The sequence below is a fragment of the Arachis ipaensis genome, chromosome B6 (assembly GCF_059453495.1).
Source record: "Arachis ipaensis isolate K30076 ecotype BB chromosome B6, ASM5945349v1, whole genome shotgun sequence".
Classification (NCBI taxonomy): Eukaryota; Viridiplantae; Streptophyta; class Magnoliopsida; order Fabales; family Fabaceae; genus Arachis; species Arachis ipaensis.
Genome location: NC_142441.1, coordinates 148,623,564 through 148,727,168, shown reverse-complemented (window position 1 = coordinate 148,727,168; position 103,605 = coordinate 148,623,564). Strand labels below are relative to the sequence as shown.

Sequence of the window (103,605 nt, the reverse complement as noted above, 5' to 3'; positions counted from 1 at the left end):
TGAAGTAGAACCTTCAAAAATCAACTGGTTGCGAGCTTTCCAACAGTTTCAACAAATGATGGCAAGCAATTGAGGATTACGGTCAGTATTCTTCAATGGGTTAAGCATCTCTGTTGATGCAGTTCACCATGTCCAAAGTCATTAGGATTCTGAGGAGAAAGACAGTCACAAAGATAACTCTGAGACCATACATCTTTAATTCTAGAGCAATCGATCAAACTTATTATTAATTAGTTATGCAGTTAAAAAAATATAGATTTAATTTCGATGCATTGATCATTTAAACATTTAATTAAATTCACCTTTTATGGAATTATTTAAATACTAATTGTAAAAAATAAAACTTTTACAAATGTAACAATATATAGTTAAATATTTGTATAAAAGAATTATGCTAATAATACATAAAAGTTAAAAGAGAATATATGAGACTCAAACTAAAACCACTCACTTGCAACGATTGGTTCCAACATTGACATCAATGATTTACTTTGCATCAAGCCTTCAATAATTAATGTTTATATATAATTTATTTAAAGTATAAAGCAAATATACTTTAAACTCCTTTAGCCGCCGCATTAAATCTTATTGTGGGGCCTTAATTTTGTATATTGTCGTTAAGTAATTGGCTAACTTAGCTTCATGAATGTAATTCCCACCTTTTGTTTATGATATTTTAATTTTCCATTCTATCTTTTGTTAAAGGAAGGAGGGAACCTTACATTATAGTTCCATGTGTTTGGTTTCAATTTGTTAATCATCACTTCATCAGCATATTTATGAGTTTATAAACATGCTAAGCATGAATAATATTCCCTTCAAGATTGGACTATATACAATAATGCATCCTGCACTTAGCTAATAAGTTTTGGACTATATATATTGACTTTGTGTCATTCATATAATAAGCATCAATTGAGATAACACATTTGTTTTTTTCTTCTAAAGTTACTCTTTGAAAATATATATGCGTGAGCATATAACCTTCATCATTGAAGAATTTTACAAGAAGTGCCCAGCCAAATGAATTTGCTTCCAATTATAATAGAGTGAATACCCCATCTGACTCCTGACAATTATCTTAAAAGGATAATGAGACAAAAAAAAAAAAATACCCAATCCGATTTTTGATATTTTTTTTGAATTGATTAGCTCTTGTGCCAAAAAAAAATACACAGAAGCCTTGTTGTCCTTTCGAGATAATTGTCAGAATTAAAATTTTTTTGTCAAAAACCTCATTGTCTTTCTAGGTAATTGTCAGAGACTATTTTGAGTTTTTCTCATTATAATAAGTATAAAAAATTAATTTTTAACTAATTAATTATTTTTTGAAAGATTTAAAATTTAGAGTTTAGAACTTAAAATTTTAGATTTAAAATCTCGAATTTAGTGAAATGATAAATATAAAGATAAAAAAATGATTTTAAAAAAAATATTTGATATTAACTAAAAAAACAGTTAATCTTTTAGTTGAATTCTATAATCAATTATATAATATAACAATATAATAATCACCTATATATATGACTGATGTGGCATGATATGGTTTGTTTTAGTTTTTCTAAGGGGTCCCCATATCTATTATTTGGGAGTATAGGGAAGAGATTATAGGGCATTTGTTTTAATGCTTTTGGAAAAGATTGTTATTTTAGAACTCAAAATATTTTAAAAATAATTTTATTTTTTTAGCTCTTACTAAACCACCAATATCCAGATTTTATTATTAAAATCCAATTAATCTGGTCCTACCTGAATTGAATTAAGTCACTTCAGTAGCTACTATTTCTAGGTTTCATTTAAAAAAGAAAAGAAAATCTTAAACTTTTAAATTTAATTTAGGGTAAAGTATACTTTTTGTCCCTAAAGTTTAATAAAAGTTTCAAAAATATCCCTAAGTTTTATTTTGTTTCAATTTTATCCCAAAAGTTTTCGATTTACATCAAATATACTCTCGACGGCTAAATTTTCAAAAAAATTTAAGACCAATCTAACAATAATGCATGAAAATTATGCTTGATTTGCTTGTATTGAGGATTGTTCTTATGAAATTGTTGTTGAATTTGTCTTAAATTTTTTGAAAAATTAGCCGTCAGGGGTATATTGCAAATCAAAAACTTTTGGGACAAAATTGAAATAAAATAAAACTTAAGGGTATTTTTAAAACTTTTGTAAAACTTCATGGACAAAAAATATACTTTACCCTTTAATTTATTCAATATATTCAAAAATAATTCTTTGAATTCGGTAATTAGGTATTTGATTAGTACTTTTTTTTTTACCAAAGATATGAAGACTGGAACCCGCAACCTCTTAGATGAGTATGGAGAGTTTATGCCATTTGAGCTATTACTCGTTGGCGATTAGTACTTAACTAATGCTTGCAATTGCAAACGTATGTTGGGATAATAATGAATAAGATAGTAAAATTTAAGTTTCATCCCAATTTTATTGGTAGATTTAAATTCTTCAATTTGAATCTAACTTGCACCTTAAACTTTTCAGCCCAATCTTATTTAATTCGATCATATAAATCAAATTTATTTTCATTCAAACGTAATATTTAGTTATTTTATATTTTATAATATTAAATATTATTTATATATTATTAGCAAATTAATTTATTAGTTTGGTGACAATAAATTTAACTTGTGCTCAAATTTTTACTTATTTATTATACCAATTGTGATATATAAAAACTAAAATTAATTACTAAAATCAGTCACTAATATAAAATATACGTTAAAATATTAAATATAAATTAAATAATATACTTATATATAAATATAAATACATAATAACTAATTTTAATATATATATATAAATAATATTTTTATTATTATATATATATATATATATATATATATATATATATATATATATATATATATAAATTGAGTGGATAAAATTGTCAACTCAATCCAATGGAATAAGAATATATTGAATAACCATAGGTACAGATACGGCTACCGACTTAGTGTTGCTGAAACTTCTCCCATAAGGATAAAATACTAATAAAGAAGGAAATACAGTAGTATTATTTGTACCTTATTATTGGTATCTCATTTTCAGATATATAATTTATAAGGTGGAAACTCAGGTGCAGTCGATTTCACGTAAAGTTGATATTGAGAGTCGTTAAATAATTTGATTGATTTGATTAAATTTTTATCTAACGACTTTTAGATATCAACTTCACGTGAAGTCAAATTCACATGAAGAGTAAAGTATCGTTTTTGTCCCAACATTTGGGGTAAATTCTATTTCTGTCCCTAACGTTTAAATCATCCTATTTGTATCCCTAACGTTTGTAAAAGTGTTTCAATGTTATTCTGCCATCAATTACACATCATGAGCGCTTTAGTTTGAGTTTTAAAAATATCTTCTTGAAGTTAGAATACAAATGTCTAGGATAGAATCGATGATCTACTCCGAAAAATAACTCATCAAATGTTAAAACTAATTCCTACAACATTTACATAATTCACTTTTTTAGGGACATAATTGAATCTAAACACAAATAGTGGGTATAATATTAAAATCGAACACATTCAAGTGAGACCTAATTGAGAATGAATACATCCAAATGAGAATAATTGAAAAATATAATCTGATTTGTTAGTATAATTGATAGTAGGATAACATTGAATCACTTTATAAACGTTAAGGATACAAATAGGACGATTTAAATGTTAAAAACACAAATATAACTTACCCCAAACGTTAGAGACAAAAATAATACTTTACTCTTCACATGAATTTTCACCAATTTATAATCATTAGATCATCATTTTGACACAATTTTTTGTTCACCTTTTCTACCCTTAAATGCGTGCAATAAGTACATTAAGGAGACATTACATGTTTAACAATAAAAGCAGTTGTTATACATCTATATCATACAATAATGAATAAGGGATGGTCCAAATATATAATAGTACGTACTAAATCACTATAGTGATATCACTATCTAGGAAAACTTTGATTAGAGGAGAACAAATCTAACTATATTTAAAAACAATCTCGCTAAATCTATATTGTTTATAATAAACACTATTTTGATATTAATATTTTTTAATAATTAAATATGTGTTCTTTTTGTTTTATTAATTAAAAATAATTTAAATATACAATTAAGTTTATACAGATATTGAAAGTGTTTGATGTATAAATAATATTTTTTATTTAAAAATATTAAAAATATTTTTGTTTGACTTTAATTTATTTGCCTATTTTTTTTAATTATTCTGTCAGTTTCTATAATTTTACGAATTTTTAATTAGATTTTTATATTTTTTTTAATCAGATTTTTATACCATATCAAATTTTATAATTAAATTTCTATCGTGACAAAAACGTTAGAATTAACAAAATAATATGTTAAACAAAACAAATATGTCTAACACTTGAATGAATATTCTATTTTGTTTAATAGAATATTCAATTTATTCCAATATTTATATGAGGGCAGAAGTCTAGTTATAAAACTACTTGATATTATATAGGAACACAATTAAAAGAAAAAATATAAGAATTTAATAAAAATTCAGTAAAATTATAAGAACTAGTGAAATAATTAAACTATTTTTTATATAATTTTTTTTATTGATTTTATACTAATTTTTTTTAGAGTCAATAAGAATCAAATTCTAAACTTTTAAATTATAGAAGTTTTTTATTGAGTATTTACGAAAAAATTTTAGAATAATATATTTATTACTCTATTAAAAACAATGGCGCTGTGGATGGACTTTATTGAGTAATAAATGTTTTAAAAGGACTTGATACTGGTTGATAGTTTAGCAGAAAAGTTTTGCTATTTTTTAATGATTAGAACCTTTCATTTTTAGTATTCTTTGATTATATGTTTGATACATATTTCAAGAAGGAAATCAATTACCAATTATTAATATTTTAAGCTGAAAATATTTTCTTTTGGGGGGTGTTTTGGTTTTGTTTATATTTTTGAATAACAAAATATTTTTAAAAAACATGAAAAAATTATATTGGAGATCAATTTTTGTTACAACTAGTATATATACATGGGTTCTACACGGAATAATATATAAAATATTTTTTTTGAATTTTTAAAATAAAGACACGTATAATAATTTTTGTTATAAAAATTTATAAAATTAATTAATTTAAAGTTTAGCTATTTTTCAGATTAAAAATAACAAAATTAATGAGTACTAATTTTAAAGGTATAATAATTATTCAATAATAGGAATATATAATTTGTGATTAAGTTAAAATATTTATTTTATAATCTTATCTTTTTAAAGATGTCTCTTTGAATAATATTAGTGATCGAATAATATAAAAAAATATTAGTGGTTTAATTTATAGATTTTTTTTATTATTCATAAGTAAAACTTTTAAATTCTCTTACTCTTAGTTAAAACGATTTTGAATAAGAATAATTTAACATGAGATAAAATTTATTCTTGAATTATCTTTTTTAATATTATAAAAAAACTATTATGAAGAATTAATTTTGCTAAAATTACCCAAAACTGTTTTATATTTTAATATTATATTTATTCTTGGAATTAATATAATATTATCAACATTGTTATTTGTTGAAATTTATTAACATATTTTGTCTATTCTTAAGTTGAAGTAGTTATATTTATTTTTAAAAATAATTTTTTTTGTTAGTTTAAACACCTATTAAAATTGCTAAAGATAAGATGAATGGACAAATAAATGTGCAATATCTTGTAGTGAATAAGTTATAAAATACAAAAATAGGTAAAATAAAAAAATTAAATATGTATTTTTTTAATAAATAAAAAATATTTATGACTATATAATTGATAGTAGACATATAATTATTAGACAATAAATAATAAGAAAATACCAATAAAAATATTAGATTTGATATTAAAATAAAAATATATAAACAACAAATAAAATATTTAAGATTAAGGAATAAAATAAAGAGAAACTTTTGGTAAACAGCGATTTATATATTAACGTGATAAAATTAAATCAAATAACATATATTTAAATTAATTAAATTAAATAATTGATCTAAAAAATATAAAAATATTTGATAACAAAAAATATTAACTAAAAATTGTCAAAATTTACTATTTTTAGTTTTATTTAATGCACTCTGTAACAAATAAATAATAAATAAAACAAATTTAAACTATTTGAACTAATTATTTTTTGTCTCTTTAATATTATCGTAATAAATTAATTATAATTTTTTAGCTCAATAAAGTAAGTTAAATAAATAAAAAATATCTTATAAATATGCTATATAAAAATTATTAATCAAAATATGTAAGACAAAAAATTTAATACAAATAAAAATAAAAATAAAATTAATTTATTTATTCCAACTAAATTAAATAATTGATATAATTGATTAGCTATAGTTAATATAGTCAAATAGAAAATTAAATAATTTAATATTTATTTCAATTAAATCAAATAAATGGTTAGTTCTGATATTTTAAAAATTATTAATCAAAATATATAAGATAAAAAATTAATGTAAATTAAAATAAAATTAATTTATTTATTTTAATAAAGTTAAATAATAATTAATATAATTAATTAGTTATAATTAATTTTTTTAAATAAAATATTAAATAATTTAATATTTATCGTAATTAAATTAAATAAATAATTAATTAATGTATTTAAATAAATTGAATAAAATAAATAAAAAATATCTTTAAGAATATATGTTAATAATTGAAAAGATTCGATTTAATAATATATAATATATTTTTTTAATACACCTATAAATAATTATGAAATGTTTCCAAAAAAATTTAATTATGAACACACTATTTATTACCTATGAAAAAGAAAATAATGCATTTTGTTTCAGATAAGCTTCACATAAAGATGGGTGTTGGAGAAGATGGCGATTATGACAGCAGGGGATATAAATTATAATAGATTTTTAATTTATTGTAAGCATCGGTAACAAGCAATGAATAAATGAAACTGAGGATCAGAATTGAAGAAGTTGAACTTGTTGCTTATGGGACGCATGGGATCAGATGTGTAGAAAACTTTGAAATAACAAAACACAAGAATTTTGTTGTGAACGAGTGTCTTGATTCTTGAGAGCTTACGAACCACCTACATTTTTTAAAAAATGAATTCTCTCAAATTTTTAATTATTTTTTTGAAAAATTTGATTTTTTAATTTATACTTTTTAAATAGGATAAAAAAATATGTAAGAGAAAATATTAAATAATAAAAAATTACTTTATAAAAAAATTAAGATGATTCATTTTTCATTTCCTTGAGTTGTCATATTTGTATATTGACAAATTTTAGATGATATTTAATATGGGTATTTTTTGTGCCTATTTATATCTTAATAAAAAATTAAAATTTTTTTATTTACATTTATACATACTTAAATAGAGGAGTATTAGGGGTAACATATTTTGTAATTTGTAGCCATCAATTAGCTATCAATAGTATTTTTAATGGGATGAGATTTCATCTAATGGTAAAAAATTACTTTTTTTTTGCTGACTAAATGCTGATCAAATTTTAATAAAAATACTGATTCCCTAGATTTTCTCTACTTGAATATTATCATGTGTCTAACTTTATTCTTAACATATATTTTTAAAATAAATTTAGAAATATTATATATTATTATTTATTAAAATAAAATTTTTAAATATTTTATATAATTAAAAATATTAACAATAGTTAAAAATTAATTTATATTTTAATATCGATAAAATCAACGTATCATTTTAATTTTCTAAAAAATATTTTATATTTTATACCATATTCCTATATTTTATAAGAATTTAAAATTTATATGACTACATGTCTTATATCGTGTCGTATTTTGCGTCTGATCTTACATCATAACTTAAAAATTAAGAATATAGTTCAAGATTAGAAAAAAAGATATTATTATTATCGAAAAATTTTTAATTAAATATTGAGAGTTTGATTATTTTCATTTTAGATATCAAATAATTTTAAAAATTTCTAGGTCAACTGTCTCATATATAAATCAAGTTGTCTAAGCATATGTCTCTACCTATTATCCGCTTAATTTTTTAAACAAATAATTTTATAATATGATATATTTAAAAAAAAATTATAACTAAAAGATCTATATTCGAGGAGTGATTTTATGAAAGTACCTATAAACTAGCAAAAAATTAGTCACCATATTCGGCTATGGACAACAATAACAAAATAGTAATAATAAAAAAAAACATATTGAGAATACATATGTTAATAATGTTAGATAAGTTTAATTAAGCAAACAAAAATTATATATATTTTTCATTGATTTTTCTCTCATTAACTTAACCAAGTTATTAGTGAAAATTTAACTAATATTACCTAACTTTTAAAATCGAACAATTGTTTTAAATAAAAAAGCAAATATATCTTTTTTTTTTAAATCAAACCTTAACATGTGTATTTGAACTTTGGACCACTTGATAACAAAACCCTAAAGATAAAGTCTCTACACTTTTTCTTTCTCTTATTTTATGGTATTTTCTGTTTTCACTTTCATTATAATGATTAAAATAATATGGGATGACCAATAGAAGATAAACCCCAACAATACAATTATTCCTTCCACATACATGATGCAAGCAAATTTCTCTTTCAGTTTCTGTATAAATACCCCTTCATATCCCTTCTTTCTCTTCATTACAACAACATCATATAAATCATTCTTCCATAGTAATGGAACAGTTTTTGGGTAGGGAGAAGAGAGGAAATAATTAAGGGTTAATTAATTACTTGTCCCTCATAAACACTTTCAAAAGCAATAGTGATGCTTTAGTTAATTATCAGGCTAATTAGTGTGATTATTCATCAAGTGATAGAGACTATTATGGTATTGAGTTTTCGTCTTCGCTAATTAACGGTAAAGGGTGGTGACAGAAGAGAGTGAGCACACATGGTATTTTCTTGTATGATGTTGTTTCATACTTGAAGCTATATGTGCTCACTCTCTTGCTGTCACCCCGTAACCATTTCTCACTATCTTTTTTCAATTTCTGCAATATACATATATATTATATTTTTTTTTTGTTATTTTTTGGATTTTATTATATTCTTTATGCTTTAACTAACCCTAGCTAGCAACTTATTAGGCTTAACTTATGAAGCTCACATCTCAGGTATGTCATCTTCTTTTTTATAATTTATTTATTTTTTTAATTTAAAAAATGAAATATTGTAGATATATACATATTTGTAACCATCTATATAAAATATACCTGATTTGATTTATTAATTTGGATGGTAATGGATTCAGTCAAAATTATACCATGGAATGAAGCTGGAATGTTGATGATTATTGATAAGGTTATCTGGAAAATACTAGCAATAATGATGAAGTGACCTTTTTTGGTTTCTAGTTTCCACTGTTAACAAACAGTTGTATATTCCATTTCATTAAAATGAATTTACCCCTAATTCTGTGTTCACACCCAGATTTAGGGTTTTCAGTTCAATAAAAGTAATTGATAAATTAGCATTTTTTATTTAAAAAAAAAAAGAAAGCATTTTTATTGTTGTCTAGTCCATATTAATAACTCATAGTATTCAGTGAAAAAAAAAAAACTTAATTGTAGTTTCATCTTTACATGGAAGTATGTAATTAATTAATCTTATCATAAAGGTTATTATCTAATTAATAATTATAATTTTGTTAGCTAACAAAAATCAATCTGATGTTAAAGAATGAAATTAGAAATTAGAATATATACAGAATTTTGGATTTAAAATAGTTTAATTTGCTGATTATTATCATATTTCATATCATTCTCAGGTAACGGTCTTGCTGATGAAATACATATATAGTCCCATATGAATTGATGAGTTGGTGATAGGAGCAAAGCTACTTCAATGAAATGGAAATTAATTAACAATAATATGTATCTTTCATTTCAAAAAACAAGAAAGAAGTATAGGGATGAAGGATGTTGAAAGGGTTATTATATACATATCTATCATCTTCTTCAATTTCTTGGATATATGTGTCTGTAACAACGTTGTTGTTGTCTCTTATCTGTCAAAATTTTATTGTCAGAATTTTAATTCTTGAGAGAAAAAGAAAAGGGTGCAGCTTCAGCTTAGTATATGTATATGTCATATTCCTCTCTAGGCTATAATTAATATATATTTGACCAGAAATTATATATATATTATTTGTTTTGAGCTATAACTTTGATTACAACTATCTAATAATACAATATTAACACAAATATTTTTAATTTTTTATAATAATAATTTAATTAATACATAAATTTTTATTTTATACAATTAATTAACAACAATAACGAGAATATTAATAATGTTCAATATATATAATAGCCTTATATATTTGGATCAAGTAAATCCAATGGTATTAGAATATATATATATATATATATATATATATATTGGATAAAGTTTACCAATTTATCTGTCTTTTATGCTTGTCTCCATCTCCTTGACTCATTCTTCATTTTGATTATTATATATCCCTTTAAGTATTTTGCTTTAATTTTCACATATTTCTCACTAAAAATATACTAGAAATATATTTCTAAGTTAAATAAATTTGAGAAAAACATTGTTTATCAATTTTAATTGAATATATATATATAACTTCAAATTAAACAAAAATATTTATACCAAGCCAACATTAGTTGTTTATGATTTAATTTGAACGCAATTTGCATGTAACTTTCAGTTTCACATCAATCTTCATTAACAGGAATGTGATTGATCTATGCATGTCATGAGATATCTGTGCAGTGTCTATTTGTCCAAATTATTTTTTTTTTATGCCAGACATGTTCAAGATTCCAACATTATTTGATAGGACTGAAATTGAGCATGAATAAGACTTGGTATAAATAAAGAAGAAGACTTCTAACTAAATTTTAAAGGGGTTTGGTGTTGAAAATGAAATGTAATATAGTAGTAATTTTAAGTTTAACGATGGTGTTTTGATATTTTTGGTGATTATGGGACCATTGGTTATAGTATGAGTTATTATTTGTCATTAAAAGAAAATAATGTTAAACGTTAGAATAAGTTATGAAAAATATAATTGTGGTTTATTAAAAAATGTTATATAATTGTGGTTATGAAATTTTGTCATTACTAAATAATGGAAAGAAGTTGTGAAAAATAATAGCCAATGAGTTATAGCTCAAATGGCATAGTCTCCCCACACTCAATTAAAAAGTTGTGGGTTCGAGTTTTCTATCTTTGGTAAAAAAAAAAGTTGTAAAAGATAATAATATAAAATGAGTTTAGTTTTAATACATTGACATCGATGACAATGTAAAATACACAGATATTTAATCACATCAGTTTTTTTAGTAATTATTCACGTAATCAATATAAAAAGTAATTATTTTTATTGGCGTAGATTATGCGATTGAATACACGTGTAAAATTGCTTTACATTGTCATTATATCAAAGTTACATTTTTATAAAATATGTTGCATTTCTTTTATATTCTCAAAATTAAACTATCCTATGTAATTTAAAGTTTGTAATATAGCAAAAATTCTTTTGCCTTTAAGTATTTCTCACACTGCTAGCTCTTCCATTTTCAATATTCTTCTTCCACTCTATAAGTTATATATAACAATAGTTTTTTTATTATTTCATGCACTACTCCATTTTATATATAATATTAACTTTTGTTAAATAAATTATTACAAAGTTTCTTATTAATTAATATTTGTTATTATTATACAGGTTTCTACATTAGTGCATTTTTAATAGAATTTAAAATTTGAAGTATATATATGATGACATTTTATAATATCATCTATCTAATATATAGAATAAACACTTTAATAGAAATTTTAAAAACTTCACATTACAACTAATTGAAAAATAAAGTCAACTAAAATATTGTTTCTCCAATTTCCCACACCAAAATTATTGTATCAATTAGATTTTATACACTGAGCAAACCACAAAAAAAGAACAATTGAAAAAAAAAGGAGTAATTAATGCTAAAGATTCACTTTACTAATGGATGAAGAATAATCCCTAACCAAATTACCTTTGGTTTGGGGAACTTAGGCTATTAATAATGCATAATATTTAAACTAAGGAATTTTTTGTTGATACATACTCATCACAATAATATTGTAATGTAAAGGTAAAATTCTAAATGCAGTGAGCTGTACCCTTTGTAAATATAAAACCAAATAAAGAATATGTGCATGCAGATAAAAATAAACTTGTTATAGTTATAGGAAATATAATTAACATATAAGCTAAAGCCTTCTTTTTAGTCTTTTTATAAGAAAACATGCATGGAATAATGCTTCAATTTGAGTGAAAAAAGAAAGTGATGGTGCAAGTGCTGGATTCAGTTGTGTCTTTTTGCTAGAGTGGTCCTTGTTTTCCCTTTTTTTTTTTTTTTTTTGTGGGAGAGGCTTCATCAGCCTTATGGAAGAAGAGGTTAGTTCCATTGGTTTAATTTTACCTTCTTTGAATGAAAGTTTCATCAGCAAAATTTGCCTCTTTATATGCCTCTCTAATCTCTATATTATTATTAAATGTATGTTTGGTTGAATTAATAAAAATATATATAATTATTTATGTGTCTTTACTTAATAATTTTTTTTTTGAATAATTAATTTCTTCTTGATATAATATTAAAATATTTATAATAAAAAAGTCTAAAGTTTAATTTTTTTTGCCTCAATTATTTTAAATGAAATTTCATTATAAAACAAAAATAAACATATGCATGATTCAACTTCAAACTCAAGAAACTATTGTATGATTTTTTGTCTTAGATATATAATTATTTATGTATCTTTATCTAACCATTTAATTTCAAACTTTTGAAATCTTAATAACTCTATGGCAGTGCTTATTTTACCCTTAATGTTTGTTGGTTTTCTTTTGAACACATTTAACAAATAGAAATATTGCAAAAATGTTATATCAACGTTCTTTTATGAACGAGTTTCAGTTATTAATTCCTTCTAGTATATGTAATATTTATCATTTTTTATAGAATTTATTACAAATTCTAACTTAATTTGTCAACTATTTGTTGGCATACGGAATAAATTTAGGTTGCATGCAATATTAGTATTAAAAGTATATATATATATATATATATATGTATTGTTATATATCAAAGGTATTTAAATTTGCTACTAAATCATTTAAACACAAATACTAGATTATATGATATTACAAAACTCTTTTACGCTATTAATGCATAACAATCAAAATGTATAAAGTTCCTATAAGTAAAAATATCATATATATAAGTCATGCCATACTAGGGTTTAAAGAAAATTACATTTCAAGTTTAATTGAATAACTATGTAAAATTTTTTACATTATTAATGTATTAAAATTAAACTCTTATAATATTTATCGTAAAAAAAATCTAAAAGACCAGCACTTAACCAGCAAAAGAAAAGTAAATAATCTCACACATCACACCATTAAAAACATTAATAATAATTAATTAATGACTACAAATTACAAAACCTACTTATAGCACTTCTCTTTATCGTTAATAAGAATGACTAATTCTTTTGAAACAAAAGATCTCTGAACTCTTTTAAGAGAATAAATCTTTTATCACAATTCACAAGTAACCCTCCGTTCACAGAGCTAACTTATATAAATATATGCTCTCAGCCTCTCATGCTTATTGGTACTACTTTGGCAGATGATTCATTTGAAAAAATTAATTAAAACAAAAAAGGTAAACCCCCCAAAAAAAAGTAATAACCGTGCTTTCTCCGTACAAAAATGTTCATAGTATATAAATTATAAAAAAAAATGCCCCCCTAAGTGGGGAACAAAAAAATGAACTTTAAAAAAAGACAAACAAAACAAAAACAAATCAACATACACAGGACAATGCTCCAAAATACCCCATCAATATCTAAATTTAAAACATACAAAAGAATCAAATTTGAAACATAATTAAGCACCAAAATTGTTTTTTAAGTACTTAAAAATGAATCTAACTTTGCAAATTGCATGATACTTATCTCATTTTGTATTGTAATGAAGACAAGAATCAAGAAGAAACCAACTCCAATTCAAGCTCATTTCACTCCAATCTGAAAAGCAATATGTTTAATGCTGTACTAGGAAGATCATTCAATAAACCGTTATCTGAAAACCATTTGCTTATAATGCCTTGAGACGATTCGTTTGGAACTCCGGCCGGCCACTTGTCTACTAATCTAAACCCGAATTGTGATGCGGCCGAAAGCAAAGACGGTTCATCTACGCGACGGAATATATGGCATAGAATCAGAGCAGGCACATTACCATGCCTGTTGCTTGCGTCAGAAGTAATCAGTTTTCTTGCACTCGCAAACAAAGGCAATATAGCTTCAGGAATGTATGTAACATCTGTGCCAATGATGACATCAAACCCTATTTTATTCCCTTCTTTTATGGCTTCTATGTGATCATTGTTTCCCCATTCCAGTCTCTTTGTAATTAGTTTGGTTAGCAATGGAGGCTCAAGATTCGATGAGACGTTTTTGGCGAGGAGGTCGAGGGCAAGAGCATCCCCATCGGTAGCAACAACTAGGTCGGCATGTTTAGCAGCAATCATAGAACAGATTCCCCCACAGCCACTTCCCAACTCCAAGACCCTTTTCCCTGCAACGATATCAGGGTTTTCGGCGAGGACAGAAGCCATCAATCGAGCCGATTCCCACAGCATTAAGCCCGTCGATTTGCAGGTATGCTGGTACTCTTTTGAAAGTACCCTAATCTTGAAATCCCAACCTCTAAGTTTGATCTCAATAATCTAAAAGGAAAATTCAAGGAGGAAAATTAGCATTCAAAATTGCCATCAGACATTCAAAATTTATGGAAACGTCTTTTAGAAGTAGCCTCGGATAGTATACATCAAATTATTTATTAAAAAAAATGATGACTTCGAATATGATAATTCTATGGTAGAACTTAAAAGAATCAATCAAAGGCGAAAAATTGTTACCTCATGGTCGCTGGAAGGTAAGGCTCCAAACATGTCAAATGCCACACCTTCAGACAAGTCAATTGCAGTGTCATTTAAACTACCATTCGAACTATTTTGCTTCGCTTCAGAACTACCAGAACGATTTCCCTCAGCTTCGTTACTAGAAGAAGAGTTCAAATCCTCTGTAAACCGGAATACAGCTTGGACCCAACGCCTGAAACCACCAAACACGGTAGGAGAACTATAAAGGGTTATTACAGTCAAGAGAAGAGTGAAAGAAAAACCAAATCGCTTTTTCACTTTTAGGAAGTGGATGAAAAGTGGGAAGAAATGAATATCATAACTGAAGTAAGATTATAACTCTTATATACAACACTAAGGTAACGTTGCATGATTGTCCTGAGACAGAAAACTGAAATCTTGGGGACAATAACATGTTTGGAGAAGGATACAGAGATAAAAAATTAAAATCGTCCCTGTCTTGGGACAATTTTAAGATAATTTACATAGTTCCAAAATAAAGGGACAAATGTGACATGCCTTTCTCCAAAAAGAAAGAACGCAGAACACGCATCTGTAAAACTATGCAAAAGAAAAGTTACCGGTTCATGATCAATTCTCTCGAACGGTTCTCAACTTGTTTGCAGTATACATGAAGCTTGTCAACAGCAAAACCATTTTCTCTGAATAAATTCGTCAAGAACTCGTTCGAAAAGTAGTAAGCACGCTGGATAGAAAATAAAGCATTACATTAGGAAATAAGAAATTTGGGTGATCAAAGTTGTAAGATAACATTGCCAGAACTGAAACCTTACAGTGCCATCACCTCTGACATAAAAGTTGTCACTAATCTTTTGATCCTTCCCTGAAAATCTTTCCTATAGAACAGAAAATATGAATCACATGAATCATCATAGCTCAAACAAAAAGAAATAGTCAATCAAAATTTGGAATTAAACAATTCCCAAAACAACACACTATAGTTCGTAATTTTTCCTTTTCTCTTATATTATACTGTAAACCATCCGAACCGTATCAACCAAACCTCTATCCATCCTACTCTAACCACCTTGCTATAGTCATCAAACCTAAAAGTAGCAACGTTTTATTTTTATTCACTTTGATATGAACAAGAAAAAGAAGTAAATTTCGATTCATACAATTATTAAAGAGAAATCAATATCAGAAGGAAAATTATCTGGACAAAAAATTGAGCACTAGTCTATTCTTTAGAATATTATATGGTAATAAAAATCAACCTGGGCAAGATCTCCCGTGGCGTAATCTCGGAACAACACATATCCATTTGGCTGCAAATGGAGAAAGGCATGAATTTCAACACATTTGAAATGAACTGTGAACAAGTTATCTAGCAAGTTTTATGAAAATGTAAATCCAATTATTGAATACTAAAGTTTCTTACCTTGATAATTTTTCTAACATTTTGCAATACTAGATGCATCTTTTCCGGGGACACTGCAGATAACATAAATATCTGTTTACCAAGTCAGATACTTAAACAAGTGATCCACATATAGTTCTCAATAACAAGAGCACAAAACTTGTGAAATGAAGCCAAAAAATTGACAGATAGTAGCTAAGAAATGCAAATGTGATCCCATAATCATTCTACAATACACAACGTAAGTACCATGGTAACAATATCAACCGAAGATGGAAGAATTTCTTTGCACAGATCATCAACTGTCAAATCAGAGACAAAAGCTCTAACACGGGACTCCTTGAAGTCTTCATGCGTCTACAATTACAAACAAAAATATAATTACATAAATAAATGTAACAACTTTGCTTCCGTTGGATTTGGAATACTGTAAAATAAGCAATATTTCTCCTTATATTTTATTTTATTTTTTATAAATGAGAGAAGCTTAGGTGATACAAATTTGTTCTTGATCAACATATATCAAATGCAGTTAATGCACTCTTTTTCCATAATAGAAATATGAATTCCCAAGTCTTACATGTAATTGGATTGAGTTAGCGGATCACTGAGCAATAGACACCGAGGTTATGAACGGGGAACTACATACTGCTAACCTGGAGGTGTTCGTGTCAAACACGGTTTAGACCAATGCTCCAATACTAGGTATGGATGTGGATTTACATTTTCCGGCACAATGAATCATATCAGAAGCGGTGGCAATTAGGTCCACCATCCATAACTCTATCATCCATCAAAACCATCTATATCTGAATTTAGTTTAATACTATTTACCCATTGAATTCAGTTTAATACTATTTAATATTGTTGGATGTCTTAACAATTTTGTAACAAATCAAAATGATATAATGGTTTATTTTTTTTATTGATCTTCTATGGTCCAATCCAACATTCATGATCCATCTATTTGCCACTCTAAATTACCGATTACCATACATTCTTTTATATCAACAGATCAGGAACGAATCAAGAAGCAGACAGCAAAATTGCTACAATGGAGAGGAAGTTTACAAAACGAAGATGTCTGACCTTAACTAACTCAATAGCCCGTGGCGAGAAATCACATGCATAAACAAAAGCATCTGGATAAGATGCTATCACTGGAAATATAGTATTTCCGGCTCCACAACCAACCTGTTTAGTAAATAGCTTTGACTATTAAGCAACTTACTAATACAAAGAACTACTAAACAGGACTTTGACAGAAAATGAATTCCATTCATAAACACCAAGAAAGAAGAAAATGCAAGTAATATACCTCCACAATCACTTTTCTTCCTTCTCCCTAAAAATTATTTTCATGCAAAAAATTGCTTAAATTGTCAGTACTGCAAGCATCAAAGTTAAAAAGAAAACAAACCAAATCAAAATTGAAGATATCATTTCCTCACTCACCGAAAAGTAATCTCCCCATTCCTTATCCAAGTAGTGCCTATCCTTAAAAAACTGTAAAAAAAATTGAATCATCACTACAGCAAAACTACTTATAGCAAATGCCTTGAACATAAAACACAGATAATGGGTGGAAAACTTGGAAGAGTGATCATCCAGTTACAGCAATAGTCAATAGACACCACAGACAAGAGGAAACCAAATACAAAGTGACGCAATAAGACATTTGCATTAACAGAGTATAGAATAGACTAGTCTAGTCTTTAGGTATTACTGCGAATCCAATTCAGTATATCATTTTCACCAATAAACTACAAAAATCTCAGCTTTTTATTTTATTTTATTATTATAAATTTCAGCTTATCTTCATTCACTTTGCAAATCCAAATTCCCAAAACAATGAAACCAATGGCAAAAGACACTTATAATTAATACTAATTAAAAAAGAATATTTCACCAAGAATCAACTAAATAAAACATAATAAGCAAACAACCCTTTACCTTGTCCTTGTGGCGCTTGTAGAAGACATCCCAATACCTCTTGGCCTCCCTTTCATACTTCTCTGCAAAGTAAAACCCAATAAACAAAATCCCAAAAAAAAAAAGCTTCTTTGTGCGGAAAGTTGCAAGCAAGAGCATTATAAGAAAGAGTACCTCTCCAAAAAGGTGTGACCCCATTATTTGAATTTGGGTAAATTTGCAACCTTTGTGTTTGTTGCGGTTTCTGTTGCTCCATAGAATCTTGGGTAGGTGATGATGATGATGATGATGTCATTGCCCTCAGTGTTCTTTGTGTCGTTATGCTCATACACAAGGGTGTGTTAGCACCAAAACTGAGATCAAGCATTTATTTGCTTAAATTGCAAAAAAGAATGAGAAACACTATGTTTATCTATAACAAGTTAACAACATTTCAACGCGCGCCATTTTCTAACTTCTCATCTCCAGGGTTTAGATCGAGATTCGCACCTCGGGGTTTTACCCGAATTCTTAACTATGCTTACCCAAAACCCGTGTACCGCAGAAAAAAATTGGAAAAAATCTTTACAAAGCATAACGCTGTTGTGATGTTAGGGAAAAACAGATCGTACGGTCCGATTTGATGGTAGAATAATCGAACGGTCCGATTTAGGTAGACAAATTGGACCGTTCGATTCGTGCGCCAATTCCACGTGTTGCGCATGCAAGGAGTCCCACTCCTCCTTGATTTAATCCGTGCAAGCTCTCTTTCTCTCATGAGTCATCACATTCTCTTCTCCTCTCTTCTTCAACCTTCTTTCAATTTATTCCAAGTTCAAAAAAGCTACAGCACCAGTGCACCCCAAATCCCCAATCTCAATAACTATTTCAACTATTTTAATTATATGTTATTATTTTTAATTTTTTTTATTTAGCAAAAATATTAATGATAATGTTAGATATTAATATTGTTTATAATAATTAAATAATAATTAACATATTGTAATTAGAAATATTGTTAGTGAATATTGTTAACATAGGTTTATACATTAGAAAATATATTTTTAATGTATTTAATAATTATTATTATTATTATAATTATATTTTAGATATATTTAAATTTTATTAATTGTTGTTAGAAACTAAATTATTATTGGAGAATATCTGTAAAATAAATTTAGCATATTTTAAGTAAGTAATGAAAATTAAATATTTTTAAATTTTAATAATTAATTAATTATTATTGGATGTTTAATTAATATATTTATTGTAATTAAATTTTTAAATTTTTGAATAATATTAATTAAGTAATTTATATGTTAGTAGTACGTAATGCAATAATGCAATAATTGAATCAATAATTGAATTTAGTGTAAATTAATTAATTTATTCATACTAAATGTAATATTAATTTAAAAAAATTATTTATTATTATTAATAAATTTAGATACTGTTTAAAATTTTTAGATATATTATTTAATAAATTATGTATTATTAATAATAATATTAGAGTTGTTGAAAATAAGATACTATTCGAAATGTTTGGATATATAATTAGTTAGTTATTTTAAGTCATTCATTATTATTATAATAATATAAGTTGTATTAATCTTGTGCTATGTGCTATGTATGTGTGTGAATTGAATAGAATAGAAGTAATATAATATTAGTGTTATTAAAATTATAATTAATTATAATTTTATTTTATTTTTTGAATAATTAATAGTAATTTGTTAAATATAATTAAATTATATTACTAATAATAAATAATTATGTTTTTAAGATTATAAATTGTGATAAAATAATTAAATATAAATTAATTAATGAAAAATTTAATTATTCAATGTTTATGGATGATTTTGGTGTAATATTTGGCTATGTTTTGTAGAGTTCACAGATGTTGACATGTAATCATTTACTATCGTCGAATTTGTACAATCTTATTGTGGAGGAGAATTTACGAGAGGTTGATTTTTATCGCGTTTTCCATATTTGAATAATCTAATGTCAGTCGGTAATGATAAACGCTTTAATCGAGAGGTGACTCCTTGACACACATACATTTTACCTTCTAGTTGATGAGTGTGTTGTGACATTGGGATGTTGTTGTTATTCTTAGTGTTCCGACAAATGATCTTCCAGTGATAGGAGTGACTATGAGTAGTCACGATGCCTTAGAAGCTAAATGTTTGAACCAATTTGGGATTGCACTTAGGAAGGTAGATTATAGAGAAAGCTTCATAAAGTTGACGTGGTTTCGAAACCTAAAGGATCATCTAAATTTGATTGATGAAAATAGTATTTAGAGGTACGTGAAGTGCCACATTATATTATTATTTGAGACAATCTTGTTTGGAGATATGTCTAAAGTAGAGGTGCACCGAAAACTTTTGCCTTTGCTTTGTGACTTCGCTAGGATCAAAAAATTTAGTTGTGGATTGACATGCCTAACACACTTGTATAGAGCACTATATAGGGCATCTCGTTTTTACTGCAGGAAAATCGATAGTCCACCGACATTTTTGCTAAACGAGATGTCCTATATAACGCTCTATATAAGTGTGCTAGGCATGCCGATCCCCAACTAAATTCTCTGACCTTACGAAGTTGCGGAACAAAACTCCAGATATGTCTCTAAATAAGATTGTTCCAAATAATAACATGATGTGGTACTTCACATATCTTTGAATGTCATTTTCATCAGTCAACTCTAAACGATCTTTTAGATTCCAAAACTACGTCAATTTTATGAAGTTTCCTATACAATCTGTCTTTCTATATGCAACCCCAAACTAGCGCAAATATTCAGCCATTAAGACATCGTGACTACTCATGATCACTCCTGTCACTGAAAGACCATTTATCGAAAGACTAAGAATAACAGTCGCATCTTTCAATGTCACAGCACACTCACCAACTGCAAGTATGTGTGTTAGGGTGCAAACCACCTCTTGATTAGAGTGTTTAATATTGTCGACTGACATTGAATTATTCCAACATAAAAAACGTGATAAAAACCAATTTTCCATAAATACTCCTCCACAATAGGATCATAGAGATTCAACAACAATAGATGATTACATATCAACATTCATAAACTCTACAAAATGTAACCAAATAGTACATCAAACAAAATTATCTAAAAACATTGAATAATTGAAATTTTATTAATTAATTTATATTTAATTATTTTATCACAATTTATAACCTTAAAACCAGAATTATTTATTATCATTAACATGATTTAATTATATTTAACAAACTACTATTAATTATCCAAATAATAAAATAAAATTATAATTTTAATAACACTAATATCATATTAATTCTATTCTATTCTATTTATACACATACATACATTATACATGATACATAACACATAATACAAGGCCAAAACAACTTTTTATTATTATTATTATTATTATTATTATTATTATTATTATTATTATTATTATTATTATATCCAAAAAAATTAAATAGTATCTAAATTTATTAATAATAATAAATCATTTTCAAATTAATACTAAATTTATTGTTAATAAACTAATTTACTAATTCATTTACACTAAATTCAATTATTCCATTATGTACAGCTAATATATAAATTATTTAACTAATAATATTCAATAATAACTAATTAATTATTAAATTTAAAAATATTTAATTTTTATTACTTACTTAGAATATATTAAATCTATTTTATAGAAATTATGCAATAATAATTTAGCATCTAATAATAATTAATAAAACTAAAAATATAAAATATAATTCTAATAATTATTATTAAATACACTTAAAATATATTTCTTATTGTATTAACCTACATTAACAACATTCACTAACTAAATCCAATGATACATTTCTAACTACAATATGTTAACTATCATTTAATCATTATAAACAATATTAATCTCTAACATTATCACTAATAAATTTTGCTAAATAAAAAAATTAAAAATAATAACTTACATAATTATAAGGGCAAAATATTATAATAAGTCAAGGAGAACGAAATTTTACACAAATCAGCCAAATGAAAAACTGATTCATGAATCCACCAATGCACGTTACTATATAATTCGAATCAGTATGTTTCGAACTAGAATTACATGTAATTCGAATCAATGTAATTCGAATTACTCACACACGCAGACACGCTATAATTCGAATCAACCTGATTCGAATTACACTCACACACGCTGCACATAGTAATTCGAATTGCCCAGATTTAAATTACTCATGATTTAATTCTACCCATTTTTTTATTAAAAAATTAATAATTGATTAAAAAATTAATAATTTAAAATTAAAAAATATATATTTTATTTCATGCAATAAAAAAAAAGCTAACAAAATATTTAATTACGAGAATTTTTTAAAATATTAATGAGTTATCAATTCGAATTTCATACAATACACTTTTGCCCATTTTTAATAGCTCATGAATATTTTTTTATAATTTTTTTAATTAATTTATTTAAATTATACCACAAAAAAATATTTTATTCTATACAAAATAATTTAAAAAAATGGCTTAAAAGATGTTAGGAGTACTATAAAAATTTGTAATGTCCTAATGACTTAGGACATTAAAAAAATACTTTATATAGTCAATAATAATTTAAAAATTAAAATAAATATAGTTATAACCAGTATTTACCTAAATTACTAGAATATTACAAACTTTTATAGTACTCCTAATATTTTTTAAGCCATTTTTTAAAATTGTTTTGCATAGAAAATAGCTTAAAATGGCTTAAAATGCCCTTTATTCTATGCAAAATAATTTTTAAAAAATGGCTTAAAAAATGTTAGGAGTACTATAAAAATTTGTAATGTCCTAATGACTTAGGACATTAAAAAAATACTCTACATAGTCAATAATAATTTAAAAATTAAAATAAATATAGTTATAACCCGTATTTACCCAAAATACTAGAATATTACAAATTTTTATAGTATTTCTAACATTTTTTAAGCCATTTTTTAAAATTGTTTTGCATATAAAATGGCTTAAAATGGCTTAAAATACCCTTTATTCTATGCAAAACAATTTAAAAAAAATGGCTTAAACAAGTAGTTCGGCCAACCTTCCGTATGTTGCCTTCACTCAGAGATATTCGTCGTCATGTGCCCGAATCTCCGCTCCTCATCACAATGCTGTGTCCACAAGGAATACTCAATCCGGTTCGCCCAGTCACACATCGCCGGGTCTTCAAACCGCAGAATATCAAACCAGTAATCGAACTCTACCTCGGTCTTTGCATACGCTGTGTTGACAAGAAGCCTCCCTGCGTCTTTGCTCTTGAAGGTTAGGGCGAAATTTGCTGCTACATGTCGAATGCAGAATGCCCGGTATGCAAATGGAGGTAACCAGCCTCCGTCGGGAGCCTCAAGCACGGCCTTGATGCCGTTATGCCTGTCCGATATAACCAGCAGACCTGGCTACGGTGTCACGTGATGACGCAGGTGGGAGAGAAAAAAGGACCAGGACTCAGCATTCTCACCCTCGACTAGTGCGAATGCAACAGGAAGTATGTTGGAGTTCCCGTCCTGTGCAATAGCGACAAGCAACGTTCCCCCATACTTGCCATCATGGTTGTCAAACTCGCGAGTTAACTCGCAAACTCGTACGAGTTTACGAGTTTAGATAGTAGAATCGAGTTAACTCGGACACAAACTCGTTTCTGGGTAGACTCGGCTAGACTCGGACAGAATCGGTCAAACTCGCGAGTTTGAGGGCGAGTCAGCGAGTTTGATTTGGGAGCCCATTTTCGCCAAAACGGCGTCGTTTTGGGGCAAAAAAAAAAGGAAAAGGGCTTCGTTCATGTAAGAAAACCCTAATCCTAAATGGCCAAACCACGCTAACACACAGAACAGAGAAACACTTTCCTCCAAGACTCCAAGCCCTCACTCTCTTCTCCAAGCCCATCGTGCCACCATCCACCATTGTCTGCGCCACCACGCCGGAGGCTGGACAGATCCCGCGCCATCTTTTTCCTTGTGGTGCAGCGCTGCCACCGTCATTCATGTCCACTCCTCAGTCCTCACTTCGTCGGTGAAGCTAAAGGCTGACGGCGACGCTGAAGGTTCCTCGACGCTTCACGACACTTCTGTTCTTTCCCTCGTTCCTCACCTTTGATTTGCGTTCCTCGCCCTCTGTTCTGCACTTCTGTGGTTCTGCCTGAGTTGCCTCTCTTCTTCTTTGGTTCTGCCTGAGCTTCCTTCTCCAAGGTAATTTTTTCCCCAAATTTAAATATCAATAATTTAGGTTCTGCCTGAGCTTTCATCGGTTCTGCCATTTTAGTTCTGACTTCTGATGTTAATAGTTTAATTTTTTTTAGTTTAAATTCTGGTCATCTGGTGTGATGAATGATGAAATTGGTTATTGGAATTTGATGGAAAAAACATTAAACATGCTTTAATAAGTTAATAATGTATCAAAAATTAAACTAATGCTTTAATAGTTTAATTAGTGTTAGATACTTAGACTGATAGTTATTTAATTAGTTATTTTTTGTTGAAGAATTTGAACATCTGAAACTGAAATACTGAAACTCTGAATGTTAGGATTAGTTTAGTTTGTTTTTAATAGCTGCTTCTTGTAATTTGTAATTTGTTACTTGTTTTTCGATGTCCATGTTGTAAAGTTGGCTCATAATTTTGAAAGCTTTGAGCTTTTCAATATTTTAACTTGTTTATTAGCTCTTAACCTTGTTGGGGTGTGCAAATTTGACTGTGCTTGCACAATGGTCCTTCCAAATCCAATTGGTTGAGTTCTTAGATAATGTTTGTCTCATATTCCTTATCATTGCACTCATCATGCTTTTTCTAGTTGCTGAATTTGCTTTGCTTTTATGGAAAATGAGGTGGAAAGAAGAACTTTATTTGGAGAATGCATAGATTCGTGTTTAGAGTTTAGATGCCAGTTTGCTTTAAGTACAGTTGCTCAATCTTTTTACTTGTCATTACTCATTTCCAATCAAAGCATGTTTGTGTAACTCATATAACTAATTCTACGTAGAATCAGTTTTACAAAAGCATACTAAAATATGAAGGCTCACGTGCATTTATTTTCATATAAAATTTATAATTAAGAATTGTTAGATAATTTGACAAGTTTAACTAAATTTTTATTTACTGGTTCTCAACTATTAATTTTACATGAAAATAACTGTTTGTAAGTTTTTACCTTAAAAATATACCAAGTTTTATATGACTTTGTTCCTTCTGTTATGGGATTCATTTATTTTTGAAGCTTCTCTTTTCTTTTTTCTTGTGAATTGATATGCTATGCTATGCTTGTATTGCAGGTTGTCAGTGCACATGCCTCACATAGATGCAGATGCTAATCCATATAAGCATCAATTGTTGGTAGATAGTTAATGATTGGAAGGAAGCTAACATGAATTGTATTATATTACAATACTTAAAAGAAATGAGATAGTTTCAGCTAACATCAATTGTATTATATTTAATTTGTAGTTTAGTTTATTTTTAATAGCTGTGTTGGTTATAAATTTATCAACTTTGATAGTGGACTAGTGGATAACTTGGCAATTGAATCCTGAAATCTGAATTTGTTATTTATCATTTATTCATTTTATCAACTTTGATAACTTTGCAACTGAATCTGAATGTTGATTTAGGAACAAAAATACAAAATGTCTGATGAAGATGGTGAAGGTGATGATGTTGATGCCATGGAAGATGAAGATGTTGGAGGATTTCAGTTTTAGTCTTTTACTTTATTAGAACATTTAATTGTTGCTTTGTTATTTTCTTTTGTTTTTTTGGTTGTGTTATATAAAGTTTTGATTGTGTGATTGTGTGTTTTATGTTGAACTAGATGCATATTTGTGATTTGTGAAGGATTTGAATGTGTGATCTAGAGTACTTGTTATAATTGTAGTATTATGTTAATTTATTATGTTTTTTATGTTAAAATTGTTAAGTTTGAGTGCCTATATTTGAGTATATATATATATATATATATATATATATATATTATACATGATATATATATTTTTTATAAAAAATTTATAACAGGTAAACTCGTACGAGTCTACGAGTCAAGTTTACGAGTCGAGTCTAGGTCAGCTCCACGAGTTTACCTAGACTCGCGAGTTTGGCAACCTTGCTTGCCATACAGATGGGTGCCGTCAATACTAACCAGCGGCTTGCAATGACGGAATGCCTCGATACACAGTGGAAACGTCCAGAACAGTCTGTGAAAATAAGCTCAAGACTCGTCAAGCTGTCCACCAACTCGAACAGGGCTCGTCCTAAGGACTGCAACAGTACCAGACATCGTCAACTGGACTCCTAACACCCACCTAGGGAGTTCGTTGTACGACTCATCCCAGTCACCATAGATGAGGGCAACAGCCTTCTGCTTCGCCAACTAGACCCTCCTGTACATCGGCCTAAACCCAAAGTGTGCGGCCGTGGCATTTAGGAGCACCTTGATGCTGACGGATGTAGATGCCATAACCATTGGCATAATGAATGCCGATATCACATGATAATCCAAACTCCTGTGGTCGCTGGAGATGGAGGTGGCCAGACACGTATGAGGTCCATTGTACCGTTTGACCTCCCAAATGCCCTTGCGCTGCCGGAGACTCAGCCGAATCAACCATGTGCACCCATTCCCGAACTCGGAACACTTGCCCACATACCGGCGATAGTCAGACTCCACTACCTTGTACTGTACCCCTCGGCGGATGCTGTAAGTCTTCACACTTAATAGGGCCTCATCTTTATCCTGAAATTGCTGACCAACCTAGAACTCTGTCAGACCTGCAGACCCTTCCGCATCTCTAGCGCCAAATCCAACAGGCTGCCCAAGAACCCCCTCCTGCCTCATGGCATCCAAGTCCAAGGATGAAAAATGTGGAGGGTACTGCTGTGCCAGAGCTAGAACCACCTCTCGCCCCAGCAGGCTCACTCGCTCCAATATCATCGCCACTCTCATCAGCAATCATATCCGGCTCGACATCATCGTCCTCTGGATCATCCAAAAATTGCTCTCCAACCCCAGCCGGTGTAGCACACTATAAAGAGGTTGGCCGAAATTCTCCTGTTCCAACCTCGTCGCCTACACTGCCGTTGAGATCAGCAGCGAAGGAAGGGGAGGCGACAGGCTGGACGGGTGGCTCGTACGCAGGGACGGAGGTAGAAGCAACGGCAGGTCTAGAGCTAGAACTGGCTACCGTGGCTAAAGTGGTGGTATTCCGGTTCAAACCCCCCCCCCCGAGCTGGATACCACATCAACCAACTTTGCCAACAGCTCTGGTGTCCTCACTTCTAGAAACTGCCGGTGACAATGAAACATGACCTACAAGTCCTCATAACTCCCGATCGTGAAACAATCATACTTCACGGTTTCTTGGAGCACCGTGATCGGAATGCGATAAAAAAATTTCTTAACCTGTTTCACACCATCCAGACCCAGTTTCATCAGCACAGAGCTAACAAGGTCATCATACCTAGTCGTAGGCCTCATGATAATATAGAGAGGATCCTTATCAGTGAACTTCACACCGGAACGTGTCTTCCTCTTAATCGATCCTCTATGGTGAACCAACACCACAAAACTCTCCTCACTAGCCATTCTACCCCTCTAATGAGAGCAACTCACGTCCACACCTTATATATACAACTCTCCTCCTTTATAGTTCGAACCAGCCTGGTTCGAATTACACTTGGAGTAATTCGAATTAAGCCAATTCAAATTACGTTGCATGGCGTGCATGAGAGGAGTTTGAATCAGCTTTATTCGAATTACATGTTTCTGCGTAATTCGAATCAGCTCAATTCGAATTATGTGGTTTTGTTTCTCAAGTGTAATTCGAATCAGTGTGGTTCGAATTACATGAAAAGTGAGTTCGAAACAGGTAGATTCGAACTACATTTAAATGTGCTTTGGTTGATTGATAAATCAGATTTTGCTTTGGCTTATTTGTGTCAAATTATTCTGCTCTTGGCTTGTTTACGTTTTTTACCCTAATCATAATGGTTGAAATAATTAACAATGAAAACTCAAGTCCATCAACGTCTTTAATTTTGAGTTTCCTTGGCATTGTGAGGGACTTGTGAATGAAGAGAGAGGAGGGAGAGCGAGAAAGAGAGGAGGTCTCTGACACATGGAACTGGAGACAAATTAGACGGTCCAATTTGTATACCTAAATTAGACCGTCGGATTATTCTCCCATCAAATTGGGTGGTCCAATTTGTTTTTCCCTGAAATCACAACAACAACGTTAAACACCATACTTTCTAATAATGCGGTGATACACCATTCTTTTATCCATTTTAAAATTAAAAAGTGTAAAACTTAATCTGAGTGTTGTAGTTTCTGGAAACAAGAAGAGAGTATGAGGAGGTGAGGGACGAAGAAGGGGAGAAGAGAGTTCTATCCATTGGCGAAGGGGTTCATATATCACAGGCAAATTGGATCGTCTGATTTGTCATTATCCATTTGAATTTTTTTTATATCCACAAATGAGACCTACCGATTTGAGTGTTTCCGAAATTATAAAAAAAAAAACCTCAAATCCGACCGTTTGATTTGAGTACTTCCAGATTTCAAAATTTTTTCCCTCCAAACAAATTGGACCATCCGATTTCTCTTCTTCTACATTTATAAACTCAGTCGCTACATTGTAGGACAACACACTCCAATTCCATATCAATGCATAAGACACCTTCACTTTTTATGTGAAGTTGATAATTAAAAATCGTTAGATGACAATTTAGTTAAACACGTCAAATCAACAAAAGTACTAGATATACATTACAATTAATCACTAAAATCAGTCACAAAATTAAAATATATATTAGAATACAAAATACATATTAAAAATAAATTAAACTACGTATATATTTATACACAAATATATGATAACTAATTTTAGTGTTTAAATTAGAATTTTTGAAATCCTAGAAATTTGCGAAAGCACATGCACTACACATAATAGCAAGATCGGATAGTTTGAACAAAAACATGTTTAATTTGCCCCCTTAAAAAAACTGGTAAACCAAAAATATTATTGCAGCTGTTATTGTTCGTTGTAGTTTTTTTTGTTATCACAGTACTTTTTAATTCCACAGGTCAACAATTAATTTGTCATGGATTGAAACTCCCCATGCTTGCTTAAGCTAATCACTCTTTTTTTTAGTTTGCCAACAAAAGAGTCGTTGATAAAATAACGTATATAACTATACATATATGATTTGAATAGTTTCGGCCCAAGCGAGATGTTATCGGTATTGGATCAATAATAATGTCCACAACATTCATCAATTTTTTAACGCATCCCATCCATTGAAGCCCAAGCCCTGCTCACTAGTTTCCATAAAAGAGAAAAAAAAAAAAAAGGGAATTACAGAATCAGTGGAAATCAAGGCTGGAGTCCGATTTACCTTATCAGGTTGCTGTGTGCGCATTTGTGGTTTTGGGTTATTTTGTAAAGATACATTTCTCTTAAAAGAAGAGAAACATCTGTGTGAGAGAACTATAAATACTAATGAAATCAAAACTAAGGGAGGGAATTAAGACAATTTGCTGCTCATCGTGCACTTTTACTGAGATTGGATTGTGCTGGCCGCTCTGAACATAATTTAAGACAAGAGAAGGGAACAATTTGAACAAGACAATATCTCATATCACCAAGTCATTCAGCTGGACACACTTCAAACACAGTTGCAGAACCCCAATCAGTAATCTCATTGTTCTTGTTCCACATGAAAGCATACCATGACATCAACTTCATACGAAGACAACTGCATGTGAGTCTTCACTATAAAAAAATAGTTACCATATATTTTTGTATATTTATATATAATATTATACAAATATTTAATATATATTTTATATTTCAACATATATTTTATACCGCTAACATAAATATCTGATTTTTTTTTTTTGGACATAACATGTACATAGTTTTTTGTTGCCTGTGCCCAGTTGGTTTAGGATAATGCTTCAACAAAAATAGTATAATTCGGTAGTGTTGTTTTTCGCTGTTGTGTGGAGAATTTGAAGAGGAAGGAATGCTCTTATACCTGATAAAAGATTAACTCTTTTGCACAAGCATGGCTAGTAAATAAGAGGATTGAGAGGGAGTTGTGAAGTAGTGGAATTAGGAATAGGATACAATTCTGGGTATGTGCTTATTATGAGCATAGGACTGAGGTACACTATTGGAGTATGTCAATTTGTGTTGGTGGATTGGGTGAATACCTCTTCCATTTGCATGGCAGAATTTTTGGCACTGGAAATAGTATTACATCTGTTCCTTGAGGAGCTTGTAGACCCATCTGGAAGAGCGTATTTCATGGTTAGGGATTTCAATGTTATTAAGGGTAGGAAAACAACACTGCACTATAAGCAACAATCTCTGTCAAAATTCTCTTCTTTCTTCTAATAGGACAAATGCTTTCTATGGACTAGAAGATTATGTAAATTTGACGAAATTCGACAATATAATTACAGCTAGCAACATCCTTTCTTGAAGATACAAAAGAATAATAAAATACAGACAAGGGAAGAACAGAAATCCATTTATATCTATTTATATCCATCATTAAGATGTCACACTATCATTCATGGGCTTTTCAATATTGGTGTGTTCTTGTTCTGTCTCTGGAATAGGGACTTTGTCCACCACCACCTCATCAGCATTGATGGCTTTGGATTCTTTGGCGGTAGTTGTTTCTCCGTTCTCTGCTGCTGCCGGAACATCACCATTCTCATCTGCACCCTTTGCTTTGCCATTGTTCACTGGTTTTGGGAGCTCTCTTGCAGCAGAGGATGTCTCTAATAGGCGGCTGATTCCGTCATACAAGTTCTTAGCATCCATAATAATTGTTGCTCCACCGGGGTAACATCGTCCAAAACATGTTGCAGAATGAGGATAAGCAACCTATACATCAAAATAAATATTTCAAGGAATCAAGAACATATATTTACAGTAATTTATTGAAAGAACATGAGAGCAGATTAGCAGCTCAAATTATAAACAATAACTTTGTATCGTACTCCACTTAATGGGACAAAGGTTAGTTAATTTGTTATTATTTTTATAGTATCAGTCTCATGGATGTAAATCATAAAGCACCTCAATAAATGCCCGGCAGAGTGAGAGGAAAAGTCCTGATTCGTTCGCTCTGAGCACTCGAGTTGTATTGTACAGCAACAATGAATCAGAAACAGCTCGTAATCCCTTAATCAATTCTTGGGCAAGGACATGTTTTAGACTTATTGGGGCACATGGACGCAGTTCATTCATTGCTGCAGATACACCTGCAGCCACCAAAGAGATAGCAGTGCAAATGAATCCAAGGATAAATGAGACTGACTAGGGGAGGAGGACTAATTGATGAAGCACAATAGCACATATAACATCATCCCATCATAAGATTAACCGCACACATTTAATAAACTTGCTACAAACATCACATATCAACCATGAATATTTCCATTATGCATTGCCGTTTATATTTTTTATCTGATCCAGAAGTTTATAGACACATTCACACACACACACACAGTGATAGAGTGTACGTGGTATCAATCAACAATTGACCATATTGTAAAACAGAAATTACACCATTCAATAACTTCTGGTAGAAATTGGTTTTGATTAACCCAACTACTGTGTCAATTGTTGATGAGAAATTGCAATTTTTTTAAAATTAAACAGTCAGTATGAAATTAGCATTTTAGTGGAATATCACAAATGTCAAATTTTATCAGCAGTATAGATGCCTTAATTTATTCAGTTGATTTTGTGAGGATCCATTCTGCAAGAAGTTATTCATTGGGGTAAAGTTGGTCTGAATTGAACTGGAATAAAGATGATTGGCTTTACAAGAGTGTAGAGTATTTTCACACTAGTAATAAGAAAGGTTGTTTACACTTTTTGAACCCGTTAGAACTCTTCATCCTATACTCTTATTCAAATGAGGCAGTTGATATGAACTTGCAACATGAATTTGTAGATATAGGCAGATGATGAAGCATCAGCAATTTCCAATTTAGCAAGAAACAATAACTTGACTTACCATTAATAAAAACAGCAAGAGGTGGATGCTCCATCAAATAAGATGGTGGAGTGACATCCTCCTGACTTTCTTCACCAACAGTATTTGCATGGAAGCCAACAGCTGGGAGCGGAACCCACCGATGCGAATCCAAGACCAACTGAAAACAAATCAAATACTTGATTGATCATGACATGAAATTGGGCTACTTACTGAGAATAATATGGAGGCCATTGGCTCATTTGAATTAATGAAAAATGGAAAATACATAATTTCAGTTTACACACATGCAAAATAGTTTAACTGCACTGAACTTACCTGAAAGTTATCTACTGCGGTACTCATATTCTTTGAGAATAAGTTAAGAACAGCCCTGTAGAGAAACCAAAGTATATTATGATGTGCTTTGAGTATGACTTAACCTAGAGAAGATCATAAAAAGAACTATGTATTACTCTTCAAAGAGTGATGGGAGCAAGCCTCGAAAATCTAGTCCAACCCATCCAAGTCCCATAGCACAGTACTGTGAGAAAAGCAATAAGAAAATGTCATGTTAATGTAACTTCTGCATGGAGCAAAAGTTAAAATATATATGTATAAACATCATCATCATACTAAGCAGGAATATCACAGAGGGGGCAATAATAAATATTTTTATCTCTTTTTTTTTAAGGCTAATGTTTGTGTTTGTATGTGTGTGTGTGCATGTTCGCGCTGCAGGGGGTGTTGGGGCGGGGGAATCTAGTCCTAGTCTACAGAAATATACCAATTCATTCCGATATCAACATCAAGTAGAAAATGATGGAAGAAGAAGCTCACCATGCACTGATCCAAAATATTTGAGAGAGATCCACCTTCAGTTATTTTTGGAAGCATAACTTTCAAAGTTTGAAGATGTGATGTAATTTGATGCATTGACCAACTAAAAAGAAGCCCACCATCATAATTTTCCTCACTTCCTGAAGTATCATCAGCAAATATTGCTCGATATTGATTAACAACGTCAAAAAGATGCATTCTGTGACAGTTAATCATCCCTTTTAGGTACTCATACGGATTGCTCTGGTCCAGATCCTCAAGTATACCAGTAAGCCAAGCTTCACGGCATCTTAAGAACTAACATCAAATAACTGTTTGAGTTAAAAAGAAGCAGGAAGATGGTAATTTAAAATAGTATTGGAAATTAAATACAAAAGACAAAGGTAGAAGAATATTGTATGAAAAATAAAATGCATGAAGTCTCACCAGCAAGCGCATTCCATACTCACTAAATACTCCTATTCGCCGTAAATATCCAATAATGCGGAGGCATTCGGGTAACTAGCAAAGGTAACATTAGTAAGAAACTAAAAGTCTAAACATTTTTCCAGATGAATCAAGCAGCATTTGTACATGCATTAAATAAAATCATGGGCAGGAACCTGAATATTTGAGCGAAGTTTCTGAAGAAGCTGAGAAAGTAGTGATTGGGTAGTTAACCTAACTTCTGCGGCTAATGCTTGAATAACTGGCAACCTCTCCAGAAGAAAAATAAAAATTATAACAAGAAGCTATAAGCATTTAAAAAAAGGAACAAAGGAAATAAGACATTTCCTTAAAATCCAAAAGCAAAACTACATGCTTAGCAAATATGGAAGGTACATATAAACTTACTTGGGATGCATGGTTGAAAGTTTACCAACAAATGCTTCCAAATCTAGGGCCTCATCATAATTTCCATTTCGTACACAACTGCACAAACATAGAAATTTATAAGACTTGGTTGTCATCACAAAGGATGTGTTTTCATGCACCATGCAAAACATTAACATGACAATGGAGAATGTATCATTTCAACATACGTGTCCATAAGTTGGGGAATTTCTAGCAAGTCTAACAAAGTGCTATGATTGGCTAGCATTGTTTGGTTCATCTTCCTCTTTTCCAGAATCTGTTCTGCAGATTCTATGAACTCAGTGCATCCAGATGTCAGCTTTGGGACTTCATTTATCTGTGACAAAGGAGGTTGATGTGAAAAACGACACAAGTGTTTTTTATTGTATGCAAGAAGAAATCAATCAAAATTACAAGGGCATAACATGGCAATTGCTTTTCTATAATCATAACATTCTATTTGAACAAAATTATTCCGCAGTTCCAGAACTTAGTTTTCTATACAATCCAGTAACGTTAACTGATCCATGTGGTCAGCCCACCCAGTGGGGTGTAACATTCAAGAAACCAAACACATACCCTATGTAGCCTGCAACATTGGCCAAGATGCATCTAAAGTTCTATTCCCTTCCCAAAATTGGAAAAGTCATGAACTGTCACAACAATCAGATATGTGTCAATCGGCTCATGAAGAAATATTATATCAAATTGGATGAAATTAATCTTATACCCCAACTGCATTAGGACTTTATCACTCCTAAACAAATTCTCAACTCAACGCACAAAAAAGCATCACTACGCTTGCAATACTAAGGAAATCTGCTAATGCTTCAATTTAAGCTCAATTGATATCAAAACTGACATTTGAAAAATCTGAACAATACATAACACACAATAAGAAAAATATAAACCAAATTATTTTAAAAATAAAAATTACCAAGGCTTCAAGATGCTTGTCAATAGAGGTAACTTCCTCACGAATCGCTATCAATGCATCCGCGGCGGAAATGAACGCCCGGTAATTCGTTACGGCTACCTCCTGCATTTGCCGCCGGATCCGCTCCGCATCAACGCGAAGCAGCTCCGGTTCCTAAAAAAACATCCATCACAACAATTAACCCTTCTTTTTCGCATAATCACCAACACTACATTCTGGAATAGTACGAAAAAAGAAAAGGCTTAACGCCGAGTAATCTGTTACATTTAATTAGATAATTCAACAAACTCTAACTGTGAGAAAGAGAAGTGAAATGAAACCTTGTGGAGGCGATCGAGGGTGAAGGAGAGGAGTTCGGAGACGTAAGGTTGCTGCGAGTCGGAGGCCAAGGGGAGCAGCGCGGCCATCGGAGAAGACGACGTCGTTTCCTCTGCGCTATGAGACTGATGCTCCATTATTTTGGAGCTCCGAAATTGAGATTCGAGTAACCCGTTGGAGGATCCGAAGTGAGGTTGGGTTGGGGGTTCGTTGTTGGAGAGTGAAGATGACGGTGCAGGTGGTGGTGGGAATCGCAATGGTTTGTTGCTGTGGTTAGGATCTGGATCCACTGAAGCAAAATTCCTCAAGAGAATGAATGCTATGGAGCTTGGGGTTGGTTTTAAGCTGGACCACTTTTTCCAGAGACCATTGATGGTCCCTTGAAATTTGATTGTTGATCGTTGTTGTGCTTCCGTTTGACCGTTTACTTGTTTATTCTAGTATTTCTAAGGATTTCCTAATGTCGTTATTAACTAAATAGGACTACACTCAATGAATCTAGTTTTAGGGTTTCTACAAATATTTCAATTCCAAAAGGTATGCACCAACTCATGGCAATTAAAACATGCAACAACTTGTCCCTGACTGATAGAGAATAGGTGTTTCTACCTAAAAGAAATTGTCTAATTGTTAAAATAGATTAATAATTAATTTTAAATTTAAAAATATAAAAGCTAAAAACTTTAAATATTTTAAAATTATTATAAAAGATAATTTAAATAAAAATTAGACACCAAACAAAAGACATCATAGAATTAGTCTAGAAAATATGACAACAGCAAATTTCAAAAGAAAAAAGTTAAGAAAACACACATGATTTTATAGCTTACAAAAGGTTGAAGCTCAACAACAGGCTGGATACTTCATATTTAACATTTTCTAGTTCTAACATTATAATTTCTCAAATCTATCATAATTGTCATGCTCAATAACGTTCACTTTGGAGCCAAAAATTTTATGTTTTACTATTAAAAAAATGCTAATATTTTTGTCAATCCAAAAACTACAAATTTTTTTTTTATTTTGTCTGTTACGTATTTTGTACTTTTCTTTTGCAAAACTTGCATAACCCTCCTCTGTTAAATGGAATATAAGACTTAATTTATGTAAATATAATATTCTATTGAGACACCACATTTATGGATAACATTCTCTTAGCCATTGAACCATAGCAGGAGCTTGAGACAATTTATATAGGCCACAATAGTCAGTTGAAATTGAACAGAGATCGTAATAAAAGATAAACCATAATACTATAATCCCAAGCAAATTTATTTGTAAAATCAATGATATGAATCTTTGAACATCTAACAAATATTAAAATTTAAAACAAGACTTGTATGAAAGCTATACTTGTTTTGATGATTGAAGGCAAGCTTATAAATTAAGTTACACCATTGAGTAGATGTTTATGTGAGTCTTATATTTTGGACTATAATGTAATCCATGATAAAAACTAATATGTAATAAGCCATGTAGAATTTTCACACAAATCTATCCTCTAGCCGGTTTATCATTAGCAACTTGAGCAAACAAAAATAAAGATTCTGATTCTTATCTAACCTTTTTTTTCCAATTCAATTGCTAAAATATGAATATACATCTGGATGTATAGGCGCATCACTTTGATGCACATCAATCATCAATGAATTTTCCAATAACAATTCAACTTTTGCTATGCTAGTGACTTACAAATCTTGAAAAGATCATGTCAAGGAATGATCATGATCTTTTAAAGACAGATAGAAATCAATTTCATGAAGCCACTGTGCTTGTGCTTTGTACTTAAGCTATAACCTAAGGATATATGCCACCCATATCCAAATTGTCCATTCTAAAAGCAGGACAATTAGGTAAATTATCAACCGTTTCAACACTTCCTAATTATATTTGCAATGTTCCTGCCAATCTCATCTTTTGTTTGCTCACAAACAGGGAAATCTCCAAGGTACATGTCAAAGAAAGCTCCTGAAAATTCAAATATTAGAACCCAGGTTCAGTTTGATACCATACTAAGGAATTATAGAAATTGATTTTGATTTTACTCACTGCACAATTCTTTGCTGTGGACACTTCCAATCTGATTGCCACCAACTGCCCAGATAAAACCAACATTTTTAGCAGCGCAAACACAATTTGTCAACAATCTAGTTACATACATAGATATTATAAAGGAATTGAGCATGAATTCAGTAATACATTTAAAAAAATATTCATTGGATGTATTACTCACTTTCAGTTATCAAACGTCCATCAACTGTTCGTCGGAATTCAACTACTGTTCCCTGTAATATTATGATGATACAAATGTAATTTCATGACATAATTAGTACTTTGGGAATGTAATAGAAAGAAATTTAGTCATAGATTACTTACCAACGGTAAAGGAATATCCTGTGTGAAGTGTGAACCAAATGCAGTTATGCAATTGAAGTCTGTGGAGGGATTTGTCTGACCATAAAAAGTGTTAGAAATGGGTTTGGCAGAAGTTAGAAGCCAGAACAAATCCAGTGCAGTGGTAACAAAATGATACTACAAGAGGTAGAGTACCTTAACAAGTCGAGCCCGAAGTGACTTCTCGAAAGCACTGCAATAAAACATACAAATGGTTAACAAAATAAATAAAAAATCAGTTCCTGCTACCTTGCAACTTTATAATCAACTGAGGACCTATTCTTTTCAGTTCCTTTACAAGGTTGAGGTTAAACAAAATTGAATGGATGGTACCGAAAATTACTGAATCCAAATCAGCCAAATTACGTTCTTGATGAAAACATGGTTCAGCAACTACTTAGTAGCAATATCAAACTTCTCATTTTGTTGAATAAAGATTAGCCCAGTGGTAAAGTGGAAAATAGAGCTATATCATTTGAACTTGAGAAACAAGGCAGAATCTGGTTTTAGAATAAATACCACATTTGAAGTTAAGTTTTTTTTCTTTTTCTTTTAAAAAAAAAATCAAAAAGATTAAAAAGGATTAAAGCATAATGGCAGCAGTCAAAATATCCTCTATAGAAGGGGAAAGCACATGCACAAACATGAGAAGGAAAGCCAAATGTCTTTTTATAAGATTAAAAACACAAACTTTCACAACTTATAAGAGAAAAATATTACTTACTCTCTCACACTGTTAATTTTCATTCCCCTGCAATTTATAACAAGCCTGACTGTCATAGTGATATCTTCCCTGCAACAGTAACACGCAAAAAGATCTGTCAAAACTGACACCAAAGCCATTAGTCATGAATGATGAAACCATAAAATTGGCGCCCAATAGTTTGCCAAATTTGCCCTTTTGACTATTTACAGATTCCAGAAATTTTGCCATGTGTTTTTCAATAATCATTGTTGATTACAATCAGAGAGATGAGAATTATTTTATCTGTTAATAAAAGTTATGTATATGTAAAATAGCACATATGATGTCGAGACCTCAGAAGATCCTGGTAGATATCCTGACAATTATTCAGTTCCTCAGTGGAAATTGATGCATATTTTGGGCCCAGTTTCTGACAGAGGGAGTATGGATGAACATCTGTTAAATAAAGACCAGGAGTCTCTCAATAAACAAAGAACTTTGCTAACGACAGGATAAGTATCAAAGACTATTTCTTTTATCTTTTCAAAGGAAAAGGCAAATGCATATCAGGTATTCAAGGAAACTTACAGAATCCAAAAGCATAGAGCTTCAGTGACTTGATTCTAACTATTGTCATGTTTTTAGATCCTGTACCAACCAGCACCTGAAACAAATTAAGCTCATTAATTTATTTGAAAATGAAGGTAAGTATGACCTTAAGATGCCACATGTGCTCGTAGGCCAATGGATAAAATCAAATGCTTGAATCATTCAATGTATAGTTGGGTTGGATGGTTTTAACAAACTTGTAATGTGTAAATTATGATCCAATCCAAGATCCATTCATTTGCCACCCCAAACTACTTCTACTACTACAACAACAACAAGAACAAAGTCTTTTTCACCTAGATGGGATTGCATAATCACATTATTGATCCAAGGTCATGAAAATTCGATATTATGTTTGCTGTCAACTGACAACTTGGGATCGGCTATGAAAAAATTTGCAACAAAGCATCACATAGGTAGAATTCATCTGAACAACTAGCTAAGTAATTCCCAACAATATTTATATTTGTTAACCACCTTGAGTCTTAGCCATCAATAAGCAAAGAATCTTGCAGCATAATGTTCACTGAAACTCAAACAGGCCTGGTGCAAATAGTTAACATACAAAGGAGCCAAAAGAATGAGAACAAGAAACCAAATATTAACCTCAGAGTTGAAGCCAGCACTCTGCTCTCCAGCCAACGCATTTTCCAGAATCATAGGAAACTCAATTCCAGTTTTAGGCTCCACTGCAGCTTTTGCTAGATTCAATTCATGAAACAACAAACGGGGACATCCTTGGCGCTCAACCTCCTTAGCCACTTGTTCGGTTCCTCCATGCATTGGCACATCAGGATCCTGCCATGGGCCAGCTAGTACATTTGATGATCTAGCATCAATATCAATGAAAAAAATTAAAAGAAAACCAAAAGAGCTGCAATTGCAGTAAAATAAAGAATGAGAACTCGGAAAGTAAACATTCAAATTGTTAACAAATTAGATCACATAACAAAATTAGAGAAAACCATTGAATTAGTTCTCGAAGTTGGCAACCTATTTCAAATTCATCCCTCGAGGATTCAACAGTCAAAGGACGGACGAATTTAAAATCAGTTGCCAACTTCTGAACAATAATTACAATCATCAACTACATTAATAATTGATTATGAGTCCTCCATTAACTTACATATGCTGAGATTCCATAATTGATTATGAGTCCTCCAATATCATTTTAAAAATGGAAATGAAAAAAAAAATCCAACTAATTGAGGAATTTAATCAAACATCTAAAAGTCATTCTTAGAAGCGACAACGTACAAATTTTGAAGTGGTGGCACCAATGCTGCAGCTAATGAAAGAACAGGGAACGATTGAAACCTCTTAGCTTCTCTCCAAATCAAATCCATCGTTAAACTCGAAACCTTTCCCAAACTCGCAGACGAAAAATTTCTCTTCCTTTTCGACCTAAACCGAAACCCAAACCCGTCATCATTTCCAACGCTAGGCACATTCTTAACCCTAACAGAAGAACCAGTAGTTGCAACACCAGCACCACCACCATTCCCCATTCGAATTCCGCCATAACCGTTATTGGAACCTGCAATGTCCTGCGCCAAATTCGAGGTGGAAGCGCCAGTGAACAATAGCAAAAACGCGCCGGCGAACTTCGAAACGCAGCAGAACGCGTCATTCCCGAAGCTTCTAGAATTCTCGAGAAAAGAAAAGATCGTGTTAGAGTTTATGAAATTGTGAACAATAAAAGGATCCACATTGAAGAAGAGTGAATCCGGATACAGAGAATCAGAATCCATTGGGTATAACCAATCGTTCTTCATTGTGGAAACGCAAGGAACGATTTGACAAAAGAAAAAATTAAAGGAGGTCCTAGAAAAAAGGAGAATGAAGAAAACGTTTCTTTTGTGGGAGGGGTTTTTTAGATATTTTAAATTTTTGTAATAAAATTGTGAGGGAGAAACTGGGAATTAAATATGAAAGGAAGCTTTTGGAATGAAAATGGGTTCGGCATTGAAGAGAATCAGAGAGAGAAATAGAGAATATGCTTTGGGTGGAAAAGAGGAACAAGTCACCGCTCAACGGTGGCCGGTGAGATTCTGCGCTTCCAAACAGAATCGGGGGACACAATTGGAAAACTTGTTTTCTTTTCTTTCTTCCAAGTGGAATTTTTTTGCTTGTTTCCGACCAGCACCCAATTCTATGTTACATTGATATTCTTTTTTGGTCCCGCCACACATCTAACATTTTTATCGTCCAAATTTAATTAAGTTGGCCTAAATTTCAACAAAAATCACTTATAGTCTTATACAATAAATTAATATACAGGTAAATCACGCTTTTTTTTTTCACTTTTTTTTTGTACGTTTTTCTTTATTGTCGTTTTTTTTTTGTTATTTTTTTTCCTATTCCTTTTCTTCACTTGTTGCAGAATTATTTTTATTTTTATTTTTATTAATAAGAATTAGGAGTTTTAAATTATAAAAAATTTATTTAAAAAATAACATCGAAATTTTTTAATCATAACACAAAAAAAAATTAATTTTGATATCAAATTTTTTTAGCCGTAACGTAGATTCTAGTAAAAAGAATAAAATAAAAAAATTATGAGAATGTGAAATAAGATGATGATGATAATGATGAAAAATGAAAATTTTGAATTGTGTATAATTTATTAGAAAAAATACTATAATTTTTTAATTGTGACACAAATTCTTGTTAAAAGGGTAAAACAAGAAGAATTATGAGAATGTAAAATAAAAATAAAAAGATAATGATAAAAGAAGAGGAAGAAAAGTTTTAAATTGTGTATAATTTATTAGAAAATAATATCAAAATTTTTTAGTTGTGACACAAAATTTCTTAATTTTGACACCAAAATTTTTTAATGGTGATACAAAAAATTGTTTAACCATTTTTTCTTATCATTTAATTAATTAAGTGGTATTAAACTCATACATAAGATGTTCAGCCATTTCTTATGTCTTTTGTAACAAATTATTGTATTTTTTTATCCTAAAATAAATTTAAATGTATTTTGTTGGTTGAATGAATTAAGATTTTGAATATGTAGTTCTTGAAAATTATTTTATGTTATTTATAAAAAAATTTAGTGTCATTTCTAATAGCTTTTTTGTATCATTAATCTAATTTTTTTATTGTTAAATCAATTGTGTAATATTGAACTAAGAAAAAGAAGATGATTAAATGATGATGATTATATTCATAGTGAAGAAGGAGGAGAAAGAGGAGAAAAAAGACGGATGAAAAGAAATAATTGTATATAAAATAAGTTTGATAGAGACTGAAGTTGATTTCACATGGAAATAATTGTATGTGAATTTTTACTAATAATTTTATACTATTGATCAATAAGTATTGTTCTGTCCATGAAGGTTCCACCAAATTATAGCAACTCCTTAGAATAGCAGGTTGATTCGTCGAAAGAACTATTCGTCGACTTCAGACACTTGCAAAAAATATTCCGATACTCAGGTTAGGGTCGAAATTCTAATAAAGAAGCGAGTAGCAAGTAAATAAGAGAGTATAAATGTATGATTCGTTATTTCTCAGTTATCATTTTTACGTTGTTTCTCCCTCGCTACAAATAGTCAGAATCCGTTATATTTGATAGGACTCAAACTATGTCGATATTCTTGGTAGATTTTGCCTTTGTTGCCATTATCAATTTTATGATTTTGTCATTATCTCGATTTGATTTGTTACTTGATTCGTGGCTTACATATCCGAATTTATAGTAGTTGTGGTCGAAATATAATGTATGTATCAAGTATTTAAAAGAATAACTAATTTGTCCAAATAATTATTTACTATTAAAAATAGTTAATGTAATTTGTTAAATTTTATTGATTAATAATAAAAATCATTTCAAAGTAGTTAGTGTTTGTTTATCAAAAAAAAAAAAATAATTTAATAAACTAATATATTTAAACTTTTATATTGTTATTCAATTGTATATTCCTTTAAAAATTCTAATCAATAAAAACTAAAAAGTGGGGATAAATTAGTCCTCAATTTCTTTTTGGCCTTCTTATTTAATTTTATATTAGTTGTCACTTGGATTAAACTATTAAAGTGAATGATTTGACTTATGGTCTAAAAATGGTCATTCACTTACAATTATTGATAAGATAATATAAAACTCTTTTAGGTTGCATGTGCATAATAATTAAGTTGTTTTTTTTTTTTTCCTTTCCGATGAAAACCAATTTATAATTCGTACAATTATCATACAATAACTAAAATATATTGTGAAACAATTAAAAAAAAAATCATTCTAGAATTTAATACTATTATTCTAATTTAATTATTTTGTCATGAAAGAAAATTATATTAAAAATACTATAACTAAGTATTCTTTAAATATTATTTTTTAATCCAAAAAAAAACAAATAATTTTTTTAATTTTTTAAATAATTAGTATATTAAAGTGAATATTTAAATTAATTAAATAATAATAAATTTTTAAAAAGACTGACAAATTAAATTTTAAAGGATAAACAATATTTTGTTTATTAAAAATCATGTCTCAAAATGATAAAGTCCATTCCCTTAAGAAAAACCAAATTTAAGAAACTCTGATAATAAGAGATGAAGAATTATTGCTTTTTTTTTTTTTCTTTTCTTCCAAACAAACTGTCACAGCTAAGTACTATGAATCGGTTGAGTTGTTTAAAGGGGCCACGGTTTGGACACGAAACATGAAATGACAGTTATGCCCTTTTTGGATTTTGGTGCCATCATTTTTTCCGTGACGTGGCTCTAACGATGGAGACAGCTCCCAAACTATGTTGGTTACTTGCATCGTCACCGGCGTTTTCTTTCCCTTCGCGTTTTCGTTTGGACAAAAATTGTAACACCCATTTTCGCGGAAACGAGTTGCACAAGAAAAATTGCACTCCACTTTCTCATTGATGCTTCTGATTTTCTTTTATTTTGACTCTTCTTTTGTCTCTGATTATTTGTTGAGAGTAAACAAAGTTGAATCAACCCGTTCTAGAGCGAAGAAGTGGTGAAAAAATAACGTATTTTATAATTGTTTTAATTTTTTATTTTAGAAAATCTTTTTTCTAATTACTAAATAGATTACTATTTAGACAAAAAAAAAAAAAACCTCCTTTTACCGTGTGGAAGATATAAGGCGATTCATTAATTAAGAAAATAATAACAAATGTATCAAATTGATGAACACGTTTTTAGTTTTTTAATTAAATCAAATTCAAATTTTAAATTATTCACACAATCAAATAATTCTAATTCTTAAAGGGTATATTAGTATTTTTTAGTTAAGAATAATTTTGTACATTTAATTTCATACTCGTACAAGACAACTTTTATTTTTGGATAAATTATATGGATAAATAGATTGAGAATTAATATTAAATAAATATCTTAAACTGAATTGTGTTACATGTTTGTCTCATTTGTAACTCTATATAAATCAAATTAATTAAATTTGATTTACACTAAATAAATGTAATTTACTCTAAAATAAATCAAGTTTAATTTAGTTATCTTATCTTTAGAAGATTTAAATTAAGTTATTTTATCTTATCTTTTAGTTAGTTTATTAGGAACCTATTTAAACACTCTTGGTGGGACAATTTACACAATTTAAGGAATAAAATTTTCAGTTGCTTTATGCACATTTTTTTAGTGTGACCAAGTGAAGTGAGTGATTTGTTTTCTTGTTGCACGAAAAAGATTAAAAAATCCAATATTAAGGTAATTCTATATGCTAGTCTCTTTCAATTTTCATTCCTCCGATTTAGGTTATTTGAAGGTCTAGTAAAAAAACTCCTTATCTAGTCATTCCACTGTTTATCTTTTTGTGTCATTCTTTTTCTTATTCCTTCCAACCCTTCTTTTTGGGACTTTAATACTTCCAATTTATTAAACTTACTAATCCCCCAGTAACTTCTTATCATTACCTTTCTATGGAATTCACCTCTTCTTCTTTGCAAATCACTCCCATTGAAGACCCATCCATACCACAAGAGTTTTATTTCGATAATTGCTTCTCCATCATCTTCAATTGCACCAAAAAATTGATCCAAATTATTGAACGCTCAAACCCAACTCCTGAGGTTCACTTTTCTTCTACTACAACTACAGCCACTGAAGCAATCTTGGTTCCTTGTACTCCACTCACAAACCTCAGCAGAGAAGACACAATCTTGTTGCATGAAATCTTTTCTTCACTACCTGTGTCACCTGAGGTATTGGACCAAATTTTACCTGACATAGGCGAAACTGCAAGAAGGATTTTAAGCAATGAAACGTGTGACTCCAACACGCGGGAGATGGTTGTGAACCTTCATGTTACCTCCTACATTGTTGTTCAAGATTCTGATATCTATAATGATGATCTCTGTCAAAACTTTTTTGAACGACTACAATCCGTGAATCTGTTGGAGAGATCGAAAACTGATGAGCAAGATGATGATGCTGAATGCGCCATTTGCTTGGAGAAGTTTGACGATGGTAATGAAGATTCAAGCGTAGAAATTGTTCGTACAAATTGCTGGCATGTTTTTCATGATCGCTGCTTGCTCCGCTGGCTCCGACGCTGTGCCAACTGTCGATCGCCATATTCTTGCCCATTGTGCCGCAGCGTCGTATCTCCAACTTCAGAGATAGATGATGAATAGGTTCATCTTCACCATGCTATATTCCCACCACTACAACTTGAAAGAACCTTTCTTTTTTTTTTGTGTTCCGTAGGGTGCTTTAATTTGTTTTTATTATGTAGCATTATTATCCTAATTGTTAAAATACGAATAAATAGTAATTTTCTTAACATAGGATAAATCTCCAACCTTAAAAGTATAATTCTAATAGTTGTTTTGTTAAATCAGTCTGTGTAAATTAACTTTTGTGATTTTAATCTTTATTAATTAATTAATTATTGGTCATACCAAAAAAAAATTTGATTATTGTAATTTGAAAAACGGTTTATTTCCTTTGCCTTTTTTTTTCCACTCGAAAGTTACTAATCAATTTGTTTTAGTACATCTCCAATATCTGATCTAATGCATCAAGCTATGATCACTTTTTAAATAATTATGCACGTCCAACCAAAGAAGATGTAACATCAATGTAAAAATCAATAATATTTACTAACAAAAAAACAGCAATAACACATTGTTCTCTTAATATATTATCAATATAAATGATTGATCAAATCTTTTTAACAATTTAAGATATATGAAAAATATACAAAATCTATGTATCAAATCAGAACTAAATTTGAAATCAGTTATAATTAAGATAAAGATTTGATTCACTAATAAAAGATTATTTTTTCTTAAACTATTAAAGAAAATCAGCACTCTATAAAAACTACATAGCAATAGAATAAACCGAACCAATTATTCTGTTAGCTTTCCATGGAATTCACCTCTTCTTCTTTGCAAATTACTCCCATTGAAGACCAGCCATACCACAAGAGTTTTATTTTGGTGATTACTTCTCCATCATCTTCTATTGCACCAAAAAATTGATCCAAATTATCGAACACTCAAACCCAACTCCTGAGCTTCACTTTTATAATTGAAAGCAATATAATTGTTTTCATCCAAACAGCATCATCTTTCTTTAAATCATCTGTTTTCTTTCCATTGTCATTGTCATCATGATTTTTTGCTATAGACAAACTCTTCGGTAACTTTAAACTAAGTTAAAAGATAGCTTTTTAGAAATTGCATTTTTCATGTGAAATGATTTTGACTCTTTAATTTCTAATTTTGTGGGCGGAAGAGGTAATTCCTTCTCCAAAAAAATTATTATCCTTCTTGTTTGTTTTCACTATGAAGTTTGACATTTGAGGCCGATCCGGCGACACCACCCCGACACGACTTCTGGGGTTTGATCCAGAGAAGTTGCATTCATCAAAAGACTTGTGCCAGTTGGATTCTGAGATTCCTTGGATGCTTTTTTTTCTTCTAAATCTAACACTACATAGAGTTGTGATTATAGCCATGGTTGCAATCAAACCTAAAAAGTAAAAGGAAAAATATGCAAATGGTTTTGTCAATGAAATGTTATGCAGGGACCCTTCTTCCCATCACCTAAAAAAAAATGGAAGGGGGTCTATGCAATTTTAATACCACTATCACTATAATGTGTTTTTCTCAAGGTTCTGAAAACTGGACCGGTCATCAAATCGTTTTAGTTATTGGTTCATTTGTTTACTGGTTCAATCGGTCTAACCGTTATTCAACCGAAAAAACCGTTCCATAATAAAATAATAAATAAATTATAAATAAACATCCTAAATATCTTTCAAATTTAAAACCCTACGTAAAATATCACCAACTAAATGTAATTAATCATCAAAATATGCAATAACTTGATGCAAATTTGTTGACAATTAACATAATTATACTTCCATTAAAAATAGCTGGATTGAATTACAATGCACAAGTTAAAGATAGAGAATATTGTCTTAATGTGACTAAGTCAAAAAGTAAAACAAAAAATGATAGTGTTGCATAATAAACACACAACAGAGCCCGAGACAAACACACAACACGAGACTGAAACAAAAACACAACAAAGCCTAAAACAAAAAGAATCCAACACGGAGGAGGGGTAGCAAGTGGGCGGAGATCAAAAACAGGGACAGTGCAACCAAACAATGAAAACAGAATTTTGTTTATATAACAAAACAATCAAAACATGAATCATACAATCACTAATTGCAAATTTTTTCTTCATAAGAACAGAACAATGAAAACATGAAGCATATAATAAATCAAAAGATCACCAATTGCAAATCTTTTAATAAGAACATAAGTTAGAACAGTGAAAAATGAAGAAAGATTAGTAGTTTTCAACCCAATTTTAACAAAGCTCATCACAATGATTAACAACAAAAAAAAGCAATGAAGGAACAATGAATCAATAACATAGGCAGTGCAAATTCAAGAAACTTTAATAAAATTTAACTACAGAAACAGACAGTAACAGAGTTATCAATTTAAAATTTATCATCAAATACATTCAATGAGCAAAACCAATCAACCAAGTACTGACTGGGCATTCGGAAAAAAAATAATAATCAAAAGAACATTTAAATCACAGCAAAAACACAACAATAGGAACATTTAAAACAAAGCAACCCAACAAAAAAAATCTAAAAATCACCATTGCTGAAAACAATGATTTGATCCGTGTATGATCAAAGAATTAAAAGCTAAGCTTACAGAAAAGTGAAGAATACCAAAACCAAAGAACCTTCAATCACAGCTTAAATCAAGAACAGAAAATCACAACAAAAACAAAAAAATAAATTAAAAGTAACAGAAGAACAACAGAACAACAACACAAGAACAATTAGCAAATTAACAAATTCACAATAACAGTTAAAATTTACTAGAAGAACACTAATGCATGTGGAATCATCATGCTAATATGTTTTCTACAAAGATGCTATTTGTGCAGCTAAAATTTCCTAATTACTAAGATCCAATTATTCTAATTTCACATGCAATCAACTTACTAAGTTTCTAAAAGCTAGAAATTATAAAACCAACCAGAAATATGGTTAAAGCATTTCATCAAACATGTTGAGTGCGGCAAAATTAAAACAAAATAAAGAGAACATAACTATTGTAACTTTAATTCAGTCTATGAAATAATCCAAACAACTACCAAATCAAATAATTACTTATTGTAATAAAAATCAGAAGTTGCAGAGTTTGAAGCAGAGTATTGGTGTTGTGTGAGTGTATTGTCTGGTGGCGGGTTTAGGGAACTCACGGCTGCGACAAAAGAGAGCAGTTCGACGGCTAGGAGGAGCGCGCGGGTTGGTCGCAGTGTTTGAAGCAGAGCAACGTGGCTTCCAGACGAACACGAATGCGAACTCGAACGGTGAACGGCGAGTGAACGCGAACAGTGAACGCCGAGCGAACGTGAACGGCGAAGAACGCGAACGAAGACGCGAACGTGAACGGCAAACAAAGGGCGACGGAAGCGCGGCTGAGCAGACAAAGACGACGGACGCCGAGCTCGAGGAAGCACCCGCAATCGGTGACAGCGAACAGGGGTTGAAGACTTGGATCACGAGGGAAGCTAGACAGACGGACGGATGGCGAACTTTGAGTGCGACGGACGCGGCAGTATGCCACTCCTTGCGGCGGTGGTGTAGGCTTACAGTGCTAGGGTTTGTTGGCTGGGGTTGTGTGATTTGATTTTTCTGAATGAAAGAAAGATAAACCGGGTGGGTTCCGGTTCAACGGGTTTTCATCGGTTTTACATACCTTCCGGACCGTTAATATTGCCGATTCGCAGTTGAATCGGTCTGACCGGTCGATCCGGTCTGATTTTCAAAACATTGGTTTTTCACTTTTTCTTTTTTCTATGCATGTGTTAATATTCTCGTGGTTACAATTTTTTGTTCCTATGACAATGCTCTAGGAACTAGGAGAGAAGAGTGCCTGGGAAATCCTACGAAAAAAAAAAGAAGAATTTTGGTGAAATAATCAAGTGCTAATTTTTTTTCCCTAAGGTTTCTTGAACAAAAAATTACCCGAATTTTGTTGCTTTAATTTATTGGGAGTTAATGTAGTGCCGATTACTAAAATTAGAAAAATTCTTTAACCGGTTATGATTTGATGTAATTTATTACAAATTTCAAAAAATATTCTAAATTTATTTGTTCAACAATTTTAGAAATAAAACTAATTTTCTTTTTGAATTAAAACCATTATGCAACTCATGTTAGTTAGTACAACGATTGTATTACTTTTGGTAAGGAGTTCAAAATTCAGTTACTTTAAAAAAAAAGTACAACAATGCTACACAAATATAATTGACCATAATATAATATAAAATAATATTATACATCTAAATTTTTTTATAGTAGTGAAGGATTCACCATCAAATTTATAATAAAAAAGTATTACTATATAGTATTTATTAGTAGATTTATAAATGAGAAAGAAAGTAAATAAATAAAAAGAATCATTAGTTAAGAATCATTTTGTACATTTAATTTCATTGATCTAAAATTAAAATATTTTTATTTATTTTTAATTTTTTACATATAATTAATTCTAAACACTTATTTTAACTACTCAACACAAAAAATCTGTATTCATATTCATATAAGGCAATTTTTATTTTTGGATAAATTATATGAATAAATAGATTAAGAATTAATATTAAGTAGATGTTTTAAATTGAATTGTGTTATATAATTGTCTCATTTGTAACTCAATATAAATTAAATTAATTAATTTTAATTTACACTAAATAAATACAATTTATCCTAAAATAAATCAAGTTTAAATCAAGTTTCAATTTAGTTATCTTTATAATTTAATACATAATTATGATAATTATCTTATCTTTAGAAAATTTGAATTAAGTTATCTTATTTTTTAGTTAATTTGTTAGAATCCTATTTAAACACTTCTGGTGGTGAGACAATTTACATGATTTTGTTGTGTCATTCTTTTTCTTATTCCCTTCCAACCCTTATAACTTCCTAATCCCCGAATAACTTGTTATAATACGATTCCATGGAATTCCCCTATTCTTCTTTGCAAATCACTCCCATTGAAGAAGAGTTTGATTTGGGTGATTGCTTCTCCATCATCTTCAATTGCACCAAAAAATTGATCCAAATTATTGAAAGCTCAAACCCAGGTCCTGAGGTTCAGTCTTCTTCTACTACAAGTACAGCCACGGAAGCAATCTTGGTTCCTTCAGACATCCTATGGAGTGGTACTCCACTCACAGAGCTCAGCAGAGAAGACACAATCTTGTTACATGAAATCTGTTCTTCACTAAGTGTGTCTCCTGAGCTATTAGACCAAATTTTACCTGACATAGTCGAAACTGCAAGAAGGTGTGACTCCAACACGCGAGAGATTGTTGTGAACCTTCACGTTACCTCGTACAATGTTGTTCAAGATTCTGATGAGCAAGATGATGATGCTGAATGCGCCATATGCTTGGAGAAGTTTGACCATGGTAATGAAGATTCAAGCGTAGAAATTGTTCGTACAAATTGCAAGCATGTTTTTCATGATCGCTGCTTGCTCCCCTGGCTCCGACGCTGTGCCAACTGTCAGTCGCCATATTCTTGTCCATTGTGCCGCAGCATCCTCATATTTCCAACTTCACAGATAGATGATGAATAGGGTTCTTTAATTTGTTTTAATTTTGTCGCATTATTATCCTAATTGTTAAAAAAATGTGAATAAATAATAATTTTAAAAGTATATATAATTCTAATACTTGTTTTGTTAAATCAGTCTCTGTAAATTAACGTTATACAAACAATAAGAATCGGTTAATTTGTCATGTTATTAAACTTGAGTGTTTTTTAAGATAATTATCAATCGTCTCTGTGATTTTGTGATTTTGCACTTGATGGCCTTGTGGATACCTCCTTATGCCTCCCAATGCGGATTCTTGAATCTTAAGTTTCTACGCAGACGGATCACGGATGTGTTCATTAGGTATAATTTAATTAGAATTAATCAAGTTGGATTGGTTTAGTCTAATAATTAATTTATGGAAAAGTATATGGAGTCAACTCCAAATCAGCTAAAAATGGAATAACTTAATTAATTATAAATATAGTAATTAGTTTTATTTATTTATGATTTAAAATATTAGTTATTAAATGTTTCACCACATTTAAATTAAGAGGAGATAAGTTTAGTATCATTGTAAGGTGAATCACGGAAACTGATTAATTAGCTTTCGTCTCTTCACCCTCTTTCTCTCTCCAAATGCCTAAAACATGATAAATCAAACCATCTAATTTATAAAGAAAAAAAATATCCTAATGCCTACCATAATCACAATCCACGTAAAGGTTTTGGATTCACTTAAAGACATTTAGCTGATTTTTTGCTGGAACTATCTTACTTTCCTAGCATTATTGTTAATTTATTAATTTGGTTAAGTAAATATTAAAAATTTAAATTTCGTTTTATGTATACAATAATTCTTTAGTTAATAACAAAATCTTAAATAAAATTAAGTATCACAATTATAAATTAATTCTTAACATACTGAATTGGGGATACAATAAAAAACTAAGAAAAAATTAGATTTTTTTCATAAAGAAAAAGATAATAAAATTTTCGTACACTAAATAGTCTTATTATAAATATTTTGTTATTTTGCATAAATTTTGGTGTAATATATTCAAATGTCTAATTTTAAAAGAAAAATAAGAAGACAAGAGATTATGCACATTAAAAAATTAGCTTGACTATCAAATTCGATTCTAAATTCTTTAAACAATTATTAGCGTACTCCAATTATTATGTCATACAATGGATATGTTATCAAATGGCTAATTATTAGGTTTCGTAAGGAGTTATAAAGAGACGTTTCTCCATCTTTCCTCAAATCCTCAATTATAAAGGATTGCTTTGAGGATGTTTGTGTTATTCTCAGTATCTCAAGATAACGAAGATCCTCTAAAAAAAATTTAATAAAATAATAAATAAAAAATTAATTATTCTTAAATTAAAATAATATAACACATATTTTATAAAAATTAAAAAATTAATAAGGATTAATTCTTCATTTTTCTATTTTATTAACTTTCTCATTTTAGAGAATTTAAATTATAAACATACATATTCAATAATTATCTTTTAAAATATAAAAAAAAATTATATACAAAAATACAAAATACGTGTTTTTTGTATTTCTCTAAAGGTTTAATTATTCTACTGGCTATAGTTTTGCAAAACTTTCAATTAGGTCTCTATATTTTTTTCTTTTAATTGAGTCCTTGTACCAATTTTTTTTTAATTGAGTCCTTACACTTTTTTTTTCTTTTATTTAGATCCATGTACCAATTCTTTTTTTTAGTTGGATCCCTATAAAATTAAGCCAATTACTATTAAAAGGACTTAATTGAAAAAAAAATTGGTGCAGGAACCCAATTAAAAAAAAAAGTTTAGAGACCTAATTAAAAATTTTACGAAACTATAGAGACCAACAGAGTAATTAAACTTTCTCTAAAATGACAAGTTGTTAACTTTTAGTTTGAGACACAAAATAAACTATATTTTTAAGTAATTTTTTTCTTTACTTTCTTAAAATTCTAAACCTATTTTTTTACCACTCTTCTCTATTTTTGTTTTCTTTTTTATATTTTTATTTTTTTTTCAGTATATATATACATGCTAAATCTAGTTATTTGAATTCCTTATAGAATTATGCATGTGAAGTTGTTACTTTGTTTTGGTTCTTCAATTAATTTTAATTTTTAAGCCTTGGAATTGTTAGAAAGAAAAAAGCAAAAAAGTTGAGAATGATGAAAATAATGATGACACTATTCAAAATAAACTTTTTAAAAATGTATGTATATGTTATGTCCATGATAATTATCAAACACAATTATTTTTTTTATCATGTCTTTGTCTATATCTTAGTCACTCAAAATCATCAAAGAAACATAGATAACAATCAAATTGATTTATACTAATTAAGACCTGAATAATATATTGCTAGCAAAATCAATAACTTGACATCAAAGTGTCTCATAAGTACTCTTATTCGTATAACGAAAGTAAAACAGATGAGAGCTTACAATAATTTGAATAACAATTCTATTATTTTTGAGTTAATTTTTATTGTTGAGTTTAGTAAATAATAATATTGATTATATGATGATAAATAATTAGTTGGGTAAAAGTTCATAATATGATTTAATATGTATACTAGTGAAGTAACCCTAAATCAACCCAAAAGGAGCAACAAAAATAATATATCAATTACTAATTTGAGTTAGTCAAATTGTCAGCTCACTTATCTGTTTAAATAAGTGTCGGAGTTTGAATTTTACTTTGTATATGCATCAATCTATTAACCAGCAATAAACATTTAAATAAAAATCAAATTTATAGCGAATTAGTCATTTACTTGCCAAACTAAGAGATACAACAGAAAACAAAAAAAAAACATAATACATCAATTTTGCATAGCAAATTAAATCAAGAAATTAAGTTTGAGTAAAACAAAGTAAATTGGAAGAAAATTGTTAGTGTTGCAAGTGTGAGGAGTGTTGAAGTTAGTCCCACATCAAAGAAAGCAAGGAAGAGTGAGGAGTTTATAAGATGAGAGACCTATTAACTTGACACCTTGAGGTTTTGAGTTGGATGTGGTGTCTTCTCATCTTATGTTCTCTCACTTGATTCCTCTCCGAATTCTCCCCGGTTGTTGAGAGCTCCCCACGGTTGGCCCAACAAGTGGTATCAGAGCCGATGGTTTAATCGGTCAGGTTTAAGAAAGTATTCAAGGTGAAGCATCGAAAGTCTTCCCGGCAAAGGTGGTCCGGGCGGCGTGTTCCGCGGTGTTTTACGGCGGTGTGATGGACGAATACTTGTGGTGGTGGAGGAGCTAGAGGAGAGTTGATGCTTGATGTGGATTGTTAGTGTTGAAGTTAGTCCCACATCAAAGAAAGCAAGGAAGAGTGAGGAGTTTATAAGATGAGAGACCCATTAACTTGATACCTTAAGGTTTTGAGTTGGATATGGTGTCTTCTCATCTTATGTTCTCTCACTTGATTCCTCCCCAAATTCTCTCCGATTGTCGAGAGCTCCCCACGATTGACCCAACAAAAATATTGTCCACAAAGAATGATATTTTCATCAAACTTAGGAACAAAACTAGAAGAATGAAGGAAATCATAACATCATCATACAAGGATATTGATTAAATCACAACTGCGCATTTGGCACTAATTGGAGGTGCAAGAACCATCAAAGCGTACTATCAAACCTGCCAAATTTTTCCAACGTGCCTACAACAATAGTATGCAATTTTAAGAAATGCAAAATTCAATTTTGGAAGTATTTTTTCGCCTATGTTTCGGCAATCAACCAGAATTTTAAATACCAACAAGCATATTTCTAACATTCATATTTCAACTATTTTTTCATAGAGGTTATTTGAATATTCTTGTTTTTAACTTTTTTTACTCTATGTTTTTGTAAAAGAAAAAAAAAATTCGATCGGTAATTACAGACTCTTGACCCTAGAAGGAAGATAAAACACACATTGCTTACAAACAGTGACGAATCCAGAAAATTTTGATAGCGAAAGCGAGATATATATAACATGATAATAATTTTTATAATAAAAATATTACATTTACATAAAAAATTAGCTATCAAAGTATCTACTATAAATTTGTGTATAAATACATATATTATTTAACTTATTTTTAAGGGTTAAGTATTGAAATCGTCCCTAAGGTTTGGGGTGAAAATCAAAATCGTCCCCGACCTTTTTTTGTTATTAAAATCATCCTCAACGTTACAAAACGTTATAAAATCGTCATTTTTACTAATTTTATTTTTTTTATTACCAAATTACCCTTCATTAAAAAATTATAAAATAAAATAAATAAAAAAAGAAAAGAAAGGCTGAGGGAGAAAGAGAATCGGGAGAAGGGGAAGGGGGAAGGGGGAAGGGGGAAGGGGGAAAGGGGGGGGGGGCGAGAAAGAAAAGGGGGTGGGGGAGAAAGAAAATCCGGGGGAGAGGGGAAGGAAGGCCTCAAGCTCCGCCGCTGTCCGCGAGTCGTCGTTGCTCGGTGGCATCAGATCTGCTGCCTCAAATTCCGCCGTTCCCTTCTCCGGCTTGTCTATTGGCACCGCCGTTCTCTTCCCTGTGTTGCTGAAGTTCTTTCTCTCCCCGAGGTCTGAGTTCTGCCGCTGCTGTCTTGTACTCGAGCTCCGGTGCCGCTGCTTTCCGCGAGTCGTCGTTGCTCGGTGGCATCAGATCTGCTGCCTCAAGCTCCGCCGTTCCCTTCTTCTTCTTCTTCTTCTGTGAACTGGATTTTTTGTGGAATTTTTGAATTTTTTGTGAAATTTGTTGTGGAATATCTGAATTTTTTGCTTGGTGATTCTGAATTTGTTGTGGAATATCTGAATTTGTTATGGAATTTGTTTTTTTTATTCTGTGAACTGAATTTTTTGTGAAACTTCTGAATTTTTTGTGAAATTTGTTGTGGAATATCTGAATTTTTTGCTTGGTGATTCTGAATATCTGAATGTCATGCTCTGTTAATGAAAATCTCTATTTTTGATTTGGCTTGAATTTGGAATATTGTTGCTGCGCTTCTTTTGCCTCTGATTTTTTGTTGATTTATTTTGTTTTGTGAATGTTGCTGTTAATTTGTTTTGTTATGAGTAATGAATGGCTATGGTGGCAGTGGTGATGGTGGTGAGAAAAGGGAGAGGGAGGAGGTGGAAGGAGATTGGGGAAGAGTGAGAAGAGGAAGGGGATTGGGGAAGAGTAAGAAGAGGAAGGGGAAGAGGGGTGGGGGGTGAGGGAGTGGGCTGAGGGGGTTACGGGAGGGTGAGTGATGGAGTGGGGTGATTGAGTGAGGGAGTGAGGGAGTTACGGGAGAGGGGGTGTAACAGCCCAGACCACCCGCTAGCACGATATTATCCGCTTTGGCACACAAGGCCTCACGGTTTTGCCTTTGACGATAGGGATGATAGCCGAAGCCCCCCACACTCACTCGTCAAAATGCGTCATACTAGGGAGAGGTATCCACACCCTTATAAAGCATGTTTCGTTCTCCTCTCCAACCGATGTGGGACCTTACAATCCACCCCCCTAAGGGAGCCCAGCGCCCTCGCTGGCACATCGATCCGGGCTCCGACTCTGATACCATCTGTAATAGTCCAGACCACCCGCTAGCACGATATTGTCCGCTTTGGCACACAAGGCCTCACGGTTTTGCCTTTGACGATAGGGATGATAGCCGAAGCCCCCACACTCTCTCGTCAAAACGCGTCATGCTAGGAAAATGTATCCACACCCTTATAAGGCATGCTTCATTCCCCTCTCCAACCGATGTGGGATCTTACAATCCACCCCCCTAAGGGAGCCCAGCGCCTTCGTTGGCACATCGATCCGGGCTCCGGCTCTGATACCATCTGTAACAGCCCAGACCACCCGCTAGCACGATATTATCCGCTTTGACACACAAGGCCTCACGGTTTTGCCTTTGACGATAGTGATGATAGCCGAAGCCCCCACACTCACTCGTCAAAACGCGTCATGCTAGGGAGAGGTATCCACACCCTTATAAGGCATGCTTCGTTCCCCTCTCCAACCCTCTCCCTAGCATCGGTTGGAGAGGAGAACGAAGCATGCCTTATAAGGGTGTGGATACCTCTCCCTAGCATGACGCGTTTTGACGAGTGAGTGTGGGGGCTTCGGCTATCATCACTATCGTCAAAGGCAAAACCGTGAGGCCTTGTGTGTCAAAGCGGATAATATCGTGCTAGCGGGTGATCTGGGCTGTTACAGATGGTATCAGAGCCGGAGCCCGGATCGACGTGCCAGCGAGAGCGCTGGGCTCCCTTAGGAGGGTGGATTGTAAGGTCCCACATCGGTTGGAGAGGGGAATGAAGCATGCCTTATAAGGGTGTGGATACCTTTTCCTAGCATGACGCGTTTTGACGAGAGAGTGTGGGGGCTTCGGCTATCATCCCTATCGTCAAAGGCAAAACCGTGAGGCCTTGTGTGCCAAAGCGGACAATATCGTGCTAGCGGGTGGTCTGGACTATTACAGATGGTATCAGAGTCGGAGCCCGGATCGATGTGCCAGCGAGGGTGCTGGGCTCCCTTAGGGGGTGGATTGTAAGGTCCCACATCGGTTGGAGAGGAGAACGAAGCATGCCTTATAAGGGTGTAGATACCTCTCCCTAGCATGACGCATTTTGATGAGTGAGTGTGGGGGCTTCGGCTATCATCCCTATCGTCAAAGGCAAAACCGTGAGGCCTTGTGTGCCAAAGCAGACAATATCGTGCTAGCGGATAGTCTGGGCTGTTACAGGGGGAGGGAGTTTGTTTTAATTTTTTAATATTATTTTTAATTATTTTTATTAATAATGAAGGGTAATATGGTAAAAAAATAAAATTGAAGTGGAAAAGGACGATTTTATAACATTTTGTAACGTTGAGGATGATTTTAATAACAAAAAAAGGTTGGGGATGAGTTTTATTTTCATCCCAGACCTTAGGGACGATTTCAGTACTTAACCCTATTTGTAATGTAAATTTTGTATTTCAAAATTTGTATTTTAAGATTTATTCTGTACAAGTGATTATTTTATGTATACGTAGTATAATTGTTGTTATAATTATATTTGTAACACCCTACCACACTCAACTTTACGCTTAAGCCGTAAAACAGAGGTGGCGTGGTGTTATGACCTCTAAAATAAAATGTGTACATATAATAGCAGAAAGAATAATAGTAGACTAGGAGCCTTGAAGAACAAATAAAATAACAATCGCGAATTAAAAGCGCAATGCTCAGAAAACGAGTTAACTTGCGTGTTAAGAAAACTATAACTATCAAGTATAAGATAACAAAAGTAGGAATAGAGGGCCAAAGATACAAAAATAACAAGCTCCTAACTCAACCCGCAAAATCAAGGCTGGCCGGAGAATATCTACACATATATATACATATCCAAAATCCAAATTTACATAAACAAAATTCCGTCTCTCCATAAGCCTCCAAGAGGGTCAAAAGGAACAAGTCATGTGGAGAGGAAACTAAGTACATATATATATACATAACTATACAACAAAATAACCCAATAACCACTTCGCTTCAGAAGCCTAGATGCCTAACGAGGTGCCTCTCGACATGCATCTGAAAAACAACAACATAGTATGGGGTGATAACCAGATGTTCTCAGTATGGTAAAGGTGCCACACATATAAGATATAAAGTCCTGGAAATGCCAAAGGCAATCCTAGAACGCTGACACTCAGATTGTTAAGCTTAAAGTATTAAACAGAAACCATAAAAGGTGATTTTCTAAGAGTATCTAAGTCTAACTTAACTTAATCCAGAATCTAGTCTTACCGCCTTTCCTCCGTACCTCCATCTCTGATAACATATTGGTGCACGAAATGTGAATCAAACTTTTCACAACTCGTACCACTGACCAGCAAGTGCACTGGGTCGTCCAAGTAATACCTCACGTGAGTAAGGGTCGAATCCCACGGAGATTGTTGGTTTGAAGCAATCTATGGTTATCTTGTAAATCTTAGTCAGGAAGTCAATTATGTTTATCAGTTGAATTGTGAATAAACAAGAGAGCATGGATTAAAGGTTACTTGTTATGCAGTAATGGAGAATATGTTGGAGTTTTGGAGATGCTTTGTCTTCTGAATCTCTGCTTTCCTCTGTCTTCTTGTTCACGCACGTACGTCCTCCTATGGCAAGCTGTATGTAGGGGTTCACCATCGTCAATGGCTACATCCCATCCTCTCAGTGAAGAATATGCTCACATGCTCTGTCACAGCACGGCTAATCATCTGTCAGTTCTCGATCATACTGGAATAGGATTCTTCGTCCTTTTGCGTCTGTCACTAACGCCTAGAAATCGCGAGTTTGAAGCTCATCATGGTCATTCAATCATTGAATCCTACTCGGAATACCACAGACAAGGTTTAGACTTTCCGGATTCTCATGAATGCCGCCATCAGTTCTAGCTTATACCACAAAGATTCTGATTAAGAGATCCCAGAGATACTCATTCAATCGGATATAGAGCGGAGGTGGTTGTCAGGCACACGTTCATGGTTTGAGGGAGGTGATGAGTGTCACAGATCATCACATCCATCACAGTTAAGCGCGAATGAACATCTTAGATAGGAACAAGCGTGTTTGAATGGAAAACAGAAATACTTACATTAATTCATCGAGACACAGCAGAGCTCCTCACCCCCAACAATGGGGTTTAGAGACTCATGCCGTCAAAGAGTACAAAGTTTTTTATCTAAAATGTCATGAGATACAAAATAAGTCTCTAAAAGTTGTTTAAATACTAAACTAGTAGCCTAGGTTTTCAGAAAATGAGTAAACTATAGCAGATGGTATAGAGATCCACTTCTGGGGCCCACTTGGTGTGTGCTAGGGCTGAGACTTAAGCAATTCACGTGCATAAGGCCATTTTGGGCGTTCAACGCCAGGTTTGGATCCATTTCTGGCATTGAACTCCAACTTTTAATCCTTTTCTGGCGCTAGACGCCAGAATTGGGCAGAGAACTGGCATTGAACGCCAGTTTACGTCGTCTATCCTTGAGTAAAGTATGAACTATTATATATTGCTGGAAAGCCCTGGATGTCTACTTTCCAACGCAATTGGAATCACGCCATTTTGAGTTCTGTAGCTCCAGAAAATCCACTTTGAGTACAGGGAGGTTAGAATCCAACAGCATCAGCAGTCCTTTTTCAGCCTGAATCGGATTTTTGCTCAGCTCCCTCAATTTCAGCCAGAAAAATACCTGAAATTACAGAAAAACACACAACTCATAGTAAAGTCCATAAATATGAATTTTTCCTAAAAACTAATGAAAATAAACTAAAAACTAACTAAAACATACTAAAAACTATATGAAATTAACCCCAAAAAGCGTATAGAATATCCGCTCATCACATATCACAGACAAATAAACAAATAAAGGCAAACACAAGAATGTTACAAGTACTGCAGGTAGCAAATATACATTTAACATAGAAAATGCAGTTAGGCACACCCAGTTAATGCACAAACAAGTAATTCAAGTAATATGCACATGATGCATGCCTGTCCTATGGCTGATGAGTCTCATCTGTCGGTTATCAAGCCAACTCGACAAGTCCGGTTTGCTAAACTTTTGGACCGTCCCTCGACGTGCAACCTCAAGAGTCTATGCACAGCTTTTTCTCAAATAATCAATATTGCTCAATGGGGGTAACATTCCCGGGAATTTATAAGTGTCCGGTCACCCTTACGTCGTATGGTCAACAGAGTATCGAGTTTCCGACTAGGTACACGTGGTGGCAAGCCACGGTACTTTACCCAGGGAATCTCGTATCTCAGATTATTTAATTAATCAAGCCAAGTATTATACATAATCATTCATAACATTGCATATTCCATTCATCACTTTTTCAGCTTTACTTTACTTCCAAGTTATCCCCACTTCATAACTTCATCTGATTATCAGGTTTAATACTATTATTTATGACTAAAGGAATGAAAATAGAGGTTTAGAAGTTTGAAATAGGGTTTCAAACTCAGAAAACTATGTTTGCTGGAATAGGGGCCACGCGTACGCGTGGGAGTGTGAAAAGGCAGCTCGCGCACGCATCCCCTTGTCATGCGTACGTGTGGACATGCTTGCTGGATCAGTACGCGTACGCATAGGATCACTCGCATACGCATAGTAAAAAATTCCTTGCCACGCGTACGCGTGGACGTACGTTTTGCCAAAAATATGATCAACCAGAAAGCTGCATAATTTACATATTCCACACCAAAACTTCCGACGAACATAACTTAATTGTTTTAAATCGTTTTTCTTCCGTTCTTCGAACGGCATAAACTTCACGAAACCAATTTTTATTTAAAATAAGTTGAATTCAATTTGGGGTCCCGGAAACCGAGTTATGACCCGCCAAAGTTCGGTCAAAAACCAAATTTTACAAAATTCCACAAACCTCATTTTCATTCAAAATTTTCATCTTATTTATCATCAAACCTGCCAATATCAATACATAATGTCCTTCCTCATCATCACAACAATCACCACAATAATCATACCTCAAATCATCAACAACACACATACATTATCAAAATTCATCAACCAAAACCATAGCTTACAAATTCTAGGCTTATATACTTATATCCTCAAGTCATTAATCAACAATTCACCAACAAATCAACAAGCACCAAACCACACATATTTATTAACAAGATACTAAACAATATGTATACACATACATTCTAACCTATTCTATGGTCATCTAGCCTAAGTTTTCACAGAATATTATATATTAAATGCAAGAAACCTAAACCATACCTTGGCCGGTTTCCTCGTAGTGATCAAGGCAAGTTATTAAAACAAACACAGCCCCAAAAACTTCAACAAAACACTAGTGTTCATCTTCCTCCAAGTTCCAATATCCACAATTTCAAACTCCAATTATTTATTCACAACCTAATACACATTCATAACACATATACCTAATTTAATACCCAAGGCATAAATTCAATAAATTAAATAGGATTTATGGTATCCTCACCTTACCCAAGTTTCGTATAAGCAAGAGTGAACGATTTCCTCAAGCTAATTGGACCCTAAAACATCAAAGAGTAAAGAAATTCAATACCTCCACTTAATTTTCAAAAATTGGGGGAAGGAGTAGCTGAGAACAATAAAGTAATTTACCTATTAAATTGTTCCGGTAGAAATGTAGAGCTCGACGTGGTGGTCACGTGGCCGCAAACAATGCGGCGATCGGAGCTCGGATTGAAAACTTACGGCATTTTGAAATTAACGTAAGGGTTTCGTACTCTTCTCCTCCATTGCTGCATTGAACGCTATTTCTTTTGCATTTGGAGGAGAAAATGAGCTTTGGCTCATTTAAAGGTTGGTCCGGTTGGGCCCATGGGCCTGGTTTGAGTTCAGTTCAATTTTGGATCGAATTCTTCGAAATTAGTGTCAAAATTCTCGTTTTGATGAGCTCTATCATAATTTAATATAATATTCACATTTTATATTTTTTTATTAAAAATTAATTTATTGACTAATTATTTACTAATTTAACAGTGTTTACAATATTTTGTTATTGTAAAATATGATTAGGTTTCAAAATATCTAATTACAAATTAAAATACTAAAATAATAATTTAAATAATAACATATAATTTAAAATTTAATTTTTTACATTTCATATATTAAAACCTTGACAATATAATCAAAATATCTTTTTTTTGTATATGTCATTAAACAATCTTTTAAAATTCAATTTTCATACAATTAGCTCTTGATGATATTTATAGTTGAAAAAGTTCATTCAATTAGTGTAGTTATTGTAAAAAAAATTAAAGTTAATTTCAAAAGAAGAAACACAAATGGATAGATAATATTTTTTCGAGTCGATTTCTAAGAAAGAATACTAATCCTATTTAAACTTGAAGATTGATCATTATAATGGACATCTAATATGAAGTTCTCAAATTGACTATCAAGTGTCGAGAACTCGAAAGTTAAATAAAAAATTATTGTAGGGTCAAATTTAATAATTTAGTGGAGGCAAATACTATTCAATAAAATTTTAAATTGTAATGAGAACGCTTGCCCTTACACTCATAAGAGTAGATATGTCCCTGCTTACAAAACAACAAAAAATAATTGACAACAAAATTAGTACAAAAATTACTAAAACAAATACAAAAGACAATAAACTCGCACAAAAATAAACAACCAAACCCAAACAATAGAAAAAGTAACCCCAATACCCATTTTTCTCTATGACTGCGTTTGTTTTTGTAGACAGGACATGATATGATACTGAAAAAGAGATACTAAAAATTACTTTTTATGTATTGTGTTTGGATACAATGGATAAGACACTAATGTAATGTCTAGTATTATATTTGGATAAATATAAACAAGACTAAAATATAATGTAAAATTACTAAAATAGACTTATCTAATAAAATGGATAGGATTTTTCACAAGATAATAAAAAGGGGGATAAGTACTTTTTTCGTCCCCAAGGTCTGGGGTCGAAATCAAAGTCGTCCCCGACCTTTTTTTTCTTATTAAAATCATCCTCAACGTTCAAAAACGCTTTAAAATCATCATTTCTTGAATTTTTGGACCAAAATACCCTCATCATCATCATTCTCCTCTTTACCTTCCTCACCCCACCACCTCCACTACCACCAACATTACCACCACAACCACCATCAGCACCAACACCACCACCACCACCACCACCACCACCACCAACACCAATCAACACCAACACCAAGAACACCAAACAACAACAACACCATACCACCACAACCACCATCAACACTAACACCACCACCACCATCAAGCCCCTCACCGTAACCCCTCACCCCTCACCCCACTCCCTCACCCCCTCACCCCACCCCCCTCACCCCAACTCCCTCACCATAACCCCCCACCCCTCTCACCCCTCTCACCCCCCACCGTAACCGCCCACCCCTCTCACCCCTTACCCCCTTCTTCATCACCACTAACCCAGTAACCCCCAATTCCCTTCTTCATCACCAAACCTCTTACCCCATTCTTCATCACCAAGCCTCTTTCTCTCTCTCTCCCTCCCTCCCCAAGCCTCTTTCTCTCTTCCTCCCAGTAACCCAGTAACCACAAAATAAATACAAAATTCAGCAACAACATCAATCACAAAATAATTACAAAATTAGCAACAATCCATCATCAATCATGTATATGTTCTTCAAAAATTAAAAAAAAAAAAAGAAAAATAGGAAGAACAAAGAACAAAGAAAGAGAAGGGTGAATCAACAATGGTGAAGCAACAACAAAAACAAAAATAGAGGCAGGGGCGGCGGCGGGTTGGAGGCAGGGGCTGCGGCGGGTTGGACGCAGGGGCGGCGCGGCGGCGGGTTGGATGCAGGGGCGGCGGCGGATTGGACGCAAGGAGTGATGGAATGGGGTGAGGGGGGTGGGAGTTACAATGAGGGGGTGAGGGAGTGGGGTGAGGGGGTGAGGGAGTGGCAACTGATGAAGGAGAAAGGGAAATTGGGGGTGGGTTTGGGGTGGGGGGGAGAGACGAAGAGATGAGGGGGTGGGTGGGGTGGGGTTTTATTTTTTTTAATATTATTTTTATTAATAGTTAAGGGTAATTTGGTCCAAAAAAATAGAAAATGACGATTTTATAACGTTTTGTAACGTTGAAGATGATTTTAATAAGAAAAAAAGGTTGGGGACGATTTTGATTTCGACCCCAAACCTTGGGGACGAAAAAAGTACTTATCCCTAAAAAGGGATAATAGGAGAATAATGAAAAATAATTATAGAAAAAAAAATCTTTAAAAATACCGTATCCACCTTCCTATTTCCGTCTCTATCTGTGTCCTTTGTTTAGAGGTGGACACAAAAATAAAAAATAAAATGTCCCAAAAACACTGTGTTCAGTGTCTATTTCTCTCTATTCAAACACGTTTTACATATATGTATTGTCCATATTTCTGTGTCCTATCCACAAAAACAAATGCAGCCTATAAGTCAAACACTGTCACCCCTAAGTTAGTTAAAGATCCAATAAACAATAATCAACCAAAATGAGGCACAAATAACTCCTAAAAGACACACAATAAGTTTCTTCATCTTTGTCAAGATAATTTCCAGTAGCTAAATTAAGATGTTTTTTTTTTTTTTTTTTGTAAGTTAGGTTAATACCTAAAAACTTTTTAGGTTAGGTTAAAACTTAGTGATATTTTAGTTTATTGAAAAGTTTAGGAATACTAGATAAATTATATTATGATTCATTAGTATTGATGACTGTAATTTTTTAAAAATTATAGTAAAAAATTTACTATTATTATAGTGAAAATAGGATGTTAATCTTATTACATAAAGACGCTAAATCAAGTAGCGTCATCTTTTCTTTTATTTTCTGTTTTACAAAATTTAAAATGAGATTAAAAAAAAAAAGAATTTTCATTTTTTTAGACTTAATAATAAAAGAATTTAGAGTTGTAATAATATCATAACGCACTTACTTAAATGAAGATGCTAAAAACATCTTTTTATAAATATTTTTGTATTAAAAATGTATTTTGTTTGTTTAGGTATATTTTAAAAAAAATTATTTTTGTAACAAATCAAAATTAAACTATACAATTTATGATCTAATAGTAAAAAAAAACATCTTCGTATAAAGACAATTGTAAAATGATTTGTGGCCTATATAAATTGTCTCAAGCTCCTGTTATGGTTCAATGGCTAAGACTAAGAAAATGTTATCCACAAATATTGTGTCTCAATAGAATATTATATTTACATAAAATAAGTCTTATATTCCATTTAACAGAGGAGGGTTATGCAAGTTTTGCAAAAGAAAAGTACAAAATACGTAACAGACAAAATAAAAAATTGTAGTTTTTGGATTGACAAACATTTTTTTTAACAGTAAAACATAAAAATTTTGGCTCCAAAGTGAACGTTATTGAGCATGACAATTATGACAGATTTGAGAAATTATAATGTTAGAACTAGAAAATGTAAAATATAAGACTATAAAAAATATGTCTTTGACTTTTTTTTCACGGACATTTTCGTCCTCAAGGATTGAAAAATACATTCATGTCCTTGACCTCTTCAAAACCTGGACAAATTTATCCTTCCGTTGAAGTGACTTCATTGAACCTGATAGAAAAGTCTGACGTGGCTCCCGTGGCATTGATCTGACCGTTACGGGAGCACACGTGGCATGTAACTTTTGAAAACAAGACATATTAGTCCTCCCTCACCAAAACGAAGCCGTTTCACCACAACCCCAAATCTTTCAAATTCATGAGCCCTAATCCTTTGAATGCACAGAAACGGTAAAGTGGGTGAACGAAGAGGAGGAAATATTTCGTTCCATGGCACCCGACTGAGTACCATCAAGCTTAAGAAGAAGTGGAGTTCGCCGTTGATGCCGGTGGTTAGTGTCCTCTTGGCAACTTGGCTCACGGAGTTCTTCACGGTGTTCTTCAAATTCTCCTCCAAATGCCTAAAATCAATGGCTTGGAAAAGTGCAATCAAATAGGTCGATGACATAAGTTTGAGAATCTCAACAGCTTCATTTGTTTTCCTAGCTAAAATCAAACTAAGAGAGTTCACATCTTGGTTATGCTGCTCAACATTCTGGACTTGTCTAGTTACCGGGTTTGCAAGATATTGCAGTTTGGAACAGCAAGAGGCCATTGCAATTTCAGTTCCCTTGAAGCCATAATCCAAGTTGGGTTCCTGCTAGCACTTAGATTTAAAAGCAAGCATGAGTTTCCCAATTCATGCAATGGCCAATCTTGTGTTATCCATAGACACACCAATTGGAGTACCTTGAAAGTTACCACCATGCAAAGCCTTGTTCCTTGACACATCAATCAAAGGATTGTCGTTAATAGAGTTAATTTCCCTCTCAATTGATTTGGTTGAGAATCTAATCACTTCAATCAAAGGGCCAAGTCATTGAGGTGAAGTCCTAAGTGCATATTTGTCCTGTTTAGGCTTTTGCAACGGATCAATCTCGTGCAACTTCTAGGCGGCTTTGACATATGAGCTACCATCCAAAATGTGTTCCATTATGGCTGCAGCATCAATTTGTCCAGGATGGTGCTTCAATTTGTGTGTCAAATGGTCAGTAAACTCTGGCTTCCCCTGCATCACCTCCGCGAATATGGCCGAAAGAACCTCCGACAAGACAGCTAGGATATTGGCCTCAAATAGGACAATTGAGGCTAGTCCGGAACCAACAACAGTGCCATTCACTAGTGCAAGGCCTTCTTTAGGTTGCAACTTGAAGAAATCGGATCTGATTTCGGCCACATGGAATGCTTCTTTTGCATTAAGGATCTCTCCATTGGGTCCAACAGCCTTCGAATTTGGTCTGCCAGTTAACAAAACCAACAATGTATGATAATGGAACAAGGTCACCAGAGGCAGTGATTGTTCACCATGGGACGAAATGTTTCCCCCTCTTCGTTCACCCACTTCACCGTTTCTGTACATTCGAAGAATTAGGGCTCATAAATTTGAAAGATTGGAGGGTTGTGGTGAAACAACGTCGTTTTGGTGAGGGAGGACTAATATGTCCTGTTTTCAAAAGCTACATGCCACGTGTGTTTCCGTAACGGCCAGGTCAGCGTCACAGGAGCCACGTCATACTTTTCTATTAGGTCCAACAGAGTCACTTCAACGGAGGGATAAATTTGTCCACGTTTTAAAGAGGTCAGGGACATGAATGTATTTTCCAATCCTTGAGGATGAAAATGTCTACAGAAAAAATAGTCAGGGACCTATTTATCCTTTACTCTAAATATAAAGTATCCAGCTTGTTGTTGAGGCGTTAAACTTCAACCTTTTGTAAGTTATAAAATTATGTGTGTTTTCTTGACCTTTTTTTTCTCTTAAAATTTGCTGTTGTCATATTCTTTAGGTCAATTTTATGATATTTTTTGTTTGATACTTAATTTTTGTTTAAATTATCTTTTATAATAACTTTAAAATATTTATATTTTTAATTTTTATACTTTTAAATTTAAAATTAATTATTTAACCTATTTTAACAATTAGACAATATCTTTTAGGTATAATAGCAAACACCTATTCTCTATCAGGGACAAGTTGTTGCATGTTTTAATTGCCAAGAGTTGGTGCATACCTTTTGGAATTGAAGTATTTGTAGAAACCCTAAAACTAGATTCATTGAATGCAGTCCTATTTGGTTAATAACGACATTAGGAAATGCACATGCTTGATTATGACACCAACTTGGAGGTTTTCCAACCCTAATGTCTTGGTTTGGTTTTTTAAATTTTGATGAATTACCAATATAAAAAATTTTACACGGTTATTTAATCAAATTTTTGTATTTAGATAATTTTTTTAAATAATAAATTTAAAAAATTAGTTACTTTTGTTATGTGACAACAAATAATTAGTTGTTTGTGTAAAATTCTTTTATACTAAAAATGTATGTAAATTGATTCTAAAAATATGTTTGGTGTGCTATAAAATTATCTATAAATATATACTATCATTTAGTTATTATGCATTATTCTGATAGTACAAATAAAAGGAGACTAAATTTTATCCCCAGTAAGTCACCAAAAAAAAAAAAATTTATCCCCAGTAAGTGAATAAATAAATTCGTAGAATAGTATTAAATTTGCTTTAAACATATAAATAAGTTTTTTTTTTTTTTTTTATGTCTAAGCTCAACACCCTTTTTCTTAATTGACTGTTAACTCCACTAGGCCTGTTTTAGTCGAACTATAATTTCACAAAAAATTTATTAAGAATTCACAATTTTATTATTCAACTCATGTATTTTAATGGCTTTTTTTTTTTTGTATGAAAGTAAAAGTAGTGATATATTTTAACATTGTAATTTTTTGTATTTTTTAAAATTGTGGAAAGTACATAAATCGGAGGGTCCAATTTATGTATCTCAAATTTTTTATTTTCTTTTAACACAAATCGGACGATCGGATTTCTATACCTCTCACAAATTAGACGGTCCGATTTCTGTACATCTACAAATTAGACGGTCTGATCTTTGTACCCTTAATAAATCGAACAGTCTGATTTCTACTTTTCTAATTAAACGGTTTCACATTTGAAAATAACACCCCAACAATTCACATTTAAAAAAATACCATTGACACTCCAATATAAAAAACAAAAAATTCGTATTTCAATTGGTAAACCACTTTTTTCTTTTTTGGGTCCACCCCCCGGGGGGCGCGGTAAACCTCTTATTTAAAATGCCAAATCCTATCATACCATTTTTTTTTTTTTTTGAAAAGCTAATATATTCTAATATCAGTTGGCTAAACGGTCAATTAGCTTCTACATGTCTTTCCATCGTTCTTTTTTTTGGTATTTCTCTTTTACTTTTTGGTATTCAGTTTTTATTTTTCCTCCCTTCTATGGTCCAGCAATTCTGTATGTTTTTTTTTTTGAACGAAAAGCAATTTAAGTAAGTTTTGTCAACCCATCTTGTCAGGTACAAGCTTGATAAAGTTGGTATGGGCTTGAGCCTTTGTATGTTTGAGAGTAAAGACTTGCAGCAAAAAACTGAATAGAAGATGTTTTGTCCTGACCAAACAAAAAGCAAAGAAAGAAAGGTTAAGAAGAAAAATGAGGAATTTTCATGTGAGATTTCAAGGAGTTTTTTCCCTGGTGGTTGGAGGCTTGTACTAATGGCATAAGTTGTACAAGATGAACTTTTAAGTAGAATATCTTAGACAGTGTGTGTGAGTTGCATGACAAAAAAAAAAAAAATTCCAGATGTACTACAATTCTAGATATAGTTGTTGTATACACAATGTGATATTTAAATCTCTCGATATTTGCTTAAGTAGATAAGTAAGCGAAGCAGTTAGTCAACTCAAATTGGTTTATTTTATATTTTGTCAATTTTTTTTTGTTTCTCACATTATCTCCCAACCCGACAGGTCAAGGACTAGTCCGTCGCGGATCTGAGTTCCATTTAAGGATCTACTGCTGGCCAATGAATTACTGCATGCACAAGGCGAAATTCGAACCCCCAACACTTACTTAAGCGAACGAGTGAAATGACCACTCAATTTTTTTTTAGGGTTATTTATGGGGTTGGGCTGAGCTAAATTTTAATGTGGCTGAAGTGTTATCTTGGATCGTTTTCGAAACACCAACTCTATAACCCAAAAAAAATTGACCAACTCGAATTGTTGAGTTAGACCCCACAAAAAAGAAAAAAAAAAAACGTGGCCGAGGCGTTGCACCAATGACCAATATGTTGACCTCACAGAAGCCACATCTCAGGTTCGAATCTCAACTATAGCTGGGTAGTGATAGAACCATTAATGGGTGTGTGAAAATGACTTGGTCAAACCGAGTCAACACATTGTCCAAACAATGTACATGAATTTAAAGTAACTATAGATAACATTCAAAAGATATTATACAAGATGTATATAAAAACAAATTATTTTAATATAAATAACATTATATAATCTAAAATTTATTAGTTCTAATATAAAAGTATAATTCATCATTGATTTTGTTGAATAATATACTTCTCAAAGATAGTCAAGTTGGACCAACTTAAAATTTGATCCAAATTTGACTCAAAAATAAGTTGAGTCAATTTTAGACATGATTTAAAACAAAAAGATCAATTTAGAATAGATCATGAATATCCATAAATTTAATTTATGAAAATTGACTCAATTTGAACCAAAATGAAATTCAATCTTTAAAAAAATACATCCGTATAAAACAATTAGTTATAAATTAGCAAAAAATAGTTTTCCTTAAATTTTTATATCAATTTATTTTGTAAGTAGATTTCACTTTATATAAGATTTAAATGAAACTAAAAGAAAATATGTAAAACAAATGTTGTAAGAGGTGAAATCATACTTTGTAAAATCAAACAAGAATAAAAGGTGAGAGCCAATGAGATATAACTCAAATAGCATAGTCTTTTCATATTCAATTAAGAGGTTGCGGGTTCGAGTCTCCTATTTTTGGTAAAAAAAAGGTGAGAGGATACATTATTTTCTAGGCATGCATTGTAGTTGTAGATCCATAATTAGTATGGTTTTGGTTTCCTCAAGCATGTTTCACAAATAAAATAAGAAATGCATAAAATAGAAAGGAAGCATTTGCGTGTAGGTTAACAACCAACAAAAGGTGGTATATGATGCTGACTTCCCCAAACCTCACCACCGCCACCACGTGATGATGGAAATTGGAATTAGATTAGTTCCTAATTTCTATCCTATCACATTCTCACCCTCTTAATATGAATTTGGATATTCTAATGTAAAAAAATTAAAAAAAGTAGTAGAGTGAAGGGTTCATTATTATTGATTTTATAATTTTTATAAAATATATATTATTATTTGAATTTAGAGAATTGTAATTCTATTTATATTTATTTTTCTTGTCTCGTTAAAATACACGATTAATTACTAATAATTTTGTTATATTTATATTTTTATAATAAATATTTTTATATTAATTTTTTAATAATTAAATATATATTTTTATTTTTTAAATTATTTTAATTAATTAATAACAACTATATTTTTATACTGATATAAAAAATATTGTGTATGAATAATATTCTTTTATATGCCTATATATGTCAATGTGTGTTTAAATAAATAAATACAGTTGGTTGTGGTCCTTGAAATTCTATAAAGAGTACAACTTCAATTTTAAGGCATGTGCGTATAAATAGTGCTATTTATCTATTTTTATTTCTAGGTTTTAATTGCTTTATGAGTTGTGCCACTCCTTTTACCACAAATGAGAGAGAGATAATACGTGCTTGTAATTACTAGATTGAGAAAATAGATAGATCCTTTTTATCTTGCATTTCACGCAACAAAATATTTTTACATATAGAGCCATGTTTAGAGTAGAAATTGGTTAGGTCAGGTCAGGTAATCAGATTTTGTTTTAAAAAAGTGTTGGAAAAATAAATTATTTTTGTAATTAAATTTAATTCATTTTTTTATGTGTCTTATTTTTTTAATTGATTTTTATGGTGTTAATAAATAATTAAACTAATTTGATTAGATTTAGGGTTATAAGTTATTTTCCAAGTAATAAATTCGATTTGCTATTGAATCTGGTTCAAAATAATATGATTGTTCATTCACTCGTTCAGAGGAAGATCATTCTCTTATTTATATACTTATTGGATTCCTTAGCTTGATGAGATTGGATAAGGCATAGAAAAATATATTTAAAATATCAATATATTTTTAATAGTATATATTTAAATTAATTTTAATAAATTTTAAATTAAATATTTTAATCTCAATATTTTTTATTATTTTAAATTTTTTTAAAAATTATACATGTCAAATAAATTATTCTTTCTATGAAATTTTTTATGTGTATCGAATAAATAAATTTTTAATAAATTTATTATAAAATAATTAAATTTTTGACAAATATTTTTATAAAACAAAAATAATTTTTTATAGATAAATTAATTTATTTTAAAATGTTTTAAAATAATAAAAAATTATTAAACATCAAAGTGCCTGATTTAACATTTTTGAGACCAATTTAAATGTTTGTTATATTTTTAACCTTAAAAGACTCCCTCTTAAGATATAATTTCTCATATTATTTTATTATTCTTAATAAAAGAATAAAATTACAAAATTGGGAAGGTGGGCGTTGAATGTTGAGTTGAAGGGAAGGGCCCCACCGGCCTTCTTTTGTTTGCTTCTTCAATTCAATATTCAATGGAGTATTGAGTTTTGTTATGTGTTCGGATAAGCTTCACATTTCACAAACCCAATCCACACCTCATTTCCACCTCATCACTATCCAACTCTTTGTACTGCATTTCATACTCAAATGTCACGCAGCTAATAATATTGAAGTCTCTGTCATTTTAAATGAATGAATACAGCATCACACCTTTTTTTTTTTTTTTATAATACTCCAAATAGCTTTTCAAGGATTAATTAGATTTGTTTTTTAAAAAAAATAATTAGATTTTTTATTTTTAAAATTATTAGATATATGTCATATACGTTTTTAGAAAAAATTTAGTTAATTTACAGGACATTCTCTCTTACATAGAAGTGATGAGTGTGATGTATCATGTTCAATGATACGTGTCGCTTTTAAGACACATTAATTTCTGTATACGTGGCCAAAATAACGTCATTTTATGGCTATTCCAAATGACGTCATTTTAAACAGGACAGATTAGTTCTCAACCTTTAACCTAAAAGTTTTAATACAACAGCATTTTGAATGGGGAACTTTCTATATAAAAAAAACTCATCCTCTCATTTTCTCTCTGTAAAATTACTTGATACTCCAAACAATCACCCATCTTTTACAAGCTAACTCTTCATCTTCCTCGCACCCATTTAATGTTGACCGAAGTCTGTAACGGTGCTTTGACGGAGTTTACAGCGACTGGTTGGTGGTGGTGTGTCGTGCATATTGCCATTGTTCGAGATAAGTTAATCAACTCTTTTTTGGATTAAATTGAAAGTGAAGAATAAAGTATGATGAACGTACATGTCATGTATAAGGTAGATCAAAGATAGTGTGTTGTTTATGTAGCTTAAGTCAGAGTTGTAAAGTGATTTAAGATGCCATTTCATAATAACATTAACAATGTAGGTGTTAAAAAATTTGAATCCGTTTTGATGTTATTGTATTGTGTTTGTTGTTTGGTTAAGTTGCGATAGATTTTTGTTTTTTGATATTTAGATGAGTGAAGACGTAGTATCTGTATTTTATCACGGTGAAAGTTTTGTTAGAGACAACAAGGGAGTATTTGTGTACATCAATGGAGAAGTCAAAAAGTTTCTCCCAATGGACATTGACTTGATATGTTTATTTGATTTGAAGAAATTTTTTTTGAACTTAAGTTACCATGACTACAAAGCAATGTATTGGTATGATCCTATTTCTGCTGATCTGGAATCTGGTCTTCAACCAATTCACGGAGATAAAGAGATCAGAGCTCTGCAAAAGAACAAGATGCTAAATGAGGATATTGATGAATTTTACATCTATTTTGACCGTCCAATCATAAAAAATATAGAGTTCATTGATGATGATAATGTTAGTGTTAAGGAGATAGATGTGCAAAAAATTAGTGTTAAGAATAATGGTGTTGACAATGATGCAAATATTGAGAGTTCTGATAGTGATGATGAGTATGAGTCTGCAGAAGATGAATTGTACAAGTCCCCACCTTTTAGATATAGTTTTCGGATTCAAGTAAAGATGAAGAGTCAATCAGAAGTAATAAGAAAGGGAAGAGTAATGAGAAGAAGAAATCTTCAATGAAGATCTTACATAAGAAATCAAAAGTTGGCAAGAGCAAGGACAATGACAAATAAAAAAGGACAAACATTGAAAGACAAGAAGGAGTTGGACCATCTGTTCAGAAAAAGAGAAATGGTGGCCTACTAAGTCCAATAAGAGTGATATAGGACCTGTTGGAATAGAGGAGATTGTTAATGGGCCTCCTAGTGACAACAAAAATAATGCTACATCTGCTGGTGTCAATGAAACTACATCAAATTCCAATAAACCTGCTACACTTGATGAAGAATTTGGTGTGGAGTTGTTACCTGAATCAGATAATGAGTTTGAGTATGAGTCTGAACAATTTTTTACTCCTGAAGCCTCAAGTGATGACAGAAAAAATGGGTTTAATTTGCCTCATTTTACTCCAAGTGCAGAAATTGAGGAGGTACAATTTCAATTGAACATGGAGTTTGAATCACTTGAACAGATATTGGAAAGAATGTAAATGCTGTAAGTGTAAATGTATATGCGTAATGTATTTCACTATTTATCCCTAATATTAAATCCTAATATCTTTTTGTTTCGGACTCTGAGAATGTACCTACTAAGGAAGCAAATGTGCATGCTAGACCTCCACAGTAACCTTTTAAGCGCCTGAAACAAACTATAGTGAGGCCGAATCGATCAGCTGTTGTTTCTGCAGAGACAACATCATCTACAACAAATGGCACAACTTTCAGACTCTTCAAATTCATTTCTACACCAGGCTTAAATGTCTCTAAAAAGAAATAACTAATTGTCAATGAAACTTTTTGTTTTTTGAAAGTAACACTTGTGTGGCTTGATCAAAGAAATATACCTTGTTTTTGGGCCTTGTATAGCTAATAGTTTATGGTCATATTTTGTTGTTTAAGATACTCTTGTTTAAAGTTTAAGTTATTTGTTTAACATACTCTATTTTAAGATACTTTATTATCTATGGATTTATGAGATCCCTATGAGATGGAGCTTTCTTCGGTGGGAAATGTATCTTCTGAACCTTGATGGAACAGGTAATAAAAAAATTAATGAAAAATATGGGGTCGATTCACAAATAATAAAAAGCAACCTATGGGATAAATTTAAAAAAAAATATACTTTATTATGTACCATATGTCATTACTACACATGTCAATTCACAAGCTTTCTAGAGATCATGATCTTCCATTGCAGCAGGTATTTCTGGTTCTTGCTAAATTGATCTCCATTGATGCTGCTACTACCATCCTTAAATTTTTATTACACTCTTTACAGGCCTTACCAGATGTTCCACCAGCAATGGCCGATGCCATTAATCACGGAAGTGAGATTTTGTCAAATTTTACGGTAGAAACACTATGGGAGACAGTTGCCAAAGAAGGAGGGAACATCCAGAACCCGATTGTATGGTGTGTTGTTAATAGTAAAGGTGAAGCCTTTGCGATTGAAAATTTCTAGGAAAAGTGCGATTACCAAAAAGAATAATCTAGTCCGTTAAAATAAATTCTCAGTATTGCCACACAAAATCTCTCTTATCCCTTTCATTCACACCAAAAAAATAAAAAGAAAAAAGAAAAAGAAATGTCTCATATGGCACATTGACACTGGTATGACATGAAATACCTAGACACCGCAATTTCTCTGGCAATTAAAAGAGTTAGGGATTTGGTTTTTCTTGCTTTGCTTGTTGCCATGGAAATTGAAGCAACCAGCTAAGCTGAAGAATAGAGCTTCAACGATTCCGATAAGCAAAATACACACGGCACAGAGTGTTTCACCGAACGTTAAGCTCGATCTCAGATAGATCCGTTCGTAAAAGCACAGAAAGAGAAAGGAAAGTAAGAATGAAAATAGAATCGGTTATAGAAAAACCAAATCCCTAACTCTGTTGATGACATCCTTCGCGTCGCCAAGGATTCTCCTTGTTCGTTTCTTCTCTTTTTCTTTGATTTGATTCGGTTTTATTCCTTTTGCCTTGGTTCGTTATGGAAATGTATTTTTTTCCTTTCCGGAAATGATTGATTCATTCCCTTTCCCAGAATTTATCGTATGAGAAGAAGGTAGAAGATGAAGTTGTAGAAGGCATAAGTAATAAATTGGCTAGTGGGTAGTAATTGAGCCTAATTTTTGGGTATGAATTTCTATGAATTGTATTGGTGGGCTGTTGGGGTGGCCCATATGACAAAGACAAAAAAAAAATCTCATCATCAATTTCTCATAAAAAAAATAAAAAAAATCGGTCATTAAAGCTTTGGTCTAATCTCCACCATTCATATGGAATATTTTTATATGGTTCTTTAAAGACTAGATTATACTTTTCCCGCCAAAGACATCCCCTTATAAGATACACTTCTATAGTTTTTATGTCTTTATGAGATACTCTATTTAAGATACTTTATTATCTATGGTTTAGATACTTTATATTTTTTTGAGTTTACATACAAAATAGTATATCCTTAATCCATGTATTGTTTATTTTATAATTTGGGATTACATGTACAATATCACATTCACCAAAATATCATCATAGTCATTTCATATGTTATAAGTTATCATATCATTTGAAAGAGTAACTAAACTTATAATTCTAAACTCCACCAAAGTTACAACAAAAAACAAGTACAAATACCCCTAATATCAAACTACTAACAAAGGCAAAAAATTTACCTTTTTTTAACTTAATTGTCATTTTTTTCTTCAAACATCAATTCTTCCAACACCATGACTCTCTCATATAAACCACTATGTAAACCTGCACCATCCAAAGAACCATTCAAATAAGTCATTCACTTTGATTTGCTATGTCGTCATTCACATAACAAAAAATGTCATCAAACCTGCGAAAAAAATTTCAATGTGGTTGATTTTTCTGTATACAAAATAACACATCTAACAATTATCATCTATTCTTAATAAATTTATTCAAAATTAAGATCTTCACATTGAACAAAACTTATAAATACCTTGAAGTAAGGATACCCGAAGAAAACTCTATTTAGGTTTTTCACTGTCTGAGACCGAGTGACTATGGCATACATCCAGTACTTGCACTTAGGGTGTTCTTCTTTTCTAAAATGTCTCTTACCACCGAAAGTGGTGCTTTCAATGCTCAATCTATCGTTGGCAAATCTCCCACCACGACGCCTACTTGTTGTTGACGTGCTGCCTCCTATCACCATCACCAATTAATTTTCTTCAGTCTACAATGGTCTTGGTCGAAAACATAGAAGAGAGATCAATTATGAATTACGTTGGAAGAGAGTTGAAAGACAAACCCTAATTTTATAAAACTTCTAAGTCAAAGGTTGGGGACTAATCTGTCTCATTCAAAACGACGTCGTTTGGAGTAGCCATAAAACGATGCCGTTTTGGTCACGTGTATAGGGACTAGTGTGTCATGAAAGCGACGCGTATCATTGAACCTGACACGTCACACTAATCACCTTTACGTAGGAGAGAAAGTATTCTATAAACCGATTAAATCTGAACTGAGAACGCATATGATATATATCTAATAATGTTGAGGACCGAAAATTTTGTTAATTTTTTTAGAGAACAAATTTATCGAATGGCCAAATTCTTAAAAACCTATTTGGAGTATTATTATTATTTTTTTACATTGGATTGCTATATATATTTGTGGGAAAAATGACATTTAACTTATGGAGCATCACATACATTTGATTCTCTAAAGTTATATGTTAATATATGGAAAAAAAGATTTTTTCACTCTTTTTTTCAAAAAATGATTACTTTCTATGAATGAATAATCAGTGACAAGTATTTTGTATTATTTAATAAATATGTAGAGTTAAATTGTAATTTTAAAATTCCATGAAGTAAACTATATATGAGCCAAAATTTAAGAAGTAAATAAAATTTTTCTATATTATTTTACTACTATGGAATCTATTACATGTAAAATATTTTATACACGTTTTATATACTATAACAGATAATTTTTTTTAAGTTTAGTATAAAATTTAAGATTCATGCTTTATTATTTAATATTAATTAAAAATTTATGATTTAAAATTTAGAATACGATGAAATTTGGAATTTGAAGTTAAATATTCAGGATTTAGAAGTTTGAAATTTGGAATAAGAATTTAATCCTAAACCAACACATGATCTGCTTGCTTGCGTTGATGTGTTGTGAATAGTAATTAACCTTAATACATAGATTAATTAGCACCCAGAACATTAATAGATGGATTAATTAATCATGAAAAGTTATGATAGTAAAATAAAATCTCATGGAAATGGAATTGACCCACTATAAGGAAAGGTCTTCAACTTCTATTCCTTAAGTTTCAAACTTTGTATATTAATATTTGGATGAGATAATTCATAATTGAGATCATTTATATTTTTTTTTTAATTAAACCACAAACTTTTAAATTTTATTAGTAGGAATTTGATGTTAGACAGTTCTAAAAAAAAAAAAATTATCTTATTCATGAAAATTGTTTTCACTTATTTTTATTTAGAATTATAAACTAAGACAAAATTTGGAGCAAGTGAGTTTTACATTTCATCTAAAAAATAAAAATGACAGAGAATGAATGTATCAAGTATCAACTTAATATATAAATATAAGGAATATAATTACCCTAAATATTTCTAGAGACAAACATATATTTTTTGAAAGATTATTTCTAGAAACAAATAGAATTTGAGAAATAAAAGGCAGATGAAGATGCTTACCGAGTCATTTGAAGATACCCTGTATTATAGATAGAAAAGATAGATCACAGCTCATTCTTAATATTCAAAAAGGAAAAGAAAAAAAAAAGAAAAAAGAAAACTTGCAAAAGCTTCATACTTTCTTTTTTTAACATCCAGTGGATCAAGATAAGACCAACCCCCACTTTACCCCCCTCATCCCATAATATATTATTATATTTTCCCCCAACTACTAATAATAGTTTTTTTAAATAAATAAAAAAAAACAAAAGTACAGTACTATGCTGTTGGATACTCTATAGTCTATCCACTACGTTCTTTATTTAAAGAAGAAAATATTCTATAAATTCTTAAAATTAATTAATAAATTAATTATTATATATTTATATATTATTTTCTTTTAAAATAAACTATTTCTGTCCAAGTTTTCCTTGCATTGTCATCAAGACATGGAGCAAAATCAATAATTAAATTTATGGTAACAGAATAATAAACTATTTTAAGTGATTCTTTTATGAACAAGAAGGTCATAATTATAACTTCATTAATAAGCGAATGATGAAACAGCCAGCACTAATGAATTTTAAGAAAATAAATATGTAATGTCTAAGGATGAATCTTATTTAAAGTGCTAAAATGATAGATACGCAGATATAATAGAAAATATATTTAAACTGAAAAAAAAATGATATTACCTAATAAAAGTAAACATTAAAAATTAAAAATATTAAAAGAAGTCATTAAATTTTTTTGTTAATAATTAATTAATAATATTTAAAAATATAAATTAAAAATTAATTGTTAGATTATTAAAATAAAAAAATTAATTTAATAATTAAAAATATTGACAAAAATAATAAATTTTATTACTTATTAAATTTTTTTAAAAATTATTTAAACTCAATTTGAATAAATAGCGTAACTAAATTTTTTTAAAAAAATAATTTAAACAATAAATATTTATATAAAAAATAATTTATAAATAAATTATTTTGTATTTAATTTTTTTATTCTAAAAGTATTTATTTTAAAAAAAATATAATAAAAAAATTTTATTATAAAAAAATTATTTTTTAATTTCTCTATACATATTTAAATAATTTTTTAAAAATTATAATTTAATTTTAAAAATTATACTAAATACTAATATTATTATTTTTTATAGGTAAAAAAAAAAATAATTTTTAAAGCTTCTGAAACTGCCTTAGGGTATTTTAAAGTTTAAAAGACTAAACTATCTCCTTTTGTGTAATTACTCCTAAAATTATAAATAAACTAACAAACAAATTAAAGAGAGCTATAATGTGTTTGTGTTTTTCTGACAAAAGCACATTACTCTCTCTCTCTCTCTCTCTCTCTCTCTCTTCATGCAAATCTATCTGTCTCTCTCTCTTTCTTGAATCTTTGTATGTTGAGTTTTGTTTTGTGTTAGGCTTCTTGAGGACAATGATGAGCCTCGAAACGCTGGGGTTGGCGGTGGTTCCACCACGCGCCAACGTGTTTATGGAGGCGCGTGAGGTTGATGACGTGGCAAAGAAGCCTGCAGCTGCGGAGGTGGAAGAGTGCAGTACGTCGTCGTCGTCTTCGATCGGAAGGAACAGCGACGACGACGACGACGTTTCGTCTGAGAGATCAATGGACAGTAATAGTAATGAGAATGGTGAAAATGAGGCTCAGAGTTCTTACAATGGACCCTTGCATGCCATGGAATCTTTAGAACAAGTTCTTCCAATAAGGTACCCTTTTTTTTATTTTCATTTTTCAACATTATTGTTTAGTCTTTATGCATTTTTCAACTCTTAAATTTAAATGTGTATTTTAATAATCATTTATGTGCTTATACTCCTTAGATCCTTAAGTTTGTAGCTTTATACTATCTTATTCTGTATTTATTTTTTTAATTAGTAGTTTCTATAAGATAAAAAAGAAAAAAAAATTATTGAACTCAGTTGAAGTTAGGTTGGTATGTCATTTTGATTTTATTAGTTTTTTTTTTTATTATTATTTGTTTGTTAGATGAGTTAGCTGGTTGTTAAGTTGGAAAGGGTGCTTTTTTTTTTGGGGAACAAAGTTATTTATATTTTATTTAACTAAATTAGGGTGCCAAATTGTTCAATCTTTTATTGTGATCATGGATTACGCATCAACTAGTGTCTTGGTTGATCCTTGATGTAATTTCCAGCTATTGAATTTGTCTCCATGTGTTTTCACAAATTAAAAACAGCCCTGAAAATTTGTGTCATTTGTCTTTTATTTTTGGTCAAAATGGTAGAAACATGTTAATTTGATTTTAGCAAATGGATACACCCTATATAAAAGATTAGATTAGTCAAGAAGATATAGATGCATGATATGTGTGTAACAGAAAATACAATTAGGTTAATTTTTTTAGCATCTTTTGTGATGGTTTGAAGTATATGATTATGTAGGAGGGGTATTTCAAAGTTCTATAATGGCAAGTCCAAGTCATTCACAAGCCTTGGTGATGCAGCATCTACACCATCCATGAAAGACATTGCGAAACCGGAGAATGCATACACAAGGAGGCGTAGGAACTTGATGGCGTTTAACCATGTTTGGGATAATAAGAATCGAAGTTCCATGTTGAGGAGCAATAGTGGTGGCATTTACAAGAGGACAACAACATTGAGCTCGAGTCGAAGTTCATTGGCTCTTGCTGTTGCAATGAACAACTCTGAAAGTAGTAGTAGTATGACTAGTAGTGAGGATTCGACAACTTCAAGCTCGAATTCGACGCCCCAATTGCTTCTTCCGCCACTACATCCGCGTAGCAATAAGGCGTCTGTGTCTCCGACCTCTCTGCTGCAGAGGAGTTTCTCTCCATGGAGGTCATTTTCCATGGCCGATCTACATCATTGTGCCATTGCAGCAACAGTTAAGATCCCAAGCCCCTCCCTTGGAGATGAAACAGCTCATCCGTCATAGAAAATAAACTTTTTTAGTTAAGAACTACGTCTTTGATTTTGACTTCATTTGAAAGAATCTTTGCTCTAGTGGTATTTATTTGAAAGAGCAAGAGGCTATTAGGGTAAAAGAAAAAATTGTATGCAATAGATAGAGTCTTGCATGTTTAGGAATGAATCATCTCATGTAAAAATTTCATCTCTCGTTATTTTCACCGTTGATTAGATGTGTTTGTGGGTTGCAAGTTTGGCTCCACTTTCTTAATCAATGGTAAAAATTGACATATCGTGTGAAATTTTCACATGAGCGATTACAGTTAGGATATCTTCCTGAGTTCTGATAGAGTATTATATATTAGGCCATGAGAGCTCTAACTTCTCCAATTTTTCGACTTTGTAATCATATAAGCTATATTATAGATCGAATGTCCATATTGTGTATTCTACTTAGCAATGTGATTAGATGTTTGAAGGATCACCCAAATAGGTAAGAGTATAATCTCCTTATGAAACGCCTTTTGAAGGCTATTTATTTACTGAACTTTGAATTTATCCCAAACATAGGACGAAACTGACACTTTAACCTATATGCCTTACATATTTTAATGCCTTTATAAAACAAATTAGAATATTTATACAAATTGATCTTTAAAGATTTTCAAACATTTTTTATCTTTAACAAATTTTTATTCTCAAAAAGCCTTCAAAAATTATCGAACAAATTCATTCTTACACCATTTTGAAAGGGTATTAATTTGTTTAAGTGTATCTTTCAAGTACCTAATTGTCTTATAATAAAATTTTGTTAAAAATTTATTTTGTTCAACACGTGAAAGAATTGATTCAATGCGACGGAAAAAACCAATATGGAGTATAGTATAATTCTCTAGAATTTTTAAAGAATACAAATTTATTAAGACCTAAAATGTTCTATCTAAAATTCTTTAGAAACCAAAATAAATATTTTCTCAACAAATCAATATAATCATATTTACAAAGGAGATTAGTATTACAATTTACAATTGATATAACCTAATTTTGAAGGCAGCATATCATTTTCCAAATGAAGTACCATCTGTAGCCGACAATCATAGGGAAGGGAACGGAGTAATTTATAAAACTAAACCACATCCTCAGCTTGGGGAATCATAAAATGCTTTCACAACTCCTAAGCATATAAACCCTACTTGTAAAGTTCTGCAAATTCATAACTTTAATTTGAAAGACTTAACGGAGAAAGGAACTGGACTAGTATTTACATCAATGAATGAAATTACATTACCCTTTTTTTTGCCATGGCTTTCTGAAGCAATTATACTACAGAGAATACAACATAAAGACCAATGACAAATATACACCAGAAGAAGAGCTGCAGTATTAATAGCAGCAGGAGACCATCCATTAAGCGTCATCTATCCCTGAATAATTACTTACAAGTAACTAGAACTACTCAGAATAAACAAAGTAAATTACTCTTCGACTTCTGATTACAATGTCATGCACTTGCACAAATATATATGATGACAACCATGGATGCACATGTGAAGAGAAACTTGTGTCTCCACTGTGGATATGCTTGACATTTAATTCAAGAGATGAGATACTGAGGTTAAATTGAGCTTCAGCAACGATCATGAAACTGTAGTAGACTTCTGAAGCGAAGTAAGAAATTCGGCACAGGGATGTTCAGACAAGAATGGTGGAAGCTCAATATCATCCGGATCTATAGCAGGGATTGCCATATCTATGTCTTCGGCCGAGAAAGGAATACTGCAACAGGAACCAAAGGTGATTACAAATAAACAAACAAATGGCATACTCAACTCACAAAGTTCCAAAGTCCAGAACATAAAATCCTAGACAAAAATTCTAAGATTTGGCTCCTCTACACTGCAGGTTGCACTTTAGATTTAGTTTAAATAAATAATTTAAGGAAAAAAAAAACATTTATAGCTACCCATATCAACGGTTGAAATACTTCACTCTCAAATATGTGACATGCACTTTAGAGGAGCAAAAGTGTGGAGATTGACATCAACATCTCATAGTAGATTATATTTATTTTGAGACAATTTCTTTGATTGTTGTTATCCTGCATCGTACAGAAATTCAACAAGAACCAACTGAAGAGCTAAAAGCTATGCTACTCAACCATAGACATCATCAAGTCACTTCATTTAACTATTTTTTCACTTCAGATTTATGTCTTAACATCAAAGAAACAAATGTTAAAAACACAGCAAGCACAGCACAACTAAATGGATGAGAGAATTGTACCTCAGATCGTCATCCAACAGAAAAGAATTTGAGGTCAAGTTCTGATTGTCCTTACTAACAATTTCCCTCATTTCACTGACTACCTGTTCACCATAAATAGCTCAGAACAACCAAGGGAACAATATCACAATTGCATTTAAATCAGTTTTAAACACATCTTACCTCATTGGATACGCTCTGGGTTCCATACTTGTCGTCCCAGTACATAGTACTGATTCGATAGATCTGCCTCACCGTCAGTGCCTGTCAAAGAATTACACTTAGCCTTCTTGCTAAATTTGTGTTTATGTAAACTTTGTAAAAGAATAGATGTTGCAATGGATGCAAGAAAGTTACTATGGCACTCACATCTACATGAATGATGAAACTCAATAGAATGAGAAGGAAAATATAGTGAATTCAATGATAACAATAATGCTGTAACCATAATCATACCGGGCAAAGATCTTGGCAAATCTCTTCCAAAGATTTCTTCCTCTTCTGATGTATTACCTGAATAATTCGAACATTGGAAAGCAAAAATGAGGGATAGCTGTTCTATTTGACACCATCAGAAGTCCAAAAACAAAAAAGCAAGTGCTTATACCAAGAACCCAACAGCTTGTCTTATATAATTAAGCTCATGCCAAGATGTTCCTGCATACTACAATTCACAAAAGAACCGAGTCAGGTCATGAAACAAAAATCTCAAACTAGCATTAGCAATCACATTTTTACCTCCTCTGTTGCATTGCCTATCCACTTCTCCAATTCTGCTAGACCAGACTTCACATACTCACCATTTGAGAATGTGCAACATTCACGCCGCAAGAGAAGACTACAAATAAATAAATAAATAAATAATGTGGGCTAAAAAAATCAACAAATTAACAAAGCAAATTAGCGAATTGAGGCTATAAAAAGTCATTAAAGTAATTATAGTTTTTTACCTGTTAAAAAGGGTTATATTGATGAAAGAAAAGACCTGGGTAACTAGCTTGCGGATAAAGAAGGAAGGCACCTGAACACGTAATATTTTGTTAAAAGGAGGGAGAAAGGGATCAGTAAATGGTTGAGACTTTGTTAACAATAACAGCTCAAGACACCTTTACGTAAATACAGAAGGTATAGCTAAGACCTAGGTAACCATGCTTTTATATATTATATATATAAGAATATCACCAAGAAAGGAAAAAAGGAGGATAAGATATCCTCCTAACAAAAAGATAAAAACTAAAGATTACTGAAGTTTGTATATGTAATAATGCAGGCTTAACATGCATATCGATGTGATACACACAATTATGATGAAATCATGAAAATGGACAAAAACATATGATTAGACTAAACAGAGAAGTAAAAGGACCAATGAAAGAATGCAGAACATACATGGTTTCCACGAAGTTGGCTCATGAGTGTGTCCAAAAATTTGACAATATTGTCCCATTGACCACCAGATGATTGTTGAGGAGGTGCACCAGGAGATCTGGTTGACTTTCCACCATGGGATCGTCCTGCTTTGGGTGCCTAATGTCCCATAGATATCAAAAGTAAATTATAATTCTTTTAGGAAAAATCACTAGAATCTTAATGTTGACTTGAAATATAACCCTAGCAATTATTGATGAGGAGAGGGTCTGAAAATTGTCAATAATAATAATAGCAATATTAGATAATAATAACTTATAGGATTATGAGGGCAGGTGAAAAGCTTATCTATAGCTGCTAGTTACAAAAATTATATCATTACTATACTAAAATTAATTTCGAAAAGAATTCTAGTTTCTTTCATCCACCAAGAACTGTATTTTCTGAACTTCCCCACAAGAACCAAACACCAAAATCAAGCTTCATGGATCACAATTCACAAACAATTAAGATAAGTTTCAACAAACACAAGTATTTCCACATATCCCAAGATAGAGCAAATGGTAATTGCTAGCTGAGAATCATCACTTATGAAATTAAAATTCATCTCATTACGAAATAAGTTCCACTGCATAAACTATTGTAAGTAAAATGGAAGTAAGTAAAATGGAAGAAATTCAATAATAATGCCGTTGTTACAGAGATACTACTTAAATACATGTGGAAATATTTTAAGTAATAAAATTGGTTCAGAAAACAATAGACTCTCTTTCCCTCCAACCTAAAAAATGAATGTGTAATGGAAACCCAATTCAATAATCTGCTTCACTTGAAGATAGAAAGCTAGTCACGCATTATAACCATAAGATTATTGAAAGCAAAAAGAAAGATCAACTACTCAAACAATTGATACTGTAGCCTTGGCTTATTTGCAAATAACAAGTCAAAAATCAAGAAAAAGTTAAAGGAAAGATAAAGGGCCACCTGAATACATTGCCCCAGCAGAGGGGAGAGTTCCTTTTTTAAATTATCTCGTATAAGACCAAAAATTTTCTCTACACAAGCAGTAAGCTGTTGCTTAAAAAGTATAGCTGGATATCTTGCCTCCACATGTGAAAAACCATCATCATATCCAATAAGCTTCATTGGAGATTTTGGTCCCTGGAAATGCTATCATAAGTTCATAACTACATAAAGAGGAAGACACAAAATAAAGTTGCGGAATCCTGGACAAACAGTGTAAACTAAAAACTCTGTAAATAATCAATGCTGATGAAGTTTTAGTGTGTTTCTGCCCCTATATTACCTACACCTCTAATGTGCAATTCATTTGTTCTTTCACACCTGCCTGGTGTGTGAGATTAATATGTCATTACCCATTAGTATAAAGCATAATTATGTGCAATAAATAATAAATAATGTAACCAAATAACAGGAGTTGAATGTTAAATGGCCTTATATAATCAAATTTTGAACTTAAAGGTTAACTTATCCGTATATTATCACTTAATTTTCAGTTATATTCCTAGAGTTTGAAATTGAGTTACGGCATTGTATAAAAAGATGCAATCAAATCCCTTTAGTTTAAACATTTCTAACTAAATCCATGTATATCACAAGCATTTCTAAACCAAGTCCCTCCAGTTCCAAAATTTTTTTATTAAGCCTCTATAGTGAATTATAAGTTCTTTTTTTTTTCTCATCTCTAAAACTTTTTGTACAATATAGAGACTGGATCACAAAGTTCTTAAACTACAAGGATTTGGTTGGAAAATGTTCGAACAATATAGGGACTTAATTGGAAATATACAAACTATAGAAAAGTAAGTGCAAATTTTTTAGCAACACAAAAACATGATACGGATTTTTTTAAATAAAGGGACTTCAATGAAAATTGAATGAAACTATCAACACCAAAGGAATTAATCAACTTTAAATGTCCACAATTTAAGCTATAGAATCTTTTCCTGTCATCCATCATAATGCGCCCTTAGTCCCACCCCAAAAAAATCTTATTATACATTTATGAGTGGGAGCGGTAGAAGACAACTTACATGGCCTAATCGGCTGCTGAAACCAGAAGATCCCGTATGACGATGAGCAGTGGGAGTTAAAAAGCCATTTGAACGTATGTTCCTCTGTAAAAGGCACAGCAGGGCAGATGTATTTGAAAGCCAATATGGCAATAGAGAGGCATCATCCTTAACCTGAATTACACAAAGAAGCTACAATTCAGATACAGGACTACCAATCTTAAGCTACACTGAAAGAAAACTACTATATGAGGAAGTTTTTACCGATGAGAGAAAATATCATATTTACCTTTAGAACATCGTTTATGCCCTCAATTATGTAATCAAAAATAGCTGTGCGCTCAGATTCGAAGGCACGCCATTGAAGAAGACATTTGTATATGATACGAGCTGCCAGAGGTTTACCATTTTTAAATCCCAAATTTTCTTTGATACACCTAGAAAGAAATTCATAGTTATCCTGCACAACGTGAAATCTGTTAGCCAATAGACAACAGACAATTACATGTTAAATAGAAGATAGAATCATAGAAGCAATTCTAGCTTTTGATGAATAAATCTAGAGGAATGTGTGTGGTTCTTTTTTTATGCACTCACTTGATACTCGCTTTGAGCAAAATGGGATCATACAAATACCTACCTAACTTACCTTGGTCCTTGTGCTTAAGCTATTTTACTTTTATAAAACGAGGTTGTTATAATTGAACTTCATATACTTGGTTGTGCAAACTACTAAGCTACAAAAATGTGAAGAAGTTTAAAAGTAAAAAAGTCAATAGAATAGTTTGTTAACCTCACAAGAATTTCCTCTACTCTTAGACTCATCATACCTCCATGTTTTTATCATCTTTGTGGAAAAAAAAAATCATTAAAATTGTATGTCGTCTAGACAAAACATGACCTCAAACTAAAGGCAAAGGATATAGTACACAACCAGAACAATAATAAGTCTACCTGGTGCCTCTCTGCTGTTAACTTAGGACGACGAGGGTCTGTCAAGCCTGATGTAAAGGGAGCAAGTTTTGTGGGTGTGGGTGTCTCCTGCAAAAAACCAGACCACATAAAATCTATAGTTCAATTTAGAAATTATTTTAAACTGATGAAAACAAGAGTAGCTTACAAATAGGGGCTTTCTCTCAGTGCGGGAAGAAATTACGCTTGAATATTTCTGTTGCAGAAAAAACAACAAATTAAGCAATAATGTTTATACAATTCACAATGCAAACTCATGAGAACACAACAGATAAAATAAACTAATAATAAACAGAGCAAACCAGAGCAGGAATCATCTATTAATGAATATGCATGAAGCAAATTACCTCTGACAATGACTTTGCAAGACCTGAACGGTTACTCTTAGGAGCAGCACTTAAGGCTTTCTGCCGAAGCACATGATTTTCTTCCTCTAAATTCAATACCTTCCCCTCAAGGCTGTAGTTGAGTTTAAAAATGAGTAGTTACAAAAAATTACCTTCTAGAGTGAGGAACCATATACAATATTACAAGTCAGGAAAATTTATAATAAAGCTAAAACTTTAAAACGTGCAAAAAGGAAAGGCCAATGTAATGGGAAATATACATTCAGTAAATAAATTTGTATTTTGGTAGAAAGTAGGAAAAAGGGGTTACAGGGAGGAGAAAGAAAGGGCACCTCTTAACACTTTGCTCCAGTTGAGAACACTTCTGTTCAAATTCTCTCAGTTTCTCAACCATTTCTATACGGCCTTTTTGAGCATCCATGAGTTCAAGTTCCAAATTTGTGCACTTCTTTTCGAAGGCACTCAAAGAATCCTAGAAATATAAGACGAGGAAAGAAAAATAATGTAACCAAATTCAGGAGAGAAAACAAGAAAGAAGTAAAAGTTAAAACAGCGATTGCGCAGACATAAAACTTAATCTCAATGCAACATTGGCTAGTCTCAAAATATCCCATATACATGCAATTGGAAATGAACAAGTTTGTGTTCTCTTATCACACGTATAGCAGCACACGTGTAACCACATCCACGAAATACCTTTAGGAGAGCATTTTCCTTCCGTACTTCCTCCATTACAACCAACTCTTTTTCTAAAGCAGATTTTTCCTTCATTGACAATACCAACTGATTTTGCAGAACAGCATTCTTATTGCATTCGTTAATTGTTGCCAATTTAGCTGCATCTAATTCAAGATTCAAGGCTTCTAACATCTTTTGAAGTTTGGAAATCTCCATTTGCTTAGACTCTTCATTGGAACCCTGCATGTGAATGCAGAAATAAACCATAATAAGTTGCATACATCAAACCTTGAATTCAAATAAAAAAAAAAAAAAAAAGAAGAGAGAAAAGGAAGGAAAAAATGGGGATAAAGCAATTTGAAATGTTGTCAACAGGTAGATATGCCAGATAATTAAATGATAGGAGCTTAAGTCCAAATGTTCACATAAAAGAGTAATCATGTATGTAAACAGAGTGGGGGAGGTAACCGGAAATAGTACACTAAATGATCTCCAGTCACATTTGCCAGTTAAAATCATAGAAGCCCCCAAAAACTAAATATATCAGCCTTTGGAATCAATGAGATGTAAAAGTAAAGATAATCTAGATTTTTTTTTAATGGATGTGTGTTTTTTTGGTTTTTTTTTTTTTGGGGGGGGGGGGGGGAGCATGTTTCAAACACATTCAGTGCACAAAAACTCTTTCCGCATAGAAGGATTAAACATTTCCAGCATAAAACCTATAAAAAGTGTCTTTATGACGGGGAAAAGGTACCCTTATTTTCTTTTCAAGATGCAAACGCCATGTCAGCTCGTCCAATTGCTTCTCAAGTTTACTCTTAGCTAAACGGAGAGCACCAGCCTCATTAGCCTCCTGAGAAAGATGAATCAGAAAACAGTTTAGTTAACAACAACTGCTAAATTGGATCTCCCCAGTCTAATAAAGGAAATCACTTACTTGCTTAAGTCTCCGAAGCTCTCTTTTAGCTTGTTTACGCCGCCAAAGGCATTGTATTGCCACAATTGAAGCTTGACGACGTCGGAAAGTTGACCTAACCTTGGCCATCCTCCAATATGCCTGTGATATTCAAGTTAAATGTTCAATAAAATAATACAACAGATTCCATCATGCCTGAGTAACAACTACACACAAACAACAGCAACAGAAAGTAAATGTAGCAACAATTTAAGTAATTAATGCATTGTCATGCCTCATGTCATAAAAACATGCGTACTAGAAGATTGGAACTTTTAACATCAGCTATAATACTGCTGTTTGATAAAATCAATAAATTAAAAATTCCTAACACAAAAACAGGAATAAGTAACATCTGATAACTAGGATGATAAATGCAAATTTAACTGGACTATATTAAGACCAAGAAAAAGGCCATTGCAAAAGTCCTACCACAAATAAATCCCCTTGGTAAAATTACCTGAATAACAGTAGCAGCTCTATGCTCCTTTCCATGCAAGAATCTTTTGCGAGTTGTAAAACCACGGACATGTGACTGAATGATGACAGTAGATGAATATAGTTCTAAGTAAGCACACCTCTTTAGACACATACGGATGTATTTCTGAATAGAGATAGCTGCAGCGGTCTCCCTTTTAGCAACGTAAATCTTTCGTGCAATGCACCCTACATTTACAAAAAAACAGATAAAACAGAAGACCACCACATTGACGTAAATACAAAAGTAGGGGTTCCTATATGGAACATGACAGATCTTAGAAGACTGCCAACCAAGAGAGCACAAATCCATCATGTGTTGTCTGGCACCAAGATACCAGTTAAGGATAGAAATATAACTGAACTCGATAATATAGAAATTAGAATAGTTTAACCCATCCTATATCCATTTAACATTAAATCCCAAATTAAGTACTTTCCACAAAATTTCACTATCTATCAGTTGTAACAACAGTTAACCATAGAAAGACAACTTCTTCCGGGAGCAGCAAGAAGTGGTTCATGCAGTAGCAATAAAGAAAAAACTAACCCCTGCAGCATGACTGAATAGAAATTGCAGCAGCTCTGAGTGAGATGAAATCCCTGTGTAAAATAAATGTCCTCAGTCGCCGCTGAATACATTTTGCAGCATTGTCCAGAACCTCAGCTCGTCTGGAGTCTAAAATACCAATTTGACCAGCCCTGAGAAATACTTTGGTCCTACCCAACTGAAGAAGAAGAAACAAATATAACCAATATAAATTAACTAGATTAGTAAATCTCAATTTTGTTATTGAACAACAGCAAATACATGGTAAATGAATGGCTGGAACCTATGTTACAAGGAGAGAGAAGAAGTTGATGATGACAAACAAAGAAAAACAAAAGAGACAGGGTCTGCTAGATTATTTAAGGAAGGCATAATTGACAAACATAATCATAATCATTATTATCTCCACTTATGTCATCCTTACACGGTATCCAGCATAGCAATCAAAGAATTTAATTCATTAACATATCAATTACATAGAAATACATGTTAGTATTTGTACAAAGTATACTTGCATTATAGTGATACTCAAGGATTATTAGGGAGATTTTATCTCGGGTAGTTATATAATGACGATTGTTTTTACATTGCGGCCATGGCGGTACCATGGCATTATGGCGTGGCAGTTTTGGGCTAACCGCCATCTTAAACGTGCGGCATTGCAGAAATGGTGCTAGGCAAACGGCGGCCACATGGCGGTGGCGCCATGGTGGTCCAATACTGGTATGGCGGCAATGGCGGTACTTTTGCAATATTGTTTTTAAAAACTTTAAGGATCTTTTGGTCATTTTAATAACCCTAAACCTAAAATTTACAAAAACAAACCTTCTCTGGCTCTCGTATTCTGCCTCTTCATGCCCTCTCTACTCTGGTTCACTCTCCCTGTCTGCTGCTTGAGTAAGATGAAGACTTGCAATGCTGACAGCATCACCGCCAATAGCATTGCCACCGTTCTAGAAGACCACAACAACAAAGCGCCATAACACAACAGATGCACGGAACATTAACGATGGCGCCATGACCTGCAGAGGAAGACGACGACATTGAACTTTGCTGGTGAATCTGCTTCTCTAACTGCTTCCTTTTTTCTTTATAATTTGAACCCTCAAGTTTTTGTTTTTCCATTCTAATCCCCCTTTTTTCTATTCTCACCCCTCAATTAGTTTTAATCTTTAATATTGATTGTTATAATATGGATAAACAGTTTCATATTATTATTGATAAATTATCAGTAGTTAGTAGTTTAGAAATAATTTTTTATTTATCTTTTAGTAGTTTCACTTATATGTTTGTACATTATTTTAGCATTTTTTTAATGTATCCGCCATTTGCCGCAACACCATCCTTTATAACCTCATGGCGGTTTACCCTTCTGCCATGAGCCGCCATCTGCCATCAAAAGCTATGGATGATGATTAACTTACATAATGCATAATTTATTATAATATTGAGTACGACATGGGATTATGAAGTTTCCCAGCTTAGAAGTGTGTATCCCTTGTTGGTCAGTGATATTCCCAGAAATTGGGATGTAATAGAAGCATACCTGAAAGTTATCAAGCTTGAGCTTCTTCAGAATTCTCTCGGTTGCAACTTTATCATCATAACTATTAACAAAAGCAGCACATAAAAACTGATGAGAAGTGAAAATATTTAATTTTTTTTTGAAAACGAAAATTAAATGAGAAGCACATATTGATAGCCAGAAAAGAATAAATTGTTCAATAGCCACAACTTTTCCTTAACAAATGATGATAAGAAAATATACAGTTAAGCGCACACTGCAGAGGTAGAACCAACTTGCTTTTACAATTCGTTCATTTATGGTGCTGCTAATTAATACCATCAAAAAGATCACATCACCAAACCAGAACAAATTAGCTATGTGACCAGATTACCAGGCATAAAGCACATTTTCTAGCCCAGCATTTAGAACTTGGTTTTATCCAAATCAATAGCTAGCCATGCAAAACCAGCAAACTAGGACTAAACCTGAGAATCACTAACAACTATCATTAAAATGGTTTTAAGGTGTCCACTTCTTATCCATAAAACCTAGTATACGGGAATCAAAGGTTGTAGGATTAAATCCTTCAACAAAAATTACTAACTACCAATATAGCACAGTTAAAGCTACATGATTTGATAAGTTTGTCATTAAGCAACATAAATGCAAATGAACTTTGAATAGGGTAAGAAGTGTTGGCTTCAGTCAAACTATTCACCATAGATTCACACTTGTTAGCAATTTGAATTTGGACGTAACCAAAACCATGAATTGGACAAAAATATATAATATGAATTGAAGATGTAGCCCTTAATGGATAACCACAAAAAATCACATTTAGTAAACTCACCTCCCGTCCATTAATTCAGGGCCTATTAAGCCAAAGCGATCCACAAACTCTGAATAAGTCCTTCGGGTGGGGTAACCAGCTAGGCTTATACGAACAGCCTCAAGGACACCCTTAATGAAAGAGATGTATCATATATGTCAAAACACTGTTCAATGAATGAGAAGCTACAGCTTGTAAACCTAGAAGACAACATGCGAACAATACCCACCATATTTGCATGAAAATGTGAATCAAAACTTCATCATCGACTTGGGTTAGAGCTTTATCTTTTCAATTCTTTGGAAGATAAATCAGTGACAAACCAACAAAGACACAAAAACAAAGCTTTTTCTGACAGAAACCGGGAAGAGGAAAGATTAAATGTGATTGCGCTAAACTATGGTTATGCCAAGGTCATTTACAACCAAATGCATCTTAATGAGTTTTGTCTATTGCTATCTTTGGTTTCCCTGCCTCTAACCACTAAATTATCCCCCATGTCATCTATTCCGAGAGCTTCCATAGATTTCTTCTCACATAATCAAATGACAAAAGACAAGATTTTCACCAATCCCCCCCCCCCCCAAAAAAAAAAAAGGTGTTACTCAAACATAACGAAGATTAGGAATCGACATGCTGATAATCATCATGTCAGAATATTGCTCCAATAAAAGGGGATACAAAATATCTAAACTACTCACCCCACATCGCAATTGGTGTATGACACTGGAATTCTCAAACTTTTGTGGTCGGTTCAAAGAATTTGGCTTCACGCATCGTATGTAATGAGGCTCTGTTGATTTAAGGGTCTCCATAAGAGCTTGGAGTTGTTGCTGAGCTCACAATCCACCAAACATGCACAGAAGACACCCCCAAAACAAAAAAGGAAAGGTAAGTAAAATCAGCCATATGAAAATTGATGTTGAAAAAACCTTGATCTCCATATAATTTTGTCCCAAAAATGGATCTCCAAATTAGTAAGTAAAATGAGAAAAGGAATCAAATCTGCACACCTTAAATCTGGATGCCACAGATGAAAACTTGTAAGATGATCTTGAAGATTCCTCTGGTAGCAAAGGAAAAAGACCAGACACAAAGGGGCATTTCGAAGAAGATAATAGATTACAGTGTTCTACTACAACATAATCACGATTTTTGTCTAAGAAGGAATCTGTGTGATATGTAACCTACATAAATGAAGCAGATGATCTCTCTAAAATTAGTAATGTTACATTACAAGAATTTTCGTCCAAAACTAGAGGATGTACAAAAATACAGAGTCACCTTTCCAGCATAATGAGAAATACTGAAATCAGTTTGTGAAAACTTCTCCTTTTCCAATCTCGGGTGAGACTGGAAATGGTTAAACAACTTGGTTGAGAATGTTTCATATGTAGATTTTGGGAACATGCTGCAAGGAGAAGAAATTCAGCACCCGTTAAATTTGGAACTGAAATATACCAATATACACCAAAATTCAAACTAAAGAACCAAAACTGTACCAGGCTTCATCCAATAGAGCAATGATACCAATGGGTTTCTGCAAAAGAATGCAATGATAAGACCTCAGTAAACCAAAATTACAGACATATATGCACAAGGTGAAATCCAGATTAGACATTGAGCTATAAAACATTAAAATATATCGAGTTTGTTTGTATCACCTAAAACGTTAAAATTATGGATAGAAGTAGGATTCAAGCCTAATTCATTTTACTGTGCGAGGACTTCCTTCTTTTCTATCTTGATAAATAAAGTGTTATTAATATATATTATTTATCAAAAAAAATTTGTTTTTTCCTACAGTTTTTCTTGATCTCCAATTACCTCAAAATACTGGCTTATACTCTCTCTGATCTTCTATCCTATAGTGACTTCTATAAGAAAGATGTGAAATACAACCATCTTTTCCACAAGTGCTAATAAATAGAAGTTACTATTTTACTATATCTTTTTGTTACCATGTAATGATATACAACCAAAACAATATCTAAATGTACAAGAGAGTATCATGTGTTGGTTAGTTTTTTATACTTTATTACATAAAAAAAAAATATATTAAAACCATAAAATTAGATACTAAAGAATATGTATCTTCAACATATTTTATAATTGAAAGCATTTAAGAATCCTGAAATTTTAAAATAAGAATAAAAGATAAACAGGTCCTTGGCCATTTTTGGAGGGGACACTCAAATCCCTAACTAAAATTAATTAGTCATAAGTCCTTGACCATTGAAAATGTGAGACACATGCCCTATTGACTAATGGAGGGACCTATGCATCTCATCGGACTTGCATTTCCATTGGTCAGAGATTTATAAGTCATTAATTCTGGTCAAAAACCTATTTGTCTTTTATCCTTAAAATAATTATAATTTACAATAAATAAGAAACAATTATAATATTAATAATTTCATTTTAAAACTTATCAAAATATTTTTTTATTACAATTTGCTTTTACTTGTTAAAATTTTGCTTGTGTTTAGAACTACTTACTACCATCAAAATACAATAAAAATAGTATTGACAAATCTTATAAACTTGGTCCTATCCTATCATAAAATTTGGAAAATTTCCACCTGAAAAGCAATAACGATTAACCAAAAACCTTTTCAATTAGATCCAACACATCTTGGTTGTCCACGAATTCAATGTAACTCCAGTTTATTTCTTCTCTACCATACTCTTCCTGCTCCATCTTGAATACATGCTGAAACAAGTCGCAAGATAGATGTTACAAGAAAAAAAAAATGAAGAAAAAACATCAACAAGACCATATAGAGAGATCAATGCATGAACTTAGTGAATGTAATGTACAATAACACATGTATACCTCATTAAAATGTTGCTGAAGCTTTTCATTTGCAAAATTGATGCAGAATTGCTCAAAACTGTCGGAAGAGAGCACAATGGATTGAGCAAAACAATCATAGTGGAAAAAGGACCAATTTAAATAGACAACAGAAGCAAACAAATAAAAAACCAACAAAGGGAATAACAAGATAAAAAAAATCCACATAGGATATTAAAGCAAACTATGCACACTGACTGAAACACTAAAGAAGGAAAAGATTAAAATCCAAGAGACATTAATCAACAACTTACCTATTATCCTTGAAGCACTCAAAGCCATAGATATCGAGAACTCCAATTTGAATCTGAGAATTTGTATCCTGACCAACAGACCTATTGATCTTATCAACAAGCCTGGCAGAACAACAAGATCAACAAATAGTGACACCTTAAACAGTGCATAATAAGAAGATAAACATGTTGATTCTGAATTGATCATAAGCATACCAATCAAATAAACGAGCATAAACCGTTTTTGCCAAAGCATCCCGTCCAGCAACAGCAGCATTACAATCAAGAGCTTTAATTATATTTCCCTCTCGAGTTTGTATTGACCGAGTACATAATGTTGCTAGTAGTAGCTCTACATCACATCTAGAGTGAAAATTAAGTCTTTAATATTGGCAAAGGAAAGAAACTTCCATTGATGAGCAAATCTTAAAGTATAAATGACTAATAGTCCAACTCATTTAGTATTTTTATCATTTCTAATTCTGCAATACAAAAAAGAATAATAGGCAACATCTGTTCACAGATAAAGTGATATACCCAACCAAATATAACCTGCTAAGGCTCTTACTCTGATATATAATGCTTTAGCCCTGACCTGTGAACAACTATATTCACATGTTCATACTTGTTTTCAAAACGGAAGTTGGTTTACAACCTTACTTCTTAGAAATTGTTGTATGTAGAAGTTATATTATTTCCTCTTACCCCGGCCAAATTTTAATTGTATATAAATATCCATTTCTACTTTGTCATTCATAAAAAAATAAAATAAGAAAACCAGTACAGAGCATTACATGCTTTATTGCATGGTTTTGTCAGTTCGTCTTCACCATATATTTGTGTGAAGTATATTTTAAATAAATGCATAGCGAGAAAATTGAAATTTCAGCCAACTTATAATTCATATTAAGAACATAACATTTCAAAGATAATGTAATTGCATACATGAAGAGTTCAGCAGCCATCTGCATATGGAATCTTGATTTCTCATCCTTTACTACTGACGAGTCATGCTCTTTTCCAGGAGAAAATTCAATATTCCCCAAATGTAAAATTGCAGCTAAGACACGAAATATGGCTTCCTGAGAATAGGTAGAGGGGTACTTATAATTAAAGGGGAGCCTATATGTAAAATTATCTAATAAAGTGAGTTACACTAATGTAAACATTATCATACCTGGTCCTCATGACTTATGCCAACAATATCCATTGACCTCCTCGTCTTCACATATTCTTCAGCATTGCTTACACCATCAAGTTCATAGATTTTACTTTGGTTTAAATAGTGGAAGTGGCTTGGATGTCCCAACTTATACTTTTCTGCATCCTAAAATGAGGCACCCCAATTATAAAGTATTAAAAATTAATACTTTGAGTGATCATGAAATTATGAAAACCATAACCTGCACATATGCAATGCAAAATATCGCATTATACTGCGATGCTGACCCAAAACAGAAATCAAATCATGGGTGCAAAATAAATTGAATACCATTTCAGATGCACACAACTGATAAAAACAGTGATAATTTCTTTCTGGATTCGTTATCTGCACTACTCGTGATCTTTCCAATAAGTATGTTCTAATTGCAGCACCAGATATTCTACCACTTGAATCAAACTGAATTTCAACAAACTTCCCAAAACGACTGCAGCGAAAAAAGATCGTAACAAGATTAGGCTTTGGGCAGTAATAGTTTCAAATGAAGAGCTTTTGAAAAGGCAACACAGTAGTCACAGTTTGCATAACATACACCAAAGTGGAATCATAAAAAACATACAGACTGCAAGATTGAGCATCAAATCTACTCATATGAAAACTTTTTCTTGAGCACTGCTACACAAACCATGATGTAGTTTTTCCAAATAGAATTGGCACACACAGCAAATTTTGAGTGATTGGATAGAAATCATGAGTGGTCAAAGAATTTAAGATGTTCCTATCAAATTTTGCCACATAATTCGGGCCTTATGTTTCTGGCAAGTTCTTGGCCATATAGTCTCTTCCAAATTTTAAATCTAAGAATTTAAGTGATGCCTTTTCACCCACTTAAGTCTCTGTTTGATCTCACAAACTTCAACAACTATCATCCGTTAACTTCATTGCTTCTAAATCAGAAATCTCTTATATGCATGAGAGGCTATAAATCCCAGAAAACTTTCCTTTTTCTATGCTACATTCTGCACCTTTTGAAATTTTAAGCATCCACAGCACATTAAATATAACTCCAAATTAATATCCCAAAAAGGACTGACACTTCCATATAATACATTATACAGTTTGTTTCCATATAATTCCACTGTCCTGGATACATTGAATAGATTCAAATGTTGTCTGGACCAGTGAAGGGGGAAGAACAAACATGACATTACAACATCCACAATTAAGCATTTTCCTCCATAACAAGATGGGAACAGTTATGCAAAACAGCTATTGCATCTTATCTTAAACTATGACTATAGACAAATAACCTAGAAAAATCTAGACATGGAATCTATAGTAAAGGGCAAGTAGTCACGTAAAATAAATAAGCAAACAATGCAGAGCCAACTTCACCTTGAATTGTCATTTCTGACTGTCCTTGCATTACCAAATGCCTCTAAAAGTGGATTTGACTGAGCAATGAAAATGTGAAATTAGTTTCCCATAGTGGCACATAAATGATAATTGGAACTTCAAAGCGGGCCAACCACTGAATTCATGATTGATTGAACTCAAGAATAGCTTACTTCCAGAACTTGTTGTTCAACTGTTCTATCGTCACCAGCAGCACGTCCACCAACAAAGGTAAGATACTGCATGATTAATTTTGTTGTCTCAGTTTTGCCAGCACCACTTTCACCGCTTACCAAGATAGATTGACTTTTACCTTCACTCATCATTGCTCTAAATCATGACCAACCAAAAATAAATAAATTAAAAAAATAAATTAAGAAACCAAAAATAAACACATTAGATGCGTACTAACCTATAAGAAGAATCTGCAACAGCAAAAACATGTGGGCTAAGCTCACCGAATGGAGCTCCCTTATACTGCTCCATCATATGGATTTCATACAAATGAGGAAGCTTTGTGAAGGGATTAACAGCTATTAAAATGCTTCCTGTATAAGTCTGTAAAAGAAAAACGAATCAGGGGGGAAAACCATTAAATCACTGCCACAATAGAGGGGAAATGTTCATAATCAATAATTAATATTAGCAACAACAGCTCTGCATTAAAATTAAGTCAAATCCATTTAGCGGAGTCACCAAAATGGAAAATGCATTCAAAACTACATAAGATAAACTATCTTAGGCATTTGAAAGTGACTGATCCAGATAGGCAACTCAATGCCAAGCCATAAGTTGCATTCCAAACATGAGTTACATTGATAATCCATAGAGAGATTTTAAAGAACTAAGACTTCAAAAGTGGTCTATCTACAACGAGCCATATGTACAACGCCATAGAACATGTCATATATTCTTCAAGAATCCACGACCACCAAACTAGATTTACGAAATTTATTATGCTTACGGTTATATTGCTAACTTTTAAATCGTTATTACTCTCTTTAATTGAAGATTTATACCTGTTTGTTAACTTTGTTATTAATTTTAAATTTTTTATGCTCTACCACATACATGTCCTGTCATACAATTTTAAGCCATATCCTCATGTTCTCTTATCATGTAGGTGTTCCATGAGGCCGTGATATATCCTCGGTTCATAGGGTAAGAAACATATTTAACTAATGCAGCTATCCCAATGTCAAACTCATATTACCAAACACTCTCTATCTAATTTCAAATGCCTAAGCTCTCAACCAAACTCATTATTTTGAACATCCAGAAAATAATCAGTTCCATTCAATTTAACCCTCTCACTCACATAGATATCATTGAGCGCATATCTCCTCCGAAGATTGTACAACACTCCTGGCTCATTCAAGTAAGCCAGCTTAGTCATGTCTTCAACTCCACCATGCTCTTCTTCATCCGCATCCCGCGGGAACAGCTTATCAGGGGTAGAAAAAACCTGCACCACCACCACCACCACAAGCAATAAACACACCAATATCCAACATAATAGCTTTTTTTTTTTTTCAAAAAAAATAATCAATTCTTTCTCCAAAATCGACTGAAAATCAAGATCATTACTTCATTAGCTTTTCTAAACCTAAAATAAAACAACAGCAAATAATCCACACACACACCCCTGAACCTCCGTTCAACTTTGAACTAGCAACAAAAAAATCAGTGACTCACTAGAATAAGTTACGAAAATAATCATTTCTCTTTTCTTTGTCCATAATCTACTGAAAATTAACATTTAAGATGTTCTGAAACCTAAACTTTAACAAAATTAAAGCAAACCTAAACCTCGAATAAACTAGCAACAGAACCGAACAAACACGTGAATAATGAATGAGTGACTCTCACCTTCTTGCCGGAGTCGGTCACGAGCTGAATACGACTATTGTTGACTCCGCCGCCACCGCCGCCGCCTCCGGAGTCAACAACTTCGGCAGGTATCCAAGCATCAACCCTGTCCTGGACCCAAACCTTAGCGCCCTTTCGAAAACTCATTGTTGCTTAGTCAGCACTGCAGATTGAAATTGAAACCAAAAGCGAAACCCTAGGAAAGCGAGAGAAAATACGAGCATGAAGAAGAAGAAGAAGAAGAAGAGGAGGAGGAGGAGGAGGAGGAGGTTTCTTCGGTTTTTGGGTTTTGGTGCAGTGTACTTGTTGAGTTGTTAGTAAAAAAAAAGAATTTCAGGTTCCCGCCCTAAGAAAGAGGTGTGCAGCGTCCGTATTATTTTGATTTTGACTGAAAAATCAAAAACTCGGAATGGCGTCGTTATTTATATCACAGGCTTTGGTGGTCGACACCACACGACACGTCACCACATTAAAAACCCACCTCTGCCACACCGCCGTTAATACTACTCAGTCAGTGGGTTTCCGTTTTCCTTCTTTTCAGCTTATCTTCTTCCGCTTTCAAAGCTATCAAGCTTTGACGTATATTGCTTTAACGGATTCACGGAGAGTATAAATTTGTCATTAAGCCATTACTAAACTTTATTTTATTTTATTCTTTTCGATTTCCGCTTAGGTAAGTAGTTCTTTTTATTATTTTGGTTATGTGAGTCGAGTTTTTATTACACACACACACAAAACAGAGTTTAATAGAAAGCTGGAAATTCACAATATGCTTTTAAGATTGTACTTTTAGTTGTTTATAAATAAAAAATATTTTTTTATAATATATTTTTAATAGATTATATTTTTACGAATAAAAAAAATTCTCCTACAATATGTTTTGACAAATTATTTGTGTTACAAATGTTTCAAAAATTTGTTAAACACTACATTACCTAATATTTAGAAGATTTACTAACGATAAAACAATGTAAAAAAAAATGTCTATGTACGTCTACATATATTAATAAGGGTCTACTTTTTTGGTATAGAAGTTATCATGACATTATACCAATAGTAAACATTTAATTTAGTTTCTATGTTTATAGTAACTAATCAATTCTTAATGATAAAATGAAATGTGATATTGTAGTTTCTAATCATAACAACTAGGTTAAATTATACTGTTAGTCTCTATACTTTTGGTAAAATTATAAATTAGTCTTTACACTTTAAAAGTTTATAATTAAGTCCATAAAAAGAATTAAAATTTGTAATTTAGTCTTTATTGTTCAAAAAGTGTTTGATTTAACAGAATATTCTCAACATATTCTCTATTTTAAACATGTGAGCTGCGCATGGTTGACAATAGGGACCAATTTATAATTTTAGTAAAAGTATGAGGACCAACTGTGTAATTTAACTATTTGAAAATGACCAAAAACTCTCTATGCTGTTGAAACTCACCTCGCCCCTCCCCAGCTCTCTCATTCTCATTTTCTCATTTTTCAAAATGGCACTCTCTGTCTCTCACCTCGGCTCACCATCGTCGTGCCTCTCGCCTCCATCGTCGCGCCGGATCCACTGATAAATTGAGTTGCTATTTTTATGTTGATTTGTTGCTATTTTCTTCTTAGACATTGAATTATTCGCTTTGAGCATGTTTGGGATTGGAATTGTTCTCTTTCATTTACCAGTGTTTAGTATTAGGATTGGAAGAGAAGAAAAAGTCACCAGATGAGAGAGGCTAGATGGAAGAAGGAGACGAGACCCAACTCGTGAGCACAAATACAGTGGATCTGGCACGGCGCGGTGAACCGAGGTGAGAGACAGAGAGCGTTGAGTTGGGGTGTCGTTTTGAAAAGTGAGAAAGTGAGAGTGTGAGAGTTGGGAGGGCAGGGTGGGTTCAAATAGCCTATGGAGTTTTTGGACATTTTCAAATGATTAAATTACACTATTGGTCCTCATACTTTTATTAAAATTGTAAATTTGTCCTTATTGTCAAACATGTGCAGCACACATGTTTAAAATAGAGAATATGCTCATAATATTCTATTAAATCAAATACTTTTTGAACAATGTAGAATAAATTGTAAATTTTAATTATCTTTAGGGACCTAATTATAAACTTCTAAAGTGTAGGGACCAATTTACAATTTTATTAAAAGTGTAGGGACCAACTGTATAATTTAACCTAACAACTATTTAACATCAATTGGTTTAGCACAATTTAAAAACAGAGAAGAAAAAGATGGTGGTGGTTTTGAAAGAAAAACAATAGTCGAAA

At 31.8% G+C, this 103,605-nt stretch overlaps 7 protein-coding genes, 2 long non-coding RNA genes and 1 pseudogene across 9 annotated transcripts; 4 read left to right on the top strand and 6 right to left on the bottom strand.

Moving 5' to 3' along the window:
• Window positions 1-8,584: 8,584 nt before the first annotated feature.
• On the top strand, window positions 8,585-10,190 carry LOC110263626 (uncharacterized). Its single transcript, XR_002349489.2, has 2 exons — window positions 8,585-9,141; window positions 9,795-10,190. It is a non-coding gene; the product is annotated as an uncharacterized LOC110263626 (long non-coding RNA).
• A 3,682-nt stretch (window positions 10,191-13,872) lies between these two features.
• LOC107605486 (S-adenosyl-L-methionine-dependent methyltransferases superfamily protein) lies at window positions 13,873-18,842 on the bottom strand. The gene is made up of 12 exons (XM_016307378.3): window positions 18,464-18,842; window positions 18,311-18,372; window positions 17,813-17,863; window positions 17,676-17,702; window positions 17,447-17,551; window positions 16,607-16,714; window positions 16,379-16,450; window positions 16,215-16,265; window positions 15,771-15,833; window positions 15,558-15,682; window positions 14,974-15,169; window positions 13,873-14,781 (listed from the first exon to the last, which is right to left on the bottom strand). Exons 1-12 carry the CDS (start codon window positions 18,654-18,656, stop codon window positions 14,068-14,070), a joined length of 1,767 nt encoding a protein of 588 aa, XP_016162864.1. The 5' UTR covers window positions 18,657-18,842; the 3' UTR covers window positions 13,873-14,067.
• Window positions 18,843-30,659: 11,817 nt separating this feature from the next.
• On the bottom strand, window positions 30,660-35,765 carry LOC107605485 (conserved oligomeric Golgi complex subunit 8). The gene is made up of 12 exons (XM_016307377.3): window positions 35,228-35,765; window positions 34,908-35,060; window positions 34,159-34,307; window positions 33,971-34,048; window positions 33,739-33,832; window positions 33,563-33,637; window positions 33,137-33,433; window positions 32,773-32,840; window positions 32,636-32,690; window positions 32,339-32,477; window positions 31,393-31,577; window positions 30,660-31,197 (listed from the first exon to the last, which is right to left on the bottom strand). Exons 1-12 carry the CDS (start codon window positions 35,360-35,362, stop codon window positions 30,859-30,861), a joined length of 1,767 nt encoding a protein of 588 aa, XP_016162863.1. The 5' UTR covers window positions 35,363-35,765; the 3' UTR covers window positions 30,660-30,858.
• A 1,011-nt stretch (window positions 35,766-36,776) lies between these two features.
• Window positions 36,777-41,075, bottom strand: FAP2 (Chalcone-flavanone isomerase family protein). The gene is made up of 10 exons (XM_016307376.3): window positions 40,171-41,075; window positions 39,520-39,742; window positions 38,893-38,968; window positions 38,658-38,760; window positions 38,344-38,412; window positions 37,776-37,812; window positions 37,602-37,676; window positions 37,459-37,510; window positions 37,275-37,319; window positions 36,777-37,193 (listed from the first exon to the last, which is right to left on the bottom strand). Exons 1-10 carry the CDS (start codon window positions 40,686-40,688, stop codon window positions 37,096-37,098), a joined length of 1,296 nt encoding a protein of 431 aa, XP_016162862.1. The 5' UTR covers window positions 40,689-41,075; the 3' UTR covers window positions 36,777-37,095.
• Window positions 41,076-44,822: 3,747 nt separating this feature from the next.
• On the top strand, window positions 44,823-45,536 carry LOC107647699 (uncharacterized). Its single transcript, XM_016351753.3, has one exon. It carries the CDS (start codon window positions 44,823-44,825, stop codon window positions 45,534-45,536), a length of 714 nt encoding a protein of 237 aa, XP_016207239.1.
• Window positions 45,537-46,153: 617 nt separating this feature from the next.
• On the bottom strand, window positions 46,154-49,099 carry LOC148563110 (uncharacterized). The gene is made up of 2 exons (XR_015885878.1): window positions 48,649-49,099; window positions 46,154-46,841 (listed from the first exon to the last, which is right to left on the bottom strand). It is a non-coding gene; the product is annotated as an uncharacterized LOC148563110 (long non-coding RNA).
• A 1,312-nt stretch (window positions 49,100-50,411) lies between these two features.
• LOC148563109 (putative E3 ubiquitin-protein ligase RHY1A) lies at window positions 50,412-51,035 on the top strand. Its single transcript, XM_088491176.1, has one exon. The coding sequence runs from the start codon at window positions 50,412-50,414 to the stop codon at window positions 51,033-51,035; it is 624 nt and encodes a 207-aa protein (XP_088347302.1).
• Window positions 51,036-55,479: 4,444 nt separating this feature from the next.
• LOC107647697 (phenylalanine ammonia-lyase pseudogene) lies at window positions 55,480-67,381 on the bottom strand (annotated as a pseudogene).
• A 12,844-nt stretch (window positions 67,382-80,225) lies between these two features.
• Window positions 80,226-82,293, top strand: LOC107605483 (protein OXIDATIVE STRESS 3 LIKE 1). The gene is made up of 2 exons (XM_016307375.3): window positions 80,226-80,666; window positions 81,360-82,293. The coding sequence occupies exons 1-2, from the start codon at window positions 80,233-80,235 to the stop codon at window positions 81,874-81,876; spliced, it is 951 nt and encodes a 316-aa protein (XP_016162861.2). The 5' UTR covers window positions 80,226-80,232; the 3' UTR covers window positions 81,877-82,293.
• Window positions 82,294-83,108: 815 nt separating this feature from the next.
• On the bottom strand, window positions 83,109-101,930 carry XI-I (myosin). The gene is made up of 38 exons (XM_016307372.3): window positions 101,340-101,930; window positions 100,789-100,935; window positions 99,883-100,028; window positions 99,644-99,800; window positions 99,471-99,529; window positions 98,406-98,562; window positions 98,091-98,240; window positions 97,859-97,995; window positions 97,130-97,276; window positions 96,935-97,036; window positions 96,663-96,720; window positions 96,438-96,539; window positions 95,329-95,366; window positions 95,111-95,237; window positions 94,840-95,013; window positions 94,528-94,659; window positions 93,848-93,957; window positions 93,037-93,097; window positions 91,491-91,668; window positions 90,924-91,129; window positions 90,446-90,565; window positions 90,263-90,361; window positions 89,527-89,748; window positions 89,163-89,302; window positions 88,831-88,942; window positions 88,632-88,679; window positions 88,466-88,552; window positions 87,801-87,971; window positions 87,533-87,685; window positions 86,463-86,639; window positions 85,500-85,637; window positions 85,061-85,131; window positions 84,849-84,948; window positions 84,718-84,774; window positions 84,567-84,623; window positions 84,294-84,374; window positions 84,132-84,214; window positions 83,109-83,624 (listed from the first exon to the last, which is right to left on the bottom strand). Exons 1-38 carry the CDS (start codon window positions 101,484-101,486, stop codon window positions 83,486-83,488), a joined length of 4,590 nt encoding a protein of 1,529 aa, XP_016162858.1. The 5' UTR covers window positions 101,487-101,930; the 3' UTR covers window positions 83,109-83,485.
• Between the last annotated feature and the right edge of the window lie 1,675 nt (window positions 101,931-103,605).

Coding starts and splice junctions, on each gene's coding strand:
- LOC107605486 (XM_016307378.3), bottom strand. CDS start 18,656: ATGCTTGATCTCAGTTTTGGTGCTAACACACCCTTGTGTATGAGCATA. Junction 17,864..18,310: donor ACAAGCGCCACAAGGACAAG/GTAAAGGGTTGT, acceptor TTTTTTTTACAG/TTTTTTAAGGATAGGCACTA. Junction 16,451..16,606: donor CGGTTGATATTGTTACCATG/GTACTTACGTTG, acceptor CTTGGTAAACAG/ATATTTATGTTATCTGCAGT.
- LOC107605485 (XM_016307377.3), bottom strand. CDS start 35,362: ATGGAGCATCAGTCTCATAGCGCAGAGGAAACGACGTCGTCTTCTCCG. Junction 35,061..35,227: donor CCCTCGATCGCCTCCACAAG/GTTTCATTTCAC, acceptor ATGTTTTTTTAG/GAACCGGAGCTGCTTCGCGT. Junction 32,478..32,635: donor CCGCAGTAGATAACTTTCAG/GTAAGTTCAGTG, acceptor ATTTGTTTTCAG/TTGGTCTTGGATTCGCATCG.
- FAP2 (XM_016307376.3), bottom strand. CDS start 40,688: ATGAAGAACGATTGGTTATACCCAATGGATTCTGATTCTCTGTATCCG. Junction 38,969..39,519: donor GTGCTGGCTTCAACTCTGAG/GTTAATATTTGG, acceptor AATTTGTTTCAG/GTGCTGGTTGGTACAGGATC. Junction 38,761..38,892: donor GCTCTATGCTTTTGGATTCT/GTAAGTTTCCTT, acceptor TTTATTTAACAG/ATGTTCATCCATACTCCCTC.
- LOC107647699 (XM_016351753.3), top strand. CDS start 44,823: ATGGAATTCACCTCTTCTTCTTTGCAAATCACTCCCATTGAAGACCCA.
- LOC148563109 (XM_088491176.1), top strand. CDS start 50,412: ATGGAATTCCCCTATTCTTCTTTGCAAATCACTCCCATTGAAGAAGAG.
- LOC107605483 (XM_016307375.3), top strand. CDS start 80,233: ATGTGTTTGTGTTTTTCTGACAAAAGCACATTACTCTCTCTCTCTCTC. Junction 80,667..81,359: donor GAACAAGTTCTTCCAATAAG/GTACCCTTTTTT, acceptor ATGATTATGTAG/GAGGGGTATTTCAAAGTTCT.
- XI-I (XM_016307372.3), bottom strand. CDS start 101,486: ATGAGTTTTCGAAAGGGCGCTAAGGTTTGGGTCCAGGACAGGGTTGAT. Junction 100,936..101,339: donor TGACCGACTCCGGCAAGAAG/GTGAGAGTCACT, acceptor GTGGTGGTGCAG/GTTTTTTCTACCCCTGATAA. Junction 99,530..99,643: donor TTGAACAACAAGTTCTGGAA/GTAAGCTATTCT, acceptor TTCATTGCTCAG/TCAAATCCACTTTTAGAGGC.